Source organism: Hoplias malabaricus, chromosome 12 (genome assembly GCF_029633855.1).
Source record: "Hoplias malabaricus isolate fHopMal1 chromosome 12, fHopMal1.hap1, whole genome shotgun sequence".
Taxonomy (NCBI): Eukaryota; Metazoa; Chordata; class Actinopteri; order Characiformes; family Erythrinidae; genus Hoplias; species Hoplias malabaricus.
In genome coordinates this window covers 22,995,066-23,139,244 of record NC_089811.1, presented here as the reverse complement: position 1 = coordinate 23,139,244, position 144,179 = coordinate 22,995,066, and the positions used below count along the sequence as shown (strand labels likewise).

At 38.0% G+C, this 144,179-nt stretch overlaps 6 protein-coding genes across 19 annotated transcripts in view; 2 read left to right on the top strand and 4 right to left on the bottom strand.

Annotated features, from left to right (window-relative positions):
- Positions 1-35,976: 35,976 nt before the first annotated feature.
- Positions 35,977-82,177, bottom strand: tbc1d4 (TBC1 domain family, member 4). 5 transcript variants are annotated; one of them, XM_066685848.1, is made up of 20 exons: positions 81,122-82,177; positions 72,132-72,728; positions 70,036-70,125; positions 69,627-69,731; positions 68,276-68,408; positions 68,084-68,175; positions 67,534-67,644; positions 66,565-66,681; positions 65,190-65,240; positions 61,859-62,064; positions 60,085-60,237; positions 56,966-57,114; positions 54,769-54,975; positions 51,286-51,447; positions 49,201-49,359; positions 47,284-47,528; positions 46,312-46,471; positions 45,209-45,378; positions 43,715-43,891; positions 35,977-41,582 (listed from the first exon to the last, which is right to left on the bottom strand). In XM_066685848.1, the coding sequence occupies exons 1-20, from the start codon at positions 81,536-81,538 to the stop codon at positions 41,346-41,348; spliced, it is 3,738 nt and encodes a 1,245-aa protein (XP_066541945.1). In that variant the 5' UTR covers positions 81,539-82,177; the 3' UTR covers positions 35,977-41,345. The 5 variants fall into 5 exon arrangements, with proteins under 5 accessions (XP_066541945.1, XP_066541946.1, XP_066541947.1 ...); XM_066685849.1 differs by having other exon boundaries at positions 66,565-66,678; XM_066685850.1 differs by lacking the exon at positions 60,085-60,237.
- Positions 82,178-84,108: 1,931 nt separating this feature from the next.
- Positions 84,109-89,212, bottom strand: commd6 (COMM domain containing 6). 3 transcript variants are annotated; one of them, XM_066640990.1, is made up of 8 exons: positions 89,076-89,212; positions 88,881-88,995; positions 87,625-87,683; positions 87,395-87,460; positions 87,231-87,307; positions 85,954-86,122; positions 85,015-85,167; positions 84,109-84,926 (listed from the first exon to the last, which is right to left on the bottom strand). In XM_066640990.1, the coding sequence occupies exons 2-8, from the start codon at positions 88,903-88,905 to the stop codon at positions 84,876-84,878; spliced, it is 600 nt and encodes a 199-aa protein (XP_066497087.1). In that variant the 5' UTR covers positions 88,906-88,995; positions 89,076-89,212; the 3' UTR covers positions 84,109-84,875. The 3 variants fall into 3 exon arrangements, with proteins under 3 accessions (XP_066497087.1, XP_066497086.1, XP_066497088.1); XM_066640989.1 differs by having other exon boundaries at positions 88,881-89,121; XM_066640991.1 differs by lacking the exons at positions 85,954-86,122; positions 87,231-87,307; positions 87,395-87,460; ... (1 more) ...; positions 88,881-88,995; positions 89,076-89,212 and adding an exon at positions 85,464-85,877.
- A 2,896-nt stretch (positions 89,213-92,108) lies between these two features.
- On the top strand, positions 92,109-99,059 carry grtp1b (growth hormone regulated TBC protein 1b). Of its 4 annotated transcripts, XM_066686150.1 has the most exons (8): positions 92,109-92,225; positions 92,945-93,084; positions 93,196-93,354; positions 93,918-94,042; positions 94,321-94,417; positions 97,229-97,401; positions 97,915-98,100; positions 98,221-99,056. In XM_066686150.1, exons 1-8 carry the CDS (start codon positions 92,161-92,163, stop codon positions 98,317-98,319), a joined length of 1,044 nt encoding a protein of 347 aa, XP_066542247.1. In that variant the 5' UTR covers positions 92,109-92,160; the 3' UTR covers positions 98,320-99,056. The 4 variants fall into 4 exon arrangements, with proteins under 4 accessions (XP_066542247.1, XP_066542244.1, XP_066542245.1 ...); XM_066686147.1 differs by having other exon boundaries at positions 97,915-99,059; XM_066686148.1 differs by lacking the exon at positions 92,109-92,225 and adding an exon at positions 92,581-92,686 and having other exon boundaries at positions 97,915-99,058.
- Positions 99,059-104,309, bottom strand: lamp1b (lysosomal associated membrane protein 1b). Its single transcript, XM_066686151.1, has 6 exons — positions 103,947-104,309; positions 102,831-103,015; positions 102,345-102,467; positions 101,629-101,695; positions 101,379-101,546; positions 99,059-100,841 (listed from the first exon to the last, which is right to left on the bottom strand). The coding sequence occupies exons 1-6, from the start codon at positions 104,005-104,007 to the stop codon at positions 100,702-100,704; spliced, it is 744 nt and encodes a 247-aa protein (XP_066542248.1). The 5' UTR covers positions 104,008-104,309; the 3' UTR covers positions 99,059-100,701.
- Positions 104,282-129,768, top strand: cd247l (CD247 antigen like). Of its 5 annotated transcripts, none has more exons than XM_066686156.1 (10): positions 104,282-104,457; positions 107,282-107,371; positions 108,300-108,478; positions 117,465-117,562; positions 117,671-117,721; positions 119,370-119,450; positions 119,696-119,728; positions 125,473-125,526; positions 125,626-125,655; positions 126,809-129,768. In XM_066686156.1, exons 4-10 carry the CDS (start codon positions 117,470-117,472, stop codon positions 126,884-126,886), a joined length of 420 nt encoding a protein of 139 aa, XP_066542253.1. In that variant the 5' UTR covers positions 104,282-104,457; positions 107,282-107,371; positions 108,300-108,478; positions 117,465-117,469; the 3' UTR covers positions 126,887-129,768. The 5 variants fall into 5 exon arrangements, with proteins under 5 accessions (XP_066542253.1, XP_066542249.1, XP_066542251.1 ...); XM_066686152.1 differs by having other exon boundaries at positions 119,693-119,728; XM_066686154.1 differs by having other exon boundaries at positions 104,282-104,573; positions 119,693-119,728.
- A 9,056-nt stretch (positions 129,769-138,824) lies between these two features.
- The window catches only part of pou2f1b (POU class 2 homeobox 1b), a 20,291-nt gene continuing 14,936 nt past the window's right edge, over positions 138,825-144,179 (bottom strand). The window contains exons 7-14 of the mRNA XM_066686908.1: positions 144,100-144,179; positions 143,127-143,268; positions 142,535-142,680; positions 142,134-142,316; positions 141,830-141,935; positions 141,145-141,487; positions 140,140-140,228; positions 138,825-139,191 (exon numbers count right to left, since the gene is read on the bottom strand). The exon at positions 144,100-144,179 is cut by the window's right edge and continues 94 nt beyond it. Of these exons, the coding sequence (XP_066543005.1) occupies positions 138,899-139,191; positions 140,140-140,228; positions 141,145-141,487; positions 141,830-141,935; positions 142,134-142,316; positions 142,535-142,680; positions 143,127-143,268; positions 144,100-144,179 (1,382 nt within the window). The 3' untranslated portion in view covers positions 138,825-138,898. The remainder of the gene's footprint in view (positions 139,192-140,139; positions 140,229-141,144; positions 141,488-141,829; positions 141,936-142,133; positions 142,317-142,534; positions 142,681-143,126; positions 143,269-144,099) is intronic.

Below are 144,179 nucleotides of genomic sequence, written 5' to 3'. Positions count from 1 at the left end.
CATTTGCATCTTAATGGATTCTGCGATAAATTATGAGCATGGATTCAGAGAATTTAAAAAAGGTTTCGAAGGCTGCCTGGCTTAGATATTGATTACGATGATGTGAAAAATATAGAGATTCCCTGAAAAGCATCTTTACTTCTGGAAATGAGCAGCAGCAAGAGGTTCATTTGTGCATACCATCTGATCTGATAGATGATACCACTAAGAAAAATTTAATACACATTTTGTTTGCTGATAATGCCTAACCATATACACTAGAGTGGTATCTCTAGTGTAGGAGTACCTACAAAATATGGTGCAGAGATTGTTCCATCATATACGGTATCATGGCAAAATCCCATATAATCTTTGTATTTATTGCATTTTCACCCAAAAGTAATTAAGTTAGGTAGAAGTTATACATTTTTTAGTTCAAGTTAAACTGTTCAAATGTTCTTCCAGTACCATGGTGCAACATGAGTGAATACAATACACACTGTGCTGTCAAAAATCAGTGCAGAAAATTATGGAAGTCTATCAGTAGCAAAATTAAAATGAAATTGCATCCTAAGTTTTGATTAATTAAACAATCCTAAGTTTTGATTAATGTCTTCCAAACATACCAGTGCTGGTCATAAAATTAGAATATAATGAAAAAGTTGATTTATTTCAGTAATTCCATTCAAAAAGTGAAACTCATACACATTCATTACACACAGACTGATATATGTAAAGCGTTTATTTCTTTTAATTTGATGATTATAACTGACAACTAATTAAAACCCAAATTCAGTATTTCAGAAAATTTGAATATTGTGAAAAGGTTCAATATTGAAGACATCTGGTGCCACACTGTAATCAGCTAATAAACTAAAAACACCTGCAAAGGCTTTTAAATTGTCTCTCAGTGTAGCTCTGTATGCTACACTATCATGGGGAAGAATTCTGACTTGACAGTTGTCCAAAAGACAACCATTGACACCTTACATAAACAGGGCAAGACACAAAAGGTCACTGCTAAAGAGGCTGGCTGTTCACAGAGCTCTGTGGCCAAGCACATTAATAGAGAGGTGAAGGGAAGGAAAAGATGTGGTAGAAAAATTTGTACAAGCAATAGTGATAACCGCACCCTGGAGAGGATGGTGAAATAAAACCCATTCACAAATGTGGGGGAGATTGACAAAGACTGGACTGCAGCTGGAGTCAGTGCTTCAAGAACCACCGCCACACAGATGTACGGAAGACATGGGTTTCAGCTGTCGCATTCTTTGTGTCAAGCCACTCTTGAACAAGAGGCAGCATCAGAAGCGTCTCGTTTCCAAAAAGGACTGGACTGCTGCTGAATGGTACAAAGTTATGTTCTCTGATAAAAGTAAATTTTGCATTTCCTTTGGAAATAAAGTTCCCAGAGTCTGGAGGAAGAGAGGAGAGGCACAGAATCCATGTTGATTGAGATCCAGTGTAAAGTTTCCACAGTCTGTGATGGTTTTGGGTGCCATGTCATCTGCTGGTATTGGTCCACTGTGTTTTCTGAGGTCCAAGGTCAACGCATTCATCCACCAGGAAGCTTTAGAGCACTTCATGCTTACTGCTGGTGACCAACTTTATGGAGATGCAGATTTCATTTTCCAACAGGACCTGGCACCTGCACACAGTGCCAAAGCTTCCAATACCAGGTTTAAGGGGTATTGTGGGTATTGTGAAGAGGAAGATGCAATACACCAGACCAAACAATGCAGAAAAGCTGAAGGCCACTGACTCCATGCCACGCCACATTGCTGCAGTAATTCAGGCAAAAGGAGCCCCAACTAAGTATTCAGTGCTGCACATGCTCATACTTTTCATATTCATACTTTTCAGTTGGCCAGAATTTCTAAAAATTATTTTTTTGTATTGGTCTTAAGTAATATTCTTATTTTCTGAGATACTGAATTTGGGGTTTTCATTCATTGTCAGTTATAATCATCAAATTAAAAATAAATAAACACTTATAATATAATACATATATCAGTCTGTGTGTAATGAATGAGTATAATATACCACTTTCACTTTCTGAATGGAATTAATGGAATAAATGAACTTTTTCATGATATTCTAATTTTATGACCAGCATCTGTACATACATGCAAGGGGATAGAATTATTATGGACCAAGGTGTCCATAATAAGTGTGTCATATTCTTCATCTCACAAACACACATATACTTTAAATCCCAGTTTGAAAAGTACCTGACCTAATGAGGTCAATTAAAGTCAACCATTATTGTCATCACAGCCATTCACAATGCAGTACACTGTTAGTGGAAGTAGCTTTCCTTCAGGCAATATAAGAACAACACAGTGCTCACATAAAACAATAAAATGTAATGGGAATACGAAACATACTGCGCAGGGAACAGTGATGACAGTCCAGAGCATAACATAACATACATTCAGTGTGACTATTACACATAACCGCAAAACAACAGTAACATCCTCAGCAGTGACTTTCTTCCCAATCACTTTTTCAGTGGGCATTTCATCACGTAGGAAAAATTGTTTGTACTTATCATTCTTGATATCCATAATCACAAGCAAATCCCCCACCCCAGATGCTGTTATATATCCTCAAACCTCCACTGATCCTACATTGTGCTTGACTAATGACTGTAGACATGGTTTGAATAGACTTTCATTGTTTTGGCAGCAAACACACGGCTTGTTATTTCCAAAGAAGTCCACATTAGAATATTCAGTCCAGATGTTCTGGTGTTTTTATTTTTTGTCTACTTGCTTTTTTTCATTTACAGCTTCTTGCCAGCTACACATCCTTTCAGACCCAACGTGTTGAACTGTGATCTGGCAGTGGAAGGCAAGAGAGAAAGCTCTATGAATTTTTCTCAAATCTGAGTCAGGAAAAGTGCTTGATTTTCTCGTCTCTCACAGTTGGACATTACATCAGATGGTACTGTGGTAAGAGTTGTAATGGTCTACCAAGTCATGTATGTCTGTTAGGAGTCCAGCTTTCTCTTATACATACATTTTTTTAAGTGTTTATGCTTTGTTAATATTTTGTCTTTTTTTTTACTTTCCATTACGTTATGTATATGTGACCAGATTATCTTGTATCTTTGTACCATTTAGTTAGTCTCCTTTAGCCTAAGGTATGTTTGTGTCTTGTCTTTTTGAATTGTGTCTTGTCTTTTTTGTGTATTGTCTTTTTGAAGAGGATCTTAATGTCAGTGACACTGCTAGAATTTTTTTTTTTTAAGATTCAGCTATAGTTTGTTGATATTTGGCATGGTGCAGGTGTAGGGGTGGTCAAGAAGTGAGGAACAGGGATGGCGGTAAGTGCAGGAGATATTATTTACAACAAAGGGACTAGACAGAGACACTTGGGAACTTAGACAGAGAGGCTAAACACTAGACAGGAAGCAAGGGTACTAAACACTAAAAGGCTAGGGAGCTAAACACTAAACACCTAAGCTAAACACTAAACACCTAAACTAAACTCTAAACACAGAGCATGGACGCTAAACACAGAGCATGGACACTAAACACAGAGCGTGGACATTAAACACAGAGAGCATGGATGCTAAACACAGAGTATGGACGCTAAAACACAGAGCATGGACACTAAGCACAGAGCATGAACACTAAACACAAAGTATGGACGCTAAGCATAGAGCATGGACGCTAAACACAGACATGGACCATAAGAAGACAACTCAAACAAGAAACATCTGGAAACTAATTAAAACAAGTGACACTAGAAACACAAGGGAAGGATATCAAATGACCGGGGAACAAGCAGAAAGCAGATACAAAACAGGGGAAACAACCAGGAACCAAAAACAGAACACAGAACTAAACACATTACAATATTAGTATCTGAAGGACGGTAGAAGGTGAACAAAATAAATGCTTATACTTGACAAAGGTGCCCATAAATCAAAATGGCAAGCATATATTCAAACTTTCTAATGTCATCTCATTACAAGATCATATGGGTCTCACATCTGGATTTATGAGGCTATGAAGAGCAGTTGAGATATACAAAATGCTCATCATCTGCTTCTCTGTGTGTGATTGGTGTATTTGCATACCTGACTACATGTTGTGTGAAACTAACTGATGGACATTTGGAAAATCAATAAATACTGTAATCATGTCTGAAACATGTGAGAAACATGTCAAATAGAGTCTACTCAGAATCTTCAGAGCCTCAGGGGTTTGATTTATAAATGGGTAAAATTGTATATACCAGTGCATTTAAAAAAGATATGCAGACATTAATCAGATACCTTTAGACCTCATGAGTAGTAATGCAGTTCCCTCCTGACACTAAAGTATCTAAACGGATATTCTTTATGAATGTATTATTGGAGCAAAGCAACTGAGCACCTGTGATAGTGGAATTTGTAGTTATGCACAAGAGTCACACACCTGTATCCAAGCAAGGCAAGGTAAGTTTATCTATAGAGAACATTTCACACATAATGTCAATCCAAAGTGCTTTACGAAACAGTAATGTAACAGTCTAAGTCCAGTATTATCCCAAGAGTTCTGACCTAGTCTTTAGTCTTTAGGGCTCTGGTGTTAAGCTGTGCAGTGACCTCAAGTCTTTGCTCTTTACTGCCAAATACAATCACCTCTGTCTTTTCTTTGTTTAGCTGAAGGAAGCTGTCCTTCTTCCAGTTATTTATTGACTCAAGGCACTTTCATAGAGTGTCAAAGGGACTGTAGTCTCCTGGTGACAAAGCTAAATAGATCTGAGTATAATCTATGGCAGGCTATTTTATTATTTTTAAGGATTTGCCCAAGTGGTAACATGTAAAGATTAAACAGTAGAGGCCCAAGATTGGATCCTTATGGAACACTGCAGGTCAGTGATATTTGTTTGGATTCCTAGTTATTATTAGCAATATATTAATTTGTATAAAATATAATTTGCATATCGGTATGACTTTAACCAGTTGAGAACTGTTTCTGAAAGCCCTGACCAGTTCACTAGTCTATCTAAAAAGAGGCAATATTAAATGCAGCACTAAGATCAAGAAGCACTAGCACACATATTTCACCAGGGTCTGAGTTCAGACAGATGTCGTTTAGGATCTTTACGAGGGCAGTTTCTGTGCTTTAATTTGGAATTGTAATAACAATGTTCATTTAAAAACTAGCTCGGCTAACTAAAAATTACTTTCTCAATAATATCAGTTGTCATGAAATGTCACATAATGGATGTGAAGAGGCACAAGAATGACCTGAAGCTGCCATGCAGAGGACGAAGAACTTTCTTCTTGCTTTGGCTGCCTTGACGTACCTATAATAATCTAGTAAACTAATAACATTTTATTATTTTCTTGCATGAATGATATGTCGTTAATTACAAACTACCTAACCTAAGGACAAGCACTCAAATAAGCTCCAATTAGTCATAATGGTACTCTGACCTCTGGACTGCATCTGCCTCTAGCTGTACAGGTGCAAAAATCACTTTTATTCTGCTTTTAACTTAGATATGTGGTCTCACTGAATCTGTTATTTATGAAGGAAAAAATGCAATTCAGACTCTAATAACTAATCAGATGTAGTTATTGATGTGTGTTTATGCTAGACAAATATACATGAATATATATATATATATATATATATTTGTGAGATAATGGTCTACAGGTGTGTAACATTTTGCATAAATTCACATACTAACTTGAGAATATGCAATTTTTGTCCATTTACTGATGTGTGACTATTTTCTACAACTACAGATTCCACTGTCACAGGTGCTCAGTTGTTTTGCTTCAATAATACTTTCATGGTTTAGACTGAATACTGAATAAACCAAGAGTAGCCCCTTATAGTCCCATGTAAAATGTGTTTCTAATGTCTTTAAGTCTTTGTTTTGAATTAGACTGAAAGGCTAAAATGGGTTGCATTAATATTTATGAAACAAAATATGACCTATAACATTCAACCAGACTAAACACTAACATACATTTCAATCCCTTGAGGAGGATATCTGTGAGATTTGAATAACACAGCAGAGGTTTACAATAAAGGAAACGGTACACTGATAAATGAATGGGCAGTGGTCTGTCATTCTGTTGCCTCATGTTTATTGGCACACCGCACAAGAGCAACACCCATGAGCTCACATCGATTGTCCTGGCTTCAGGCCCGTCCCAGTCCACCCCTCACTGTGTGTTTGATACATTCACAATACCCCTGGGCCAATGGACAGATGTTTACAGCTCACAAATCATTGCATTAAGGGACTTAGTGGATGCCATTATTATTTCGCCAAGGGTGTAATCAGATCTGAAAGTGATTCATTATAACCCATCATGATACTGCAAAAAACACTGTGACCATGAAGGGGCATTCAGCATTTGAACAATTGTTTGGACCACATTTCATGCCCTTATAATGACCTAACATATTAATTACATAGTAGTTACTGAGTATTGCAGAGAAGTTATTGAATATTATAAACTGGCATGTGATCTTTGCTTGTTGTATTAAACTCTGCATGATGTGGTAGCCCACTGTTTAAGTGGTTGAGAATTACTTAGAAACAAAAGGATTAAATTTATCTAACCAAAGGATCCAATCACAATACTAGCCACCAACAGCCTCAGAAATCTTATTTTTTTTATCTATCTTTTTTCTCCATGTTACTAATTTTAATATTCTGTTATAGAAATACATTTTACCAGACTGATTTTTTCATAATAAGCTCTATTTATCTGCACCTTAAGTTCTTTCATTGTTCACCCTCCCACCACCACACCCCTGCCTCAAAAGCAAAAGCGGTTTGACCCATCTGCCTGCAGATCTATGGTGCCAGTTCTATACTGGTGACCTGGGAGTTGTTAGTTGTGCAGATCTGGATAAAATCAGGTTTAAGAATCGTGTAAGGGGCAGAGAGACAAAGAGAGCATTCAGTTGACCCATTTCCCTCAGATAATAGGTGAGTTTGACGTTACCCTAACAGTTTATACGCTCTATTAATGAAAGCTAGCTAGCTAATGAGCAATATTTATGTTTATATATAAAAAAGGAACATAACATGGGCATCCTTTGTGGCTTTTATGTGTTTCAGCTCCTGAGAAACCATTTATTAAACAGTTTAAATATATTTAATGTAATGTTAATAAATAAAATATCATGTAGACAGGATTATCAATTAAACTACTACTATCAAACAAACTACTATCAATTGGTCTATTTATCCAATCCCCCGCTTCATTCATAAATCTCTAGCAACATGTCTAGTAGGTACAGCCAAATTAGGAACCAGAAATAGACTTAGATTGAAAGTCAAGAGTCGCTATAAATCTGCAAATAGCTATTCATTTTCATATAAAACATTACATGAGTTTATTGAACTTCCAATATATTTAACAGAGAATGGCCACTGCTAGAATCTCTGCCACTGGTTGTAACTGGTGTTTATAGATGTTTATGTCGGCATAATGTAGCCTAATGTACAACAACCTTCAATGAAGTGTTACTACAGCATTTCAGATGTGTCACACAGCAAGTGATTTGGATATCAGTATGAGAGAGAGAGAGAGATTTGTGGAAAGAAAAGAGGTAAAGAATATGAGAGATGGGGTAAAAAAAAGAGAAATATTTGGAGAACGTATTGAGTCATGGAGAAGGAGAGAGAGAAAGAGGAGAAAGTTGTACAGTGAGAAAATGGTAAGGAAGAGAGACAGTGAGAAACAAATCAACATATAGAGAGAGCAGTCATCATAAAATAGGGACAAAAGTGAATAAGGAGGAAATAATGGAGAGGAAGTGAGAGAAAGAGTGAGGGGACATGTAGCAGCTATCAAGAAAGAGGGAGTGAGACAGAAAGGGGGAGAAAGAGAGCAAACATTGAGAGTGTGTGTATATGTCTGTGTGTGTGCGTGTGTAAGAGCAGCCATCAAGTCAGAAGTTAAATCCCAGTGTGTAGGCTGTGATTCAGCAGGCTGGCCCTAGTGCTACTGATCATGCACACAATTAAACCCAAAGTACGCCACTGGATAAATTGACTTTGCAATTGTGGAGGCATCAATTATTCAGTGGCCGAGCATTTCAGCCTCCATCATGCACCTCTCGGAGAGAGTGGCAGAGCGGTTGTGTGATTGGAACTCCGGCGACGGGCCGAGTGTTCATTAAAGCCCAGAAAAAGTGCAGAGGGGGTGGATAACAAGACCCTGGAGTGGCTGGAGCGCTGGTGCGCGTCTGCAAGCCGATAAACTATTCTCTCTCTCTCTCTCTCTCTCTCTCTCTCTCTCTCTCTCTTTCTCTCTCTCTCTGTCTCTCTCTCACACACACACACACGCCCGTCTAACCCACCTCCCAGCTCAGCAAAACAAGCTTTTCTGCCATCCCCATTGGGAGAGTGCTACACATTCATTTCTTCTGTAATTCAGCCCCTTGGCCGAAGGATTAACAGAATCTTCAACAAAGCATCTACACATGACAGGAGGGCATACACTACATGTCCAAACACACCTTCTCCTGTAGTCAGTGAATACAGCTGGTTGCACTCTGCTTACATTATCTCCTTAGTAAAGCATTAAAAAAATCTGGAGCTGCACATGAGCAGCGTGCCCAATGCCAGCTGTTAGCAGGAGAGGTATGAAGCTACTTTGAGTTCTTGAGTGATGGAGCACTATACAGTACCTTTGGGATGATCTGAATAGGGGTTTAAGATAGAGTGTGGTCTATCATGCAGCTGTGGCTAAGATAAAAAGAGCTGGGGGGTAAAAATGGGGGCTTGGGGAGGGGGAGGGGTTGCGCTTACTCCTCCCTAAACATGCATGGCTGAAGTGTACTGAAGTGTACTTTAGTAAAGCATTTAACCCTTAAACCAGCTTCCCAGGGGCTAAGGTGACTGCCTACACTTTTGTGTATGTGTTCGTGTGTTCGTTCATGCCCCAGAGGCGCTCCTAGTGTTAAAAGCCTAAATTTCATTGTACTGCTGTGCAATGACAATAAAAGCATTTTTCACGTATCCAGTCTAATTCTCCTCTACTTGTATTTACTTGGTATGTTGCTTGGAAATCTAAACACCTAATGTAACTTGATTGATTGACAGATCAATTACTTACAGTAGAAAACGTATAGACCTCCTGGGTCTAATTGTTTCACGGTGTATTACAAACTAGCAGTAGTGTGCATTTATTACACTTCCAGAAACATAGCTCAGACTAGAGTTAGTCTGATGACAGTTCCCTCAATTACCTTTCATACCCATGTTTGCAATGACAGATAAGTATAGAGGTATCTGGAGCAAAACACCTGAGCACCTGTGACAGTGAAAATTGTAGCTGTAGAAAATAATCACACATGCATCAGTAAATTTGAAGTCACAGAGAAAATCACCTTAGGAGTTACAAATTTTTTTTCTCTCCCACAAATACAAAAACACATTTCTACTTTTGCAAATTGCAGGTGCACAAATATAAATTCCACACACGCTAGTAGATAAAATACCATACGCTCAAGGTTTTGCCACAGTTGCAGTGCCACACATTCTCATACACACACACACAATAAAGTGAAGCCATGGAAAAGATTTGCCCATTTGCAAATCAGTATGTGAATGAATGCTATGAGAATTAAAGACCTGTAGAACACTTTCCCACAAAAACTTAAAATATATATATATTTTCTTGCACAGACAGCAATTTCAGAGATCAGCAAATGTTACTGACCAATCAGAGGACTCGTTGGGCATGTGTTAAATGCTATTGGATGATGTCTCCTAGTTCTGTGATTGACCACTCCTATGAAAAGCCTTCTCCAGAAAACAAATATGGATGACCAAGGGTCAGTATTGTTCTTAAAGCAGGGGAAATGGAAAAAAAAAGAAACTACACAGAATTTCATAAGATTTCACAGAATTTTCTCTGTGGCTTCAAATGTACTGATAAACATGTGATATATTCTACAGCTACAAATTCCACTGTCACACGTGCTCAGATGTTTTGCTCCGAATAGACCTTCATAAAGGCAGGAGTTGCTCACAAACTAGATGTAAACAAACATGGTAGATGGCAGTGAAACCCTAACCCTAGCTCAGCTGCCATTGGTTTTTGGTCTTTCAGGCATGACCTCAACACTGCGTTTCAAATCTGAGGGTTTGGCATCCTCCCCACACTACAGGACTCTGAACCATAAATATGAAGGTTTCATATTTAAGATTCATAGTCAGAGGCCCTGGCTGCACTGGGAGAAGACTGGAGGAGTAAAGACTGGATTATGGACTCCCCACACTACTGGATCATCTGAGAAGATAAGCGTTTACAATCATCCTATAATCAGAAGACCTTTTGCGGTTGTTGTGAGGAGCATATCTGCCTCAAGATCTGCCCGATTATTCTGTGGTGTGGGCCAGGCATTAATGACTAAAGGCCTGCTGTTGTGTGAAGTTTTCCTCACTGGCTGAAGCTTTGCATATTTTTCTGAGTCTGCAGTGGAGCAGCCACTGAAATTAAAGCTGGTTCATTGTGGTTAGTAACATAGTTGGACTATGAGCGCATGTAGTGGCTGGGACTCAAGGCAGTCTGGGCAGTCAGTAGAACCCTGGAGTATGAAGCATAGCTGGGCGAACACTGGAGCAACACACACACACACACACACACACACACACATACACTGACCTGGATTTAATCTACAAGGACTTTTATGAAGCTTGTTAAAAAAGTAAAGCAGTATAACACCAATGTTTCCATTGACCAGTAGTGGGGTAGGAGACATGTGCAGTGCTATGTCTAAGGGTTCTTGGTTTGTTTGTGAATGCTGCATAACATTAACAGCACATATAGGCAGAAGACATAGATGTAACTTTATAGCTTTATGTCTAAAGCTTTCTGGACAATGGAATGAAATGTGCAATTTTTTGTCATTGTACAACATACAACAAAATGTTCCTTCTGCAGTGAACACACACACACACTAATGCACTAGGGGCTGTGAACACACACCCAGAGCAGTGTGAAGCCATCCCCAGTGCCCGGGGAGCAGTTCAATCCTTCAATGTATCCTTCAATGGCCCCTCAGCCATGGATTGAGGAAGGAGGACAGTGCTGTTCCTTCACTCCCACCGCCCCCAATTTTCCTGCCAGTCCTTTCAGTCCTAAGCCCTCTTCTCTAGCCATTAGACCATGGCTCCACACCTGGTCCTCCAGCATTTCCTCTGAACTATAAAGTATATCAATATTTTTCTACACTAGAGTATAAACATGATTTTCATTAGAATTAAACTGCAATCAGCCTTGGGGTCAGGTACCAATGCTGGGTGTGTGGTTGTGGATCACAGTTACCGCTCCAAATCATCCCAAAAGGTTTTGAATGAAGATTGAGAAACTTGTGAACATCATACTCACCATGTCCTGAGCACCAACCAACTCTCCTGGGAAGAACAGTACAAGTAGAGATGCTGAGTAATGGCTAATGTAAATGTTTTAACCCCAATATTGTAGTCACATTTATTAGACATTTTATGGCAAGGAGATGGTGGCCAGAAAAGATTCATTACCATCACATCAGGTGAGATGCTGAGAAGAATATTATTGAGAGTATTCTTGAGAAGTCATTTTGCAAGCGCCAATCTATTATGCTTCAGTAATAATGAGACTTTCAGGTTGTTCTCAACATGTTTCATGTTGTCCTGATGGTAGACTCAAGGACATTAACATTAGTCCATGTGAGAGGCCATTTAGTTGCTTAGAAATTACTGTGTTCCTTTGTGACCTTGCGATTGGCATATTCTTTGTTAGACGATCATTCTGTGGGAGGATCACAATGGTCTTGAGTTTCCTTTCAGTTGCACACATTGTCTGACTGTGGATTGCTGGAGTCCAAACCCTTAGATGATTTTTGAATCTTATTCAGCTGGATGAGCATCACAAACTCATTTATTAGGTCATGAGAAAGCTAATTTCTTCATGCCATGATGTACTTCTATAAACATGCATTGTAAAGCTGAGATTTCATAGGTCCCTGTTCTTGCAGAAAATTAGGGAAAATGATCCAAGATCACCTTCAAATAAACTGCTAAGCCAAGAGCTTGGCATATTTTCTGCACTCACAGTTATGTTGTACTGAATCAATTTCCTTAGTAAATAAATGACCTAGTATCATATTGTCTGTCTCATTTATTTAAATGGTTTCCCTTTATCTACTTTTATCAATAGTGTGAAAGTCTGCATATGTTTTAAGTTATATTTATGCAGAAATATTAAAAGATAATGGGTTCATAAATGTAAGCTTTTAGAGTGTGTCAAGCGCAGTTTAAACCAAGGTAGTTATCAATAATATATTGGCAATATATATTTAATTTGCTCTGATTAGACCCATTATGGACCTCAGGAAATGTATTTAGACTGTTTATATACGGGGTAAAACTTAAAAGTAAATGCTTTTGTTGTCATTTCACAACAGTACAATAAACGTGTGCTTCTGCATTTAGTCCATTCATGGCAGTAAACACAAAAATTGACACAATACTGTACTATGGCAGTGAGCAAACACACACAGAGTGGCAAGCAGCCATCTTGCACATGAAGGGAAGCTGGGGATTAGGTGTCTTGCTCAAGGACACCTCCGCCATGAAGGTTGAGAGGTGACAGCGCTGTTCCTTCAGACCCCGCCCCCATTTTTCTTCTGGTTAAGGGGGTTGAGCCCACCACCATTCAGTCCCAGGCCCGCTTCTCTAACTTTTAGGCCACAGCTGCTGCACTCACCCCTGACCTTCATTGTATCAAAAACTGTATAAACACGGCACTTTCATGTATTATAACATGCACTTATTGCTGACACAGGAGTTCATTTGTGCACTTTGTGGATGTATAATCACTGTAAAATTATACCTGAGAACAGTGCTCACAGGGAGATCAAAATGATACAAAAACACTAACTATAGAGATGCTGTACAAGGATTTACAAGCATTTAATAATGAATTAATAAAGTTATACTTGAGTATAAGTACACATCTGTCAATTTATCACAAGATCTAGGGTTTACTGCCATAAAAATTCACATATTCAAGCATTACTGTGAAAATTTTTGATGCTTATGAAGTAAACCTAACTCAAAATTAGTGCTTGAATACATTTTAGTCAGCTACTTGTCATTTCTTTAGACTAAATCTGGGGGAAATGGAACAGCTGTTGGTCTCTAAGAGTGTCTCCCAGTTGTTTTACTGTTTTAATAAAGTCTGTGGTGTTTATTGGATTACATAACCATTCTGGCTCAGGACTAGGAGGGAAGCAAAAAGGGGTTGGACAATAATATCCTGCTCTGTATGTTTTGATTCGCCAGCAGTTCCCTTAGTGCCCTCCTAGATTCCAGAGTGACAAGTCATTTTGAAGGCTCAGTGTTTTTCCTGGCTAATTGCACTGTGAAGTAGGTCCAGCATCAACATTAAACATGCATTTGGCTTTAATAAAACCATCGCTGCTCTGAGTTCTTACATACTCTTTATTTCCCTTACCTCTTATTAATGTGAGCAATATAGAGGTGCTGGCAGATCAGGGCAAGTCTGAAACCCACATTCAGTTTTAACCCAGTATTAACTGACTAAGCTACTTTTTATGTATATATACTTTATATATATATATATATATATATATATATATATATATATATATATATATATATATATATATATATATATATATTAGACCCGATTCTGCTGTGTGAAAAACTATGGTGTTACACACTATGCTTCACCAACCAAATATCAGCTCCATCAAGACAGAAGAACAGTCCTTCATATTTTCTGGGCTGCTGAGGCTTCATGCAGAGACTGGGATGGCTTCTAGAAAATTTCTGAAGCCAAGTTCCTTTAAGTCCACTGGGGGGGTGGGGTGAGGCGAGAGGATGGGGGGCTTCAGCCCTGACTCAGTCCTCCAACTGAAGGGAGCCAAGACATCTGCATGGCTAAAAAGGAGGGGAATGGGCCACAGCTTTTGGAGCACTCACCACACAGAATCCAGGCAAACGACAAACCAGCAGATATACTTTTAACAGATGACCCACTTTTGGAGGAAGAAGGAAGAGGGGGGGAGGAAAAAAAAATTCACATTTAGTCTGGAGTTGTCTAGATAGCAGACGCTGAGATACTATGTATAAGCAAAGGCTGTCTTCCCATCCCTGTTCCTCAGGGCTAAAATAATAAAGACATTGTATTCTTTATCCTCAAGTTCTTCCATAGCCCAGGATAAAGTCCACAACCCGGGGTGGAAGGAGGCTGCTGCTGGAGATCCACATCAGATATCATCAATGCAATTTTGTTGTAAAAGTGGGGAATTCTTACATCACTGTGCTATTATTTCATCCCATTGTTTCTATTCTTCTCTGAGCTCTGTGCTTTTGGCTCTTCATTGGAGGCGCTGGTTGCTAGGGGTTTCTGGCCATCTAGAAAAAAAAATGAGTGTAATTTATTTTTTGTTTTCTTTTCTTTTGAGTGACAACTACAGTACAAAATCATCTCAAATGAAAGAAGAAAGAAACAGGATCTGAAAATGACAGCTTTGCTTCAGTACACCGTTTTATATCTAAATTGGAACATAATGGAATAAAAATGGTATGATGAATAAATATCCTAGCTGTCCGAAGAAATGTGTATCCCCAAAACTGTACATTTACAGGAGAAACCTTCATAATTCTCAATGGAAATTAATGCAAAAAAAAAAAAGATTTTATTCCAAGTAATTTGAGCTTTTCTATTGGAAATTTGAATAAAATGTAAAGAATAGCCACAGTGTTTAAATGATATAGTAAATTAAAAACAACAAAAATGGAAATACATGTTTTGTTTTGTGTTTTTATTTTTTGAAGCATGACTATGTTCAGAAAACATGAAATGAAGCATTTCTCTGGGTTTAGGAATCAGGTTTCATTCCAGCGCATGTCTACCCATGATCTGATGTCACTCTTTGTACCTCTGTTTATGTACAGAACAAAATAAATCTTCCCAAGGAAAATTTCCCAGGAAAGGATAAATACACAGACATATTTCAAGAATGAAATGGTGCGAGACAAACTTTTATACAAGTGTGTTTTAGTTTTTTTGTTTTCTTAAATCCCATGTACTCCTAAATAAATATTACCCAGCAAGGGTACTCTGTTACTAAGAAAAAGGTGCCAAAATGAGATTTCTTTATAGTCATTAGCCAACTACAGCATGTCAGCATGTAAAATCAGGTAAAAGCCTGCAATACTAAATACATTTAAAACAACGTATTGAGTATTCATACATCATTTCTTTTTAAAGATTTCGGCCATGTTCCATTTTTGTCCATAACTGATCACACCTTACTGTCACATCACCTTACTTGCACCTTATATTGGAATCAGTAGAAAGGATTGGGTTTAATTAAAGGGAGGGCGGCATGTGACAAAAGGCAATGTACAGCTTTTTTTAAATGTATATTTTTAATGCTTGAGTATGTATAACTTATCATTGCCTTGATGATTTAAACATCTTCATATGTATCTCGTGTGAGACATATACACATGTAGGTTATATGGCTACAGTGTTTGTGAGTGAGAGTGACCTGCCATGTCCTGGAGTGCCTGTCGCCACACCCCCTCCACACACACACACACACACACACACACACTCACACACACACACACACACACACACCACTCGGAGCGTATATTCGGCCTTAGACACACAGCCAGGTTGCCAGAGCTACACTACTCCCACCCATTAGCTGCAGGAATCCAACATAACCATGGTAACCAGTCTCTCACCCCCGGGGAGACGAGCAGCAGAACTGAAAGGCTCCATTCAATTTCCACATCCTCAGCCCACTAGGGCTGACAGCCTCACAGTCACTCTTGTTGCAGTGGGCAGGGATATGTGCTCATTAAAAAAGCCAACACACACACACACACACAGTGCCTCTCCCCCCCCCCCCACACACACACACACTCATATGCACTTGCACTCATAGACCGCAATGTACACACATATCTCACCTAATCTCTATATTAGGTCCCACTTCCCTTTTCATTTTCACGCATGCATGAAGTGCATCTGGCCACTTAGATACCCTCTGAGTGGATGTGCTCAGTTTGAAGCCTGGCCTCATGCTCTAACTGCCCACTAGTGTGTCTTTGCTCAGGTTTTTTCTTTCTTTCTGTTCCTCTGTTAACAGAGGCGAGTCAAATAGCTGAGTGATTTACACTGGTGGAGAGGCAAGCACCGGATCGATACTATTTTTCATCTAAGGCTGTAACTACTGTTCAATAATTCAACCCAGCGTTCACAGATTCATTCAAACAAATACCTGGGCACTTGTCAATTTTCCAGCTGTTCCTGCAATGACATCAGGTTGCTGTCCAACTTAACTTGCTGTCCAATATTTACATTTATGCTATGTGGTGTTCATGCATATGGTATGCGCTACACTCCATTTCAGAGTGGCTAACAATTTTGATCAGGTTACAGATGCAGGCTGATGCAGCATTAGGAATCTTGCCCAAAAGGTTCACACTCAGGAGTACCAAGTCATTTTATCCCAGGATATTTTCTTCATATTATTAAACAGTCACAATAACCTAAATAGTATTAACCTATTTATCAATAGAATAATATTTATTATTATAAACCTATTTATCATATAATACCTATGGAGCATTAACTGGTTCATTAAATATCTCCTTCAGCAATCATCTCACACGAGTTGTACTCAAATCTGATTTTAAGACCAAATACCCACACTGCAAGTAACAATTACCTAAAAACAGTGTGTGCGGTCAGACAGCAATTCAATTTGCTGGTACATGAAATCCAATCTGTTTGGTCAAATTGAGCCTGATTGAGTCTGATTTCAAACTTGTAATTCAAACAGTGAATAAACTTGAACATGTTTGTACCTGGCTGATGTTCAACCAAGAGCCCCTCACTTCCTCACTCATACTGTTCCACCTTAAAAGACATGGAGCTTCTGACCATTAACAATCCAGAGAGAACAGCATTTCCCTGCAACTGCAGACGACCCCTTGATTTGTGAGTACTAAAAGTTTGAATGCAGCTCATTAATCAGACACTCCAGTATTGAACATTGTTGTGAAAAAGAGGATGAAGCTGAAACTTGCTATTTTGTTTCTTTGCTAGAGGAATGAAGCTGTTCCACCTTAAATGGCCAAAACTGATCACTGATACAACTGATACACTGAATTAAAAATTGTTTTTGTTTTTAAACAATGAATTTTTATTTTTACATAAAATGAACAAATATCCAAATCCTGCTGATTCATTCATTCACTGTCTGTAAGCATTTATCTAGTTCAGGGAGCTGTGTCTCCAGGGCCTACCCGGAATCACTGGGCGCCAGTCCTTCACAGGGCTACACACACTCACATTCACTCACACCTATGAACACTTGAGTCGCCAATCCACCTATCAACGTGTCTTTTTGGACTGTGGGAGGAAACCCACGCAGATATGGAGAACACACCAAACTCCTCAGACAATCACCCGGAGTGGGACTTGAACCCACAATCTCCAGGTCCCTGGAACTGTGTGACTGTGCCATTGTGCCACCAATTTTTGAAGTAAATTTATTTCCTTACCAATTTTTGCAAACACTAAAATAGTCAACATATCCAATTCTCTTTGTGATACTTTTTCCATTTCTACAATTATAAGCCCTACCCTACATTTTCCTGTATCACATTATCACAAAAAGTGTAAATAAATAAATAAGTATGTAAACAAAGACATTGATATGACTCACCAAAGCTTCTCAAGGACCTCTAATAAGGAGGGTGTGTATTTTAGACCCTGCCTTCCCATTGTTGAAATGCTAGAAGACTTGTATGAAAAATGCTATGCGGCCAATGGCAGTCCAGCAAAACTAAGCTTGACTGATCTTGTTAGATCTCAGCCCCATAATCTTGTCTTTGATGACATCCTAGTGTTTGGGAACTGTCTCTGAAAACTATGATCAAAGAATACTATTTATAAGGAGGAAAAAAAAAGAAAAAAAAAGTTTGGCTGATAAAAGATGAGTCTAATGGACATACAGAGGGACAGAAGGAAGCCCACCTGAGGCACTGCCGGCCCCTCCTTTGGAGCACACAAGGCCGACTAATTGCGGGGCATGCTATCAATCCGCAATTTGCATGTCTGCAATTAGTCACAGTCGATATCAAGAGGACCCCATCTCCTCCTCCTCCTCCTCCCTCACGAGCATGATGCAGTCCACAAGCTCCACCATCATGAATCCGGCCTGATGAGCTCCAGGAAAGGTTAATGAAGCACAATGGGAAATCAGTCCTCCTCCTCCTCCTCCTCCTCCTTCTCTCACACACACACGAGGACTTTCTCTGGGTGGAGTGGGAGGCAGCCGCTCCAGCTTTTCTCTCCAGAAAAACAGAGGCAGAACTACCCACACAAGCAAAATAAAAGCCCAGCCCAATTTCCAGCCCCTGCTGGAGTAGCACCAGTCGAGCACAGGGACGAGAGACTGCAGGGGAGAGGGACCGCTGAGATCCAAAGCGAGAACACTGCTCCACAGCTCAACTTTTACCTTTATTGAAGATTAAAAAAAAGATGAATAATATTAGAGAAAGTAGTCTACAAGTCTGAATTGGAACAAAGTCAATGAGTTAACACCAGTTTCTGTTCTACAACCGAAACACAGCATTGTTGAGAATAAATTCTGATCAATTTTTTAAGAATTATTCCTATCAATAGAATTATATTTGGAAATCCATATTGTATACATGTCTGTATCACTTATCCAGTTCACGGTGGGTCTAGACACTACCCAGAATCACTGGGCACAATATGGCATAGGGTGGCACGGTTGCATCACTATCACAGCTCCAGGGGTCTGGAGTTTTGAGTTTGAGCCCCACTCTTTGTGACAGTGGAGTTTGGTGTGTCTGCGTAGGTTTCCTGCAAGTGCTTCAGTTTCCTCCCAGTGTCCAAAAGCACACATTGGTAGGTGGACTAACTGACTAGATTGTATTGTATATTGCACTGCTACATTTTGTTCTATCTAGGTATCAGCACCGGCCTTTGTTCTGACAATCATCTGAGCTCAGACTGAGCTTGGACTTTAACCTATTTGTACTAGCTAGGATACACATTCTGTCTGAACTAAATGCTGTAAATGTAATTAATTGGATAAGCAGTTACAGACGAATGAATCCTTGCAGTGAACTAGTTCATCTTAGCATTGATTCATATGCAGTGGACATAATCTGATGCAGAAACTCAGAAGGCAATAGAGTGTGTATTAAACAAGCTTTAGTTAGCCACACAGTGTCTTCTCTGGCTGTACGACAGCAATATTAATGAAGACAATGATGGGAGTGAAACAAGCAGAGAGAAAAGGTAGTGGTACCTTCAAGGGTACATTTCTGTACCTTTAGTTAGGGAACATAATTGTATTATTATTATAATTGTAATAACACCCTTATTCTATTGTAATTGTAGATATTAATATTGTGTTGGACATATGTTCTTATATGTTACACAGATCTATAATGAGAGATATTCGCCTCTCTTTCTGGGAACACAACTGGACTTTAAATTCACTGTTGTATGTTTAAAAAGGTACATTTATACTGTGTGTACTTTTAATGACCAGTAATTTACCTCTACTTACCTTTTTTTCTGAGAGTGTATGGTCTATTGTAGCAGGGTCTGATATTCATTCATTCATTATCTGTAACCGCTTATCCAGTCCAGGGTCGTGGTGGGTCCGGAACCTAGCCAGAATCATTGGAAAAGTCTTCCAGTCATGAATACGACAGTAATATTGTAATATTTACAATTAAAAAGTAGGTATGTGCCTTTTGATCCCCCCACTACAGTTCTATTAGTAGCAGTAGAATTGTAGCACATTTTGTCGTAGCAGGAGTAGTAGTAGCAGCACCAGCAGTTATATTAGAAATAATTATAAGATTATTTGTTATTTATTTTTAAAACATGCAATTTCAAGGGTATGTGAAAGTTTTTAGATGGCCAAAGATTAGTTCATATACATTTCCAGTAGTAATAATTACTTGTAATCTCACATTTAATTGCCACCAGTTGGCCTTTGCATGGATTAAACATAGATACATGGATAAATTCTTATGGATTATATGTATTATTTTTCATAATGTCTTATTTTCATTAAAGCCACCCTCCTCACCAAGCAACACCTCTCACAGCCCACTTCCCTTCCTCCCTACCCCATTTATAAACAGCTCAGGGTGGCACTGGCCCTCTCGTCTGACAGAGGAATGATCACACACACAGGGAGAGAGAGAGAGAGAAATGAGAAAAAGAGACAGACCCACACACACAGAGAAAACGAATGGGCCCCAAGCCAGATGCCTGAAACCTCTGGGAAACTGAGTATTGCTTGTTCTAGCCAGACATGGCTTTTTCTCTCTGTCTTACTTCAGCATCTCTCCACAGAGCACACACTTATTCCTCTCACTGTCTCACAACGCACCTAACAACCTCAGACCACTGTGAAAGCTGTAAGAGGGGTGTAGTGTATGCTGTGAAAAGTAGATGCTGATGGAGGGTGTTGTGGTTTGTGAAAGAGCTAGGGTGGAGGCTGTTTGTTATTAGTTAATATGGGTGTGGTGTCAGTGGTCTGAGAAGATGGTGGTGGTGGTGGTGGTGTTGAGGGGAGTGGGGGAGGGGGGTTGTGAAATTAATTGAGGGTGTGCCCACAACCAGAGCAGCTGGCTGCCCTCCCTCTTCTCACTTCAGTACTGTCAGCTCAACTGTGTGTGTGTGTGTGTGTGTGTGAAAGCACACTTCATGTACACACCCTTGTTACAAGCAGCTGTTTGGAGCAAAACTGAACACAGATGAACGGTTGATCTCCTGGGCATCATCAGAGCAAGCCTGGAGTTCACTTTGTCAAGTTTAGGGTCTTACTGTCATTTTGAAGTGTTAAAATTACATGCATTGGAATTTTACAGTGTATTCCAAAGTGGTCCAAATAATTTGGGATGCTGTGCACAATGTAAAGGAAATTAAATAAAAACAGACTACAATGATTTGCAAATTTCATTGAGGTTCAGTTTTATTCACAGTAGAACACAGAACACATCAGATGTTGCAAGTGAGAAATTTTACTATTTGATGGAGTATAATGAAATCATAAATGAGAATAAATTTACATATTGATTCCAGCAATGCATCTCCAAAATGTTGGGACAGGGCAATGAAAAGCTGGAAAAATAAGTCTTACTAATCAAAAGGAAAGCAATTTGCCACAATCAAGTCACATGATTTGATATATAGATATAGAGCCAAAGATGGGCAGAGGTTCACATATCTGCAAAAAGATGGGTAACAATATCAGAAAAATGTTATGAAGTCTTCTACAGTACATAATATCATCAAAATATTCAGAGAATCTGGAAAAATCCCTGTGCACAATGGACAAGGCTGATAGTCATCAATGAAACGTATGTGATCTTCAGGCCAATAGTCAGCACTGCATTTAAATACAAGAGCAAAGGGAAACTAGGCAAGCTTAGTTTTGCCGGACTGCCATTAGCCATAGTCACAGAGGTGTTTCTGGCATTTCAAAAACAGGAAAGCCCAAAACCCTTCCCATTGGAATAGTCTGGAGAAGCTTTGGTGCTTCATATCAAAGTTTACGTGTGGTTTTTATTATGCGATAGTGTTGTACAGAAAATAATGAGGGCAGGACTAATAAATGCAGAAATAAAAAAAGAAGCACAAAGTTTTGTTCATAATATATAACACAGGCATCAGTGCTTTTCTTGCACATTTTTTTAAAAATACATACAAGATGATCTACCACCAAAGAACAAGAACATTGATTTTAAGAATTACAATTACTTATTTATTCAATGTAACAGGTTACAGTAAAACACTTGAACTTTAATGTGGCTGTGTGCAGCTATATGGAATTTTATAAACACACTAACGCCACAAAATGTCTCCCCACCAAAGAGACACACTCACGTGAAATAAGACAAATTCAGCAGTCCTCCTTTCTCTGTGTGTGTAAATGTTGCTGAGTTCCGAGTTGCCCTGCTGAGCTAAGTCTCTGGCCAACACATATGGTGTTACGGCAAACACAGCCCCAGAAACACACAGGGTGTGTCGAAGAACCTACATTTCTTTGGTTCCAGCTGGGAACAAATTTTTCTGGTTCGCGAACCAATTTATGTCGGTGAATGCACCAAACAGTTCCTAATTTAGCTGAAAAAAAACAGGCTTGATTCTGTACTGGTAATTACTGCATGGGCTCAGAAACAATTCCAGAAATCATTGTCTATGAACATAGCTCACCATGCAATCCACAAAATCTGTATCATGCAAAGAAGAAACCATACCTCAACTCAATCCAGAAACAGTGCCATATTCTCTGGGCCAAAGCTCATTTAAAATGGACTCAAGACTGAAAGCTGTTCTGTGAAGAATCAATATTTGAAATTCTTTTCTAAACCACAGACAGCTTGTCCTTCAGACTCCAGAGGAGAGGGACCTTGCAGCTTGTTATCAGCGCACAGTTCAAAGGCCTGCATATCTGATGGTATGGAGTTGCATGAGCGCCTATAGGCAGCTTACACATCTGGAAAGCACTATCAGTACTGAACAGCATATTGTTTTAGAACAATGTTGCTCCCATCCAGACAATTTCTTTCAGGGAAGGCCTTGTATATTTTAGCAAGACAATGCTTAACCACATACTTCATCCATCACAATAGTATGGCTGCTCAGAAAAAGAGTCTGGGTGCTGAAGTGGCCTGCATGCTGTCCAAAACATATGGCACATCATGAAACTAAAATAACAGGCAACAAAAACCCAGGACTGTGGAGCAGCTAGAATTCTACATCAGACAAGTATAGGACAACATCCCTCTCCCAAAACTCCAGAAATTGGTATCCTCACTTGAGTTGGGCTTGAACAATTCTCTCTCAAAAAGCAAATACAACTTTCGTAGTTCCAAACCACAATCTACTTGTGGCTACACCCATTCTAAGTTTACACTATTTAATTTTTATAATTGAAAATAATCGATACACAGATCATTTAAACCAAGTGGTGAAAAAAATCATGTGGTCTGGTCTACAGGCATGAAAAGTGGTATGGGCAGATGGGCCCTCCTTCACCATACTCTTAACAAATGAATGAGTGTGTGGAATACAACAGGAGAACATCACAAGCCTCAGTAGTTGACCCCTACACTGAAAGCTTCCAACAGGGCATTTCTGCCTGCATGGTTTAGAGAAAAGCATCACTTTAAATCAACACAAAAGCAGGGGCTCTCCTCCCATATCAAAGTTCACTGGTGACATGCGTAGAGCATAAGCAACAGTTTATCAGCAGTGCCACACAAGACAGTTTGCCAGGTACCAAGCAGAACAACAAATATTTGTCAGCAGTCGATTCCCCGGCCAAAGGCCCACACGAACCAAGCCCTGCCTCTCCACCCCCCCCCCCCCCCCCGGCAACCCCCTCGCTGTATGTTTGCACTGCTCACACTCCTCGTACTGTTTTCATCGAGTTGCACTGAGTTCATCTCTTACGTCAGAGGACCGCGCTGTTGTCCAGCTCCTTCTCTGCCCACTCCACCTGACAGGGGAGACATGCCAAATGTGCCGATGAGGTCAGCACAATACTCACACCAATAAGTCCTCAAAGATGGCCCACCAAAGTCCTCCGAGAGGACCTCCTCCTTCCACCCAGGTCAGAATAGAAGGCCTCTTCTGTTTTCCTTTCATGTAAATAATGTCCACTGATCCACTCTGACTAACACGTAATTCGATTATGAGGGGAGTAGTCACAACATTGGCTTCGATTGTCTCCTGGGAGCGAGTCACATTCGTCAAGAGCTCTTACCTCAGCTGGAAAAATGGGTTTTGATTGGCTGGAGTCATGAAAGAAGCAAGTTCTGTTGTTATCAGTCCAGTGTTGAAGTCAGAATCCTTTCAGACAGGCTGCTTAATCATCAGCTGATTTGGAGAATGGAGATGATGAGATCATGATCATTTTTCGTTGGGGTCCTGTACATTCTCTCAGATACTCTTACACATCCTAATACTTCATACAGTAATGCACTGAGCACCCTCTATCAATTGTGTATGATTACTTTATACACACTGGCCAAGGCGCTTACTATACATCAGACCAAAGCACATTTTTAAAGCAAATTTATCTTCAAGTACATGTGATAGATCTGATGTTATTTATAAGTTAACTCATAAACACAGTCAGAGCGAAAACTCATATCTCAAACAATTTGAAATCATTTGTCCAATTGCATAAATTTTCCAATATTTTGAAGCACATATGCTGGATTTGTTGGTATTTCCTCTAGTGTCTTCTAAACTATCATATTAACTCTGTCAGAATTAAAGCTTTTAACTTCATTTTTTCATTTTCAAACAATTGGAAAACAACTTTTGTTCTTAACATTTAATGTCCTGATGAACAGAAGTGTTCAATAATGGCTTGGTGTCAGGGTTTGTCGCAGCCCTTGTACTGTTTTGACCCAAGAGTAATGATTTATTATTATTATTTTATTTTTTTATTTTTTTTTTTTTGGTTCTGGGCGGCACAGTGGTGCAGCAGGTAGTGTCGCAGTCACACAGCTCCAGGGACTGTTCTCCCTGTGTCTCTGTGGGTTTCCTCCGGGTGACTGTCTGTGAGGAGTGTGGTGTGTTCTCCCTGTGTCGGTGTGGGTTTCCTCCGGGTGACTGTCTGTGAGGAGTGTGGTGTGTTCTCCCTGTGTCTGTGTGGGTTTCCTCTGGGTGAATGTCTGTGAGGAGTGTGGTGTGTTCTCCCTGTGTCTGTGTGGGTTTCCTCCGGGTGAATGTCTGTGAGGAGTGTGGTGTGTTCTCCCTGTGTCGGTGTGAGTTTCCTCCGGGTGACTGTCTGTGAGGAGTGTGGTGTGTTCTCCCTGTGTCTGTGTGGGTTTCCTCTGGGTGACTGTCTGTGAGGAGTGTGGTGTGTTCTCCCTGTGTCTGCGTGGGTTTCCTCTGGGTTACTGTCTGTGAGGAGTGTGGTGTGTTCTCCCTGTGTCTGCGTGGGTTTCCTCTGGGTTACTGTCTGTGAGGAGTGTGGTGTGTTCTCCCTGTGTCAGCGTGGGTTTCTTCCAGGTGACTGTCTGTGAGGAGAGTGGTGTGTTCTCCCTGTGTCCGTGTGGGTTTCCTCTGGGTGCTCCGGTTTCCTCCCACAGTCCAAAAACACATGTAGGTAGGTGAATTGGCAACTCAAAAGTGTCCGTAGGTGTGAGTGAATTTGTGCTTGTTCCCCTGTGAAGGACTGGTGCCCCCTCCAGGGTGTAATCCCGCCTTGCGCCCAATGATTCCAGGTAGGCTCTGGACCCACCACGACCCTGAACTGGATAAGCGGTTACAGATAATGAATGAATGAATGAATTTTTTGGTTCTTATCTCAGGTGTGTTCTTTCCTTGTGCCCGAGAATTCAGGGTAGGCTCCTGAGACCCTGACCAGGATAAGTGGTTACAGTCTACTTTTTTTTTCAGGGGCCATCAATTTAGAGCTGTAAAAACATAAGTATATTAATTACATTCTATCCCAGAGTACTTTAAAGTGCATCTCTGGTTAATAGGGGGAAAGTAAAAAGACAGAGTTGCTGGCTGCACTGTTTTAACAGCAAAGCCTCTGTTGCCCATGATGGGTTAATAGGCTCTAAAAGACAGGTTGAGGTGAGTTTAACAGTATTGAGTCATTCATTAACATTAAAAATTAATTAAAAAAATAATAAAATTAAAAAAGTAATGTGTGATAAACTAAAATGTTAGAAAATGAATCTTTTGTATTGTTTCTCAGTTACATTTCTCATTTCTGATGGTAGGAGTATTAGGTTTGCTGAGGTTGGTGTTGGGGGGGGGGGGGGTAATGGCTTAACACTACCTCGCAAATGAGTTTTTGCAGGGTTGGCTGAGTGAGTAAATGTTTTCTCCCAATTCCTGCCCTAACATAAAATGCCTGTGTGACTCCAATTATGCTGAACCCACTTTATAATCCAGAATATTTGCTCTGCTCTTCACAAGAAACACAAATTTGTCTTTTCAGGTTTTTACTTGATTCTTTTAGATTTTTACTAGTTTCCAGTTAACAGCTTCAGCTTTCAGGTTAATAATCTGAAGAAGTAACAACATACATTCTTTGACATGCTTAAACTGACATATAATACACACATAAATTGATATACAAGCATTAAAAGCATTCAAAAACCAGTCCTACCAGTGACACACTGTAGTCAAATGCCCTTCTCCACACTGTGCCTCCCACCTCTTTACTTGTAATCAGTTCGTCAGTAACTTCTAATTTCTACACCTTCACTGGTGTAAATGCTTCCACCTATCACAGCAGCTCTTTAATTAACAGTTAAGGTGAACTCCATCTGAATATGAACACAGCACATGACAGAACATTTGTCAAAACTTTCAGCAGTGATGTGCTAACCAATCAGATCAGAAGTAGGCCTGCCGTCAGATTTGGAGGATGGAGGAAAGACTTAATGAACTCAAATCATGATGTAAACAAAAATTTTCGTGGCACCACCATCCACACTAGTTAAATTCTGTTCATTCTGAAATATCCCTCATACTGACACCTAGTGTTGTAGAGGTGTCAAAGATAGACACCTATATAGAGGGCTATTTGCTAAATGTTGTTGATAAAAAATATTCCTCCATTAAGCTGTAGTTAAACTTAAAGTTAAATGCTGAACTTTTAGTTTACTAGCAAAGTTAAATTAAGCTTTGATGCTTTTGTTTCTTAGCAACAGGAAGGAACACAGCTACAGATTTTAACATACAGTGTAAATGTAAAGAAAAAAAAGGACATCAGGTAAAGGTAGTGTAGCTGATACACAGTTCCAGGGCACTGGTGTCTTTGGTTCAATCCTGACCTCAGGTCACTAGGTGTGTTCTTCCTGTTTCTGCAACTTGGCTTACTCCAAGTGCTCCAGTTCCCTCCCACAATTCCAAAACACATGTTGGCAGGTGGATTGGCAATGCAACATTTTTCAGAGGTGTGTGTGAATGCGTGGTGCCCTGTGACGATTGGCACCTTGTCCAATGTGTTTTCCAATTTCAAAAGTGATTGACCAAAATGACCTGTAATTTGCTTTCATTTAAAATTAAATCTTCTTTGGAGATTTTTTTAGGCAACACTCTTCAACACAGAGTTCCACATCAATGAGAACAAAGAGGTGTGAAGACACAAAAAAATCAGCCACAAAAATCTCTACTTCTTTAAATCTCGGAGAATGGAAGAGATGCACTCTGCCATGGGCATTTGTTGGAGGTGGGGGTTGGGGGATGTGGAACTGAGGTGGGTGTGGACACCCCCCACCCCCAGACGTGGCAGTACTTTGTTCCCCTCCCAGAGGAAAGCAGATTAATTCAGCGCTGGATCAGGTAAAGCCAGTGATTTTTTGCAGCCGCCCCTGTGGGATTATCGTGGAGCTGGCCAGGCAGTTGGGCAAGGGTGGGGGGGAGTGTGTCTCGCAAATGGCCTCCAGGCAGAAGAGAAACCTTGACAGCTACACTGGGACAAACACTGATTGCATTCAAAATCCACTGTCACCCGCCATTCGTATCAAGGGAAGATCTCATGTTTTGTGTGCTTGCCACCTCCGTCCAATTTCCGTAGTGTCAAATGTGACACAACGGACCATTACTACTGATTGGCTAAGACACTGCTGATGCTTGATGTCTGTGTGACATTTAGAGTTCTGAAGAATGCAAATCTTGCCTACATTTTACGATGTCTCATAACAAGACTAAAACCAAAACGCTTTCATAAAAGAGTATATGGCATGAAATGTCTGCCATTATTTCAAATAAAAGAGTGCTTTACATAAACCCCACTCAAATGTCAACTGTAGAAATGTAGAATGTGGGACATCTAACCGCCTCCCCCCTTCAGTGCTTTTTTTTTTTTTTTGTGAACATTGACATGTGATGTTGTTTATTTGGTAAAAAATGTATCATAAAGCAAAAAAAGCAGTCCGCACCAAAGACAGAATTTGTCTAGAAGTTTGTCCAGGGTTTCTTACATCATAAACATAAGGAACCAATCTTATCAATTTGTGGGATAAGGCTTTCAAACTCAAAGTGAGGTAGAGAGTGGAGGTATAAGAGGTGACTATGCGTATACTGAATGAAAGGTGCAGAGCTATATCTAAACCACTTTTATGGCACTAAGTGGTTTATTTTCAAACCAAAATGGGTTTTTGAGGGAATTAATTCATGACCAGAAGGGGACTTTAAAGTTGCCATTTTGTAGATTTGTCATGTATTATATTTTGGTTTATGTACCACAATAAATATTAATGTATAAAATTGTCAATTTCTGATGCTGTGCCATTAAGGCTATGTATATTGCCTCTATTCTAATTAATGTATTTAATTGTTTTTTGTTTGTTTGTTTGGGGTTTTTTGTTACATCGTAGAGACAATTATTTCAAAACGACCTGCTCTTTGTTGTAAAGCCCATATATGTAAAGGAGTCTTAGGAATGTGATGAAATTAACTGAAAATTATGTGAAAAGCCCACAATTCTGAGGGGTTGCTGAGTGTAGTCTTTGATAAAAAATGAGGATGGGGTTGTAATATGTAAAAATAATAATGGTCAATATTATGTTTGTTCTCTGTTGTACATAAAATCATGAGACTTAATAGAGGCAGGCAACAGTTTTCCATTTTTGGTACGTGTCATTTCAGCCAATGCAATCCATATAAAATCTCTCACCTACATTGACCTTGTATTGCCAGTGATAAGCTGTGCAATTTGAACTCCAGCAGAGAGTGTAAACTATGGAAAGTGAATGATGGAAGCAGTGAAGGGGGGGGATCTGGGGAAACTGGGAGTGAGTAAGTCCCTCTGGGACTCAGACGGCCTTGCCCAGATCTCCTGGGTCCAAGCTTTACATCTGAGTCTGTGGTGCCCTGCAGCTGTCCATAGCCTCTGTCCCCAGCCCTGTGCACACTGAACACACAACACTAATAGAGCTACAGAGCTGAATATACAGAGATAACAAACCACTTACTCTAATTTCAGTCAAGGGTGATCAGGAGTATACTAGATCACTTCATCTATCCCCAAGAAACAAATATCCATGTGTCCAAAAGAAACTATATTTTTAGTATAAGTGCACAGTCACTGGCATTTATTAATTAACTGCCTTTAATTAATTAATTAAAATAGGCAAAAGTATGAATGGATGTAAGTATGAAAAGAATGAATCCTGAGATTCAGGCATCCTATACTAGTGCACACAATAAAAATTATTTCAGTGTTACACTATGGGGTGGTTCCCTAGATAGGGTTTAAGGACTAGGCTTAATCCCTGTCTGAGAAACCACCCCTAAATGGCCAATGGTGTATAGACACTTCAGCTGCTTTAATGTGTACTATTGAGAACACAGATATTAAGAAAAGCCTAAAACAAAATAGGAAACCCAATGCCAAGCATGGGGCAGAGGGCTATACAACTCCCTGCATTGGAGTGTGCAGCAGCAGAAAACACATTCACCTGACCTCACTAACGTTCTCATAGCTGAATGTCATCAAATCATCAGAGAAATGCTCCACAATCTAATGTCTAAAGCCTTGCTGGACGATTAGAGTCAGTTACTGCATACACGTTTTTAGAGGAAAGATTTGGTGACCAAGAGTCCACAAACTACCTCAATGCACTTTAAAAACAGGAGTTCATGCTTTCTCAAATGGCAGAAATGTGTGCATGGACATTTAAACTGATCCTGAATGTTTATACAAGCTTAAGATGTCAGACTGAGAATTATGCAGTCCTTACAGGCCTCATAACAACAACATACTTTAGCTTCTACCTAAAGGTGCTATGCTGCTGAGGGCAAGTCTTGGGTTTCCTTTTTTTCCAAACTGTTCTTGCTCTCCGCGGTAGATACCAGTGTACTCTGCCACAAGCCATGCAGCAAGAATCACCTTATAAGGCAGAAGGGAAAACCTCCCTCCCTCAACAGTCATCTAACCTCAGCTCCACCGCCCTCCAGACTTTAACTCCAGCCTCATGACGATGACCCTGAACCAGCTCTGCCCTCAAACATCATGGAATAACAGCAGAGAGCAGGTAAATACTGAGACTGGGACTCACTCGACAACGGAAAAGAGAAGTCTGAATAGTTCAAGTCTATTATAATCACTGACAACAATAACAAAAATCAAATGAATTTTTCATAGTGCTGCATTTGCTGTTTTATGCAAAGCTTTGGTCATCACATGACATCACAAAGCAATTAAATGTACAAAATCTATTTATTGTTCATATGTTATATACCATATGTATATTATACATTTACTATATATACATATACTATATAATTCGTAAAGGCCACATTTTATATTGCGTTTATCGATATTTATATAGGCTAAATAAACATTTAACAAATAAATGAATGTTGTTTTTTATATACATTAGCAAAGAGAAACTAGGCAAGCCTAGATTTGTTGCTTAGTTTTGCCGGACCACCATTAGTCATATAACCATAATCACAGAGGTGTTTCTGGCATTTCAAAAACAGGAAAGCCCAAAATACATACCCTTGTGAATGTCTGGAGAAGCGTTGGAGCTTCATATCAATGTCTTTGTTTACATGTGGTTTTTATTATGCGATTGTGTTGTACAGAAAATATAGAGATGCAGGGCTAGTAAATGCAGAAATGAAAAAAGGAACACAAAGTTTTGTCCATAATATATATTTATGTTTTAATTAAAAATAAATACTAGATGATCAACCACCAAAGAACGTTTTGTTGATTTTAAGAATCACAATTACTTATTTATTCATGGTAACAGGTTACAGTGAAACATGAGAACTTTAATGTGGCTGTGTGCAGCTGTATAGAGTTTTATAAACACACTGCCACCAAATGTCTCCCCATCACAAAGACACACACTCATGTGAAATAAGAAAAATTCAGCAGTCCTATTCTCTGACAGATATAATACGTGCAGAAATGTTGCAGAGTCCGAGCTGTCCTACTGAGCTTGAGAGCAGAGTAACATATCTAACGCAGAGCCAAACACAGCTCCAGAAACACACAAATGGAGCGTGTTACAGTTTTATTGCCCATTATTTATTTATATGAAATATTGTAAATGAAGGGCCGTACCGTGCCGCAGCAGCAGCTAGTGTCGCAGTCACAAAGCTCCAGGGACCTGGAAATTGTGGGTTCAAGTCCCACTCCAGGTGACTGTGTGAGGAGTTTGGTGTGTTCTCCCAATGTCCAAAAACACGTTTGTAGGTAGGTGGATTGGCGACTCAATTATATATACTGTGACGTCCAGTGTCGGAGTCGGAGGAAATCAATTCAATCAAAATCATTGTCATGCTTCACTGACCTGTAATAGGCAAAACAGAGCCTCAATCATTGCTACTCTAGGCTCAGCACTGCAGAAACAGCACTATATAAATTTTGGAAGAGGGTAAGAAACCACCTCCTCCCTCCCCCTACCCACTGACTTCAGTATAGTGTGGTATAAATTAATTACATTGGGGGATCTCCAGGAGCCATAAATAAATAAATGAATACAATGACCTAGTGTTCCTTTAAATGGGAATGAGCCACAAACAGCTCACAGTTCAAAGCAGCAGCGTCAAGCTAGGCACAAACAAGCTCCCTTTAAACTCATGTGTCCTTTTTTTATGCATGTTTTTGCTGATTTTGCACTGTTCTCTTACATCACTGCTCTTATTTTGGCTCTAATTTGTCATGTCTTCACTTTGCTCATGTCTGTTTTATGTGTTAACCCCGTCTTTGTTTGTCGCTTGTCCAGCGCTGTGATTTGACATGCTCAGATGGTGGGCTATCATTCTAATGTGCCTGCAATCTGGGTAAGAAGCAGCAAAAAAAAAGAAAGAAAAAACCCAGACAGAACAGAAGCTAGACCCCACTGTCACTCAGCAGGAGAAAGCCATAGAAGAGGGAGGTGACGGGGTGGGGGTGGGCTGTGAAGTTTTTCATCACAGGAAACTAAAGGGAGACTGTAGGACTTAAAGGGCATGCAGTATGTAGGAGGAAGACTTTCAGAAGTGGACCTTCATTCAAACATAAGTTATTTCATAACTCTGTTTCTTTTTCATTGCGTCTCATACATCACTTCTTATTTCTCCTTTCTTCTCACAATTCATTTATCACCAGTTCTGTCTGTTAGCTAAGACTCCACCCATTACACCTTCCTGGGAGTGTGGTGGCAAATGCATGCTATCTCTGAGACATGTGAAAACAGCTACCACCTCTTTTCGAACTGCTGATAACACAACACCCCTAGACAGCTCAACTTGCTCTGAGGAGGAATCGAACTGCCCAATTCCATTATTTCTGCTTACAGACACTCAGGCTGGCTAGCACTGTGCTTTTCTGGAAGGGAGAAGAGGGCAGAAAGAGTGAAGACAGTTGGGTCTGATGGATGAGGCATCACCAGGGTTCATAGTTTTATATATATATATATATATATATATATATGTACATATACATATACATATATATTAAATAATTTAAATTAAATTTTTCTTTTTTTTTTAATTACGGTGAGCCCCCAAACCCCACACATCTCACTACCCACAAAGTCCAAACACACACAAACCAAATAACCCCTTAAACTAAAGAGAGGGGTGGTGACCGCAGAGTATGCTGGAAGCTCCCCCATGAGCTCCCCAGCCTGTTCCATACTCAGTGCCACCATTTAGCCCCCACTAAAGGGCCAACAGTGTCCTCACAAGGCCTGTAGAAAACCCTTTTTTTTCTTGAAATCCAAACAGTCCCCTTTCTGTCAGTGCATTGATCACAGCAATGCACAAAAAGCTCCACATCTGTCCAGTAAACGGGCCAGTAGAATCTCTGGCACAGCCACCTCAACATTTTGGTCACCCCAAAATGTCCTGGTCCCAGAGGTCCATTCACTGCCCCGAGCACTGTCCTCCTCAAGCTCCTGAGCACCAATAGCTGCCAAGGCACTGACCAGACACAGAGTTCTCATACAATCAGTGCAACAGTCCAGCACTGTGTTGAGGCTGTTCCACCCAGGGCTACTTGAGTTTTATATTATTATATTAACTCACTATAAAAGTAAGAATGCTATTCATTCTTCTATAATGTGGCTAACAATTCTTTTATTATTTTATTTTTATTTTTGACAATATGGAAATGAAAAATGTGGGCTGTATAAATGCGCTAGTAGGGGTCTACCCTACCTCTTTTATAAGCATGAAAGTATGATGTGTGAGTGTATGTGTTGCCCTGTGAAGGACCTGTGTCCCCTCCAGGGTGCGCTCAGTGATTCTGAGTAGACTTTGGACCCACTGTGACCCTGAACTGGATAAGTGGTTATAAACAACGAATGAATGAATGAATGAACATTGCTCTACTTGCCATAAAGTACAGGGATTTTTAATTTGTCCATTGCTTTTTTTATCTTTTCACAGTACATTTTTCATCTTGGACTCACATTTCGTTCTGTTCTGTTCATACTGTTGAAAAGTATTGCTGTGAAACATATGATCAGCCATTACAGTTCTAATCAGAATCATTTAAAAGATGTTGAAAGAGTCCTTACATGGAAATCCGCTTCTTCAGAAGATGACACAGTGTTCCCAAGCACTCTACTGGCCTTTGCCATAAGGAACTCCTTTGTATATTTCCATGTTGGGGAGTGTAGACATGGTACCAAACAAACATGGAGATAAGGCCATCCAGAAGTGTTGTCTATGCCGATCCTGCACTGCCTCCCAGTTTCCATCCCAGCGTTCACAGGAAACACTCCTGCTAGGGAACATGTTGGGAATGTAACCTTTCGTTTAGAGCATGATATTCAACAAGAATCTTTTACGAATGTTTTCTACCTTCCAGTAAAACCGAGTCTAATCTAAACAGAAGGCAGAGCAGCATTGTCTCCATATCTCAGGGCTGGTCTAATGATTCATGCTGTTCAATTCCCTGCAGTAAAATCAGCCTTTATTTTCTATCCATCTCCAAGACAACACCCCTCCACCTTCACAACCAAACTCCAACTGGTGACAGCTCAGAGGCCTAATAAATCCATACTTATGAAAGCGCTTATGCTTTTTTGTATATCAGTGTGCATTCATCTAAAAACCACAAAAATACTCCCATATGTCCTACATATTGTTCTTAACCCAGGCCCATTTTATTTCACAGTGTAATAGCATTGTGACACAACCTGCAATAGTGTAAATCACACTACAATACAATAACAGACTGAGTCTGTTCATACCTTCACCATATAATCATTGCCTCAACATCAAGGGAATCAGTAAAGTGTTTGTCGTGTCTTTGCTGCAAAAACAGCCTCTAGGTTTATAGGAAAACTTGCTGTTAAAATTTGATGGCATTCAACTAATATAAATATAAAACTGATAATAGATGATTAGTCCTGGATCATAAGCTTCCAAATCATTCCAATGAACACAGTTACCACTGCTTCGTGGTCAGGTCAAGGGAGGCTTGATACTATTCCTGTGTATATATGTCATTGGCCATGGTGACCTCATACTCATGTTTAGCTGCTCTAGAGTGTCTTATTTTGCCAGTGATACTCTTCAACGGAGATGTAAACTGTGTGGGAACGTAAAAGTAAGTGTATCCTTTCATTCAAAAAGGGGGTCTGGATACCTTAACACAGTGGTCTTTTCCACCACACTTTAAAAATAAAGTTTTTTCTCCAAGGGTTCTTTACTAAAGACAATGGTACTATTTAGGACTACACACATTTAGACTAAACATATTTAGAAATTGCTGCCATAAAAAAATTTGGGTGTCCAGTCAATCAAAGATGTTGTAGCATGTACAGAGAGAGGCCCGGCATTGTCTTGCTGAAATAACGGACTTCCCAGGAAAAATCATCATTCTGATGGCAGCATATCTCTCTCTAAACATTCAATGTTAACCTCCACATCAATGGGAAATTATTAGATATACAAGGCAAGGATGTACCCCATGCAATGAGAGATGTTGGCTTTTGTACCTTTGGCTAATAACAGCCTCAATGGTCCCTTTGGTCATTAACACAGAAAACAGTGTACATTTTTCATAAAAACAATCTGAAACATGGAATCCTCTGGAAACCGCACATATTTATACTGTCTTGTGTATCATCTAAAATTAGCTAGGGCCCAAAGAAGACATTGGTGTCCAGCTTTACCCCATATGGACTGGTATTTCTCGAGATTTCCTGAATCATTCCATAATAATAACAATGGTAGATGAAAAAATATCTAAATTCTATGCCATCTTACATTAACAAATTTTGTTTGAACTTTTTGACAATCCTCTCATGAAGTTTGGTATAATGTAATGAGCAGCAACCTATTGTTGCCTGCTTACAACATGAGGCTTAAAAAAGTGTGATATGAATTTTCTATGAACTTTTCAGTTTTATTTTGCCCGTCAGCTGGAGCTGGAGCTGGTACTGGAGTCAATATAAAAAGTGTTTATATTAACAATACACCATTTTTTTAGTAAAAACATGTTGTGCTGTAGCCAGTTAAATTGACTGTCTACGATTGTAGGGAACTGCAGTTCTCTGATTTGTTTACATTCAGAAGCGGTGCATCTTTTAAAGTGGATCTTTTTTGAATGACCACATTTTATTTTATAGTCTGTATTTACTTTCATGCACTTTTTTAGCAGTCTCCTGAATTTAGAGTGGGTTCCTACCTAACTATTCTGAAACAGCAAAATATTACCCACCTATGAAGTGGAAATAAAATAACATTCTCATCATTCTAAATGATTTTCACCATTTGAAGGGCCCTTTGCCATTTCTATGCCATGAGCAGAGAGAGGGGAAGCCTAGCATGTCTGACCGAGCCACTTTGTTTTTTCATTTATTTCATACTGACAGGATTCCAGTGCGCAAACAGACTGGAGGGCCACAAAAATTGAGGAAACATTTTCTGAATTAAAAAAAAAGCATTTATTACAATGAATGTCACCTTTAAATGAAGTTTCAAGAGAATTAACTAATCAAATATTGATTTTATTGCATTTTAAACTTTTTGGAAATGGAGTTTGTGTATAGCACCAAAGAGGGTTTTACTATTGTTATAATGTCCAGCTTATAACAACAGAACACATTTTGGTGTAATATAGAACCATAATTAAAACGGCTCTGCATAGAACTATACAGCACATTTTGCCTCAATCTGAAAAACCACTTCACCATGCAAATAATTATTAAGAGGGCAAATTATAACCCTTTTCATACAAGTTAACATGGTTCTCTTTAATTAAACATATGTGAAATGTTGTTCTCAAAATACCACAAGGACCAAACATAACAGCAGGTTACAGCACCTGTTTCTTTAAATGAGAATGGGCTACAGCCCAGTTCAGCACAAGTCCAGGAGCAAGGAGAAGCTGTTTATCTGTCCTTTTTTGCTTGGTTCCCTTTGTTCTCTGCTCTCCTTTTTGCCACACTTATTCAGCTGTGATTCTTGTAGTTCTTTGCTCTTGTCTATTTGTATGACCTCATCTTTGTGCTCTCCCATAAATGCAGATCCAAATGCTGTGACAATGAGGCAGGGTAATTCTAAAGTGCCTGCACTCTATGTAAGATGCAGCACACAAATAGGACAGGCCATTTAGCCCTGTGCTTTCTGACTTAGGCAGACTACAAAAATTGCCTGAGTGGATTGGTTTCACAGTGTGTGGCTTGGTAGGTTCCAGATCCCCCAGTTAAGTATTTAACGCAATTATGTCCTTGCATCAAAGCTTGAATCTGAATAGTAAAGGAAATAACTGCAGGATCACTGCTGTTAAACAAGTTTTCGTTTTTGTTTAGGCAAAAGCAAGGCTAAAGTATGAAATGATGATGAAGGACATTCGTAACAGAAGGTGGACGTCTTCTGTTTATTTGATGCACAAAGTCCAGAAGTAGATGAGTCTGCTGATTAAATTCAAAACCAATCTAAGAATAAATACTAAGCAGTGCAAATAATGAAACTTTAACACATCTCCATGGATACAGCAGAAGATAAAAAGACTAACATATACCTTTCAAATGTGTTCATAAATCAAGTTTTAAGAAGAAAAATACAAAACCTTCAAAAAAAAAAAAAAAAAAAAAAAAGTCTATTAGGCTGTATCTTTATAAACCAACAGAAAGCATGACTTGAAATGTCAGTGCATCACTGCAGCTTGTGGCAGTAATCAACTCTGTTTAACATCAGCTCTATGCAAATTTAATTAGCATACATACATCCACCTATATGAAGAAACACTTCACACATTTAGAAGAGCAGCAAAAATGTGTGAACTGGTTAAAAAGGGAATTACACAGAGTTTTTTAAAGTCTGCATAATTAAATGTATAAGATGTAAATAAAGCCTTTTGTTTGATATAAAACAATTTCTATGGAAACTTATACTGAGAATTACTTACAATGACGGTGACAGGAACCAGATGTCTAAAGTTTTAAATGTTTCTAAAACGGTACCTCACATGAAGGTTATAACATGACATGGTTATGGATCTACTGCCTAATGTCTGAGACATTGAAATCTAGTAGTTCTGAAGCATTTATGGTTCAAATTAAGTACTATTTTACCATTATCGTATTATATATAAAACCCCAGAAGAAAACTGCATGTACGTGGGTCAGTTTTTTTTGTTTGTTTGTGTTTTTTGTAAAAAGTGGTTGTTTTATTGTGAAGTGACATTGAACCTTGATTCCCATCATTACCAATGTGTAAAAAATAGTAGTGGTTTTAATGAAGCATTTCACATCAAACCATTCAATATGACTTTGTTTATACAACAAAATAAATCAGACATTTTGATAATGTCTTTTAACACTTTGTTGCATCCGGCCATAGTGGTACTGGATGGACAATTAAACAGAGAACACCATATCCATATTTAATGTAGCATCGTGTTTAAAAATGCAATGAATCACAAGAACAAATAAGCCCTTGATGTAAGGACAACTGTGACATTTCTGCAAATTTGTGTCACTTGGATTACCTGCAGTAAACATGATAAGACATTTTTTGGACTGTAAATGGAGAAACGTGGCAAAACAGAATGTCATACCAGCTGTTTAGAACAGCAGCCAAGGGTACCAGAGGACTCCAAAACAAAGACACAAATCTGCCACAGTGGAATTATTGGCTATAAAGTGGTTCTGAATGCCATTCAAGTTGAAAGTGTCAGTAACATGTTTTTAACTTTTTAACACCAAAATACTAGGACTGGACTGATATGAATATTTTGTGGCTGATACCAATACTGATTTTATTGGACTTTAACATATGATAACCGAATCTGCCAATACAATTTCACAAATCACACTCAAATTTGACACTTCAATAGTAGTACCTTTCTCTAGTTGGGTCATTTTGGGTTTTGTCTTTTCACCAACATTTAATATAATGGATTTATCCATGCAGTTTAACAGAAAAAAGGCACTAATTATATATTCACTTTTGGCAATTTTATCAGCTGATATTCATATTTCATACCTATACTGAGAACTTATTAAACGCTTCTTTTATGGTTGTGTGTGTGTGTGTGTTTATAAGTTCAATAAGTTTTCAGTAGAGGTATGAAATAAAACACATGAAATGTATTTATTATCGCCCTTAATTTCCATACATCTGTTAGATCTAGGAATTACATTTTTAATTCACTGAAGAAAAAAAAAAAGCTCATTTAACACTATCATCAGAAAATCACTTTACATCAAGATCTTCCTTCAAATTTATGAACAGGTGAAAAATCACTCAAGGTTGTGTCCAGGCTGCAGTGTGGGAGACTAATTTCTTGAAATCCACAGTCACACAGTGCGATGCTAACTCTTCGTGAACATACTTTTTACTCATAGTTTAGTTTTGGAAGTGATGGCAACAATACTAATGATCAAAACAAGCTGGTGTTTTCTTTATATTGCCCAAGTATTTCAATATTCTCAAAGGATATGTATCTTAAAAAGAAAAAAAAATAAACAAAAATAAAAAACACATTATAGCAGTAATCAACTAACATTTCCGTTCTGTGGCAACAACAGAGGGTGCTACACTACCTCCACAGAAACGGCTAAATGTAAAAGCACAAAAAAAAACAAAAAAAAAAAACACGGACAGATTTTATCTTGCAAAATGTCCTGGACAACCTCTGCCAATTGTTCATAATACAATAGTATTACAACATGACAGACGACACACACGGAATACACCAAGCCTGGTGAAACTGTCAGAAACGAGTTTCAATCAAGTTTTACAAATTATCTAACCAACAGAGATAAACAAACATCCTGACAGTGCAAACATTATATTTAGGCAAGTGAAAATATCTTAAATTTAGGTAATAGACATATTTCTCATGAGATTAAAGACCAAATATTGTAACATTGTATATAAAATTGTTAGACTCTTAATTAGAATTTATTTCCAGACATCTTTATGTAATTAGGCTACATTTCTCTGACATGATTCTGCTCACTGACTCACTCCAGTGACACTATGTATATTTATTTCAAGACATAATGCAAAATATATTGATGATTAAACTCTTGATACATTTTTATTTGAAATAAATAAAGTTGAATCTCAAAATGAGAAGATAATTTCACTTGTCCAGAAATAATTTCTTGGTAACACAATGATTCAGATTCACTTGTACATTACACTGCATTACACAACAAATAATGCCTTTTTCGCCATCAGTTGTATATGAGCGGTTCTCAGCGGATCACCCAGCTGAGTTAGCCTTCTCAATAGATCAGAATTACAGAGGAACCTTCATATTGGTTCAGACAGACACTGGAGAGAATGGTTTTTGTGATTTAACAACCTGAAGTACCAGCATACAAATCAACTCATCACGCTCCACGCCTACAACCGTTGAGTAGTTTGTTTCTCTTAATATTTTATAAAAATGTAATTAAAAAAAAACAAAAAACAAAAAGGATCTACTTATCACACCCTTAAGGGCAAAAGGAATGGGGAGCTTCACACAGAATCGCTCAATCCATGTTAAACAGCGGCACTTCACGGACATGGTGGCAGCTGGAGGGTCCTTTTCAGAGACAAGCTACACACTGAAGTATGTTATCAACAGGAATAAAACAAGATTTTTGCAAATCAAGGGCATGACATTTTGCATAGCTACAGCAGCTATCGAGCATTCATTACCAATGCATGACATCAACAGATATAAGGCTTCATGGACAGATTACTTACGATGCAAAAGGGGCTAAGACACTGAGAAGGATTAGAAGAAGTCATACACTCTGCACGCGCACACACACGAGACGATAAACATAATATTTGTGCAAATGATTTTAGAGTTTGGAGTTACACAACACAAGGCTAAATTCATTCCTGGATGCAGAAACAAACTTCTGGAAGGTTTGAGAGTGTGTCCTAGTCAGGATAGGTTGGTTTGTTTCTGCTTTTCCAAATCCATCTGAAAGAAATTCACTCATATGCTAAACTGCCATTGCACAAGCTATTTTCCACTGCACTATGAAACTAGCACATCACCTTAGATTTGCAGCCAACTTACTATTTGTCCTTTTGACATGATTGATTTGCCTTGAAGTACATTCAGTAACAGGTGAACTGCCGGAGAGGCGTAGGAGTTTGGAGAGCAGGTTAAATTTGGATGACACTGGTAAGTCAGAGCGGAAACTCAGAGGCAGTTTCATTTCCTGCTTGAACTTTGGGTGAAGCTCTTTCAGCACAGTTGTCGATCTGATAGGCTAAATATTTTGGTTTCTCTTGAGTCACTGTCCCTTTTGTTGCGTTCCATCAGGAAAAGCTCTTTAGTGAGTACAAAAAAAGAAAGCGCATCTGTCTGTCGTTCCCAAAAACGTACTCTGACATGTAGGCAACACTCCTCAATACGAATACTGCTGTGAGTCACGCTGCTCTTTGGAAAGAAAATACATTCGTATCTTTTTCAAGTATTTTCAACACAAGCTGACACTGTAACTAAACTGCTCTTTTACGCAGAGGCCACCAACCTACATTAAACCTGGCGTGAAGAAAGCAAAGCAGACTGGAGCAAATGCGACCAAAGCAGGTCTTGTTTTTTTTCCACTCATTTCCTTGAAGGCGTTTTAATGGGCATGGGAGGACACGTAAGGTCATGCTGTTTGACAACATCTAAAATCAAATTAGGTTACAGTGGGTCTCCAGAATTGACCTTAGCCAGATCAGGTCCACAGTGTCATTTTGATTGCATTTTAAGCCCTATTATAGAGTGAATCAGAGAGATGAATGGATGGAGACTGCACTGCTCACCACAGTCACCCCAAGCTCTTCAGTTTTGCTCCATCCATGGATTTGACACTAAGTACAAGTTCCTCAATACCACTCTGACAATTCAGGGCTTCTTGCTGGCTGCTTTGGCTTTACTGTTGCTGTTGTTGCTGGACTTTAGTTGGGTCATCTCCACGTCTGCAGCAGTGTCCTGCGGGAGAGTGCTGCGCATGCGCTCAATGGTCTTCTGGTAGGAAGATTTCTCCTGCTCCAGAGCACGGATCAGGTGTTTCATCTGACACTCACGAGCCAGAAAGCTCTCTACACTGTTCTCCAAACTCTGGATCTTCACCCTCGCCGCCTGCCAAACATATAATCAGCATTAAAAACCCTAAGCATGGTACAAGAACAAACAACATTTTTGTACAGAATGTAAATGTTAAGTTTTCTTTTCAAACTTCAGGAGGTTTAAGCTTTATTTTATATATTTAACAAACTAGATATAACAATTAACAATGCAGGTTGATAATTAACATTGCAACTTCACTGGAGACTGAGCCATTACTGTAACAAGCAGCCATATAATGGCACTAGATAGAAAGGCAGAAAGGAGCAAGTGAACCATCGACGAGTTGGGCTTCTAGCTCTGGCCTCTCCTGGCTAGAGCTGAGAGAAACTCCTACCCTTCCTACCCCTTAAGAGGAGGGTACCTAACCTTGCCACACATTAGGCTACACAAACAAAACACCCCCGAAACAACATTTAATCCAAAAATATGCCTTCTAAATGAAAGGGACAATGGCCACTGAGCATGCTGAGAGCTCCCCTGTGAGCGTGCCACAATATGCTCAGTGCTCATGCTGTGTTATTGAGGATGCCTTTAAGTAAAGGGTAAACATTAGTTTAATAAACCATAATAGCTATAAGAATTCACATGTAAGCCAAAACACATGCACATAATATGTTATTTGTTTAAAAAATTGACTTTAACTTCTCTATTACTTTGATATGATGGGTTACAACTGAAGGAGGAGCATGGAAGTCAGGAGTAAGAATTAAAAATAATATCAGTTGAGAATGAATCATTTTCGATTCCTGTTTCTGTGATTAGCCAGATATATTTTTCAGATACAAAACTAAGCTTTACATAGTTGTGTTCCATACTACAATTATATTCTGTGCAAATGTAGCACACATTCTCATGCTATTTAAGCATCACCTTATGATGCACAGGTTCATCTGTGGTCACTTCCAGGCACTAGAGACGTTAGCAACCACAGGGTGGAGAGAATGAGACATTAAGATGAATGTTGTCTGGCTTGAGACTGATTCTTTTATTAAGATCATCTGTCAGGGAGAAAATTGAAGCCCCACACTGTTCCGTGACACTTTGCCATTCTGCTCTAAATTCACATCCAGAGCACCATTTCTTGTCTTCAGTTCTTCACAACTAACAATGTAGCAAAACCCGACTCAAGTAGCTGCACATAAATTTAGGAAGTCTCAAGCTGCCTCTTAAAACCTGGCCAAAAGAATGGAACAAAAATAGACTGCCATATCTGCGAGTGAATATATCTGCAAGGGTTCCCAAAAGTCTGGCTCAAGAGAAGAATCTCTGGCAGAACATGCTTTGGCAATGATATTTGAATTGTGTTCCTTTGTTTTCAAGAAGTCGTCTAGAAGCTGTGTAATGCTGCCACCTACTGGAACAATGGATCACAGCTCAATGAATAACACAGTGAAAGGGAGCTAACAAAGTATGCATCGCCACAGATGGACTATTTTCTGTAAATGTAAAATGACATAGTACAACTATATAGTACAAAAGTGCAGAAACAAAAAGTTGGTTTTAATAATATGGGCCTATTTAATATTGCCGTAATAAAATTATTAAAAGCAGTTGTTTGTCAACACAGATATCAAATGTATGAAATTAATTTTTAGTGTATCTAGTAAAGACAAACTCAATCAATCAATCAATAGTTGTTGAGAAGCCACAACGTTACAACCACAATGTTGCAATTACTAGCCGGAAGCTTGGTATTTTCTGTAAGGCAGCTCTGAGTTGGAGGCATCTTTAAACACTTTTGTAGCTGTTTTTTTGCACTAAAACCTCAACAAAAAAAAACTTCAACATAAATAATGCAATACTTAATAGGATCTAAGCTACTTATCTTATGCCCATCCTCTTCTCTTAATTTAGTGCATTAATGCAGAAAATACACTTCCTCGCTTGAAAAAAAAAAAACAAAATAGAGCAAATATATAAAAGCTTTATTCCAAGTGTTGTTTCTGACCAAATTCAATTACATCAAATTTATGTCCACTGAAGTCAAATGTACGTGCTTTGGAGGAGCATTGGAAGGCACCATATGTTCTGTAACACAACAAACTCTGAGCTGCCACAATAACAGTTGTCCTAAATTAACTGCACTCAAGATATTTTAGTAAAAAGAAACTTAGAAGCAGCTGTTTAGAAGAAAGAATCCACACCTGTAGTTTCTCCAGCAGATCCATATTTTGTTTCTTCAACTGAGCATTGGTCTTCTCCAATCTGTCCAGTCTCTCCGAGTCCTCTGAGATTGGAGGAGCATCCATCATCTCATCCTGAAGTACGTGGTACTCCACCTCATAGGCATGCAACTGCTTGGAGATGTCCATCTCTAAAGCCTGCCAAACAGAGCACTCTGGCCATTACCCAGAATTCCCCCATGGGGATCATAAAAGTACATCTATCTCCGTCATATTAGACATATCATCACGCTAATGAAATCACTTTTGTGAGATCTACAATACAGAACTCATGGTCAGAGCAAGAGTACAGACACATAAAGAGAGAGAACTATAAGTTCCTCTAATCAGCTCAGACGATATGACTGACACGTAATAGGAAATGCCTGTGAATGGGCTTTAAAGCAACTTCATGGTCATGTTTACACAGTCAACAGTCACACAGCACTGTATTGTGTTTCTGTAACAATTGCTGAATACATTGTTGGCTTACTTATACCTGGAGAGGTGTTACAGTTTAGGTGACGGCTTCCAACAATGACCAATGGTTTAATTAGTATATGAAATGCCGGTAATTTTAACAACTTGTACTGCTCCAGTATTAAAGCTGGGATATTTTTTCTAATGTTACTGGGAGCTTGTTCCTCTCTTGTTTTTTGAGCACTGTTTATATTTGGTGTATGTGCTTTGGTCGCTGAAACTCTTTTTTTTCTGTGTTTACATTTGACTTCTTTTTGTTCAGTGTCATTTTAATTATAGTCAAAACACAACACATCCAAACCAGAGACGCTGTGTTTTTCTTTGGTACTAGCTGCTCGAGTCACTAGGTTGGCCTCTGCATTTAGGTTACATTCATGTGGCAGATGGGGCAGAATCCTGTAACTAAAGCTTGGTAGCGTGGTTTTAAAGGGACAGTACCTGAACACACAGTGGGGACATAACAGAATAAAAATAACTGATATAATTGATATAGACAAGATTATGTTGATTAGAAGTTCTGAATGTCGGTTTCGATTAATTTTCGACTAATTGCTCAGCCATACCCTACTCCATCTACATTTACCCCTCTCCTGCTTACCTTGCAGCTTGAAAGCCCTGTCTTTCAAGTCCATGGTTGATTGGCTCCTAAGGTTTATGACATAAGAAACCGTGGCTATCTGAATTCACACTTGTTTCAAAGCTGAAATTCTCAGCCCTGGCAAACACCAGACGTATATGCTAACAACGTGAAAAGACTGTAGGGGAATTTACAGTAAATTTTCCTTATCCTGTAAAACAAACCCTTCACATCTTTCATTATCCTCTTCTTTTTTTTTTGCATTCTTAATATTTATGGTATATAGTGTTGTTATCCTCTGCTTAAAATTGATTCCTCTTCTTTGTTCATGCACTCATTTGTTCAAATCGTAACTTGATTTAACAGAGTAAAAATGTTCAAGACACTAATTCCAGCTCTTCCAGACTTTCTCTCTTTACCTTAGTGATGATCTCTTCCATCTGGTTGTGTGTGAGGGTGGGAATTGTGGTTTTAAGATAGTCCACAATGCTCTCAAAGTTGTCACACTCCAGTATTTCTCCTTTGTGGCTACTCAGCAGACACAGGGCCACTTTAAAGACCACCTCTATGCCCTGGACAAACAGGAGGTCTACAAAACACAGCACAAATATTTTCAGGAAACATGCACAAGCAAGCAAGTAGTTATCAACAAGACATCCACCTGAATATGCCAGCAGGTATTTTTTTACTACACGTCATATTTCTGTTTATACTTATTAGTACTTTTTATTATTTTGCTAAAACAAAACAAGCACATTTTTGGTTTCAAATTTTCTGTCATGGTGGATGTGTTCTGTATCAGTGTTTGTGCAAATGTAGCCCCAGCCATGGCATAAAGACAGATGCACAGATTGTGAATTTTCTTTAAATATTTCAGTACTGACAAAAGGTCAATTCTGCACTGACTAATAACCTGTTTCTATTTGCCATTTAGAGCCAAGTACTGAGTTCCGCTTTCACCACACCAAATCTCCACCCCTGCTTCTGAAGATAAACTAAGTACACATCCACATACCATCGGCTCAGAGCCAAACAATAAAACACTTCCATATTCCAGCTTCAACAAATGTATAAGAGAGAAATGGGTGGATTAAGTGGGGCATGAGAAAAAAATAACATGAGAGAGAGAGAGAGATTTTAATAAAATTTTCAGCGTAAACATAAACTAAATTTTGAACTCAAAAGTAGCGACACAGTTTACATCGCCTAATGAACCTGCTAATATGTTACTATGCTCTATATAACGAGTGAATAATGGGAGGTAGTTGTGACCAAATTTGGTAAAATGATTGATTTGTGTAAAAAAAAAAATAATAATAAATAAATAAATTCAAGATTAATCACATGCATTAATGTGTTAACTAATATACTAAAACTTGTGTGTGTGCGCGTGTATGCGTATACACACATTTTAAGATATTATATAAATATATTATTTATATATAGAGTTAAGATGCATTATACTTATATAAGGATTAAGATTCACTACATATGTCACACAAGCTGCAAGTTGCTTACATACCAAAGATGCGAGAGACAAAGCCCAGGGGGAACTGTGAGGCGAAGAGTGTTAGGAACCAGGGTGCGGCGTACAGGCTTGGGCTGATCTCATGCTCCTCTAGGTGAGAGTACAGACTACGGTGGTAATCATGCAGCAGACGAGACAACTGGTACATCTGGATCTACACAGAGAGAGAGGGAGAGGGAGAGAGAGAGAAAGAGTGAGAGAGAGAGAGAGAGAAAGAGAGAGAGAGAGAGATTCAGTCTATTCAGGTATGCCCTCTGGCCAGGCAAGTGCTGCTTATGCTGGTGGTTCTCTCAGCAGTGTGAGGGATTAAACATTAGCGCAGCTGATGATGAATAACCAGAGAGGGACAGCTGAACACAGGAGGCTAACTGAAGAATGAGTGTAGGAGATTTGGGGAAGAGGTGGGGTAAATACGAGTAATTGCATGTTGTTTGCTTTTGAAAGTTGAGAGCACACAGCTGAAAGGCATACCACTGTGAGTCGTGGGGGTGGCATGCCATTAAAGCGTTACTCAGAACAGTCAATCTAAATTTAAAGGACACTTTTTCTTACAGTCAAAAGAACTGATTTTATTTATGTAACGCTACAGTAAACTTAACCTCAGGGAAAAAAAAACAAACGGATGTTGTTTTGTTTTATATCACAGTGACAATACAATAGTTGATTGATATTATTACATATTAATTAAGCTCTGGCATATTTAGGTACAAATATTAATGTTATTATTGCAATCCTATCAATTCTACTGTGAATATCTGTGGTTCAAATTAGGTAATCATCTATCTAACTTCTCATCTAACAGTCTGCTGCACAGTTCACCTATTGTTCCCATTAAGTCTACACAAAAAAAACCTGTCTTACTACATTCTTCATGGCCTGGTGTATTGGCGAACACATGCAAAAAATTTTAAAAACATGACAGAGAAGAGAAAAAGAAACACACACTTTCTCACGCAGGGTCCTCACCTGCAGGGAAATCATATCGGGTCTGTACTGGCGGCGCAGGCCCAGGTCGTACATGAGGAATTTGAGCGTGTCAAAGGCCTGCTCCTCACTCATGTGCAGCAGCAGTATGCCAGCCACAAAGCTGATGCCTTGGCAGTAGCCCACCTCTGTGTCCAGCAGGGAGTAAGCTTTCAGCAGGTTATAGAGAGATAGCTGACCCGCACCCAGCTGAGTAGAGAAATACTGATGTGTGGGAAATGTGCGACCTACATGAGGGAGAGGGAGAGAGAGAGAGAGAGAGAGAAGAAAATGGTAAAACAAAGTTTGTTCATCAGAAAATAAAGGAAAATTATGGCCTTCTTTACTTACTGACAGAACTACAGAAAAAATGTTCACCTTAAAATTTTTTAAGGTAAACAAATGGGAAAACAAGTGTTTGAAAATAAAGGTTTTAAGGTCATACTGCAAGTTCCTTGTTATATGAAATACACTAATGTGTCAACACATCTCTAATCGGTGATTTATGCTTATTTAAGGTGCACCAATTGTTGACACAAATGTTGTGTCACAATTAGTATTTTAGAATGTGATTTTTCAGAAGTACACTTGACTATGAATATTCTATAAATCTGCAGGAAGATGTCTGCACAAGCAACCAAAGAAAGCAACAAATGTCATTATTTTCTCCTTTAAAACTACAATAGCCATTTTATGTTAGATTCACATGGTTTCAATGCAATAAGTTCCTTAATAAATAAGCGTAAAACTTTGCTATTAGCATGCCAATGTCTCTGTAGTTGGCTAGAACATTCCCAGTACCACCTTAAATGGTGAGGCAATTACATTTTAGCACCAGTGGCTACTGCAACTTTTAATGTAGAAGGGGAAGTTTTGAACAAAAACCACCAAATAAGCAACTGAATTCAGTGGGGGATAATATCGAATGTTCTGTTATCGCTACAGACTGGCAGCAGAACACAGCTGAACTGTTGCTCTTTATGTTCTCTTTATGACACATCAGGCTCTTGAAGGGTTGTCCTCTTTCACAGGGGGAGATTTTAAACACTACACCTTGTAACTCAGGTCCAAATGGCTGGATAATGCTAGAAAACAAGGGCTAGTGATATGATTAAGAAGTGAGATTCGCCTTAACGCCCAATGCCGCAAGAGGGTTAAAAGGGGTATTAAAGGCACAGAGCACTGAGCTGTAGTGCAGTACATTTTGTGATAGGTCACCATCTAATACCTTTGATGGGTTGAAGTGGTATCTGTGGTCAAGAACAGATCTCAACATCAGAACATGACCACATTAATGATTCTGTGGCTTAATGCCATCAAAGTCTTTCAGCCATGTTCTCAGCCACTACAGAAATGAACTTGTTCAGTATTTCTTCTGAACTCAGAAGTTATTTACAAGTGGGTGTCTACAGACTTTTGGCTACCTACTCATTCTACTCTAGTCATTCTGAGCCGTAACAATAAACCAATGTGGGTTCCTTAAAACTGTTATTGTTTCTGTATCTGTTCTTTTTTAAACGGCTGCTCACACCAGCTTGTGTATTCTTCTTAGTTAGTCTGCAGGTATTATGGTCTCCAAAGTGAGATGATAAAGCTGTGCTTCTTTTGACATCTCTGCATTTCACACAGGGATTAGTTTACTTTGAAAATTATGATTACAGAAGTGGAAACAGAGATGCATTCCTCAATGAACTCTGTGCTTCTAGAACATGAAGAGTGCAAGACTACAAGCAAGTTGAGCTGAAATTTATTAAACGGTTTATGATCCTGGAATAAGCCTGTTTTACCGCATTTGCCTTTGCAGGAGGAGACAACAGTATTTGAGGTTTATGTAACTTAGTGCTTTAGTGGTCCATGATTTTATTGAATGAACAGCAGGAGTCCTGTGTTAATGATCAGAGTCAGAGGGTGTATACTGACCCAGATCCACCAGAATGGCATGCTGCTGGGCTGTCAGCTGCTTCAGTAGATCTTGGTAAGGTGTGTCTGGGGGCTGTTGTCGCTGAGGGAGGGAGTGACGTAGGCGATACTGCTGAGAAAGGAGAAGCCACACTTCCCCACGACGACTCTTGGGCACACCTACACACATACAAATATTTCCTTAAAAGCAAATTATGGATAAATTATTATGTTTTATATATTGATTAAATTTAGCGGCACGGTGGCGCAGCAGGTAGTGTTGCAGTCACACAGCTCCAGGGGCCTGGAGGTTGTGGGTTCGATTCCCGCTCCGGGTGACTGTCTGTGAGGAGTTGGTGTGGTCTCCCTGTGTCCACGTGGGTTTCCTCCGGGTGCTCCGGTTTCCTCCCACAGTACAAAAACACACATTGGTATTGAGATTGGCGACTCAAAAGTATCCGTAGGTGTGTGTGAGTGAATGTGTGTGTATGCGTGTGTGTGTCTGTGTTGCCCTGTGAAGGACTGGCGCCCCCTCCAGGGTGTATTCCCGCCTTGCGCCCAATGATTCCAGGTAGGCTCTGGACCCACCGTGACCCTGAATTGGATAAGCGGTTACAGGTAATGAATGAATGAATGAATATTGATTAAAATAATTTTTATATCTTTTATAGGTGCATAAGGGGAATTGAATCAAAGGGAATGTTTAATTAGCAAGACAAATTAAAAAATGTAAAATGTTTTTAAGGGTACAATTTAAAAGTGTGTGAAGCTGTTATAAACAAAAATACACAAATTCCATATTCACTCTGATATAAAAAAAATGGACAAAGGATAGGTAAAGTCAGACATGAAGTTTAATCATACTAAACATGTCACAGGACACCATTTTATTTCTTTGATATGCTACATGAACACATTCCCACTGGAAAAATTTGCCCTTGATCCAATATGACGGCTTTCAAGATGGTGGTCGTGTTCCAGACATTGCCTAAAAGACAGGCCCCTCAACCATTATTTGCTATTCAATTAAAAGGGTGCCCTGCAACTCATCCTCACATTGACTCACCCTGCATGTTGATCAAACAACAAATAAAAAGTTAATCATATTAAACATATAATATTAAATTATGAATATTGTTATATTTTTAAGATATCTGGGTTTTTAATATTTTATATATATTCATGTTTAAATGCTCTAAAAATCTTCAGCTGCTCTGAGGGGTGGGAGTAGGTCAAATCTGAGAAAAACTGACAGTATCATTGTCATGGCAATGTAAACAAAGACAATCTCCAGTTAGCCTTGAAGAGGTTGCCAGTAACAAATCTTTAGTATATGACACACACAATACACTCACTGTGTATAATAAACACATTGTGTGCCCCTATAATATCGTATAGAGAAGCCATGCTCTACATTGCCCCCATACACCCCCAATGCTGGCCAGTCTGTGAGACGGCCCCCTGGCCACTTCTAAAAGCTTGAATACTGTTGAGGCACCACGTGTAAATTTATGAGGTCTGGAGCGAATTCGAGAAACTAACTTGTCTTTCAGTAATTATAATGCAGTCCAGGTGCACAAGCAGCGAGTTAATGCTGAGAAGTGTCAAATATCACATTACAACAATCCCCCAATTTACAACTTAGTCCAGCTCACCTCAAATACAAAAAAAAAAAAGAGAAAAATGATTATAAACATCTCTTAAAATATAGATGTTTACATTCTCTTTGTGCCACCTCAGAGCACATGAATATTGATATTCATAACACATACAAATTATGCCTAGAAGAACACGAAAATGCATGGACCATCGATGGACTATGCGGTGATAGGCTACTCAAAGTTCTAAAGCTACATACCACTATACCATACACCACTCCGACAGGTCCTAACTGGAACAAGCTTTCGCTCTCGAAGGCAATCACTATTTTCTTCTTTCTTTTCTAGGTTATTTTGTGTCTTTGCTAAATGTCACCCAGAGTCAATCTTACAAATTCCCAATGATAGAACTACAGGTTAAAAAAATTTAAAACAAAAGGATACAGATACAAAAATATTTGGAAATAAGCTAATTTCTGAAGAGTGTTTCTGAGCATTGTGTTTTTACCTTGGCAGAGAGCAGTGTGGATCTCCTCTTTGTCCCACTGCACTTTGGTTCTGCAGGGCACGTTCAGCTTTCTCTCCCACAGAGCCTGCACTTCCTTAGGACACTCACCGACCTCCTGATAATCCAGCTTCATTTTACGAATGTGCAGCTCATCCCGGCTCGCTAAATGGAGAGGACAGACACACACTCGCAATCTTAACTGTTGATCTCAAGTCCTACTCTCAGATTAGGAATTATTGATGCTTAACACTATACAGAAAAACCACCATAACTGCAATTATCCTGCTGGTTATTGCAAATAAATTTTACTCCCTGGTTTTAGTGATGTTTTCTTTCTAATAACAATAAATACATTAGTACAAATCCAGAGAATGTACTTTTTTCCTAAATTATTTTTATAACCTGTAAAGAAATATGATTATTTGCCTAATAATTAAAACAATTATTTAAAAATATAGTCAACAATGACATTTTTAATATTAATTTGGGAACACAGATTTGCAAGAGCCAAGAATGTAGTAACTGTTAGCTACTACGATATTATGCAGCCTAGCTTGTGCACAGGGGAGAAAAAAAATATTAAATCAGTTCTTAGGGAAGAGAGTAAAAGGATAAGTCATCAGGCCAATCACTCTGAGTACAGAGGAGTTGCAAGAGAAAATGATGCAGCAGAAACTTCAGATACGGTTGTATGGTTGCTTTGAAACATTTCCACTTACAGTACTGGGAGAAAAACAGTACTCTCACACCCAAGAAGCACACAAGGGAGAACTCAAGCAACTAAGCCAGGAACAGCAGCTTTGCCAACTTAGGCATTACGCACTGCTATTAGAAATGCATTAAGCTTCTAATCAAAAGAAATTCAATCCTCACGGCCAAGAAGGAAGAATAAACCACACAATAAATTAGACCACAAGACACTCAAGCCACTAGGGATACTAAAGATAGACGAATAAGACAAGCAAGTGGCTGAAATACACTTTTTCGTCTGGGTTAAACTCATTTTAAAACTTGTAGTTAGTTAGTCTGCTTTTAAAGATGCAATACATGTTTCTTCTCTGTTTTTAGATAAAGGTCAGCATGCTACACTCTACAAGCATTACAAACTGTTTAGTCAGAGCTGAAGCTTTCTAGCTTTTTCTTACCTTCTGCTCAAAACAAGTCTTTTCAGATACCGCAGGTCCTCCACATAGTGGACTCAGATAAATAAAGCATCCCATTAAGGAAAGAGAGATAAAGGAATTGAAGAGTTGAAGAGGGGGCACAGTAGTCACTTAAGTGAAAATATTACCATGATGCCCAACAGAGGGCAATATTTCACTTTAGAAGTTGAGAGCAAACCTTAAACATAACTGTTTTAGCTGAAATAAAAATCCACAACTGACAGTAGGATTTCACACTAACAAAGTAAAATTTGTATGCAAACTGTCCACTGTAGTCATGTGATCTAAAATATGATCTTAGATATACTTGGAATTAATCCAGACATTCCAGTCTAAATATATCTTTGCTCCGGAATCACAAACAGAGGCAATAGCACTTGACCCACTAAAACAGGTGAAAGGCAGAAACGTCTAAGTGAATGTAATGGCACCTAATGTGGGTGCAACCCACCCAACCCAGCACCATGTGAAACAACATGCACTATAGTGATAAAAGCACATATGCCATGCCCCAGATAAACATATAGATGATGGAATCATGTGCTAATCTTGTGTTTATGTGTAAGGGTGTGTATGTAAAATATAGTGGCATGTGTACAGAACGGGGGGAGAGTATATAAAGCATGTAGATGAAAATACTCCACATTCTTGTTAGCACAAAGAAGTCTGAAAAGGATGTGGATGTATGTTGGGTATGTGAGAATGTGTGTGTGTGTGTGTGTGTGTGTGTGTGTGTTTCTTTTATATAATTTGTGGTTAACATTCTCTGATTAGAATTATGTTTAATTATTTTTATACAGATGATTATTAATTTTATTTGATTTTAATACTATTTTTGAACAGACAACTCAGAAAATATTTTGCTATACTGTAGTCATAGTCATGCACATATGAAGAGGATTATAGTAGAGGAATATATAGTGTGTAAAAACACACATTATTTATTTATTTGCAAGCTAACACTCCAATTATATAAAAACACTCAAACTAAAATTAATAATTGCAATCAGGCATGTTATATATTTTCATTATTATAATAAGCATGGTAACTAAGAATGATGGTGTGTTTGGTGACAAATATTGTAAAAAGAAAGAATAAATATTAGTGTACACACAGATCAGTTACAAGATTAAAATAACTGATCACTGAAGTGCGCAAAACTGGTATATATTAGGTATGTGGTATATATTAAGCAGCCAGTTAACAGTCAATTCTTGAAGTAGACAAAGTGGACGTAGAAAAAATCACTTTGATGAGGACCAGTCTAAAACAAAAGGCCTTGTGCTACTTGAAGTGCAGGGGTCAAGCAGGCCTCAGATCATTTGGGACTGGTCAGCTAATATTGCCCAGACACAGGCTGCAGACGTTTTCAGTCACTATGCTGCCAGTTCTTAGAACAAACTCCCAGAAGTTGTTAGATTTGCCTCAGACCTCGCAGTTTTCAAATCTAGATCTTGTTCCCCTGTGCATTTGCCTACAATTGCACCTAATTTTTCATGCAGCCTACTTTTATTTCTTTACATTTGCTTTCATCTTTAAGTTATTGTCTTTTATACGGGCAATGACAATTTTATTTATTTTAAACTTTTTTACATACACACACACACACACATAATATATATATATATATATATATATTTTTTTTTTTTTTTTTTTTCCTTCATATATATTGCCCTTGTAAAGACATTGCATTCGGTAAATAAACTTGCCATGGCTTGCCTTGCAGTGCGTTTCCTCTATGCTGTGAATAATAACTAATAATTGTGGTCTAAGGAAGGACAACCACTGAATCAGCAACATGGTTAGACGGCTCAGTGATGCACAACGTAATAAAGGGGTTAACATGGGAACACAGTCTGATTCTCAGCAAGCTGTGATACACTGTGTCCAGACAGCATTCTATCATACCCTGCATTACACATCTCAGCAATCAGTGATACAACAGCTCTTCTGTGGGATCAGAGCAGATGGCCTAGCCTTCACTCCCATCGTGGATCAAGGTATCCTAGGGACCAGTGATCCTGTTGCCAATTTATTGTTTGTCTATCCTTGGAGCATTTTTGGTCGTTATTAACTGCTCAAAAGAACTGATGTTTTGGGGATATTCACATTCTGGCCTTTGTAAAATCACTCAGATACTTAGATTTAGACATTTCTCCTGCTTCCAACATATCACCTTCAGGAACTGATAGTACACATGCTGCCTGATATATCCCACACCTTAACAAGTACCACTGTAACAAGATAATCAAGATTATTCATTTCACATGCCAGAGGTTATAATCTTGTGGTTGATCAGTGAATATATATGACACTAACCCTCCAAGCGCTGGTTCTCCTTCTCCATTCGTATGAGAAGGATCTGCTGGTGGATGGCTTTCTTCCACAAAGCTCTGTAATCAGCTGGAGTGCGGCAGCCAGTCTCCCCTCCAAAGCCCTGCCCTGAGGGCAGCAGGCCGTCTAGAGTGCTTTGCCCATGGGCAGAGGTGCGGGGAGAGAGGGGCAGTAACTCACAACCATCCATATCTATAAAACATGTAAATATATATTAAACAATGGTATAAAAATACAGTGAAACTAAAGATAATTATTTTTACATCATGTGAATGTTGAAGAACTCAGGTCAACCATAACATTACAACCATCTCCTTGTCTCAATATTCAGTGTTCGTTCTCTGAGTTCCACTGACCACACATGGGTCCACTGTAGTTTTATAATTACAGACTATAGTCCATTTGTTGCTCTGTACACTTTATATTCCCCCCACTCACCCTGTTAGACAATAGTCAGAACACAACAGGTGTTGTTGTGTGTGTTGTGCTTGTATGAGTGAATCAGACAATATAGTACACTATTTTGGTGGGCCACCATTTTGAAATAGTGTACAAAAACATTTTTGTGCACTTTTTAGTGCACTTAAACAATCCCACAATGCATTGCAAAAAGTAGTGTACAACCCATGTACACTAGCAGATATCTGATTATCCATAACCCACTGCGTTGTTTGAAAAACCCACACGTGTTAGTGTCTGAAATCATTCACTACCATCCTGAATTCAGTTCCCTATAATAGAACACATAGTAAATATAGAGGTCCGTTTTGAATACAAGGACGTGTCCACTTAGTGTCAACTCTACCTCATTAGACAACCTTGTAGATGTAAAGTCAGAGACAGTGGTTCATCTGTTGATGCACAGTTTTCTTTGGCCATCCTCTATTAGTGGATACAGGAGGCTGCCCACAGTGATACTGAGGGTTTTAAAAACTCCAGCGGCACAGTTGTGTTTGATCCACTTGTGCCAGCACAACACACATTAACACACCACCACCATGTCAGTGTCACTATAGCTCTAGAAATGATCCACCACCCAAATTATACTTGCTCTGTAGTGGTCTGGAACATTGAAGAAATTGGTGAAATGGTGCAAACAATGTTTACACAGCAACAGATGGACTCCAGTCTGTAATTCATTCATTCATTGTCTGTAACTGTCCACCCAGTTCAGGGTCGCAATTGGGTCCACAGCCCACCTGAAATCACTGCGGCACCAGTCCTTCACAGGGAGAAACACACTTATACACTCACACCTATGGACACTTTTGAGTCACCAATCGACCTACCATGTGTTTTTGGACCATGGGAGGAAACCGGAGCACCCAGAGGACACCCAGGCGAACACAGGGAGAACACACCAAACTACTCACAGACAGTCACCCAGAGCAGGACTAGAGCCCAAAACCCCAGGACCCTGGAGCTGTGTGACTGCGACACTACCTGCTGCACCACCGTGCCGCCCCGGTCTGTAATTGTAGAACTACAAAGTGCTCCTGTGGACAGTGGAGCTGAGTGAAAGGACAGTGCGTGTAGCAGAAAGAGGTTGTCATAATGGTATGGTTGATTGGTGTATATTAATAAACAGCTGGAATATAATGAGATGTGGTGGGCTGTTGTAAATACAAGCTTGAATATGAATATTGAGTATTAATTTTACACTAAGAATGATAACACACCTGTCCAAAAGTGTACATACCTGCTCTTTTAATATCAATAGGAGGCTATTAATAGGTAGTTCAATGCAAAACCCTCACCTACCACTTTGCTGCAGTAACAGCTTCTACACTTCCAGGATGGCTTCACAACTAGATTATGAAGCAATGTTGTGTAGACATAACTGCATTAAACCAGAAGAGCATTACTCAGCTCAGGCACTGATGTTTGATGAGTTCCGATCAGAAATACCATTTTAACTCATCTTAAAAATATTGGATGGTGCTCTATCACTTCAGAATATGCGGTTCCACTGCTCCATAGAGCAGTATCAGGGACTTGATATGGCTGCACTGTAAAGGAACTATATTCAGTGTTAAGATGGGATGTCTGGATACATTTGCACATAAGATGCCCAAAGGCAAAAAAGACCAATTATTAGTTGTACAGTATTGACTGTAAACAACAGGACTGGAAGAAGGGTGTCATGTTGTGTCTATACACACATATTTGTGTGTTTACGTACCAGCTTTATGCATAGATGCAGTTGACGTGTTTGTGGGTGAAGCCACCATCAGAAAAATCCTCTGACGCCAGGACACTCTGCGTGGAGTAACGGCGGTCAGAGAGTCACTGCTGCAGCCGGACAGAGTCCTCTTCCTACCATCCTCATTACTGTGACACACAGACACACACACACAGTTGGTTAGAGTACACAGGCAAATCCTTAAAGCGAAACTCCACCCAAATACATTTTTCTATTTTTGCCTTATGTCAGTGAAAATGTCACTGACATAACGAAGAGAAACTTTGAGAAATTGTACATACCATCTCAATACTGTTTTTAAAATAACTTTTCTATTTAAATATTGCACTGTGGGCACTTTTTAAGGAGCAGCTTCCAATTTCGTTGTACTATGTGTACTGTGTATAATGACAATAAAGGCTTTCTATTCTATTCTATTTCTATTCTTAACAGGCAATCAGGGTGTGGTTTCTGATTAATCAGATGATTTTGCTTTATCTAGCAATTCAAAATACTGAAGGAAATGTTCAATTATATTTTTCTCATGATTTTAAGGCAAAAAAATCAAATCTATTATTGGGCAGAATTGCACTCCAATGCAATGCCTTACATTAGCTAATAGAAACAAAATAAAAACTTCATAACAGCACAGTTCAGAGCAACATGTAATAACACAGAAACAAAAGCCTAAAAGCCATTATTAGTCAGAAAAGTAGAAAGAAAAAAAAATTCAATAAATGAACACTCACTGTTCATGCCTAAATATAAGGTTAAAAAGCCTATGTCAACTATGTTAAAAATTAATAGGCAGCTGTAAACAACACAAAGGCAACATTTAAATATTGAAACCCACACATACACACACAGTAGATTAAGAAATTCCCAGGTTCTTTGCTGACCAGTTTTTTTTTTTTTTTATTACACAATGTTCCCAGTCTTTTTTCCTGGTTCCATCTTTTTTGGAACATGTCACTGGCATCAAATTAAAAATGGGCATATACTTTATTTAAAAATAATAATAACAAAAAAAATCAGTTTCAACATTTCAAATGCTGTCTTTTGAAATATTCAATGAAATATGTGGTTTATATTATTTGCCCATATTGTACACAGCATCCCAACATTTTTGGAAATGGGGTTTTTATAAAAGTTAAATGGTAGGAAATGATTTGCCACTGTCATTTACAACATCAAGCATATTGTACATATCAAACAAATTTAAACATCAGAAAGACGATTTTTTTTTTAAAGAAAATGCCCAGAGTTCTGTCCAGATTATTCCATTCAGAGCCCTTTTCAGAGCCATGCTAGCCACTTTTCAACAGCTTCAATTTAATTTATTTCCCAGAATGTGCCACTTACCTCAGTTAACCTAATCAGCACTGTTCTGACACACACGTTTTTGTACCGATCGACAGAGCAACCTCTACAAAAGTAAATTTGAACAGTCTGGATTCTATTTAGACCTTCAGCTAGAGTCACAGGCCAATCTTTTCACCTGAGTAAGGCTGTATTGAGTTAAGGTCGCAGATTAAATGAAGGTGTAAGGCAAACTTCAAAGGGCAACCAGGGATTTAGGTGTAAGAAGAGAACATGCGCTCTCAGAAATTAATTAAAAGAAACCATCACATAGACAAAGACAGACCGGGGACATGGTCACGTCTGAAATGGAAATTCTGCCCTTTAATATTTCTCACTTTCTGACAGTCCCCCTGCTGCATTCAACCATTTGCATATATTGTACAAAAATATCAACAGATTAAGGTTAGCACACGAGAATATAGTATGTTAAAGTAGCCATGTTGTGCAATGTATTGAATATTGCATTTAAGTCCAACAATAAAACACAACTGCTGTGAATAATGGATCAAAGACAAACATCCTATCTCAGGGTCCACATGCCTAAGACTAAGGGATGGGTGAGATAGTAAAGGTGTGACATTAAAAAAATATATATCCACAGTAAACAATCAATCAATCATAAAATAATATTAAGTATTCAATAACATTTTTAGGAATGAAAAGAGGGGGGGGGGGGGGGGGGATCAAACAATTTGGTAAAATATATTACAGTAAATCAATTGTCAGTATTCTTAAACTACTAGTAATAACCACAATACATTTTTATAAAGAATATAATGAACTATTTAACGTTATAAATAACAACAAAAACTATCATCTTCCCTACACATAGGAAATGCAGTGCAGATATGAGAAAATATACATCATTGCCCTATACTGTGAATGTGTGAGTGACTGTGTGCGTGTTGCCCTGTGAAAGACTGGCGCCCCCTCCAGGGTGTATTCCTGCCTTGCGCCCAATGATTCCGGGTAGGCTGTGGACCCACCACGACCCTGAACTGGATAAGGGTTACAGATAATGAATGAATGAATGAATGATAATGCCTTTTACAACACATGGGTAGTGAACCCGTTAACTGCAAATATAACTTTACAATAGTAAAGAACTTACTTCTTAATTATTCATTATATAAACATTTCTACTCATTAGTATTTTACAAGACATGGATTCCAGAATAGATCTAAACAATATAATTATAAATCAGTTAAAAATGCCCATATTAAAAGATAAGTGGGTCCTTTGATGAATAGACAATAGATGATAAATGACTACAGTTAATAAATAACTATTGTTACTGAAGACTGTAAAAACAGTGAAGACCAGATTTAATAGAAAGCCGTGTCAGTTTGCCATGAGTAAGTAAGTATGTGTTTGGTAGTATGTTACTCACACAGCAGAGTAAATTAGTGAGTTACTTACCACAGAGTTAGTGTTGTAAATATGTTTAATATAATGTGTACTTGGTGCAACACAAAATTAAAAAGAATGAGTCATGCAGTTTAAGGAAGCTAACACATAAGTATCGCTTTGACTGGTTCCCACTGCTGACAAACAGTCTGGTAGTGCAGAAATAGAGAAAAGCAATTCCTCTTAGAGAGGAGACAAGCGTACAGACAGAAGCCTTTGGGTTAAAGACCAGACAGATACAGAGAAGACTGCTGCCATCCCAGTGCCAAAGCCCCAGAGGGACCGTGTTGTTGCACTGTTACTGCACTGTCTCTGGGCTGTGGGGGGATTTTCTTTTTTCCCCTCTCACCTCTTGAGGACAGCGCTGTCCGGCAGGGAGGCCAGCGAGCTGAGGGAGCCCTGGTAAAAACTTTTCAGGAAAGTGGAAGTGCTGAAGGAGGAGGGGAGGCTGAAGGACGATTCGCCCTCAGACACACTGCGCTGTCTCGTGACTCTGACCGGGCTAAAAGAAGGCCCACAACAAACATACATTACCACAGGCAAGAAGAAAAAAAAAAAACCTGTCAGGGATAAAAAAAAAGAGCTCATTTGTATATGGACATAATGCTGGAGTTTGCCAGCTGAGCAGTTGGAGGTTTGTGAATATATTGTAAAGTGAAAGCAATAAGTTACTTTTTTTTTTTACATCTGTATGCTAATGTATTTCCTATTAAAAAGCTTTTCTGAATTCATATGTCTCTGAAATGTACAGAAGTCAGAAGCACCTTTAAGTATCTGTACTTTATACATTCTAGCTGTATATATATTCGCTTATATATTTATATCTAAATATTAGTGACTAGAGCAATATTAGAACTTTTCCTTAACAATTATGTAACTGCTCTACACTGTATTTATTACTTGGTATATACAGTTCTGGTAGATGCTAACTGTATTTCATTGTCTTGTTCATGTACTAAGCAATAACAATAAAGTTGAATCTGTCTAACCTTTATATAATATGTCCAAAATATATTAGGTAACTAAGAATATTCTTATTTTAAAAAATTATCTTCTTAACTGTGTTGCTTGTAAAAAAACTTATTTATTTTCAATAAATACAAGAACAAATAGATCAAAAAAACTTTTCTAAAAAGTAGTAGATGAATTGTGTGCTAATATGATGAGACAAGAGATCTGGAAAAGGTTAAATCAACATATTAACACAGAATTTCACTATTTATATTATTCATAATATTTTATAATTAATTTTCTTCCAATATTAAGACTCTTACCACTCATATAAACAAATGTTTAAATCTTATTTCTCAGGGGCCTAAAAGTGTACTGTTCCTATACATATATATTTTTACATATTTTTATAGAGTGGTGTAACAAATGCTTTGTTGCACAACAGAATCCACAGAAAATGTTATTCTAATTTTACGTTTATCAACTTTAAATACAAAATGTATGTATGTGTAGAATGTAGGTTCACTGGACACTAAGTAAAAACGAAACATTTTTCTAGACATGACCCAAAAAAAAAGAAAAAATTACCCTAACAATTCATATTAAGTTATGCTGATTTTTTTTTTATATATCAGGGCATTCCCTTTTTGGAGTTAAATAATCAGTTGCCTTAATAAAGTGATTATTTAATTGTTGTCATAATCAAAGGTGCATGTAGAAAAATTAATCATTTGTGCCAAAATGATTTGGTCATTTGTTTGCATTAGTAATAATTTCAGAAATATAGCATGGCATGCCTCATGTTAGCATACATGCATAAGTCCTCAAATATGAAAATGTTCCTTTGATTCTGCAGCATGTATCACAGCTAACACTTGTAAAAACAAGAGGAAATAAACTTAACTACTCAGCAGTACTGTAAAAGCCAATGATAACGGCATCCTTCCTAAAACCCTCATTTTTCACTGTGTTAGCCAGATCTCTACGTTGGGTTTGACTTTCACTGTTCAGATTTTATCAACAAAATACAGATATTCTTAATACCCAGAAATCTGCAATTTTGATTAAATCTACTTTATATGTCTTAACAGGGAGATCACATGAGTGAGATAAGCTTGATATAAACAGCATGAGACGATCATGTGAGAGAAAGGCAGGAAGTGATGCATTACCTGCTTTGCAGCAGCTCTGGAGCTACAGACTGCTGTCTACGCAGGGGGGCCTTGGTCTGGTTTGGAATGTCTGTGAAAGAGATCCTCTTCTTGATTGGTGGGTGGCTGAAGGTGTGGGCTCTGCGACGGAACTGAGGGGCATCTGGGTCCTCCTCCAAATAACCTGGAGGGGTCCCTGGAGGGGAGTCACCGGGAGAGTCGTCCTGCTGTGTGGTCAGAGTCAAAGCGCACTGGTCAATAAGGAATTTATAAGAGGGACACACATGCCATGTGCAGTCAGGTAAAACAACAAATCCCTGAAGCTATTGTAAGTATTAGAAGAAGTAACAGAATCCTGACTGAGCAGGCACAACTCCATTTGTATTGATACTAGAACTGGACATAGTAAGCAAATAGTTTTTATCATTTGTTAACTGTTATCGATTCTGGTCTTATGCAGTGGAAGGCTTGAGAGAAATGATGAATGTTTATCTAATTTTGAAAATAAATTATGAATTATTGACTATTATTATATAAGGCAATAATAATATTTGTTCACAATTTCACATACTGTATTGCATTAAGTAGAATTAAATCAGACTAATGACACACTAGTTCTAGTATCGGTCATCAAACATTGGTCAGTGTTATATATGTATGCTCAGACAAGCACACTGTGACATAACCAATCACAAACACAAAACATATCATCATATTTCCCATCATTAGTTGTGAGTAATGTCATTTATTGACAGGTATACTGCAACTGGAATATCTAGCAGTATAACTGTAACAAGAAATTTATTCTATATCATGTTAACCTAATTCGTAAAAGAAACAGCAACAGTAAGTTAAACACTTCATAAAACATCAACTATGCTGAAATGAAGTTTCCACTCACCGGCGGCCCTCTCTCAGCCCCCTTTCAGTGTGTAGCCCAAGGCTTTACCATAGTCCAAAATGGCAGGTCTGGAGGCAGTGTGACTGCACACATGCTCTCTGATCTATTGTATGCTAATGGCCCGTGTCCTGTGACCATGGATATCACACATGCATGAGTCAGTTGAGGTGCACCTGAACACAATGGAGAATCTGAGCCTGTTTACTATTCTGGTTATAGGAAAGGCCCACTCTGGGTCTCTTCCTCACTCAGTTTCCTGTCCTCATGATTTTGGCCCTGAACCCATGCTTTCAAACTGCACAGTTTTCAGCAAGGTCAGGAAACCAGTAACGTCTGCACGACACTCTCCTCCACTGCATTCTCAGTATATTTATGCAAAAACAACCTTCCTCACACACCCACACACAAACTTCTCCACTCAGGCAGCCACTGCCAAGGCTAAATTTGGGAAAACACTGATTATCTGAACTACATAATGACAGAAAACAACCTCAACTGGCTGTTTGCTTTCCCGAAGGAGAGATATCACACTGTTCATAGTGGTGTTTGCTTTAGTAAAGAATTCTACAAATATAGCAATGCAGGAAATGACACATTCGGGGCTATGAGTGCCAACATTTTAAGCCTTAAGCATGTGTGTTTAATATTTAGGAATAAATCCTGAGACTGAATGTAATTGCTCAGTTACTACAAGTAAGTATTATGAAAAATTTAAGTGAAAGATTTAATTTGAAAGATTCAAAATTGATTCAAATCATTCTACTCAAATCTACGCAGGGTTTTATTTTTCCTACTGCAGTATAGAGTCACATGCAACCAGAGATTTCATAATGTAGAATACTACAACATCCACACTTGGAATAATATAGAAAATCCAGCCATCTGTGAGTAAGGGCAGTGATGGATTTAGGCATCCGCCCAGGGTAGCAATTTAAGTGGCATTTGGCTGGGGCAACACAGGTGGAGGAAAAAACAAAATAAAAACATATTTGTGACCTTTGAATATTACATCAGTAAATTAATGTGAGTAACATTCTCCAGTAGGTCACTGACAAAGTATTGCCCTTGTATTGCCAAAATTATCTATTTTGAAAAGTTTAGCGCTCTCTCAGAAACGTATCCAATTTTGTGTACAGAACTCAGAATCTCTTTTACACGTCCAGCGATTGTATCTGAAGCAGAGCAACTTCTGTGATTGTTTTGTGTGTTTTGGCTGAGTTTAAAATTTGGGTTCACCCAGGGTGCCACACAAGCTAGAACCGCTACCGACCAGGAGACTAGACAGACTAAACTTTGTTTGGAGACAAAAAATAAATAAATAAAATGCAAGGACACACTAATGCATGTCACGAATTAGACACATATTTTGTGCATAACTAAAAGGCCTAAAACATATCACCAAAACACAGCCTAGTTTAACAACCAGCCTGGCTATTAGACTATCATCCATTTTCTGTAACTGATTCATCTTGTTCAGGGTCAAGGTGAGTCAGGGTGCCAGTACCATTGCTTTAGGCATTCACCCAGTCACTCAAACACTTGTGAACCCTTCTGTGCAGCTAATCCACCAACCAACATGTGTGTTTTGATTGTCGGTAGAAATCAAAATACCTGGAGGAAACCTATGCAGACACAAGGAGAAAACAACCAACTCTTCACAAACACAGTTGCACTCTGCCCTTTATTCTTTTTTTTAAATGCATAAAAACATTTTCAGAAAATGTTTGAGACAAACCTTCCAGTAAGGTGTGTGCATAAAACTACATTAATACAGAATCTAGTAGGCCTCACTGCATGAGTGAAGGGTTAAGCAATAGGCTCAAGTGTTTGCACTGTGGGAAAGCAGAGATACCATTTGTTCCAGCAAGAGTTGCAAGACTTCAGGCAGGCAGTGTAACTTGGCCATGTAAAGGCTCACGTGGAAGAAGGACCCTAGAGGGCCTTTCACACACTTACCTCATATTTCACATTCTGATGTGAGACAGACAATACTTAGCTGAGGGTGAGAGAGAGGCCTGGGCACCAAGAGGACTCTACAAAGCCATTTACGCCAATTACACCTGGCAAAAATATTTGAATCATCAAACTAAGATGCTGTTCATCCTGTTTTTGTTTACTCCGCAGAAAACTATTCAAGAGAGCTGGAACTGGCTTAATGTACAAGAAGCAACAAAGTATTAATTGTGACCTGATAAAAATGCCATTAATTCAGATCATTTTGATTTTTTTTTTTTTTTTGGAGGTGTGAATTACAAAGACAGAATGTTCTGCTATGCAATAAAAAATGTTTGGTGTCATCTTCCACAAAATAAAAAGCTGGGTGAACATCCTGCAACTGTGGTGATTCCATCAATTTTGCCAGAGATAGAAAGTGGACATTAAGGGATGTCAAAAACACAAACACACAAACACAATCTTTGTGGAGGAGTAGAGTCTAGAGAAGATACTCACACGATCAAAGCTGCCCATGCTTCCTAGTCGCATGCGCATTCGGCTGGCCCCCTAGAGGAGACAGAACAGGACTTAATTCTTTTTCTAGTTGGTTCAATCAAAGAGCAACCACATGTCAGTATTATTGCATTCTCATTCAATTTTGATATGTTATGAAAAAACAAATTTTACAAGCTGTATTGGAACAGACAAACACTACACAAAAGGGTAATATTAATGTGATAAAACGTATGTGATAAATGTGCTAAAATATAAAAAAAGTTTTTATCTCCAACCAAAATAAATAAAAAACTAAAACCTAAATATAATAGGTTTTTCATTTATTCATTTGTCTGTAACCTCTTATCCAAATATTATATTGACATTAATTCAAAAGACAATGCTTTGAATTATTCACATTCCATTTTTTCAGGAGACGTGCACTTCGTTTTTGAAGGAAATCTGCAGAGATATATTTCACACAGTGAGTATTTCTGACAAAATGAATATTTTAAGATGAATGTCCCAAAGCAAAGGAAAACCCTCCTTGAGTGGGCGTGTCCAAACATTTAACTGGTACTGTACCTTGTTTTAAATGGTCATGTTACGCAAGTCAAGTGTACCATAAATAAAGCTCACGCAATAAAAGTATTACCAAAAATGCTTGGTAACATTAATATAACAATATTTTATTTATATGATGAATATAACGTTGATCACTTACACAACATTACATAACATTGATCAATTACACAAATCAAACATAACATTATATCCACCACCTTGTTCCTACACTCACTGTCCATACTCTTGAGTTCCACTGACCATAAAGGAGCTGTGTCTGATCCACTGTACCAGCGCAACACTAACACTAACAGACCACCAACAAATCAGTGTCATGACAGCGCTGAGAATGATCAGCCACACAAATCATACCTGCTTTGTGAAGGTCCTGTGGGGGTCCTGACCTTGAAGAACAGGGTGAAAGGGAGTAAAAGAAGGATGCAGAGGAAGAGATGGACTACAGGCTGTAATTGTAGAACTACAAAGTGCCACTGTATGGTCAGTTGAGCTCACAGAACAGACCGATAGTGTAGAAACAAGGTGGTCATAATGTTATGGCTTACTGGTGTACATCTCTAAAGATCTAAGATACTAAAAATGTAAGTAAAATTGCATTATTAATATCACAGCTTACATATCAAAACATTATATTGTATATTCACCCATTCTATTGCGGGAAAAAAAAGAAACAAAACAGATAGCATCTAAAAATACTGTGTACACAAAGGTATTATTAAGTCACCACAGCAGAATAAATAGGTTAATCCGTATTCCTGTATCAATGAGAAATGTACAGACTCAGACGGGTGCAGGCAAAAACACATGCACTCACCCGTGAAAAGATATTCTCTAGAGAGCTGGTGAGGGAGCTGCGTGCTTTATTCTTCAGTACGTCAAGCTTATTGCGTCCAGCTGAGTTATCAAGGCCTGTGTTACTGGGAGCATTCTGCTACAGTGCGAGATGAAATACAGAGTAAATAAAGAGTCAGGAGATTTGTTAACTTGGATTTTTACAAATGTAAAATCCATGAAGCAAACAACCTAAAATTTCAATGGCTGTTTTATAAAACCATTTTTATGCTTTGATATCAACTGTACACTGATAATCTTTTTTCCTGGAAACAGATTAAACCTGTCCTTGGCTGTGGGTCAAAGAGAGCAGAATTGGCCCTACTGCTCCCCATATAATTCAGCATAATCGGAGTAAAAGCATCTGTTAGCTGATGTAGCAGGTCTGGGCTGTTAGTGCTCCGCTCTAGTGGTTAAAAATGCCAAATAACTTTTTGGTTAGCACTAGTCTGAAATGAATCAGTAGCTGGACTGACATATCTTTGAGGATGCACATGCTAGCCTTTGACCTCATCTGGTAGCACCAGATAATTAGGGGAGCCCTAGCAAGAGATGGAATTGGAATATGTTGAAATTAAGGGGAGTACTTTACATGCTTTAAAATGTACATAATCTTTCCAGTTGGTGGCCTTGAACCTGATAAAAAGTGCTATGTTTGGAAAAGTTTTGACTGTTCTTGATCTTTCTGCTCTTCTTTAAACCAACAAACAATAGTTCTCCACCACCTATATCAAGGATGTGGCATATTGTTGTATTTCAGAATCATAATTGCATAGTTAGCCATACTCTTATCCACTGTGATGACATGCAAAATCTGTCTTATCCCATTAGAAGCAGGTCACAGCTTGAGGCATGGCAGAAACTGAAAGTCAGTCCAGGTGGGTGAGACATTTGGTGGGTTTCAACCTAAACTGCCCTTTTTCCTCTGCATTCTAAGAGAGGGTTGTCGTACCTGAGGACCTTCTCCAATGTGAATGTGGGTTTTCTGCTTGATCTCACACAGCTGCCTGAGGTGAAGAATAACCAGCTCATTCTCCTCCTGATCAGAGCTTGGCTTCAATCTCTGCACAGAAATATAAAAACACAGTCACAATTAATAAATTAATTTGTACACAGATATATACATATATATATATATATATATGTGTGTTTTTTAAAAGCACACATTTGTAAAATGACCTTACAATAGTCTTAAGGTCCAGTTGTGTACCTTAAATCTTAATGACATTCATTTTCCAAGCGGAAATTTGCATAGTGGTGTCTATTAATAAACCATTTTATAAAAGTAAAAATCCAGCTATACAGTATGAAATTAATGAAATGCTATAATAACAACTACAATGGATCTGTAAGTGTCTCCTAACTTAAGGTATTAAATATACACCTTTAAGTGTACCTCCCCAGTCATAATTTAGTAACAATCCCTGAAAGAGTACTACTGGCTAATACACAAACATTCATTGTGTTCCACTACTGTTATGATACCCTCATTTCATACTTACCTGCACACGCTCAAAAATGTCTGCTTGTTCATTATCACTCAGCAGAGAGAGGTGTTTCTGAATAGCCAGCTTTGCCCTGGGAGGGTACAACCCTGCAGCCACAGAAAAGGAAAAAACAACAGGAAAAACACTGCTTTCAACTAAGAGGTAGGCAGTTTATAGAGGGTGAACATGCAGAGGTAGTGGACATACCTTCAATCCTCTCACAAAGCTTATGCAGGTCGTGCATGGGGCAAGCCTCGCACAGTTTGACATGTGTCTTAGAGCTCTGCAGGGCTGCAGCTGTGCTGAAGGCCTGCTTCATTGTCAGCATCACTTCATCCACCTGAAAAGAGGAAAAGAGGTTTCTACATTCATGCATAAAGAAAAGCATCAATAACAACTGATGATGTATTCAGGGTTTAGAAAAAACAAGATTTCATTCTATGCTGCAGTTGGAGAAGGAGATATATTTGGTATAAGCTGGAAGTGGTAGTGTCGCAGTCGAGCTCCAGGGACCTGGAGGTTGTGGGTTCAAGTCCCGCTCCATGTGACTGTCTGTGAGCAGTTTGGTGTGTTTTCCCATGGTCTCCCACGGTCCAAAAACACACGTCGGTAGGTGGATTGGTGAATGTGTGAGTGTGTGTCGCCCTGTGAAGGGCTGGCACACCCTTCAGGGTGTGTTCCTGCCTTGTGCCCAATGATTCCGGGTAGGCTCCAGACCCACCGCGATCCTGAACTGGATAAGCGGTTACAGATAATGAATGAATCTGATTTGTAAAATAGGGTGCCTTGACTTGAAAGCCCATTCATTCTAAATAGTATAAAGACTCTTTTTGGCCTATGTTTAGCAAGGGGCTCCTTTCTCCATTTTTTTTTTCCATATTTTTTCTTCCTTATTTCCTACATTTGCTGTTATCTAAATCACTTGCTTAGTTGTGTCACAGACCATCTCATACACACCTGGCACAATTTTTAATGCAATTATAATAGCCTCCAAAGCTTTGGAAGCTGTACCAGGACACTACATATTAACTTGTTTCCACATGTATCCAACAAAATCAACCATTTTATCCGTCACTTATGACTCTCTTGGAAAATTCCTCGCTGGTGTGAAAAACTATGTTTGTAAAGGGACAAACGGAAATAAGGCTCAACAATCAACAGCTTCCCTTATTTCTAATGTAAATGATCAGCCAATCGCTCGAGTCTAAGATTTGACTTATTAGTTTTGCATTATGTCTTATTTTATAGCTCCTTGTGGCTAAAAGTGTAACATCACACACTTGCCTCCAACTGTGTGTGCTCCTTCAACCTCATAAATGAACGTAGCTTGTTTTGATAAGGGCACTGGCACATAATACCTTAAAACAACAACCTTTATCTAAACCCTTTTCAGTGGCATCCATGTAGATTTAAGTCTGAAGCCAGAAGTGTGTCAAAGATTACATTCACACCACAAGCAGGACACATTCATTGTTCCCTCTCCACCAGATAATAAATAATGGATTAATGGCATGTGTGCATGTGGCAGGTGGGGAATAGGCGGTGTCAAGCTGCTTACCAGAGATTCGCTGGCACACTGGAACACATAACACATGTACTGGCTGGGTCCAGACTCCACCACCTCCCGGCAGATGAAGCCAAAGTGGTCTGTTTGTTTCACTGCCTAAGAGTGTTGCATGGGATGACAAATAAGAGACAAAGAAAGTCATCTTATACGTCTTCTCATAACACTTCTTAAAGACATTTAAAAAGCTCTAAGCAGAAAACGAATGTAAAGGCCTACATTTCTCTAAGCTGTCAGAAAGTCAGACAATAATATTAAATTATGCTAGACAGATTGAAGCCAGCACATAAACAACTCCTCCAAACATGAAGATTCACCAGTATGAAAGGTACATGCTGAGAATGCCTTTCATAAGATCAGTCTGCCAGTAAACAAACCTTGGGACAAATTCCAGATCACAAACCTGAGAGCAGGATGAGATATCTTTGAAATTCTTCTCCAGCACTACAGTCTTGCTGTCAGGGCTGATGAGGTTCACTTCAAACCGTCCCACCTGAAACCACAAAATACAGCTGTTTTCACAAGTTACCTTTCATCCATCAAAGAGGAAAGTGCAAAAATACATATCCCACAATACTGAGGTCTAACCAGATGGATCCTGCCTTTGTGAAATTTATTTCAGAAGCTACAATACTCCCACACACATTATCAAGGTCACAGAGGCCACATGAGTGACTGCTTAGAAGAAATTTAACTGTGAGAATTTTAAGTGGGAGCTCTTCCGAGAAAACAGCCTTGGGTGGCCATCTGACTGTAGCTAGCACACTTGATATTTAGTGAGAAATGTGATAGCCTCCAAGGATGTGTGAGGCTTTTAATAAAGAGATACATTTTAAAGCTGGCAACTTTGTTACAGCTGACTGATTTAATCCAGTTACCCATCAGAAGCAAGGGCTTCCAGCTTAGGGCTGGACAATGATTCAATCTCAGTATGCATTAAATATAAAGTGTTTTTATAATAATGATATGATTTTTAACACACATTTTCAATATTTCAATATACATTATTTACCGCATCTGTCACTGACCGATGTGCTTTACAGGGTTTTATTAATACTGAAAAAGCCAAGAGGTTTATGTCTGATGGTGATGTCATGAATTTGTTTGTTCTTGGCAGTTTATCTGTGGTCTTATGTTGTTTATATATCGATATCAGAATTATATCGATTACACATCGACTGAAATTTAGAAATAAATTGTGATATAAATTTTGGCCATATTGTGCAGCCTTATGCATGCCTTTAAAAACTTTTAAAGATAATACATTATATTGTGAGGTATTGAGATGCGCAGCAGCTGCAATAATAATAGTAATGTGGAGGTGGTTTGGTTACATATTATCAGATGCAAAACAAACCACTGTAACATGTAAGATATGCAAAAAGCCTTTAACAACATAAGGGGGAAACAACTTATCTGTCTCAACACTGCATCAGAAGCACCCAGTTGAGTATTAGGAAAGTCAAAAACGCTGCAAAAAGAGCTCAACAGTCACTGTGAGCACTAACCGATGCAGACAGACTACACTGACTCAGAATAGCTCTTATTTTGTATTTGATTTAAAGTTTAATGGGTATTTTTTGTATAATTGTTTAGGTTTTCTGTTTATACACATACACTATATTTTCTGCATCTCAGTTATGTGGTAATTATTTTTGTTAAATTATTTTATACAAAATCAGAACCTTGGTATGTTACTGCTGTTTACAAACTAATCAAATGTGTACAGATTTTTTTTTCTTGTTTGAAACCAATATTTGTACCAAAATATAAGCATTTGTATTTTTAGTTTGTTTATTTTTTTGTTTTTTTGGAATAGTATATGTTCTTGAAATTAATTAAATATATTTCAGTGTTTGTCATATCTCCAAGAATATCATTATCACAAACAATACCATGAAATATCATGATATTATTTTAGGGCAACCAAGGCTCTAGGGTAACTAAACCTATCCAATATGATATATCATATCCCATATTGTTTGGACTAATATAAGGCCTGTTGTGTCACAAATCACAGAAATTTTTAATGATAACAACAGTAGGAGTGTGTCATAACAGACAGCACATCGCACCCAGCTGTGTATGAATTTCATGAGCACTAACACACTGCACTTTGCACAGACTGACCTCAAAATCCCCCAGTTCTCACTCTGCTCAGATATCTGTGGGATGTGTTGGTTTAAGAAGTCAGACCCGTGGCAATTCAACCTTACCACTAATATGACTTGGACAGGTCAGAGCTGTTTTGGGAAGGAACAACAACACCCCCACACAAACCTAGAGTAATTATACTGTTTGATTCCTTTTTAAGGTTATAGCTGTTATAGGTGTTATGAAGAAAATAAGAAAAGGAGGAAAAAAAACTAATAGCAATTCTCTCTCTCTCTCTCTCAGCATGATGTGTAGGTCAAATGCAGCATTTAAGAAAACTACATTTTTGATATTCGTAGCCACAAAATAGTTTATCAGTAAACTTATGCCTACACGCATTCTTACCTGGAACAGCATGGTGCGGTTCTTATCTGCATCTGAGGGCTGGACATTGTTTGGTGCACTGGCATGTCTCCTGCGTGTTGGGGCTTTTGCCCCGGTCTGTATCGACCTGCTCTGCAAGCCGCCAGCCAGGCTGTTGCAGCGTGTGCGGAACTCCTGCTGCTCCTCAAAGCCTGAATCCTCCAGGATACACTCTGGGAAAGCTCCACGCAGGCTTCCCATGCTGGGACTTCCGCCCAGCTTCCCATTGCTCACTCTGGCCTGCTCTCCAGCTCCCAGTTCTGCCTCCACAGCCCCAGCGAGTGAGGCACTCAGTGGATCTTCCCCAACAGTGAAGTCCACAGGGGTCTCAGAGGAGCCACGCTGGCCATTCAGGAGATTAAGTCTCTTACGCTCCAACTCATGCTGCCGAAATTTTTCAATGCAGTCATCGATGAGGGTGGAGGGAGCTTTTTTGTGGTTGACAGTCACCTTGCCACAGTAAAGCACTTCAAACTTCTGGGAATTGTAAAAAGATTCTTCTCCTTCCAGCTTAGGCTTGTTTTCCTCCTTTAGTGCAGTTTTAGAGGCCTGCCTGATGCTGCTGATTACTTCAGCAACCTGAAAAGAGGAGAAGAAAGCCTTTATGTCTCAAACTTGGCCATGATTTCCATTAGCAAGCAAAGGGATAAATAATGTGATAATATTAATACATAATACTGCGATAGTATTCTACATATAATTCTGAAAGGATTTACAGACAGTGGTGTGTCCTGCAGTCACTCAGTAAATCCTGACACATGGAAATGAGAGTCATGGAATTGGGATAAATATAATCTGGTGCAAGTCCCTAAAAAAAGAGATTACTCAGCCTAAATCACTATATTCAAAAAGCAAAATCTTACCTCACTTTAGTAAAATAACATTTACGCAGCATAAGGCCACAAGTAACCACAGACTTAACAGTATGCAAATTTACACTGATTAATATAGTCTCCTTAAATATACAGTGAGATTTAAAACTAAACTCACTAGTCTTTATGAAAATAACAGTGTCTCAAAGGCTGGTATTGGTGCCCTTTGTCTCTGGGTTGCCTGGCATGCAAAATTCACATAAATCTAAGAGCAAGCCAGGACATTCCTGGATGCTAAAATCAAATTTTCTCATAAAACGCAAGTATATCAAACAGAATTACTAAAGTGAGGGTCTGTATAAAGCAAACTAATTCACCCGTCTTCCAAAGGCTTGGAAAGTTCCTGTCACATCACTTGAAATTAAGTATAAACAAGGCTTTGCAAAGAAAGTAAAACTGATTTACATTAGCAAGACTGCTCTTGCTGGGAAAGCACAAACCATGCTTGTGTGACAGATCTGGGCCAAGCACCAGGGAGGCTCAGAGGTGATATAAATGGAGTGCTAACAGCACCAAATGGACACCAGAATAGCTCTCAGAGTAGGTAGAGATACTTCAATATACACCCCTCATAAAAATGTACATCTCTCCTGGGTGAGCAACGTCACAATATTGACTGTTATTGTGATAAATGATGTCAGGCTATGTAACTTCCTCTTTTGGGCATTTCACTGATATTGTCAGTATCAGAACACAGATAACTATGTGTTTCATTAAAAAGAGAGCAAAATTAATCATGGATTAAGTGCAAAGAACGTATTTCATACTCTGTATTTGATTTTTAAAAAAAGCCAACTATTAATGTTATTTTCTTATCAGTTTAACATTGTTAATAAAAAGTCCAAGTACATCAAAACATAATGGATTGTGTCTCACAAACCACAAAGATTTTATTGTGAAATACGTGTATGATTACATCCCAACTGCCCATGAGTAAACCAAAATCTGTGCTGTGCTAAATGCCCTTCAGTGTATGAACAATTTTAAAACCTCAGTGACTATAGCAAGTCCACCACAAAAAAAACATCACATTGTAATGGCAACTTGAGCACTTGGAGTTAAAAACACAAGGCTCCAGTCAACACCAAGGTCAAATGGATTACTTGTTCAAGGCAGCAATAGAGAATAAACCAAACATAGCTCCATGCTGTGCACACTCATATCGCTGCTGAAGATAAGAAGCAGTAGACGTGTTTGAGAGACGTACTTGTGTTCATAAAAAAGGTATTTAGCTGTGTGAGTTAAATGAGCTCAGTTGCAGAGGGTAAACAGTCTGTTATCACTTTCAGTAGCATGAAATGCGGAACCATGACAACCTTTATAGCCACACACCCATGTCCATTTAGCATATTGACGCTGTCTAGACAATGCAATTTTAGTTGATTTTTAAATGACATTTGATAACAACAGTCTTTTGTGTCAAAATTTTATGATGATCTGCCAATCAGAAAAATGTGATAATTACTTGGAATTATTAGTGGCTGGTTACATCCATTGAAAACAAAGCTTTTATATTCTCCTGTAAATTACATGTCATTCATAATGGCTGCTAATATCAATTGAAAAGATTTTCCCTCGTGATAAAGTGTTACAATATTTGAGAAACAAAATTTAGTTCCAAGAAAAACAACTTTTCCAAACTATGCATTTTGTAGTCCGTCGGGATTAGCTTCTACTGCAATCTAACATTATGAAACAAGTATGGCTGCTTTTTTCCCCCCTCATCTTTTTCTTTCACTGACACCACAAATAGACTACACACATCCTACAAAGGTAGGTCTTACTGAGTAAACTATTTACGTGCCCAAGAATAATTTTTGGACATATCACACTGCTACTGATACAAATGCCTTGACTACAGAATGGAAAGCAAGCAACATTGGACATGTCACAAAAAAGCTGACTTGTGGAAGCAAGAGAAAGGGTGCGGCTCCTTGTTTTTTTTTTAAACTGACAGCTGGCGGATTACCAATGAATACATAAAACATTTCCAGCAAATCTCTGACTTCACAGACCCCTGAGGAAAACTGACATCTCTAACCCTTCTGAATTATCAGCAATAAACAGATTTAACAGTCTAAGAAGCATGTTAGGTTATTTGCAGTGAGTTTGTAGTAAAGCCACAAACAATGCATCTTGCTCATATCCAGAAGGTCAAGGAAGTTCCTACACCAACATCCGTTCTAAAGCTTGAAGCAATGAAATATTAGTATTGCACTTTTCTGATGACATCACAAGCACCGCTATATGATTTACCCTTGTTAAGTTGTATGTAATTTAAGTTAACAAGCCAACTTCCTAAACATGATCCAGGACAGTCTTACGTGAGTCATTTAGGAACACAGGGAAACAATCAAGACACATTAACAGAATTACAAGATACGTTAATAGAGACTAATCAGTTGTAACAGACTTATGTCTCACAGTTATTATGACACAGCATTAACCTTATCCCTGGCTACTGTTAGCAGACAGAATTGTAGATTTATGGACCTCTTTGTAAAATTATTTTGTTGTGATTTCCAGTGTGGTTTTTAGTAAGTCTGCCTTTACTATGAAACATTCACCGTTGGGTCATGACATATAGATTCCTTTTAAACCTGAGAGGTATCCCACAAAACAGGATCTCTCAGTTTGGCCAGATTACTTAAGCAAAACGTCAAGCCTGTTCAATAGGAACAGAGCTGAGGAATGTTCTAATTGGACAGTCCTCAAATTTGAGCTTAAGTTAACTGGCTAACTGAGAAATCCAGCTTTCTGGATTACCCCCCAAGGTCATTTCATGTGATAAATGGCCTATATGGATTGAATCATGATATGATTCATTAATCTATATTTTGTGTAAAACTTAATCCTGTTCAGGGTCGCAGTGGGTTGAGAGCCTACCCAGAATCATTAGACTCAAGGCAAAAACACACCCCAAAGACACCAATCAAACATTCCTGTAATGAAAGATTACAAACATGTATCTCTCCTGATAGAGAAGACAATGTAATGTCCCTTTAAGGAACAAAACTGGACTTTTACACATTGCTGTACCTTTAAAGGTACATTTACACAATTTGTACCTTTAAAGACCAATAATGTACCTCTACCATACCTTTTTTTCCTGAGAGTGTATGAACACTTTTACATAGCCAATCCACCTGCCAACATGCAATTTCAGACTATGGAAGGAAACTGGGAAACTCATAATAAACCAATGCAGACATGGGGAGAACACACCAAATCCTTGCAGACAAGCACAGGGCCCTTAATCCTTGTAGCAGCTACATTACCTGTAGCACCACCATACCTCTTCAAGGGATCACATGCATTATGACATTTGTAAAAGAGGGGTGTGGGAGGTACTGGGCAGAGCTTTGGTTGAGCTGGAGAGATGGATGCATTTAGAACCGTGTAACTTCTGGAATAAAAGGACCACATTCTAAAGTGTTTTGACTGATCAGATATAGACACACTGAGTGTCTGCATTGAATAGGCTTATTTACTGCATCTTGAGTATGAGGATTATATCCGGATTTGTGTACAGATGTAAAAACACACAAACACTATTAGGCACAATTTTTACAGAAGTGTAAATCCATCTGTTTCTCCAGTCCACATACAGCAAAATAAATCCAGCTGAATACATCACAATGTATTGGTGGTTGGATATCATTGGTCTCTGGAAAAAATCAGCAACTGGAGACACATTTCACTACCAAGCATAAATGTGTGTGGCATAAATCTTAACAGGATGCAATCACATATAATTCACATGAAATGACCAGGTGTAAATGGACAATAACATCTATCCAAGTATAATCCTGATACTCAAGACACATGAAACAACAGGCGGCATTCTCACTCCATTCAAACCTAGTTTCAAGTGTCTTAAATAGCAGGGTCATGTCCACACAGAGATTATCACTATAAAAACACAGATTAAAATTTACAAAATATGCATTTAAAATCAGATTTTAACCAGAAATTATGGAAGTGTAAATCCATCCCTCTCTCTAAGCAAGATTCGGCCCCCAAAACCCACACCCGCATTACAACAATGCACATGATCCATGACTGCAAGAAGGCCAATCACAGAGGACGCAGACTCTCCGTCCCCGGACAAAACAAAATGTTCTGCAGTACGGAGTGACTAACCAGAGACGCTTTGACTACCAAGGGGAAATACATGTGATTACAACCTTATCAAAATGCAATCCAAATCCTAGTCCCAATGAAAGGACCAGGTTTAAACTGGGTCAAAGTGTGGTCTTTGAGAAATAAAGCTGATCAGAAATGACTTGGTAACAATAATAAAAATAAAACTTCACAATAAGCAATTCCTCTGAAGAACTCAAGTATAAAACATAAGAACATCGAACACCTCTGTGAGCATTAATGACTGCTCTGGTGTCTGGGACAGGGTCCTGGTGGCGTCAGTTTCAGTGTTGTGGGTTTTCCCATTGTAGTCTCTGTCTCATGTTTCTAGGTTTGGTGCAGCACTCAACCATGTTGTGGCCAGACATGACTCAGACTGGCACAAAACAACTTTCACTGTCTAATTTTATAGACACCAGGACAGCTTCCTTTATTCAGAAAAAGGCTGCATAAAGCCAAACTTTATGTGTTCTTATTGTCACAAGTACTAGGAACCGCCTGGTTAAATGCTATGCAAAAGGCCTAGACTATACAGATGGATGATTCATATACTCTAGGATCTGCTAAAACAAGCTATCCCATTTATAAATAAACTTTTATATATTTAAAATATAACATCACAATTAGAACCAGTCCTAAGAAAAAAATTCATGACGATATAAGAATCATATCAGTATCAACAGATATTTGCTTGAAGAAAAAACATATATAAATTTAGCAGAGCAGTGTTAAATGATGGCCAGTTCATTTGGGTATGGCTGTGCATAATAACACCTGTATTTTACTTCCTTTAAAGCATTTGAAACCCTTACAAAACAAACCCTGTGTATTTCTTTGCAATTCTAACTCAGGTGAATGTATTCCCAGGTTCTATATTTATAATGTGGGTATACGTTTATATAACCACATAAGCGGATATTAGCGAATATTTTATGAAAAACAGTGTGATGCTTCATATTTCCCATTTCCTTCATCGTTAGCACCATGTTTGTTTTGCTGTGTTGTAAGCATCTTGCCCAACATCCAGACCAGTGTTTCTGTTTCAATTAATCAAGATATTCTTATAATCCAAGACAAAGTAACTATATTGATCCATATTTCAGTGCCTTTATGATTTCTAATACATTACAATGAATATAGCCGTTGCAATTTTAAGCAATTATTATAATTGGTATAGCTAGAACCATGCAGCCATCATTTTTGGTATATCCCAATTCTAGTGAAAGCTATTATCTTCTGCATATTCAGTGTAGTATAATAATGATTAAAAAAGACTAAGTTAGCTTAAGTGGTCAAATCACAGTGATTCCTCTTAAAGTGAACGTCTATGACTGTGGGAGAACGCAGTTCTAAGCTGTGTCTTTTAAGGTGGAATGGCGTATTTTTGGGGGGGAAACAACTGTTGTTTGTACATGGCAGAAGTTTTTATTCACTGTTTAAATTACCAAAGAAACCCATTTGTAACTCTTGTAAAAGTTGTTTTGTAGCATTTTCGGTATTGCAGTTAGCCGTCTCCCTAATTTGGAGACATTTCAATCTTAAGCGATCCTAAACAGCAAAAATAAGTCAATGTTATCTACTTACAGAGCAGGACTAGAGCAATCCTTATTTTGGTTTATGCTTTTTACACTTGGGATTATCTCAGTTGTCTAAAGACACTCCAGATACCATGAGCAAAGAGAGAGAGCTTAGCATACTAGACCAAGTCACTTTATTTTTGTATTTGTTCTCATTTACAGACACTGGGGTTTCGTAAACACACGTTTCAGGCACACAAACATAGTGGAGAGCTAGCAAACGGCAAGGGAACATCTTCTGAATTGTATAAAAAGTGTTTTTTTGATTACAGTCATGCCTTTAAGTTAAGCCAAGAAATCCAAGGACAACATGTATTCCAAATACTTTTCAAGTCAAGCACTACTTTCTCTGTCTTGTTAGGCAAAGAACACTGCAGGAATATAAACGAACCCTCTGAAAAGATGAGATGTTTATCATTTTTACTTTAATTTTTAAACCATGTTAAACTGATTTCAAAGAGCACTAATTTTTATTTTAAATGTGCTTTCCAACTAACAACCATCCTGCTTTGGGGGGGATTCCTGTTTCAGTAGAGGAAAACAATGAGCTCCTTCAGGCCAGTGGTAAAAGCAGAAAGCCTCTGCTGTGCCACTTTTCTGGGTTCTGGATATGAGGGTAAGGGAAAAATACCACATCCTATGAAATGCAAATATCAGCATTACTGGACCCCAAACAAAGTTTAGTTTTATGTTTAGGAATAGTCTGACAAAGGGGAGAGAGATGTAGGCGAAGAGAAATTCTTCATGGTCCCTCTGGCACGTGTTGCTATCCAGCCAGTTTTTCTTGCATAACAACACAGCAATGAGGTGCTCATGTTGCCTGTTGGAGAGCTGCGTGCACTAACGCCACGCTTCACTCCAGGAACAGAACCTCACCCTTGCTCATGTTCACACACCAAACAGAGCACTCATACAGTCATGTGCTCGGAGATGATTCGCTAAATAGAATCGTTGACTTGTCCTTGTAAAAAGTGAACATAATACCACAGTGTGGGTCAAATATGTAAGTCAAATATACACATTTAATACACACATTTACAAAGGGAAAGAATAGAGTAAAATTCCTGGTTGATAAAGAGTCCGTGTTCAGTTCCTTAGGAGAAGATCATAATGAATCCATTATGTTAGATGTAAGTAACTTTTTATATATTATTAGTAAAACAGACCATGATTTGTGTGCTTTTAGTCATATCCAGGAAGTACTGTTGGTGGGAGGTACATAAGGGAGTTTTTAGAAGCAGTGTTATCCAATTAAAATCAGCTTGATTTAGACATTTGCATAAGGCTACAGTTTTTAATTGGACTGTACAACAGCATGGGAGACAAGCTTTTCATCAAACTGTTCAAGTGTCTTTTATATGCAAATACACACAGACCAAGCCGCTTAAACCTTAATTCAAACATGAAACCAGATGAAAAAAGTTTTACAGTAAAGGTCAACGTGCATAAACCAAAAGGTCAAACATGACAGGATGATGTTTCACTTGCAAATCTTGTGTAGATCTCCTCATAGCTCTCTCGTACATGCTCTGAACATTTGCAATAGTGCACAGTTACACTATATTAGTGCCCAGTACAGACATTCAAAAAATCCATAAAATACAACAGACAGCATGACGTAATCCACACAGTAGCAGAACTATAATCAATTTAGTCTGAATATATACACCAGCTCACAAGAAGAGCATGTTACAAAAACAAGGTTTCAATTTCTATGGCCATCACTTCAACAAGTCCGGACCTTACAGACTTTCAGGTGCGAACTGATTGTAACATGTAGATCCTCTCAGTGACTGTCATCTGCACTGATGTCCTACGAACACAAGTTAATCATCTAACATCTTTTGCTCCTTGCACTGCCCCAAATTTGCATTTACACTGAGAAACATCTGTCGGATATTCAGTGCAACAATGTTTTCTCTGCTGTTATCAGGGCAGCCCATAAGACTTTCCTGATTTGAGACGCTCTGAACACAATGTTCCTATTGGACTATCCTGCTTAAGTCATTCCGGTACATAAACACCACACCCCTCAAGAGTTTGATGATCTGGATCAGCTGTCTGGGTGAGATGAAAGAAGCTGCAAGGTTGAAATGATGGAGTCTGAGCTGCTGCAGGCACTGTTAGATATGATGTAGATTTTGTAGAAATGACTTAATAATGAGTGGGATGAATTAAGATAAATTGCAGTAATACTTCATAAGGTGTGGGAACAAAAAGGCAGGAACGACTAGGGAATATATATATATTATCTTGTCTCTATCAGGGTCCCATGCTGTAGAAGTGTTTGATATATATTCCTATTACATATTTTTTGGATATGTGGCTATGCAAAGTCTATGTTCAGTCCTCAGTAAGTTCATGTGTCTGTGACTCGTACCTGGTTGGGCTCCGAGGCTTTGAACACATGGCAGCTGACCTCGGACTCGGGGTCCTCGGGCTGGCTGCGGATGAGGTAGGCGAAGTAGCTGAGGTCGTGACTGTTGTGGATGAACCTCGATATGAACTGTGCCTTGTGCTCGAAGATGAAGACAGCGGCGCTGCTGCTGGCTGCAGGGACGCAACGCAGGAGCGGCGGGGAAATGCACAGCTGCACGGGACGAGCCTGAGCCGCTCCCGATCCGCACCCGGACTCGCTCACGTTCCTCTCACCGCGGCGCCGGATCTCCGCCACCAGCCACGGGAGCATGGGCAGAGTGATCCTGCGGTCCAGAGAACTGCAGCCCATATACAACAAGGAGAAACTCCGCTCCGGCCTGGGACTGGAGACTTTGGTGGTGTTCCTCTGTTCCTCCATCTCAGCTTCGTCTTAGTATTGTCCTTTGAGGACGAGGACAAAGAAGGGCGAAGACTAAACCGAGTAAAGCAGCCCTTTTGTGGCTGAGCTCCTCTTAACTCGGCCTCTGGCTGCAGTGGAGCATGAGAAAGTGGAAAGCCAGTTAGCGCCCACTCTGCAAAACTAGACCCTTCTAAACGTGGAAAAAAACAGGACAAAAGTTGCTCCTTTACCACCTGGGGTGAAATAAGCGACTCTTTCTAAGACACAGACCTTTCTGTGTTCCTCCGGAAAAGGTTGAAATGTTTATTTTACCAAATAAACCTCCATTCAGGAGCTCCAGCTCTAATGGTGAAGTCAGCGAGGCACTGAAACGTGGCGTCAGGGTGTAAACACAGAACGAGAAACAGCAGCATGAAGGAGTGTACAGATCTCCTCTCCCTCTTTCTCGTCTTCTGTTCTCCTCTCCAAACACAGCTACAGGACCAGGACGGAGCTCACAGAGCAGTTAAAAGTGTAGTAGATATAATATTATAAAATAACGTTCTCTAAAACAGCCGCTCTCCTCCCCCTCTTACCCTTGGGGAGCTCATTGTGGACCGTTTATGACAGTAGCAGTCTCTCTCTCTCGTTCTGTCTCCCCCACCCCCTCTCCCCAGGGGCGTGGCCCAGCCTGTTGGGGGCGTTAACATAAGTGCATATGGACGAAGGGACAGCTCCTCCCACCACACGTGTCTGATCACGTCCCGCCAACCACTCGTATATGTTTATATTGCTGTCCTTGTGGGTTATGTCAAACACGAAAAAGTCTGTATAACCGTGTTCGGAGGAAAAGCATTTTTTTTAAATTTTGGAATAATTGTAAAAGGAAAATAATAATTCACGTAATGTGTAGATTTTTTAAAAATCTAAATCAAAGTTCAAACTATTAGAAAAACAAGATGAAACACCTTTATTGATCCCCTATTGGGAAATTGCTTCTCTGCATTTGACCCATTCGCGGTAGTGAACACACAAACACACACTAGTGAGTTACACACTATGGGCAGTGAACAAAAACACAACTGGAGCAAGGGGCTGCCAACCACCTCAGCGCCCAAGGAGCAGTTTGGGTGTTAGGTGCCTTGCTCAAGGACACTTCAGCCATGAATTAATTTTCTATTGCCGGTCCGGGTGATACTTTGGCCTCATGCTTGCTGTTCTAACCTCAAGGCCATGGCTGCCCCCATAGTGATTCCATCATTATCATATCATTGTTCATTGGTCCTTCACAGGGCGACATTCACTCACATACATCTATGGACACCTTTGAGTTTTTGGACTGTGGGAGGAAACCGGAGCACCCGGAGGAAACCCACATGGACTCAGGGAGAACACAGGACATGGGGTGATAAGTAGGTAAGTAAGTAAGTAAATAAATAACTTTTTCAGGTTGTTCTGAATTTATGGAGAAAGCTACTGTGTTTAATCTTTGTGGTATTTTGAAAAAAGCTTGTGACACACGTCATTAAGACCCCAGAGAATTGTGTTAACTTGTGGAACAAGTGGTATATGTGGGTTTGTAATCTAACAGCTGTTTTACTCCAGATATAACTGTAAACAGTTTCATTTGCTGTTTCCCTTATTTCCTTGTGTGTATAAAAAGACAAACTATTGACTGACTAGCAATGTGCTAGTGATGATGAGAGAAGGGGGCCATCCTACCCACAGAGAGAGAGGCCAGTTTTGCTTTCTAGGACTCCTAGCCAGCCTCAGATGACTGAGGCATCTGTAGCGACTGAACCATCAGTCTTGCAATGTGCTACACGACTAAAATCTGAGATCTGACTAGAGGGGAAAAAAAAGTCTAGTTTTTTTCCACTTTTTGGTGTTCTTGTACAGTGAGAACTGCCTAAAAAAGAAACATCTGGCCATTCGTTAGGAAAAAAATCAACTGTGGGAAGCAACTTCTGTAGCGTTCTCCAATATTCTTGTCAATATCTGTTGTTGACATTAATAAAAGCTTAAAATATTTTACCTTTTTTGCGTGGAAGTATGTGCACATGGACATCTATAAATAAAGTTCATCAGTTGTCTGAAGTTCTTCTATAGGTTTTATAGTCAACTTTCAAGGTCAACATTATTAGACTCATATTACATTTGTTTGAATAAACAGACCTATGATGTTTCAGTACTTGTAGCCAGGTGTGCTTCAAGCTAAAAACATACAGATCATTCCCCCTTCCACTGAATGCTTCTAGTGCACTGCTTGTAACAAGATGCCATAGACCCAAGCTCTTTCTCAGTCCCAGAAATAGATAAAATATGCAGCACGTGTAACCCCATCAGAGCCACCCCCTGGCCTTGTGGCACAGCTCAGTACAGGAGTTTCTTCTCCAGACGCATGCTTCTGGGTTGGAAGAATCAAAACATAACAAACACTCTGCTTCCTCACTACAGCTGTAGACTTCGGCAGATAGTAAAGTAAAGCCACATCAGTTATTATCAGTGGTGAGTGAGTAGCCTAAAAAGGTGAAAATTCTATTTTATTGTAGTGCATTCTCTGAATAAACACTTTTGCAATGTAAAATATTACACAGAGTAATGGTAATTGTAATGCAGAATAGCGTTTATGAGTAATTAAGTGAAGTACATTAAGTTAACACAAACTTTAACATCAATATCAACAGAAAATGTATGATTTTCAGGACAAAGTTTTTTTTGTTTAATTTTTTTTTTTGGAGAGCAATCACAATAATCATTCAGAATCTGATCATCTGAGACAGTTCTGATTCATCACCCAAACAATGAAGAGCTACTTGTTGTGCAGGGCACATACTCAGATGACTACATTCAATCAGAGATGTTTGAGGTTGAAAAGACTGCTTCTTCCAAAAAAAAAAAAAAAAAAAAACCCTAACAACTATCATCTTTTCAGCTGTTAAGACTTCCATAAAAGCCTATAAGTTGAAAACATGTCCTGCTTTGCACATGATCTACCTTGTGTAGACCAACTAGAAGTGTGAAGTTGTATAATGGGGTGCACGTGTTTTCATTTCCAATATTAATAATTGCATAATTACATAATGAATCTAAATAAAATTAATTTTGATTGGTTGGATGATGCACCCCTTGGTATTTTGTATACTGCATACAGCAAACAGTACTTTCATTCAGAACCCATTATGCACTGCTCATCATAAATTAATCTGGAAAAGAATGCAAACCAAAGTGCAAATGTAACACAGACAAATATCTGACAACAAGCCTGTCAAATGATACAAATAAAAAAACAAGACAGCTTTAATGTAAACAATTGAGCAATACTGATGTCTTTTACAAACCAGGGTGAACAAAAATGCCATCTGGAGTGGAATTCTTAAACAGTCTCCAAAACAGACGCCATTTCCTTGAATTGCTTGAAGAAGTTCTGATGCAAACAAAAAGAATAAAGGTAAATTAATTATTTCAAAATGCACTTCAGCTGATACTGAATAATAAAGATGATAATATCAAACCTGGAACTGAAGAACTGTCATCTCAAAGGACTTATAAGAGATTTCTCCATATGTGTCTGCAATTTTCATCAAAATGGTGATGTACGGGGAGTTGAGGGAGCGGCATGTGTCAGAGCTTACAGCCATGCCCAGCTTCCACTGTATATCAACCAGCTAGGAGTAAAGAGGTGTTGTTACACACATTATTTTTCAGTTGTGTACTACATATTTGGGAGAATTGTTTGATGACAAAAAAAATCATAAGGTGTTCAGCAAAATAAATAATTTAAACGTGTCTTTGAACTGTGCTAAAACAACAATGAACATTTTTCCTTTAAATAAAATTATATATATATATATATATTCATCATAATAATTTAACAAACCCATATTGTTATTGAATATAATTGCCAAACAATCTGGTTTGTTATGGGGACAGTTTACTACATCAATTATCTGTGTTTATTTACATTCAATATTGGTGCTGAAGTATTCTCAAGAGTGAGACTTCCCGGTATAAATACCAGGAAATCTCTCTAATGATGTATCTTGAAGGAAGAGTGAAAACAGCTTTGAGGTACATTTTTTGTTGTTGGAGTTTCTTTCTGCCTCTCTATAATTTAAAAAGAGTACATAATAATAATATAGATAAGAAAGAAATGACACTAATATTTGTGTGTTAGCGTACAGATCAGAGGCTATGCTAGTTTTCAGGAGTGGACAAAATAAAATTATGAATTCTGTGAAATCTTTGAGAATGGGGGATACAATGCTGCTCAACAGAATATAAATTACATACATTACATAAAGTACATTAAACTACAGTTGCAGGCATAGATGACATTCAAACAGTAGGATATATATGATCATGTGTATGCATATTGAGTATTTTACAATAAAATTTGACCGTAGTTCAGGGCATTAAACAGTATATAAATGTACTTTAAGCATTTAACTGACCTGTCCAATGCTGAGCATGGCTTGGGTCTCTTGGTGTGTTTGTACAAGAGAACCATTTTCAATCCACAGCAGGTGCACCACTTGTAAAGCTGGTTTTGACCATTTACAGCTAGCCTTGCTTAATTTAGTGATGAGAAGCTCTGGAGTGAGCTTGCTCTTTGCAGCTGATCTATAAGAAATTAATTTAAAGAAGTTAAAATAGCTGACATCAACACGTGAGCTTGACTAAAGCACCCCTTTCATCTTTAGAGCTTTAAAGATGCTTTAAGAGTTAACAATCCACATCACATGTAGAATGATAACATGTACACAAACCATTCTATTATCAAACACAGCATCACCTTTGACACAATTATTAATGCAAAGTGACAGCTTAGACTGCTTTATTAGAAGTCCATAAGCTTTGGGCTTGGACAAATACTTTCCTTATGCCTAATTTTGTATAGTTTTAGAGGTGCTTGCCAGTCAAGCCTGTCAATTAGTGACTCATTTGAGCATCTGGAGTGCCTATAACAATATAGTTTTTTTGTGATATGATGAGAACTTGGTATAAAAAGTGTAATTCTGGATTTGTGATGCAGCTAACATCAAGTGCAGACACATTAGAGTTGTCCTGCCTTCTTGTCCGAGTGTCACTAAGCTTGGTGCTGGACCAATATTTATGTGAGATTGTAAAGACCAGGTTAAACAGACCAAAACAAACAAGGACAACCAAGTGTCAATACGAAAAATAGGAAACCATGTTAATATGTGGAAAACATGTTTAATATACTCCACTTAAGGTGCACCCATTGTGAACACATTGTGCACACACACCGCTTGTATATCCTCCAAAGTAAAGAATTAAAATAAATGTGGATGTATTCTGAAAACAAGCCTAAGTCACTATGCCCAAAAGCAAGCTTCATTTGGTGGGGTGTAAAAGCCCCCAACCCTGGGTGGGGATCAGTGGATCTAAATCTACCCAAAACCCTTTGGTGATGTGTTGTGTCATGTGATTTGGAGTGACATTTGTCATCAGAACTAATCATCGAACATCAATAACTGACCTCATTGATGCACTCATGGCTCAACTGCATAAAAATCCATGTAGCAATTTAGAGGCTGTTACTTTAACAAAGGGTGAAAAAATAATCTCCATATTTACATCCTTCATTTTGGAAGAAAATGAAGGTGTCCACAAACTTCTGGCAATACAGTGAAATCTGACAATTGTTTGGAAAAACACAATATCACTTTATTATATACTACTCAGAATAAAGGCAGATATACTTTACCTGAAGTTAAATGATAACAGCCTTATAATATCCTGAACTGATTTCCAGTCAAGGTTTACTCCAGCTATCTGAAACCTCTATATGAATGAGATAAAAATCATTGTACAGAACAACATACACTTTTGCAAAACAATGAAAAATGTAACTGGGATGGAAAATCTTACATGGCAGTTTTTTACTAAATCCACTGCACTGCTTTTTCCTTGAAGATGAAGCAGAATCTCATGACACTAGAAAGATTAAAAGATCATAATCACGTCCGTAGCCTAAACAAACGACTATGTAAATGCCAGTCAGGCTTTGTGTGATAATAAATCAAATGACAAATCTATGTACCTCAAAGATTGATATTACAATTTAACAAGAAACCACACAGAATACATTCAGTTCTTACCGTTTCTGCAAACACATCTGGGGGCAGTTGTCCAATGTTCTCAATCACAGCATCCACATCTGGGGAAGAATGTTTTTAATTAGCATAATTTCAAATACCAGCTGTTCCAGTCAGATTTTTTCTTTGTTAAAGACAGAGCTGAATTTTTTAGACATACTACATCTATGTCAGATTTAAAGGAGAATTTCACACAGCTTACATCATGTCTGAACGATTCAGTCAATGAGCTTTAAACAGTTTTAAATATTAGTAAATATTAAGTATTATATTTTGCGCTATACTTACTGCACCCAGATATTTTACACATGAATAAACTGTAATTAGTTTAAATAAATAGACACTTTAATTAACACCATTTCTAGACAGCTAAGGACTATTAACAACTATAAAACACACACACACAACAGTCATTGTTCCTGTAAACCCACAACTTGTCTATTTCCGTCTACTATCTGTGGTCTTCTGTGTAGTGTTTTGCATAGTGTTTTTATAGTCTGTAGATCTGGGAAGGAACACACCAATGATAAAAAGTAATGAATATAAACCTTGACTGTGGCAATGTTATTCAGATTGGATTAATGTGAAATGGTTCACAACCTACATGTCTCCTGGAGGCTGTATGCCGTTCTGACTATGGGAGGAAAAAAAGTCCTTTCTGCAACAATTTACTTTACACACAGTGTACTTCTGCATCATGACTGGATTTTAGAGAAACATATATTAAACCAAACCCCATTCAGGTGTATTTTAAAATAATGTCTCAGACATCAGGGGGTGTATTTATATAAATGTTACTTAATACTTTGTGTGTGTGTAGTTTTCTTCAAGACATTCTACAGTTTTTAATCAAGTTTTTAACCTTCCAAACTTCCAAAAACTTCCAGGCTTTCTTATGTCAGAAATCTTAACAACAAATCTGGATAACTTCTGGGGTGGGGCTTTTAAACCAACGGCTAGAAATGGTGAGTTGGGTGTAGACAAAGGTGTGGAGTAATTATATATTCATAGACCCAGGTGTACTGAACGGAAGAGAAGTTTGAGTGTTACACATCAGCCGCTTCTAATCATTTAATTTTGATGAAGAGATCGGTTTTGATGTTGCATCATGACCGGAGGGGGATTTTAAACTGCATTGCTCTGATACAGACTAGAAACGTTTACGAGTACAAGAAAAATTCAAAACAAGCAGCAATTAGACGACAAATAAATAAACGAAAACCTTATGAAAATAATATTTCTTTGTTCATTAAACTCACCAGAGGAAAGCTCCATTTCGACCATTACACAGAGAACTCAACACGAAACACACCCCTCTTACAAAGGCTGATTCAGCTCTCTAAATACAGAGCGGTTCTAGGAGTCTTGAGTACACTGGGTAAAGGTTATCATGTTTAAAAGGTGAAAAGCGAGTAGTTTATTTAGTATAAAAAAGAAGTAAATATATCTCTCACTAGCTTCAACAAACAAACAGTTTCCGCAATCGTCACAGGCCCGTCACTGATTGGCTGATTTCTGTACAGTCCTTCAGACAGCGCGCATTAACCCTTTCACGATCAAACCTCGCCGTCAACATCAGAGAAAGTACTCGTTCAGATCGGTCTAAAGCAGCAGTGGACTGACCCTTTTTGTATGTTGTGATACAAAGTACAATATTTAATAAATAAATAAATAAAAACACAGAAAACAGTGTAATATACAAAATACAAAATAGTGTATTTTAAAAATTTACACAATATACAAAATAGCAAAAATACACTTAAAACGAAAACAAGAATTTAGTTTTTAAGTTATTAAGGTTTTAAAAAAATATTATCTCCTGTTGATAACTACTCTGGGTGATTTAGTAGATGGGTTATTTGTGTGACACAAGTAGGCTGCTTATATGGAATTAATTTGGGCAGCAGAGTAACATTATATGTGAGGCCCATAATGGGTTGTACAACCCAGCTGGACCCTACATTTAACCCAACCTGGTCCCATCACTGACCCTGGAGGGCGTCCATATGTGTGACCAACGTTTAAACTTGCTGGCACTCAGCTGGACTGCTAATTTGAGCCCCACATGGGTGTTTTGTCTGTGGGAATAACACCCTTTCCAGAGTGTGTTCCTGTCTTGCGCCCAGTGATTTGTGTTGCCTCTAGACCCATTCCACCCTGATCAAGATGAGGTGGTTAGAAAAGGCAAATGAATGAATGAGGACTACATTATATAGGAATTGTTGCAATCACTAGCACAGCAATATAATTAACTCTCCTGTTATGTTCATTTGTCAGGAACAGCAATGGTGTTCCCGGGCCAATTTGACCCGGTGCATGTTTAATTAGCCAAAAGATGTCTGAAACCCATAAAATCCTAACAAGCAGTGTGAATATTTAATTACTAACTCCGTTACTAATTATTCAATCAATATTTAGTGCAGTGGTGTTCCTTACGTCTAACAGGTAATGATTCAATTAGGATAATTCACTCGTTTTACATAAAAAATACAACGTTTTTTTAATGTTTCACCACTTTATTACTTTTGAAAGACTGGATATCAACCCTTACTGACTTATAGACCAAAGGCAGGATGAGGAGCCCCAAATATGCATCTAAATGTGTTTTATTTAACATCAGACTTATATAGGGCCTTCCTCGAAACCCTAGGAGGCTTTACAATCAACATTCAACATTCAATCAACACACACACTGCTGAGAAATGGCAGCCAAACGCGCACAGCGTATCCTTGAGCAGGAACGACCATCCACCTGGAGGACTACATTGGGCACTAGGGTTTCACCCAGGACAGAGCACCAATCCATATCTGGGCACACACACATTCACTCACACGCACACAGACATTCTTTCACATACACACTCATTCACTCATACACCACAATTATGAGAGAAGCCAATTCGCCTACCCTCCATGTTTTTGGACTGTGGGACCCCGGAGAATTTGTCATTCATTCATTGTCTGTAACCGCTTATCCAATTCAGGATCGCGGTGGGTCCGGAGCCTACTCGGAATCACTGGGCGCAAGGTGGAAACACACCCTGGAGGGAGGGCCAGTCCTTCACAGGGAGACACACACACACTGACATTCACATTCTACAGACACTTAAGTCGCCAATCAACCTAACAACTTGTAGGTTTTTGGACTGTGGGAGGAAACCGGAGCACCCAGAGGAAACCCACGCGGACACAGGGAGAACTCACCACACTCCTCACAGACAGTCACCTGGAGGAAACCCACGCGGACACAGGGAGAACTCACCACACTCCTCACAGACAGTCACCTGGAGGAAACCCACGCAGACACAGGGAGAACACAACAAACTCCTCACAGACTGTCACCTGGAGGAAACCCACGCAGACACAGGGAGAACACAACAAACTCCTCACAGACAGTCACCCGGAGCGGGACTCGAACACACAAACTCCAGGTCCCTAGAGCTGTGTGACAGAGACACTACCTGCTGCACCACAGTGCCACCCCAATATCAGAATCAGAATTTAACTCAAGACAGATTTCGTCTTCAGACACATCTTCCTCTATTTCACTGTCATGATCAGTGATGACTTCCAGAGCCTCCTGGACTGTCATCCTTTTGCTTCGGCTGTTCCTTTTGTAAAGGTCTGCCTGACATAGTGTAATGTTGGTAGGACTCCCATGCAGAGAATCTTTTATGGTTTGCCCGGGTGGAGTTTTCCCGCGAGAACATAAATGGTTCATGTCAAACGTCAAAACATCTGCACCTGGGTACCTGTGTGTGTGTGTGTGTGTGTGTTATTGGTGTGAAATATGTCTCACAGTTGCAAACAAAGTAATACTTTGACATTTCTGACACCCTTTTACCTCCAGTTTGACTGCCGGGTAAAATTGACCTGAACAGTATCTATGTAATATAAACATGCAGGGGGTGGTTGCAAATATGTGAGATGAACCATTTTCATATTATATGTTGATTACACTAATTAAGGCAAGCAGAAGAAGTTTCATACTGAAAAATACTTTTAACTATTTTTCCTAGATCTTCAAACTTTAAAACAGGTCAATCTGACCCACAACAAAGCAGGAGGGTTAAAGAATAGGTTTAATCTGTTGTGGATTGTTTCTAAACTCAAGCCTGCAGCGCCACCTTTTGTCAAGGTTTGTGTTTACAGTTTACAGTAATCATAAGTCTCGGGACCAGCGTCCAAACGTAGAATCTATTCAAACCATACTGATAAATAAAATTCTAACGGGTAGCACACTCAGTCGAAAGTACTTTAGTTTTGGACACAGCCAGGAGGCAGAACCAGGAGCTATGTTGTAATACCAAAAATGTATCTTTCCAGAACTCAAATCCCAAAAATTCTACAGTAAAGCTAAGGCACAGTGAATATGTTTTTTTTCAGTTTTCAAAGTAGACTATAACATGCTGACGTTAACGTGTTTGTAAAGGCGCCATGAATGTGCATACAGGGCGGGTTTGTGTAATGAGTGACATACGGTTGCACTCAGGTAAAGATTCACCACAGTGAAGTTGTGGAAGTGAGTTGTGAACAGAGATGAGTTTCACTGATGATAATGAAGCCCCTGAATGCGTCATTTCAAATGAAGGAGACACTCAGGGGTAAGTAAAAAATTGCTCGTAATCGCACGTTATTCTTTATATTTAAACAGTCTATGAGCTGTATCAATACAAAAAGAGCGGAAAGTCTTTATGATTAAATATCAAATGGCTCCCTACTCCATATAGTGCACATTTTAGGTAAACTGTGGATTCTACATCAAAAAACAATGTGCTGACTGTTAAATCGAAAGTCGTACAATTTATTATTGAGTGTCATTCGCTTTAAGTTGGATAAACTATATACTATTTTAATGTGAAAAGCTTTGCCCTAAGTAGTGCACTACATAGGAAGCAGTGTGTCATTTGGGATTCATCCTAAAACAGTCACCTGTGCGTCAGATGACATTTTCATAAACAAGAGGACATTGTTTTTTCCTTTAAATAACGCTCTAATTCACTTTTATTGCAGATTTTATGTTGATTTCTAAGACTTGCTCAGTGCTATTTTATTGGAATGGACTGTATGTATGTTTTTGCTGAGAATATTGGATATAGCATTGTTTATGCGGTGTTTACTAAGTGTATAATACACAAATTCTGTGCCTCAAATCATATATTTAAACATAGTGTATTGGGAAATCATCATTTATATATTATGACTTACAGTGTGATTATATTGATTGAAATTTAGCACAGCTTGTGTTTTATCAGTTTCAGGTTTATTGCAAGTAATACCCAAATAAATATTAACATTAAATGTTGTTTCCCTTAAAATATAGGGTAGATCAGTATGGATTTATGCACTCTGAAGACATAAGCCATGAATCCCAGGAGGAGTATTTATCTGTACTCAACCGAAGAGCAATGAAATGGTCCAGATTTTTACAAAACACAACCAAGCTGGAGAAAAATCTGAAAGGTATATACAACACAACCCCGCAAACATAGAGAACTGTTTTACTGCCGTACACACTAATGATCTACTAATGATAGTAGATCATTAGAGAGTTTCTGTGTTTTTGTTTGGCAGTGAAGAGATATGTGAGAAAAGGAATTCCTTCTGAACACAGAACTCTGATGTGGATGGCATCATGTGGTGCTCAGCAGTATCTGGAAATGAACCATGGATATTACCACTCTCTTCTGAAGGCTCACCATGACCACAAGCTGGAGGAGTCCATAAGGACTGGTCCGTCTCAACCATCTGAAAGATCAAACAGTAGCCAAATTGAAATATAAATAAATACATTTCAGTGCCTCAATATTAAGATGTCAGTCATAATTAATATTAATATGTTAAGATACATTACGAAGCCAGTGAGCATGCTTGTGCCAAAATATTTGCTGATTGGCTGCCTCAATTACATTGTGTATGCACTATATTAATTTTGATATATTTTGCTTTTAAGCACTCCCAACATCTCACACTCATTTTTGGTTTAAAATTTAATAGAAAACACCAAAGCAAGGACAGTGTGACTAAAGCAAAACACTGCAAAACTGATTTGTTCTTATTAGTGCCCTTTGGTGAAGTTTATCTTCCTAAACTTGAGTGAGTGAGTGAGTTAGAAGACGATTACATGAAGTGCTTTATATCTAAATATTGTAAATGAAGAGGAGTTATCATAATCATTGTAGTTGTATTGGTATTGCAAAATTTCCAACAGAACCTAGCTCTAATAATAAGCCTCAACACTCAAATGTCTATGCAATGATTCGCCCTAAATTAATAATGTTTATGTCCTGTCTCAGACCTGCACAGAACTTTCCCAGACAACATCCACTTCCGTGACACCTCCCAGCTGTGTTTAAAGACAGCTCTGTATAATGTGCTTCTGGCATATGGACACCACAACAAGGATACTGGTTACTGTCAGGTACCACCCTGGTTTGTCATCATTTATTACTTACTCCAGGGCATATACTATATTCTGGGTGATTAGTGTACAGCTACAGTTCAAAATTGATTGAAAATTCAAACATGAATTATCTGTATATGTATAACACTTGAGTTTTTAGTGCTAGTATTCAGTACTGCCCACCCAAGGCTGTTAAGAATATTTGCTCAGTAAACATTGTGTCTAAACCTGTTTTACCACAGATCCGGTTAATGGTTCACTCCTAATAACATACATTTACTTTATTCTTTTTTAAGGGAATGAACTTTATCGCAGGATACCTTCTTATCATAACCAAAGACGAAGAGAAATCCTTCTGGTTAATGGATGCTTTGCTGGGCAGAATCTTACCTGGTCAGACTTTCATCCTTTAAACCCAGTTATGGCCAAGGTGTTGTAGTCCTGTACTGCATTTACACCACACATTCTGTGTTTATATATGTGGACAAATGAAAAGAAAATAGCCCTATAGAGAAGGGGTCAACAAATCCAGATATTGTATTAAGGTTCCAGGCCAGGATTTTAAAATGGACGGCTGGTATTACACTATAGCTTTAACTGCTAATGCACCTGACTGGCCAGGGGTACTGGGTGACAGTTGTGAAATTCCAGCCTGCAACCAGAATCAAAAAAGATTTTATTGCCTCTGATATACAGTATCAATTATAAAGTGTTCAGATGTGCTTAACTGTTTAAAAGTTACAATAATATGAAGTACATGATACAGTCAATAATATAAAACCTACTGGTTCATATAAAAAAAATTATGTATTTTAATAGAGTTGAAGCCCCATAGGTTTCAAATTTAAATTGTAGAAAGCTCTAAAACACATTTTATAATGGTCTTAAATAGATTAATATGATAAAAATATTGATATTGTTGCTTTCAGAAGAAAAACATGTATCTCAATTTTTAGGTCATTTTCATAAATATTCAAGAAGAATGGACCAGTAGAAGTGCTCCCCAAAAAATAAATAAATAAATAAATAAATATACATTGATGTCCATTAACTGTGAGGAGTTTGGTGTCTGCATGGGTTTCCTCCGGGTGCTCCGGTTTCCTCCCACAGTCCAAAAACACACGTTGGTAGGTGGATTGGCGAATGTCCGTAAGTGTGAGTGAATGTGTGTGTGTGTCGGTGTTGCCCTGTGAAGGACTGGCGCCCCCCCAGGGTGTATTCCCGCCTTGCGCCCAATGATTCCAGGTAGGCTCTGGACCCACCGCTACCCTGAACTGGATAAGCGGTTACAGATAATGAATGAATGATGTCCATTAAAAGTTAAGAAGGTTTTTCCCTTCTCTCGCAAAGCTGTACAGCACTATGCAAATGCTTCCAAGCCACACAAATCTCAAGACCAAATCTCCTGAGTTTGCCGCCCAACTCCTCACTGGGTATGGTCCATGCTAGCAAAAATAGTTGCCTCTTAAAAAATGACAGTTTACTGTGTAAAACACATTTATAATACAGTTTGATATCTTCTTTACATTACATTTATCTTCACCCAATATCCATACATTCACAGATAACTTTTAAGAAATGGTTCTAGGTGCAAACATTGCTGGTGTCCATAGGTGCAAGTGTGAGAGTTAATGTATGAGTATGTATTGCCCTGCAAAAACTGGTGCCCCCTCAAGCGTATGTTCCCGCCTTGGTCCAAAGTGTTGGCTTGATGAGTATAAAAGAATTCTGTTCTTTGGAGTAATAAGACATAATAATGTTCTGGAATGTCTTTTGTAGTTAAAAACTAATCGAATATCCATACCTAACGCTCATAATTATAAATTTTGGCTGTACTCATTTCAGTATTGGCTCAGGAGGGATCCATTTAAGGGTTCTTGAGGGCTGAAAGCAATTACAGTGATGATGCAAAACTTTTTTCAAAGACATGTTACACGTAGCTTATGTGTTAGTTAGCCTGCCTTATGAATATTAATTAAACCTGGACATGATTCAATGAAAAGAAAATTGAGCCTAATTAGTGACAAATTGTCACTGCTAAAACAAAGTTCCCAGTTACGGTCTTTCTTCATACAAGTTCTTAATTGTTAAAAAAAAAAAAAGTTAATATGATGGTCCTTTCTGAATAATTAAAGTCACACACATCAGGTGCGAACACAATATATATGTTACAGGAATTATGAAAAATTCAAATGAATTAAAATGTTGTGGATCATTCAAAACATGTTTGATACCCAAAGTTTGCACTGGAGCACATTTGAAAAGTTTTAATTTCTTACTATGAGCCATATGGTTAACTTTGTAACACCAGGGTTTTGTTGATAGATGAACAAACTACATTTGAGCATTATTACGTCCACTAGGGGTTGGACATAATTTATAGATTTTTATTTTATTATTTTTAAAAAACTTGCCCACTCAGCCTCTTAGCTCTTAAATAAAATCACAAAAAAAAACATAGATAACAAAGGCAATAATTTATTGATTTTAGTGTTCAATATTGCCTACATGCCAGCTTTAAAAGCTTCTTAGAAAAACAGTATAAAGCTTCAGGGTGACCACAAGCCAAAATAACAAACAATGACTAAAAAAAAATTCCACTAACTAGACGTATAGAAAAGAAAATACAAATAACTGCCCTGTCTACTCTCACCAAAAACAGGGCCCAAAAGCATAAACAAAATGGCAGGTCTCACCTACAAATCCTGTTTAAGTACAACAACCGCAAAATACAAAATCAACAGAACTTTGGTCTGACACTGTTGGGCAGCCAGCTGAAGCAAAGGATCAACCTGGATGGAAGAAAAGGAGCAGCTCTCCAACTCCAGGACAATGGTCCTTTTTAAATCTCCCACCATCAGAGCCAGCCAATGAGAAGTGGAACATGCGGGTGGAGCAACAGGTAGCAAATCAGCCCCAAGAGCATTCACCTAAAATCTCCAACAAAGAAGAGAAAGAAAAACAACAAACACTCCAAAATAACACGGGATGTAACAGCATGAAATATATTTGCATGAATTTGCAAGGTACCTATTATGTATTAGATGCATTAGCCAATGTGCAAAAGCAAAAAAAACAAACAAACAAAAAAAACCCTTATCAGTTTTAAAAAGAAAATGATGTTTGATTCTAATCAGTTGAGGTGAAGTGAAAAATTGTGGAGGAAAATCAAAGAGAAGTGAACTTTGTGTCTCTTTAACCCAGATTACTACACACCTGCCATGCTGGGACTGAAGGCGGATCAGGAGGTCCTGGGAGAGCTGGTGAAGAGTAAAGTGCCCACTGTTTGGCAGACCATAACTCAGCACAATGTGACGTGGACCCTGCTGGTTTCTCGGTGGTTTATTTGCCTTTATATTGATGTCCTCCCAATGGAGGTGAGGAAAAGACAGGGACCAAAGAATGTACATCAATTCAGGCCATGATAAGTATGGTAATAGTTAATTATATTAATATGTTGTAAAATAAAATCACTTAAGCCTATGAACCACTCAAACTGTTAAATGGATTTAATATTTATTAGTCATGTTATGGAGCAGAGCATTTTCTTAATTCACAATTTTGTAACCGTTTTATGTCCTTGTTTATTCATTGTCTCTTCCTACACAACTCAGTGTACAAGCTGCAAAGATATAATATGAGCACTTGGAATCCCAGGGGAATAGTTGTAACTACTAACCTAACCACTGACCTATAAATGAATAAATACCAAAACTACCTTTATTCCAAATATGTTTTCCCCAGTTTTACGCACCTTAAAGGAAGCTCAAGTCTTTTTTTTTCCAAACCGACAAATCAAAAACATCTATGTTAAATATAATTAATTAAAAAGATCTGCTCACCTTGTGTATAATCCTTTCAACCACCTTGTATTTTTTTTTTTTTGTTAGACAGTACTGCGAATATGGGATTGCCTCTTCTATGAGGGCTCAAAGATACTTTTCCGTGTGGCCCTAACTCTGATTCATCACCATCAGACCCTCATCCAGCAGACCCAGAACCTCCAGGATATATGTGAGCAATTCAAACAAATTACCCATGGGGAATTTGTGGAAGACAGCCACACATTCATGCAGGTAACATCTCAACATATCCTGCTTGGTTGTGGAACATTAAATGCATTAAATGCATCTGAAATATTCACTTCTGTAATTTTTCATGTGTTACTTTTGGTGATTATCCTCATCTCTTCTCAGAAGATCTTTAAGGAGCCTGGGCGTCTTTCCATGGCAACAGTCACTAAACTCAGAGAAAAGTGTCGAGATCGCATACAAGCTCAAGAGTCTGGACACTAACTGGGCACCAGCTGTTTCCATATACAGGCATAATATTATTTCAAATTTTCTCAGTTAAAATGAGGACCAAATGACACGTAATAAATACTTTACATGATTACATTTCTTTGAGAAAATTAGTGTAATTTTAATTTTCTTTCTGGAGATAAGGTTCGTACATAATATAGACCAGTGTTTCTCATCCCTTGTCCTGGAGGAACACTGCCCTGCAAATTTATTCCTTTCCCCCAACATATCTGATTCAACTAATCTGGTAATGAACAAGTCCTTTCAGAGTGCAGTATGAGTGTTAAAGCAGGTAAACCATTAAAACGTCCAGGGACCAGGGTTGAGAAACACTGAATAATAATGAATATTTTGGCATTAAAAAGGCATTAAGTAAGTTATTCATTCAAAAGGTATTCCCTTAGGGACTGAACATAAGAAGGGAATATTAAATGAAAACCATCAGTAGGTGTTTTTGCCTTCAAATTTTAAAAGGCAATGTAATGGTATAGATCTGAAATATGTGTAAAGAAATATTTACTTACAAAAGGAAACAGACAAAAAATAAAGACATTTTACAGGTTTTTGAACAATCAACTGACCACCCCAGAGCCCATATCTCAACATCACTGAAACTGCCAGGGAGCACAGAAAATGCAACTAGCTTCTTAGACTGAAGTTAGATACTTGGATCTTGATATAACTCAATTGTGTAATAAAGGCAAATGGTGGACTCAAAAACATATATTTAGCTTATGAGGATTCTGTGTAATTTTCCATGTTTCTGTTTTTTTTCCCCTGGGGTGCTGAAAAAAAAACCTGTACATAATGGGATTTGATGGGAAATTAAACACATCAAGAACAGTTTCTGACTTTTGCACAATACTTTACACAACTCCTGGAGAAGCTAGAAATGGCAACAGACCAATCAAACATCATTCTTCCCTTTTATTTTTCAGTACATTTAGAAATGGTCACATTCTCTATTAAAACAATAATGCTTAACTTAAAGCAATGGATTGCAACACATCATTCTTATTCATACAAACCCATCCCAGAGCACTCAGCAGTAAGGCTGAGATTTAGGGACACAGCTTGCAGAAATGACACAGCAACACAAAGCAAATAACACGCCATTCATGTATTCAGTGCCTTTTTTGTAACAGTTACTCGTTTTATAATTTAATACCTACTCTCTGTAACTAGTGTTAAATGATACTTAGTCCCACGCAATGCATCAAAAGCACACCAATCCTACTAATGTTAGTGTATAACAAAACCCTTGTTTACCACAGTACAATATCCAGAGATCCTCAAAGAAATGTATCCAGTGTCTGCCTTTCTTCTTTCCTCAATGTGCACAAATCCCTAACATGCTGAATGCTGAATGGGGGGAGCAGTCATAATGGTTAACAAGAAGCAGCAAACATGGATGTCTCGTTTAATAATTGCTATAAGATATTCGCAAATGTCTGCAAACAACAAGTCATAAACTAATTTCTCCAAAATTCTAGGCAAGCTGACTCTCATGCCGAAATTCTATGTTTCATAAGTCACTTTTTTTTTTTTTTTTTTCATCCAAACTTCATGCTTTGTATGTTCCTAAGAGGTTTTGTCTTATAAACAATAATAGCGGATTCAGAAAATAAATCCCCATTACCTGTTTAATCTTGCATGAAGCATCTTAAAGTGGACAGCTAGTGGGAAATGTCTTTCTCAGCTAGGCATAAACCCTCTTCCAAATTACATCTACTTCCATCTGTCACTGAGCATACTCATACTGGTGATCAAGGCTGCCTGTGGAACTTCGTCTGGCCACAAAAGGAACAACAGGCTCTACACTAACAGCTACAATAACTGACATTATCTGTACCGGTCTTTTTCATGGCTCCAAGTCCAGCAAATTTGCATTTTCATCATCCTAATTTCCAGCATAGATTAGGAGGTCAGGAGCCAGGAAAAGTGTTATGTATTCCCTTTTAGGTGTGCAGAAAATACAAGTTATAGTTTCTTTAATAGTCCTACGGTTCAAGAAGTATTCAGTCGGATCCAGTTGTCCAAGTCTAGATTACATCTAGACTCTGACTAAACCACATTTTGAATGGAGATTCGACTAAGAGTCAGTTTTAGTCCTAGATTAGGCTTTGTAGTGATGCTTAAAAGTATGCACTCCAAAAAGTGTCAGTGGCACAAAATTATATATTTTTATACTATTTTCAGATTTGTATACAATTGAAAGTCCAGAAGACACAAAGCCACCTCAGGCTATAAAGATAATGACAGCATAAGAGTAGCAGAGGGCAGGGCAGGTGAAAATGGGCAGATGTAAGTGTAACATGGTTGAGTCCATAACGTGTTGGTGGCTGCACCTTCTGGCTTGGATCGACACAAGTAGATTCAGATGGTCTGGTAGCCAGCGTGACTCCTCTTCCTGCCAATCAGGTAGGCAAAGAGCACCACAAGCACCAGGCCAGCCAGGGCAGCACCCACTACAATAGGGATCAACATGTCATCGTCATCCAGCTCGCACTCCTCCGCTGAGCATGGAATAGAAATCAAAAACAGAAATAGAAAGTTCAAGCTAAGGGCAATAATCTATTAAAAGAGTGTTACAAAACATCACTTATTTTGAAACATATTGAAAGACAGAAAACATTCTTAACATGAGTATGGTTTGCTTTTCAGCATTTTTAATGTAATCAGTTTGCAATGAAATGTCAAAACAACATGGGGACTGAGACACACGAAACAAAGAACTTCAACCAAATATAGATGGGACCCAACCAAAATTGTTTTGCTACAGTGCAGAGTGAATGTTGCCATTTTATTCATAACCAAACAATATAAAGCCAGCTCAGACTTTCAAATTATATTAAATATATGAAGAAAAAAAGGCTGCGTGGATTTGTAAGAATTTCATAGTCACCATATGGTCCAATCTGTACCCAATCCAATATTTTTTTTATTTAAAAACAAACACAAATTACTATGTGATTGAGGAGGCAATGCAACTAAAAACAAGCTACATGATGAAAAACTATGACAAGAGAAAATGAGAAAAAAAGTGAGATTACCTGCTCCAAACTCATTTCCACTGACACCAAATGGCTGCACCTGCAGCTGAAAGGTGTTGAGGGAAAAAATCTGCATAACATTCAGTGTCTGTTCAACACGACACATGTAAGAGTATCCCAGAGTTCCTCGCAGGTATTCCAGACTAGTGTTACTGGCCATCAAGGGCTCTAAGGGAGACAAATATTTTAGACCAGTGCCATAAAATTGGCTACAATTTAACTGTAGTTATCTAATTATGTTATAACTCACGAGTCATGTCAGATGAGTTGACAAACAACTCCAATCCACTTAGGTAATACTTGTTAGATGTAGTGTTCTGAAAGTTAACAAGCACCATGTAAAATATTACCAGAAAGATATAAATATATCATATTACGCATATAATGTTGGACCTACTATTTACACTGATTCAGTTCAAGTCATGTAGATTATATATACACACAGACAACAAGGGCTGAAATTGGGTTGGGTTTTTCATTTGCAACATTTTCATATGCATCTGACAGTTTAGTAAATTAAAATGATTACAATTCATGTATGTATTTAAATTTTCTTTACATATAGTTACTATTCCAATAGGGTAATTCAACATATTAAGAAAATAAATAATACTTTGAATAAGTGAATCAATTTTCTGCAAATATTGAGTTATATTTTAAATTTTGTCCTTTTGCTTCCAGAGAAGTAAAATTGGCAAATAACTCCTCAATCCTGGCAGGAAAAGGCATTCGTAGGCATGCTATAATTTCCTGGCTCTACTAATCAATGTATATTTATTTCTCTACTGAAAATATCTATATTTATCATATGCATATCACTCATTCTAAACAAAATAACAGTTTTATACTGCCACTTTTAAAAAAATAAACTTTATAATGTCTAAGCAAGCAGGTAAGAGGATAGCCAGGGCTTAGACATTAATAAAATAAAGATTGCAGGAAGAGAAAAAGATATGGGGAACAGACCAAAGAAAAAGTGAAAGTCAGATTAGTATTTTCTTCTGAGAGTTTAAGAGTTGCAGTCTCAGCCTCACAGGATCCAGACTGCTTGGTCAGGTTGGGATGCAGGTTTACAATCTCCTGAACTGCCTACACAAACAAAACAGATTGATAATGAATACAAGAACTCCACAGCTGGGCCCACAGTGCACAACCTGAAAAATGTGAGCATTTAGGTTTTACTGCATGACATTTTAGCCCCCACCCCTCCCCCTCAGCACATCCATCCCCACCGCCCAACTAGACTGTCCCTTCAAACAATAACTCGATAATAAAAAAAAGAATCCCTATGATGTCCAAAAATGACGAAATGCTAAAATCAACATCCATTTTTTTTTCTAATTCCCACATGAGCCACATGAACACAACCAAGTCAGTGGACCTTGAATAAAACTATTACTCGACTGGACACAGTTCTATGAAGGTGAGAGAGGTTAAGGGAGCATAATTTACCTTGCCCTGGGAGCGAGAGAGGTATGTGATATTAAGCTGCAGTCCCATTCTTGCCAACAGGCAAATGGTGCCATTGTTGGTAACATTGTAATCTCCACGTTCAGGGTTCTTGGGAGGAGATGGGGGAGCCGGAGGTGTAGCTGTTGTCGTCACATTGCTGGACAAACTTGGACATAACATTACAGCTGAAATGACAAGATCAATGGTGTTGACATCCCAGCTTTCTTTCACTCACATGACACATGAAGAGCTTGAAGGTCTGATATAAGGCTGGATCTTGCCAAAGGTATTAATTGCTTGAAGAGTGTGATATTAAGGTATATTCAGGTTGGGTTGTCTGTGAAAAACATAAAACCGCTGGATTTTGTAAAGAAAGTATTAATTCCATAAATATGCTACATTATATGTAATTATAAATGAGAATTTCAGACTGTGAAAATGTAGCTATTCCTACATCCGTTGTATGTATGTCAGGTTCTTGTCTACGATGATGGCACAGTAGATCTGAACATGAGACTTCCTAATTTAAAACTAGGGAGGGATCTATATCACTGTTCCTTTCCTAATACCTGAACAGAATTTGTGAATAATTGTTATATATAATTTCACAATGCATAATAGGCACTGGAAAAAAAAGTAATTGTTTAGCTTAGTGTGCTGCAAAATAATATCACAAATGACATTAATGCCAGGTTTACTCTGGAATTCTCTTTTAACAAATATGGTAACATTATATCACTGGCATTTGCTTAAATATGAGCTGATATTCCGGTTAGCTTTAGATTTTTAGGAATTTTCTACAAATTCTGATGTTGGTGAGCACTGGGGTCTAACATGGGGTATTAACAATCTTTTTGACTGTTATGCTAGAAATAAATCATACATGACAGCATAAATACAGTAGCATAAAGAACCTTGGCAAACGTTTATGATCACATGAGCGACCCAGATATTGCAACAATACACTGGGCAAATGCTCTTCAAAATAACATGACGATTATACACAGAGGTAAGCCTGTTCTGTTCTCTCCAAAACTGTTACATAACAGCAACATTTTCTTCATTAAACACACACATTCATTCATATTTCTGGCCCTATAAATATTAATGACTTACCCAAAACCAAAAAGAAGGTTAGACCCGTAGACAGAGGTTGTTTGGTGCGGTGAAGGATCATGTTTCCAATGGACAGAGAGAAAGGCTGAATCACAGAGCTTAAATCTTAACACTCCGGGCCTATATGAAGAAACTACACAGCTGGATTCAACAAACCCGATATTACTGCTGCAGAGCTGAGGCAGGTCTGGACGCTCCCGAGGGCCTGCTTTCTCTTGTGCCGTTTATAGAGGAATTAGACACAGCTCTGCTAAATGCGCTACTCTTTCTTGTTTTGTTTTCATAGCCACACTCAACGTTCCAGGAACAAATATTCCGTCATGTGAGAGACTGGGGGTCCGCCCTGCGCATGCGCGACGGAACAGGCGCACTGCTTGGTTCCACAAATTATGGAGTCGACTCCTATTCTGATTCAGAGGGACGTATGGATATCTCGAATTGTTTCGACTCTTTAAGAGAAGAAAGGATGTCTGTGAAATTACTTTAAATCTGGGGTGTTTCACAGAGTTGTGTGAGGATTTATTTGTATTTTTTTCTGTAGTGGCAGTAGAAAATACACAGAACTACTTTAAATGTCAGCGCTCACGTATCAACAGGAGCTTAGAGAATGGCTGATCGGTATCACGGGTAAATTTGAACGTGCGTTGCATTTGAACGTAAATTTGCAGTGCTTATGTGGTGAGATTTTTGGTAACAAACTGCTAGACTCAATAACATGGCCCTGTGAGTGGCTGCTGACCGTGCCTAAAATCCCATTTCATTGTTAAAATATATTGCTGTGTTACAATCTATAATATCTTACACAAAACAATTGAATTTGGCTTCCTTCAGCCTCTGGGAAGAATTGCCATCTTCAATGGTGGAGCAATAACTTTATTTTCAGTAGGTGTATCGTTAGGAAGGCGAGGTCTGGACAGTCTGAAATAGTGTGTCAGTAACAGAAGCCTATAGGCCTGGTTCAACAGTCTGCCACGGTAATTGACATTAGACACGTGAATGATAATAAATCGGGGTTACAAAAGTATCAAGCAGATAGCATCACAATATTTTTTTCTTCATTGTTTACTGAGCCTTGAGTCCCTTCGTTCACTCTTAAAAAATAACTCAATAAATAAATACTTCAGGGTTAAAAAAAAATCATGGTTTTGCTTCCTAATGTGTAAAAATATTTAAAATTCCAAATGTATAAAAAATCCCTTATTTCCATTTATTGAATGTCTGAAGAACAACTGTGTAAACATTTAATTTAAGCTAATGGAAATATCTGAATGCTTGAAAAATTTGTATTGTATTCTAAAAACTGCCTGTTGGTGCAGGATGTTGGAACAAAACAAAACGGTATCAAACCCTTGACAAGATCTACAAGAGTGTCTGATTTTCAATGTATATTTTATGATTGTTTGGTACTTTATATCTGTAAAATTACTGTCGATAAAATTTTCTTTATTATATGTTTCTTAGAAAAGTTCCAGAACCCACATATATTTTATATAGAAATGTGCAATTACATAATGTAACCACAAGGTGGGGCGTGTTACTTGCACAGCCCATAGTGACATTTAACTGTTGGGCTTTCTCAGTTAATGGCCTCAGAAGCACACGCTTTTTAGATAATGCTAATTTATGAAATACTGATATTTAGGATGTTCTTGTGTGCTTCATGTTGGTAAATTAGGAGGCCTACAACTGTGTGTATACTTTACAGACCTGTGTATATACATGTGCTTAGTACATTCTGAATCCATAGAAATGCCAAAGAGACTTTTATCTATCTTCTAAAAACCTTTACTGTTGTTTAAATATGTTGACTGTAGTTCAGGAGTGATTGTGTAATGTAACAAATAAACAATGGGCTTTAACTTCTCTTTAAATATAAACTGCATTTTGTTAGATCAAACGCAATGCGGATCTGGCTGCTGGATTGAATTGGATGGGATTGGATTGGATTGTTTGCTTCACATTCACATACAAGTCTTGTTAGTAGCAGTGTGCTCAGTGTCTCATCTGACTCAAATCTCGTTGGGAGCTGCTTCTCTTGTAGAATGTCCTTTTTCATTATATCTGAATACATGGAAAAGGAACAAGGACTAAAACCAAGTGTATTGAAATGACTAAAAGCATCACACCAGTCACTGTCCACCTAAATGTCCCCATATTGATTGAAGGCTGGGACACAGTGTGTTTTCTTGAAACTTATTATAGTGGTATCAGAAGTGGCCTACGTACAAGAAGGAACGAGGGGCCATTTCAATTTTCATAAGTTTTGGCCTGCGATAAGTCTTCTGACACTAGCCCAGTGGAACTAAAGACTAGAAAAGCCATAGTTTAGTCAGAGAGTGATATATAATAATTCTCCAATCCAGGAGCAATTTGCTAAGACTAAAATGTGATTCTGTTCATGATTCTGATATGTGTGTCAGATGAGAAAGTCCATTAAATGGTAAGCTGTCAATAAAAGATGGATATCTAGACTCTGTCAACACTGCTGAGAGCCCATGTTCTAATCTTTCAAATCTGTAGGTTTGCTGAGCGGTTAAGTGCCTACATTTTATCCTAGATCACCTGACTGCTGCAAGATATACAGATATTGGGGTATGGTTAGGGCAACATGACAGCAGCCTTTACAGACATGTTCTTTCTGAAAAGTAAGCCAAAAATATATGTGTGTGTGCGTGTGTGTGTGTAGAAGAGCTGTGGCCAAGGAAGGAAGTAACAAATGTATTTCTGCTTATGAAAAGTTAAAAACCATGCCACAAGATGAGTGGTTTCATTTGAAGTATATGTAAATAGAACCTACTCCTTGTTTCTACACTTACTGTCCATTCTCTCAGCACTTTATCATTCCACAATGATGGGCTGTAGTCCATTGTTGCTCTGCATACATTGTTCGTCCACTTTTAACCCATTCTTCAAAGGAAAGGAACACCACAGAGCAGGTATGATTTGGGTGGTGGATCATTCTCAACACTAGCAGTGCTGCAGTGAATATGGTGGTGATTATTGTGTGTTGTGTTGTTACAAGTGGATCAGACACAGCAGTGCTGCTAGAGTTTTTATACCCCTCCATAACTGCTGGACTGAGAATAGTCCACAAGCCAAAAATATCCACTACCTAAATACTGCGTGGTCTGTTGGGGTCCTGACTAATGACGAACAGGGAGGTGGTGAACAGATGGACTACAGTTTATACTGCACATATACAGTGGACAGTGAGTGTAGAAACAAGGAGTTGGTCATAATGTTATGGCTGATCTGTGCATTTAGAAGTTAGAAAAAATTCCCTAAAGTCTTAAAAGTGGCTTGGATGTAACTCTTAACCTGTGCCTTTCCCACAGATCTATGAATATGCAGTTAGTCCGTTTCTATCTCTGCCCACCTCCTCTCCACTAGACATCTGCAGACCCCACAGGACCACCAGAGAGCAGGTATGATTTGGGGTAGTGGATCATTCTCAGTGCTGCAGTGAATGTGGTGGTGATGTCTTAGTATGTTTTTGTGTCGTGCTGGTACGAGTGCATCAAACACAGCAGTTTTTTTAAAAGTTTTTTACCACTGTCCACTCACTCTCCACTTTCAGACACACCTACTTCAGTGGTCCTACTTGTTGATTTAAAGTCAGAGAGAGCGGCTCATCTTTTGGTGGACAGTTTGTGTTGGTCGTCCTCTAGTCCTTCATCAGTGGACGCATGATGCTGTTAGCTAGATAGTTTTGGTTGGTGGACTATTCTAACATTGACATTGAGGGCTTTAGGAACTCGAGTAGCACTGCACTGTGATCCACTCATAACATTTAAGTGTCACTGCATCCTGACTATTAAAGAACAGAGCGAAATGGGGATAAAAAAGTATACAGGTGAGAAACAGGTGGACTACAGGCTGTAAGTGTAGAACTACAAAGTGCTCTTATTTGGTCAGTGGAGATGATAAAATGGACAATGATTGAATGATTGTTGATACAAGGAAGGTGTCTCTATTCCAGTGATCCTTCAGTATATATATATATATATTTTTTTTATGTATTTATTATTTTTTTATTACAGCATTTGCAAATCCATGCTTTCTGTTTTTATCAATATTTCACATTCTCTTCCAAGATTTTGAAAAGAAATTTAATTTAGAATTAAAAAAAAACAAAATAATTTCTGACAGTAACTTATTTCCCAATTTTCTCATTATGTAACTACATTCCACCTGTCCTAGACCCACAATATATACATGGTGTATTACTGTTCTAAAAATAAACAGGAAGCACTGACTGCAGAGGTGTTGAGAAGAGAAGACCAGAGGTGCTGAGGTGGGAGTTTGAGACCTTTGAAACTGGCTTTACTCACCAGTAGACATATCTGTGTTCAGGGGCCATTTCCTGTCTGCAAAGCGGCTTCTACAAGCCAACGTACATACTAGGCATACTTCCACACAGCCCTCCAGTGAGGCCAAGCTACAGGATCAAGCTCAGCAGGTATATTTCGGCACCCCTGGGGGAATCGGGACAGTTACTCAGCTGTGTCTGGACTTATTGGTCTCCTCTGCAGGTTCGGTCAAATTTCTTCCTCTGTTATTTGCTTTATCCCTGCCATAGATGTATGCAGTGTTTGTTCTACACAATTCAAATGACATGTTTTCTTGATTTTTTGTGACTGAAGAGCACACATGCTTTACCGAAAACAAATTTAAATATGCCATTTTCTTTCAAATTTTGGGAACATTTTCTATTAAATTGGAATTTTACATTTTATTTTTAGGAAGGGCTCTTTCACTTAAAAAAACACATCTGATTTGGCCCTGGCCTCTTAAATATTTGCATTGAACTCTATGTGTGTTATTAGGTTATAACAGGCAAGGTCACATTTTATTGGCATATGAATTTGATTTTCAGATACTGTTCGATTTTGTTGTTGTTTTAAAGACGTATAGCAACTTTCTGCTTCTGAATCTGTGGTCTTTGTAAGTAACGTATTAAATCTCTTCCACACCACTAGCAAGAAGATGTTAGAAATAAGTGAGTAACACATCAAATGAAGTCATTGCAACACAGTTACCAAGAGGCTCAACTGTCATTCTGCTATCAGCACACATTTTACAATCTGTTGTTGCTTTCTTCTTTTATCTTTAATTTAAAAAGTAAAAGCCATTGTTATTTCCTTCTACGCTAATAGAGGTAAAAGAGGAAGTGTGAAAATGAAGTTTTGGTATTGCAGTTTCTGTCTAGTAACTTAATTAATAACTGAAAAACCTCTGTAAATTTTTATCAACGTATTAAATGACCAAAGCCTAAATAATGTTTTATTATAAACTTCTTTAAGTTAGGATCAGTTAATCTGCACTGTAATCAACACTAAATAGCAAAAAGTTGACAACAAGCTTTCAGGGTTTTATGGGAATAAGTTACATATTTTTTCTTTAAAAAAAAAAAAACATATGTAGCTCAGTTTCTTTATTTTTTTTTAAACATTTTGGTAGTGGTAGCTACTGTTCACAGGTTATGAAAATGTTTTTGTTTGTTTGTTTGTATCCTCAAACTGTCATGTTTTCTTTATCATTTTTAGCATAAATTCAAATTTATTAGACTCTAAATCTAAACTATACTTCCTGAGAAAGTAGCAACAGGACATCCTGACCCTGATAATTCACCACAGATATGTTTTAAGTGTCATTATTATGTAATATTATTGTCATATTGCCTGCATCTAATTGAGAGATACCTAAGGATTTATGCGTTTTGTTCAACATGTTCGACTGCAGTGCATTTCACAAAATTTGTATTTTCTCAGCTCATATTATAGTATATTTCTCATTTCTAATTAATGCCAGACACAATGGAGTATTGGTCAGATTTAACAATTGAATTAAATAACTGCTGTCTTCAGTTGTAAACCTGATGTTACATAATAGGACAAACGCAAATATACATTACATACTTTCTGAAAGTAAAAACTGTGGTTCGTTTTGTTAATTCTCTTCTTCTCTTCCTTTCCATACTGGAAACTCCTTTTAGCAGACAGAGAAAACCCCCTGAATAAAACCAATTTTTGACCTAAATTCCTTTGATGTCAAATAATATCTATAAAGCGATGAGACAGCAGTGCAAATCTGTATTTAGTGCAGCTATTTTAAAATAAACTTTTATCAGCTGCATTTCTACAGTTGTTTAATATGTTGCATAATATGTTTTAAACTGTGTTTTAAACATATTTTCCAAATTTACAATAATTTACTAAATATGATATAATTGATCAAGATAATCTCACTTATTTCCCACTTTCAATGGGTTCTTTATAGTTTGGCTTATACTATATTTACTAATGTACTATACTTTATATGTGCCGAAGAAAGCATCATATATAGCTTTTTTTGTGTAAAATACTTGTGTAATACATCTAAGCTTTCAGGAGCAGTTTGTGACCACATGTCTGTGCTTTAATGGCTTTAATACATCGATAGTGTCTTTCTTTTCACCTAATAAAATCCTTTTGCCCCAGCTCTTATTCAATTAAACAATTAAACGTATCATTCTATGGCTCCTATAGGTGAACACCAGCACTAGCTCATACAGTTTGCTAAAAGTTAGAGTTGCGTGTTCTTGTAGGAGCAAGCAAAGCACAAACTTATATCAGGTAAACTTTATCAAGGACTGGCATCCTGTCCAGTGCTTGTACATGCCTTGCACTGTAATTTGACATGATTATTTACATTGACCAGGATTGTTTTTGCTGACCTCAATTATTATCCACAATGAGTTAATTCCAAATATAGCAAACAGAATGTGAATTAAGGGCATTTCCATCACAGCAATTAAGGAGAGAATTAAATTAACTGAGTGCAAGGGTTTTTGCTTCTAAATTGCACTGTCAGAAACACTGTCACTGCTATGTTACCCTCAAGATTACATATTCAGTACCATTAGTTAAGGAACATAAATGTATCTTGTTCTTTTATAATTGTAGATTTTACAATTGCATTGATTTCATACATCCAGTTTAATCTCCAGGACTTATATTATGTTCTTTTATTTTACACAGTTTTATAATGAAACATTACAGATATTCGCCTGTCTTTCTGGAGAACATAGGAAACACAGCTGTTGTTCCTTTAAAAGGTACATTTGCACTGTGTGTACCTGTAGTGACCAATAATGTGCTCCTACCATACCTTTAGTTCTGAGAGTGTATTTTGCAGACATTGTCTGTGGGAGGTCCATGGTCAGCTGCAAAACTTTCAGTTTCTAATGCAGTAGCAACAAAGTTTAGCAACTCTGTGGATTATTCACTTTCCCAAAGTAAATAGTGTGTCCTTACACGAACAGACTGAATTTAATAGATGAATTTAATAACACGTTTGTGTTTGCTAATGTAAGTTTAATCTTTGTTTAATAGCCATATGTTAAGATCTGTGGAGGAGTATGAAGCAAATATGCAGGTTATATATTTTCCACTGGCATTTTTCCAACACAAATGTTTCTATACTTCTTATTTACTGCAGTAAATAGCGTTTAAAACACTGACTTCTGAACCTAAACTGTGCATAGTGCATCTACCAAAGACACATTTGGGTTTAGCCTCATATGCATAACTCCTTAGCAGTTTGAGAATTAACTTCTGAGAGACGGTTGGAAGCATAAACAAATCATGACCCTGAGATTAATTTCTGTTTGCAGGTGAGAATTAAAATGCACTTCTCCCTTCACATATAAATGGAGTAAATGAGTTGAGTAATTTTTGGTGGGTGATGTGTGTTTCTATTTAGTTACACCTGGGCTTTTGGTTATTATTACATTTATTTTCATTTACAATTTGCCCTGCTAATTAAAAACAAATATTTTGAAGTTTATAAGTTTATTGTTTGACATTTTCAGTTACGTTTGTGTGACAAATACTTTTCAGCTGATAATAATCCTGCAAAACTAGGCTTGTCAGGCCTGGTTTCATCCTAAATGTTTTGTTATTGCAGAGATGTATGCATAAGCCACAGAATTCTCATTTTTTTAACTGTTGATAGCTGAAATATAGTACACCAAAACATATCCAAAACAAAAAGTTTTTGTTTGTTTGTTTGTTTTTGTTTTTTGTTTTTGTTTTTGATTTACAAAAGCATACAAACACCATTTGAAGAAAAGTTGGGATGCTGTGCAAAGTGGAAAGTGTCAATGTGCAAATTATTTCAAAGCATCTAAGAGAGTGCTGAGTCTTTCAGAAATAAATGTAGAGTAGGGTTCACCATTCTCAGAAAAGACTGTACGGACAAATAGTGCACCAATTCAAGACTTACGTTTCTTAAAATAGCAAACACTGTATGATTTCATCATCTACAGTTCTGTAATGGAAATGTCTACATGGGCACAGAAGCTTTTCAGAAAACCATTATCTGTGAATGCAGTTTGTCGCTGCATGCAAAAAAATATGCATGTAAATCATACATAAACAGGATCCAGAAACACTGCCACCTTCCACCACCGGGGCCTGAGCTTATTTAAGATGGACAGAGGCAAAGTAGAAACATGTTCTCTGGTCTACCAAATCAAAATGTGAAATTCTTTTGGAAATCATGGATGCCTCATCCTCCGGGCTGAAGAGGAGTGGGACCATCCAGCTTCTTAGAAGCGGACAACTCAAAAGCCAGCATTATTGATGGTACGGGGGTTCATTGGTGCACATTGTATGGGTGATTTGTACATCTGTAAAGACATACAATAGTGGAAGAGTGTTGGAGCAACACGCTGCTACCCAGACAATGTTCTTTTCGGAGAAGGCCTTGCTTTTTTTCAGTAAGACAAGGCCAATCCACATTCTAAATGGATTAAAACAGTATGGCTTATTTGTAAAATGAGTTTAGGCGCAAAATTAGTCCAGACTTGTCACGCATTGAAATGAATTGGTAAGCACAATCACTATAATAGCAACAAGGGGACAAGGGGGACAAGCAAAAAGGGGAGAACATTTCACTTTCAGAACTAGAGCCATTGGTCTCATCAGTTAACAAATGTTTACAGAATGTTGTTAAAAGAAGAGGTGATGAAAAATAGCAGAAAACATGACCCTGCTTCAAGTTTGGGATGTGTTGCTGGCATCAATTTCAAATAGTTTTCAAAAAACAATTAACTTTCTTAGTTTCAACAATTAAAATGTTATCTTTGTACTATTTTCTATTAAATATGTGCTTTAAATTATCATATCAATGCACTTTGTTTTTATTTACATTTTGCATAGCATCCCATCTATTTTGGAAAGCGAGATTGTTGGTGCTGGACACAAATGTCATCTTTGTTTGCATTTTTGTGTTGAGAGAACAAAAAGGTTTTTCCCCAATGATTGGAAATATTGATTCTTTTCCTTCTACTGTAAACTTAGCATTTTGGCTAGTGTTGTATTTTTATTTGTACAAACAATTACGCTATAAGTAAAACAGATGGAAAGAGAGAAGTTTGTTAGTTCATTCATATTCTGTAAATGTTTCAGCCTGTTCAGAGTCACAATGGGTCTGGACTGTTTTTGTGTAATTCCTGTTTTTAATATTGTGTGAGAAAAATTGTTGGTACATGCTTCTATATAATTACTGATATGCATGCAGCTAATTTGTAGCCACCAACCTTCAGTCTCTATTAATACTGACTTTGAATGTATGAGGACCACCAGGAACTCCTCCCCCATAAGACACTATAGCACACACCTCGTACAGAGAAACCACTGAACTAGATTCTGAAGTAAACTCAAACTCAGACCACAGAGATGCATGTCCCAGCCAAGTCTCTGACAGGAAGACACACACACACACACACACACACACACACACACACACACACACCTACCAGTAAAGAGTTTCTCTTGTATTTACTTATTTACTTCATATACATAACCTGAGCCATTGTTACTAAGTTTTGAAAATAATCCTTGGTAGGTTTGAGCTAAATTCATTGTTGGCTATGCATTTGATGGTTCGATTTTAGAAATAGAACAGCCAACTCGTAAAATTGCAAATTGTCCTGTTAAAAAAAAAAAAAAAAAACACATGGCAAGTTTACCACTGAGGCAAAGACCCTTTTAATGGAAGAATGTAATAAGATTTTACTTCTGGTTATTCTGTAGCATTTCTGCTGGTTCACTGCTCCAGGCTTCAAACGGTGCAATGGACATCTACGGCATTTACACAATACACATCATTTAGAAATATAACAACCTGAACAAATAAAATTATGATTTCAGTGGCTGCACTACTGCAAGTCACACCTTAAACAGGGATGTTATTTAAGAGTGCACAGGATATATTTGATAAAAAGCCACATATCTCATATCAGCAATATCTTTATCCTAAGAACCTGCCACAAAAAATGTGGTTTGTAAATGGCAAGCAAAAAGAATTTATTCATCACTGCATTCATTATGAGTTCAATCAAGGATATAGCAATGAAAAACATTTTTTTCATCCAAATGTACGTGAGTTTTGGTTAAGATGATTTATAGATGTTGATTTCAATTAGAGCAATATTTTTAATAATAATAAAACGAAAATTGTAACAGTTACCATAAAATGACAAAAATAGTGAAAGAATGTTTACATTTTTCATTACAATTATGCATTACACATAAAAAACTAAAACATATTTGTACAGCTAATATATTCACATTAAAGACCCTTTCCTGTGGAAATCTAGTGTATAACCTTGTATATATATATATACTACACTTTCACATTTCATATATATATATATATATATATATTTTTATATATTTTTATATATATAATTTCCATGTCTGTTTTTTGATGAGCAGAATAGAATAAAACCAAACTTTAAATAATAAAGCAATATATGAATAATATATAGTGCAAGTTAAAGATAAATGTGACAGGGGGTTAATGCACTTCCAGTTTTGGGGGTAGGGGTTTATTACACCTCAGTCTAACAGCCTGAGTCTAACAGGCAGAGGCTGGGGCCCTTTAAAATACAGCTGGCTTTCTTTTGGAGTCGGCCAGTATAGATGTTTCTGGGTAGTGTTGATTTCCTGATGTCTACTATATTTTCTTGGTTTTTGTAGTGTTTTTATGTCGACGTTGTTGTGATGGCACCTTTCTGTCAAATGCTGTACTTCCTCCCTTTATGCTGTCCCAATATTGACTAATCATCGGCAAATTTGATAATGGCATGTCAGAGGCAGTTTAATCAGTGAACAACAGTAAAACCAATTCGGTGCTAAAAATTATTTTAAATGTGTTATTTTAGAGAATAACTATCCAGCAAAAGTACCATTTCAGCATTCAATGGTTGTTTGAGTGCTCATGGTTCTACAGCGTCACAGGTAAGTAGAGTGTATTCACTCTCAGTAAAACAGTCACTGCTGTGGTACCCTCAAGGGTACATATTCTGTACCTATCATTTAGGTAACTTAGCTATACCATAAACTATATTATCTAGATTTGTAGGTTGACTTTAGGTTTTTGATAAGTGTTGATTTCATATGGCCCATTTCACCTCCAGGACTCACATTTTCTCGTTATATATTACACAGCTGTAAAATTAAACCTGGAGAAGTGAATGCATCGTACGTTTAAAAAAAACAACTGAACACATTGTTTAGTGAGCAATAATATACTTCTATTGTACCTTTTTCTGACAGTGTAAGGGCACCACCAATTTAGATTTTTAACTAAACATTTATTATTACTATTATTATTATTATTATAGTATATTTTAAACACAACCTGCACAATGCAACAAAGTCATACTTTTTATAATATAAAAAAAAGGCTGTTAATGCTACACTGTCTGTGGTGCTACACTTTGTTGTACATATTCAGTACCTTTAAGTAGAAAACATAAATCTACCTTATACTATTATAATGGTATATTTTTAATTTGTGTTTATTTCATACATCATTTTATCTCCAGGACTTGTGTTGTTTTATTTTAAACAGTTCTGAAAATCAGTTCCAAAAAAAATTTAAAAATTAAATCAAATTTAGGTTTAGAAAAATATACAAAATTCAATTTTGTGGAATGTTTTGTTTATTTAGCTTCTACCCTTTTTTCCCAGGGCTCTTATGGCACATACGAGAAATGTACTTTTATTGTTTAAAAAAAAAATTATTGATTAGAGTTTTGCCATACAACCCAACTGTACTTTTCACATTTCATTTTTCACAATTTGATTTACAATATCTGTTTAATTCTGGTGATATTCTTACGCATTTTACTGAGAGGTCTGCAATATTATTGAGAAAATGTAATACTGTGTGTGTTTGGATGCTGCTTCTCACCAATGTGTTTGTTGATTGAGTGTTGAATGAGGTGTTGAATGACATTCTGTGTAGAGTTGATTTTATAGCATCCTTGGATGTCTAGATAGGTGTTCTATAAGTGTAACAATCAAACAATAAATCATTAAATAAGTAATTAAATAAATAAATCTATTTGTCTCAAATGCTAAATGCTGTTGTTTTGGAAATTCTGTAATTTTTAATACGTTAATTTAAACGTCAAAGGAAATACAAATGAAACTATCCCGTATTTAGTAATTACAATGGTTGCCACTCCACACTCATGAATTACACTTTTGAAGAAGATGTGGAGTAAAAGTACATAGATAACCCTCTGCATTGTTTGGATTTACATTCTCACACCATGTATGACACGTTTTACTCTCGCTCCCCAGTATTGAATTTTACAAACATATCAAGTTTCACCAAGTATCCTAAATGTCTGTAATTAAATTATTGATGAAAAAATTATTCAGGTTGCTTTTGGATTTGAAAGGCTTTGTTCTAGGAAAACATATCTAGGTTTAATTTAAAAAACACTAGAGATCCCGACATGAATTATCATGTGCCTCTAATATCTTCCACACAACATTTATGACATGAAATTGTGGTAAATATATGAAGCGATGCCTAAGACTTGCCTTATTTTTGCTTTCTTAAAGGTTTTATGGCCTAAAATATAAATATATACAAATATATACACCAATATATATATATATATATATATATATATATATATACAAAAACCCATGCAGAAGGTTAAATTTGACCTTTTATATGACATATGAAACTCTACTGAACACTTTCACATAAGTTTTTCTTAGATAGCAAAACAAATGGCATTGTAGATTTCACAGGTTCTGGTTTCTTTTAACAAAAGACTATAGAAAATATGAGTCATTTTCTTGAAACCCTCACGTTAATCCACGCAGAACAACTTTGTTTACACTGTAAAACTAAATAGTTAATATAAACATAAAAAAATGTCTATATGTATGTATGTACAAACATGTTAAAATGGTTACAACAAAGACTGCATTATCTGAATCACATTTTTTGCTAGTCAGCACAGTTCCATAATTTCACTCCTGTACAGTTCTTTCCACCCTGGACACCAACTCAAAAATCTTAATAATAATAATAAAACTTGTTTTAATTTGTTAATGGTATAAATGCATTTGATATCCATTCTCAGAAAAACTAGAGGCTCTTGACTACCACAAGGAAATTAGAGAAACCTGCTGTTAACATCCTCATCTGTTCTCTCTGTAGAGGCAATGGGTTTGAGTGACCCTGTCACGTGTTATATCCTGGATGCATTTCTGCTGCTTTACTGCATCATTTTCACTGGACTGTACTTCAGAATAAAGGTGAGACTGTAATATAAACGTTTGCTTTGACAGAAGACAGATACATTTTATTTTCGGTCCTGCGGTGTTTTACATTCTCAATACTATTTTCTCTGTTGGATGTTTTAGTTTTCAAGAATGCGGACTAATAGCTTACCAGCAGATGAGCCCGTCTATGAGGTGCGTTTCAGTGGTTTTCTTGCAGCAGCTGCTCTGCAAGACTTTTTATTACAATTTAAATTTCAAAAGGAAAGAAATACTATGTTTGTAAGACACATTGCCCTATGTTTATAGTAAAAAAAAAAATGAATCACTGAATCACTGTTAAAATCAGCATCACCTTTTTTGGGGTCTAATATTGCCAGCTCCCTTTTTAAACTGGGGTAATTATATATATATATATATATATATATATATATATATATATATATATATATATATATATATATATATATATATATATATAAAACAGATGGCTCAACAAAAATGCTCCAAAACAGATTGCAGTTAAATCTTCTTCATGATTAAGATAAGACATTTTTCCTTGATCTTTTCAGTTACTTCTTTGGAATTATAATGGTTTGTTTAGAGCATGGCTGACCAGCGTGGCCCACATTGGGTTTGACCTGCCAAAAGCTCACACACTCACCCAGTTAAACACTGTGCACATTATTAAGGCAGAGCATTTGTGCATGGGTATTAGTAATTCACTATTTTTTAAAACTATTTTTCTTCCCAAAGTAGTCATTGTCAGTTCCACCCATTTCCTAGGACTTTCATAATTACAGGATGTTGCAACTCTAGGATGGTGAAGGCTAGTACAAGCTTTCATGCACTTAGAGTGAAAAACCCACTGCCCAAATCTGCGATGGTAGCAAATTAATGTATTGGCTAGCATCACACTGAATGATGTGAGGAGAAGGTGGGCCATCTTATTCACCCACAGAGAGGTCAATAACACACCATTGAACTCCTGGCTTTAGATTATTGAAGCATCAACTTCTCATCGCGGCACCACTCAGAAGCCCTGTTCATTCACTGTAAATGAAACATTGTTTGCCACATTGCATTAAACAGTGAAACAAAATTCATTTTACTTGAAAGCTCTTTCAGCATCTTGCCTTTATAGTTTCAAAAAACAATCTGCATTTTAAGTTTTCTTCAATGACAAAATAATCCGTTAAGATGTTTGTGCGTGCCATTTGTTAGAGCTCCTCTGATGCTGGTTTGCCGCCTTGAGTGCTGACATATTCAAATCTTGCTGCTGTACTGAGTGACTATGTGAGCAGCTTAAAAAAAAGCCATCTATCTATCTATCGTTACACTTACATAGCGCATTTCTAGACACCCAAGGACGCTTTACAATCCACACTGCTCAGAACGCTCAGAACACTCAGTCCACACACACACTGGCGAGAAGCAGCGGCCAAACGCGCACAGCGTACTCTTGACCAGGAACGACCGTTCATTTGGAGGACTGCATCGGGCACTAGGATTTCACTCAGGATAGAGTGCCAATCTATGTCTGGGCACACACACATTCGTTCACACACCAGAACAGTTATTAGAGAAGCTAATTCACCTACCCTCCATGTTTTTGCACAGCCATATCTTCAAACAGTAGGTAATTTCTTAAAAAATAATAATAATAAAATATAATTTTTTTGGTATTTTGGTAAACGTCTACATTTGTTTATATATAAAATGAATATTGTTCTTTGGTCCCATAAGACAGAAAGCATGTAGAGTGACATGAAAGAAAGAAAGAAAGAAAGAAAGAAAGACTGAGTGTGTGTTTTACTCTACATTTTGTCTGTCTTTTGCGTAGGGTCTGAAAACAGATGAGGTGAATGATGAGTATCAAACTCTGGAGCCTCAAAGCAGCCAGGCTAGCGGCCCTACGAGAAGAGTGAGCTTACCTTTTATTAAACGTGTCAGCTTATCTACAATTATTGATGTATGGACTAATTATTCCATAAATACAGACTCATGTTATCATGAAACTTAGCATGAAAAAGAATACATTAAGCCTTATCTATAGTTGCAAACATAAGCAAGCATGTTAAGCAATGAATGTATAGCTTGTAATCACTTTTATATTTTCCATGAATTCTGATTACATCATTCACAAATTATACATTATTTTAATAGCAGAATCGAGCACAGCAGGAGGAAAGCCAGTATGAGGTGAGTAGAGCTAATTATACACTCTGAAACACTTCAAAGGTACACATCATCGTAACATGACAATAAGAAATGGAAAACAATAATCAGACTATCAAAAATCACAATTAAAATGGTTAGCTGCCAGTGTAATATATGGGATTACTCCCAAACTGATATGTAGTCACACTAGTGAAAAAAACACACACATTGCCTTACTTTTCCATAGTATTTTCAAATGAAATGCAAAGCCCTTGATTTATTTTTTGTTTCTCTGAATTTGACCTCTTTTCTGAAAGATTATACATGGACTTCAACAATTTAAAAGAAGCTGATTGTTTTAGGATTCAATGCAATCTATAACAAAACATATCTGCATTACAAACATAACCCTCAAAATGGTAATTCTGTAGGAAATAAACTTTTTTTTTTCAATGAATTTTGGGCCATTTCTATTGGTTCATTCATTGAAAGATTTTTACACACTGTAAAGTTTTAAAATGCTTAAACAAAGTTTTGCTGACAGTGTAGTGTAAACTAAACTAAGTAATGGGCAATACACATAACATTTCATATAAAAAGTGTTGTGGAAAATGTGCCAAAATCAATGGTTCAATATCCTTTTCATTAATGTAACCAAATTTATCACCAGTTCACAATAGTTTTTCAGTGTGTTGATTACATTATAAGGTTTGTCAGTTCTGTCAGTTTGACAGAATTTTCTCTTTAGAGCAGTTGTGGCTCGAATGCTAGCACCCATACTTACTAAAAATATGGTCTAAAATTAACACTACTTTAAATTAATCCTGTTGTTTTAAGGCAGCTAGGTAATACATTAAGGAATCTAGCTTTGGAATCTCTGTTTACATTATACAATAACTTTTAAAAAGGCACAAAAATTCAAAGTAAACATCATTTGTCTTTACTGCAGATTGCAAAGCTCCATCACTAAATATTCAGAGGTGGAAAATGACAGTAATAATACTGAATGATAGAGGATAAATTACTTGTATATCATGCCAATTTGCTTCCTACGACACCCACAGTTTTTAGTCTGTCTTTCATAAGTTAGGAAGGTGTTAGTGTGAAAATATAAATATATATTGCACATATCACAACTGGATAAAATCTATTTAACCATATCAGTATCTTTAGTGTGTTGAAGTATCAGTGTGGAATACAGCATGACACATGACTCAAAAACACTAATTATAAAGATAAAGCTATATATTTAGGTTTCACATGCTCTCTTCATTCTCATTTTTTCATTCTGCTTTCAATGAAGAATCTCTCTAAATTATGCATATATGGTGGGGTTTTTTTCCCCGTCAACCTTGTAAGTTCTTTGACCATCTGCATGAGACAATTTTTAAAACCCTTTTACTTCAGTTAATTTTTTTTATTCATTTAATTACCTTTAACATAAAGCAGATTGAATTCTGTTCGCAATAATTAAAACATTTACAGATATATTTTGATTAATTTGTTACCTTTTATTTTGTCATATATTCTGTGTGCGGGTGAGGCTAACAAAAATCAAACAGATTTATTTATTTTTAAGGGTTATTTATTTATTTATTTATTCATGGTAGTACACAATTATCACTCTCCAACAGAAATCATGTATTCATTTTTTCAGCTTTTAACTTGCTGCAGCAAACAACTGGAGGGACCAGAGCACAACTTGCAATAATTAATACAATTACTCTATTCTTGTAAAGTAAAAAAAAAACTATTTTTGAGATACATGAGAGTGCTTCTGGTTTGGTATTGAAAAAAAAATTGATAAACTCTGACACACTGCTAACTGATTACATATTTTATTTACCAATTTAGTAATTAACAGTTAATCTTTAAACCACAGTTTACACCAGGATTAAAAAAAGAACTGAAGCGGTACTCTAAACACTAAACACTGCTGGATGTTAATATTTATTCAGATGTCAGCTGGTTTTGTGGCTGACGTGATTCTTCAAGCTGACTTAAGCATATACACGGACATTTATTTATGTTTAAATGGTTACATTTTCTTGTTTTACACCTTGTCCTACATCTCATCAAGTTCTCTGAAGTTACATGCGACCAGATGCTACTTGTTGATTGTAACGTAATCTGTGGCAGCCTACTTAAGCATAACCCAAAATTGGGCTGTCAGCAATTATAAGTTAAATTTCAAATTTTAAACAGTTACACAGCAGCTCTCTGGCTGGTAGACTGTGGAAAAATATCTGCAAGATTAAGACAGCTGTTGCTTCACAAAGAGGCTTTTTTCTATTAGACTTGTAAGGGTTGTGTAGTCTAACCATGCAGGGCTGCGGTTTGACATGAATTTGTCTCGTTTAATGTTCTAATGCGATTAACATTCAGATAAAGACTTTCATCAGTAATTATCTTGCTGTGAAACTACACCATTACTGTAGACACTGTGTACACAATCTGACAAATCGGTAGAGAAAAGCATATTTCCTCTCTCAGGACACTTTTTTAAAATGTATTTATTTAATTTTTTTGCATAATATATTTTCACTGTATCCTGGGCTTTGTCGTGTTTCTAATAACCTACAGTTATTAGCCTTATTACATATTTCAAAGCATTTTTGATACTTTATTGTATTCTACTCTCTCAGAGACAACAGTATTCTAACAAGAGTCAATAAAAATGTGGTTAAGAAAGTTTACAACTTTGATGAACAGCTTTGAAAATATTTGTGGATTCAGATGACACCAAATATTAATTTTGGCCCTTGAATCTTGCAACAGCTTTGGTGCTATGTTTTAGCAAGTAAAACCTGATATTAATGATGGCAGTAACCCAAATTATTTACTATTTTTAAAACATCAAATTGGCATTCATACAGTCACTACTAGGAAATACACTGGTAATAAAATTAATATATTTTTGTTCAGTGGTTTATTTACTGATTTATTTCTTTTGCTGTCCTATGTACAATTTTGATTTAAATCATTCATTGGTTCAAATTTGATTAGATATTAGGGCTGTGCCATATCGTGTGCAATAATATCATCATCATTTTTTTAATTATATAAAATCTCAGTATTGTGATATTAGTAATATTCAGACTTGTTTACGTAATGATGTCATGCAGTTACCCATAATATGCCACTCCTTACACGAGTCATTTAGCCATTTAGCACAGTGAAGTACAGTGGAAATTGGCTCTGAGGTGGAGGAATTTGCTCCAAAAAAGTGGAGTGGCTTGTGGAGGTGGTTTAGTTATAAAATATCAGACTTACAATAAACCATGGAATTGTGTTAGAAATGAAAGAAGCCTTTAATATTATTGATATATATTATCCACCGCTTATCCGGGTCGTGGATGAAGCAGTCAGAGTAAAGAAACCCAGACCTCCCTCTCCCCAGCCACCTTTTCCTTCACTCATGAACAAGACCCCAAGGTATTTGAACTCCTCCAGTTGAGGCAGGATCTCACTTCCAACCTGGAGAGAGCACTTCACCCTTTTCCGACTGAGTACCATGGACTCAGATTTAGAGGTGCTGATCCTCATCCTTACCGCTTCACACTCAGCTGCAAATTACAGGGTGGGCCATTTATATGGATACACCTTAATAAAATGGGAATGGTTGGTGATATTAACTTCCTGTTTGTGGCACATTAGTATATGGGAGGGGGAAAGATGGGTGGTGACCATGGTGGCCATTTTGAAGTTGGCCATTTTGGATCCAAATTTTGTTTTTTCAATGGGAAGAGGGTCATGTGACACATCAAACTTATTGGGAATCTCACAAGAAAAAGAAGGTCATGTGACGTTGGTTTTAATGTAACTTTATTCTTTCATGAGTTATTTACAAGTTTCTGACCACTTACAAAATGTGTTCAAAGTGCTGCCCATTGGGTTGGATTGTCAATGCAACCCTCTCTCCCACTCTTCTCACACTGATAGCAACACCGCAGTAAAAATTCTAGCACATGCTTCCAGTATCTGTAGTTTCCACACGATGTTGCAAGGACGTGTCAGCAAGGACATCCCCACAACATCCAGAGCCTTAATATATATTAAATATATTTCATTTAATATAATTGATATTAATATAATATTGATTTTGTTGCAATAGTCTGTTTTTGAAATTAATACAAGTATTTTTCAGTGTTTTGTCATATCACCAAGTATATCGTAATCACCAAAATACCCTGAAAGAATGTGATATTATTTTATATACATCTCCAAAAAATATTTATAAATTATTTTCATTAATCAGTATACACCAATCAGCCATAAAATATGGTCACTTCCTTATTTTTCTACTCACTGTTCGCTCTCAGCTCCACTGAAGTTCCGGACCCCCACAGAGCAGGTATGATTTGGGTGGTGGATCCTGCTCAGCGCTGCAGTAACACTGATATTGTCATGGTGTGTAAATGTGTGTTGTGCTGGTAGGAGTGGATCAGACACAGCAGTGCTGCTATTTTTACATACTGTATCCACTCATGTCCACTCTGTTACACACACCTAAATTGACGGTCCACCTTGTGTATTTAAAGTCACACATACCAGTAAGACACACACTAACACCCCATAACCATGTCAGAGTCAGTTCAGCAGAGAGAATAATCCACCATCCAGATAATATCTGCTCTGTGATGGTCCTATACTAGTTCTGACCATTGAACATCTGGGTGAGTCAAAGAAAGTATGCAATTACATTATTTTAATAATTACAGTACAGTCTGTAATTGTAGAATGAATTAATTGATTGCTATATTGTAGTTATTCATTGTGCCCTGAGCAATACCGTATGACAAAGGGTAAAGAAATTCTGAAAATTACAAAAGAAAAAAATATTCCCCTAATCTTAACACTTACAATGTTGTATAAGAAAGCCATTATGTGAAAGTTATTCCATTAAAAATTTAACTTGATAGACTTCCACAACATAGCACTTTCTATCATTTATTCATTTATTTATTAACCACTTATCCAGTTCAGTTTCGCAGTGGTCTGGAGCCTACCCGGAAACACTGGGTGCAAGGCAGCCTGGAGGGGGCAACAGTCCTTTGCAGGGCAACACACACATTCATTCACACACTCACACCTATGGACTTTTGAGTAGCCAATCCACATATCAATATGTGTTTTTGGACCATGGGTGGAAACCAGAGCACCCGTAGGACAGGATCTGGAACGTACATTCTAAGGAAAGCAATTTACAGACTTAAAGTGTTGACTACAAAAAAACACAGTACTTAATCTATGCATAAAAATACTTAGACTACAAAATACTACACAAAAACCAAGCTATATAAGGAAATCTGCAAAAATACGTGTGAAGATACAAATAGGCAGTGCCATAATACTTGTGCAAAGAAGTGTAAATAACAGACTAAATTAATTAATAAATGAATGAATAAATGATGACAAATAAAATGTTCAGCTGTGAAGTGTCTAGGAGTGCAAGATGCGCTAGTGTCCAGATGTGCAAACAGCTAAAATAAATGCATATGTATATTTGCATATAAGATTCAGTCCTCCTCCATCTTCTGGCCCCACTGGGCAGGGGTGAAGGGATACATAAAAGGCACAAAACATTTATGACATTATAGAGATGGTTCAGTGCCCGAGTGTCACACAGCCTGAGAAACATGCTGTGAATCGGCAGGCCAAATTCTACCATAATGTAGCCACAGGAGCCCTCTTGTGGTGGTGTAGAACAGTGCAAATGTCTTTTTAAGGATATGTCGGTACAAACTCAAGCCTGTTTTTTGTTTGTTTGTTTTTTTCCTCTGTAGGCATTGAAATCTCCAACAAATGACGATTACCAGGAGATCAAAAGTAAAGGCAAGGTATGCATTTAAAGAGGCTGATTCTGTAAGATATCATTTTTAAAATGGATTTCTGTTATGGGTTGGTAAATGTAATTTTGTGTCTGTATCTCTCCATAGCCTCACAAAAGTAAGGGCAAAGCCAAAGAGGTAAATATAATAATTCCATATTCATCTGTACACTTTGGTAGAGGTGGGTGAATGTTATCTAGGTGTGTCACAATACACACAGTGCAAATATTAATTTGAAAGCTTATCTTACGTTGCTTGCTAATGGACTAAGTCATGGTTTCCACAGTGTAATTATTACAGAAGTGTTTTGTGCAGACTTTAAAAGCATTACTGATTATGTGGATTTCAAAATAGTAGCTTCAAAAAAGTCAGAATTATAATATTAGTAATGTAAATATAGTCATAAGCAGCAATACAGGTAAATGGCCATTATGTACATACACTGATCAGCCATTACATATTACTGACTTCCTTATATTGACATTCATGGTCCATTTTATCATCTCCCCTGACCATACAGGAACACTTTGTAGTTCTGAGATTACAGATATGTACATATGTAATCCATATGTTGCACTGCATACTTTATCATCTCACTTTTACCCTGTTCTTAACTCGGTGCATCTGATGAAAATAATGAGCTAACTAACAATCTTTTGTGAAGTGGATGTGATTGAGTAAATCTATACCATGCAGGACCAGGACTGAGGACCACCACAGAGCAGATATGAATTGAATGGTGAACCCTTCTCAGAGCTGCAGTGACACTGACGTGATGGTGGTGGTGTGTTAGGCATTGTTTTGTTGGTATGAGTGGATCAGACACTGCAGTGCGGCTGGAGATTTTAGTCCACTCTCTTAGACACACCTACGTTGATGGACTACATTGTAAATGTCAGAGACAGTAGCTCACCTGTCGTTGAACAGTTTGTGTTGGTCAGCCTTCATCAGTGGACACAGGACGCAAACAGGATGTCAACACTATGTCAGTGGCACTGCAGCACTGAGAATGATCTCCCACCCAAACCATACCTGCTCTGTGGTGGTCCTGATCATTGAAGAGCAGGGTGAAACTGGTGGGAATATTTCCATTGAAACCCTGTATCCTTAAGGTCTGTTAAAGTTCACTGGATAGGTTTCACTCAGTATTCCAGAAGAGTATTCATGAGATTAAGAATAAATCCCTAAAGTGTCTCAGCTCAGTTTGGAGTCTATAGTCTTAGATTGAGATTACCACTGCTTGGATATGAGTGTCACTGATAGACATTTGTTACCTGCCTCTTCCTTGCAGTCTGGCGCTAAGAGCAGGAAGGATGCAGCCGAGGCCTTTGAGATGGAGACCGTTCCATCTATACCTTCACGCAGCTGAGCCAATATACACAGCACCAATGGCATCTCCTAAAGCATTAGCTGAAAATCTGTTAATGTTTCCAAGCCAACACTTTCACACATTTCTCTTAATGTAATAAGTCAAATATAAGGTGGTCAAATCCAGACAGCGCTTGTAAATTTACAATAAAGGTTTATTTTATTTTTATTTGTTTTCCTTATTAAATGTAGGACTGGTAACCATTGCAAAGATAATTTCACACCAGGTGCACTAAACAAGCCACAACACACCCTGCAATATTAACCATTATACAACAGTTAGTTCCGGTCACACACTATGATTGGTGGAGAAGTGTTCTAAAGCATGCTTTATTTCGCGACATCACGTTTTTTTTTCACTACCACTGTATCAGTCCACTGACCGCTGTTTCTAACAGCTCTTTTCATGCTGCAGCTGTCTTTATTACATTTTCTCCAGTAAATAACTTTCAGCTCATGTTTCACGCCAATGAACTGCATTCAGTTTACTTCGAGACTATATACTGATACTAATACTGATAAAAATCATGTGCCAATTACATTCGTTTTCACTGTTAAACGCTAAGTTTAGCTTATCTCCTGTAATGCATGAAGACTGAGTGCAGCCCTGGAGGGGACGTGGTTCATTTTTTGTTTATTTGAAGGATGTTTCAGTTATTTTTTAACTATAAGCCTACATATGATACTTTATTTATTTATTTAAGCACAAGTTTAAAACGCTTAATGTCCCTCATCAGGGAGCTTGATGCACAGATGGGAACCTAACCAATCTTCACAGGAATTATGTAAAATATTTATGGCTCCTAAGTTATACATTTTGGGAAATGTAGGGCTCTGGAAATCGATCCAGTGCAAATAATTATTATTTTGGTGTTGTATTTAAATGAGCTTCTAGTGCTCAACTGAAAAGATGATGCATGTTGTTTACTTCAAAACTTCCGTACACAATTGCAATTCGTTCACTCAATTTCTTTTTTACCCACATCCCCTCCAGTGCTCTTTAGGGCAGTGACTGGCTCTAAAGAAAGTTTTCCATACATCCATCCATTATCTGTAACCGCTTATCCAATTTAGGGTCGCGGGGGGTCCAGAGCCTACCTGGAATCATTGGGCGCAAGGCGGGAACACACACTGGAGGGGGCGACAGTCCTTCACAGGGCAACACAGACACACACACATTCACTCACACACTCACACCTACAGACACTTTTGAGTCGCCAATCCACCTATCAACGTGTACTTTTGGAGGAAACCGGAGCACCCGGAGGAAACCCACGCGGACACGGGGAGAACACACCAACTTCTCACAGTCACCCGGAGCAAGACTTAACCACAACCTCCAGGTCCCTGGAGCTCCAACAGCAACAATTCTTAGCGCCGCTTAAAGCTCCTCATTTTCTCCCTATGTACCTGGATAGTGCCTGCCTGCAGCACCGAAGGACTCCATTTACGTTCCTCTATTATGTCTGTCTACAGGCTGACACTGTGTCCGAAACTGTGCCTTGTTCATTATATAGTGCACTATTTTGGTGTTCCGCCATTTATTAGTAGTGTCCGAAATCATAGTAGACAATTTTCAGTGCACTCAAACAATCCCACAATGCACTGCAAATTGTACAGTACAACCTATGTACACTAACAGATTACCCATAATCCAATGTGTTGTTTGGTAAAACCCCACATGAGGTAGTGTCTAAAATCATTTACTACCCTCATAGTCCCTATAATATAGGGAATAGTGAATGGTGAGCCATTTTGGACACAGGGTGAGTGACTGTTTTACTGAGCAGCGTGCCACTGCGCTTAGGCATTGTACACTTACCCAAGCGAAAGAAAAGGTAGTTCCCACCAACTGCGTATCATTTAGACAAGATCTCAATAGCTTAGTTACTTTCCACTGTGTTCCTTTTAATGATATACATTACCTCAAATGACCAAAGTAGCAAAATATCAATATTTTGATTTGAGAATCGATTTCAGAGAATTAAGTTCTGGTATCGGAGCTATCAATATTTCAGTATTGATCCGCACATCACTTGGAAAAATGCAGGACCAACAGAAACTGCTTTGACTATGCAGTGTCCTGTATAAAACGTGTTGCGAAACGGTTCTAACATTTCCAGCGTGTGGTGAGTTGCTTCTGGTGTGAAATCGCTTTAAGAATATGAGAGAATGTGGCTTCATATTCAAAGCCACTGTTTTTAGACCAGCAGATTATGTTGTGTTTCAGAGACAATAGTTGTTGTTTATATATCTCAGCTAAAAATCAATTCAATTAGCCAAGAATATGGAGGCCTCACTGACCATTTCTCAGTTCTCAGTTGTGAGTCTATTGCATTTACACACTGAGATAGTGAAATGTCTATTTAGCTTTGTAAAGATGGGTAAATATAGTCAGAATTATGGGCCGCTTGTATCCTGTACATTTTGTAACTTTCCTCTGCAGAGAAAGGAACCTTAGACCACAATCTTTATTTACACCAGACCCTCCAGGTTCCAAGATCTTGGACTCTTCAGCCCCCTCCACCCATTTTCACAGGGGGACTGGGTTTCAAAAGCTTTCTTGTTTTACTCCTTTTTTTTCCCCCAAACTGTATTTTTTAATCCATCTTTAAAAAAGAGATGCCAATAATATTGGAACTGATTGTACATAAAGTGTATACATATATTCTAAAAATTTGTTTGCTTTAAGCCCTTTTGAGTCCAGTCTTTATATAATTAAGCTCAGAGTAGATGTAGGCTTCAGGACATGTAACTAATTCTATATTTAATGAATGGAATGATTTCTCATGCAAATAAACTCAAGTATTTTTTTTTATATAAATCCAGGATTATTTGTTATTACTGTATTTTTAAAATTTAACATGTAAGACATCTCTAGTGCTATTGTTATTTTATAAATGTGCATTTGCTGTGGTAATAAAAGCATTTGTTATAAGTATACTAAGTTTCACTTTTTTCACTGAATCCTTCCTTAGTTTTAATTTTTAAAGAATTCTGCCCAAAGCCATGCTGAAAACAGCTAGGACATTTATAATCAGGACTTACAGATGGGTAGAATAGTCAACAATTATTTTAATGACCCTTATATATTTCATTAGAGCAGCACCAGACAAAATTTCCAGCATTATCAGTTCATAATTCATCACTAAATATCACTTCCATTTCATCATCTAACATTTTTTTTTTTTGTTTCAGTGTGTTGTTTTTTTCAATCTATAAATCCCATTTTATTCAGCCAATCTCTAACAGCTCAGGCACAGAAGTGTTTCACACTTCCCTTTCGGTAAATTGATTTCAGTTTGTTTTGTGCATTTTCTATTTTCAATATAAAAACTTTGTCTATCGTTATTTTTTTCCCTTTTGTAATCTTCCTAGATTTTACACTTACACTACATTTTAGACACCGATGAACAACCTATACAAAACATGAACAGTCCATAATGTGCATGGCAGGGTATTAGATCCTCAAGCAAAATGTGACTTAGTACTTGGTGGAGAAACCCATGTTGGCAAGCACAGAGATCAGACTTTTCTTATAATAGGTCACCAGGTCACACATCTCGGGGAATTTTGGCCTACTCCTTTTTACAGAAATTCTCCAAATCCTGAATGTTTCGAGACTGTCGCTTGGAAACTCAAAGTTTGAGCTCCCTCCACAGATTTTCTCTGGGATTAAGGTCCAGAGACTGGCTAAGCCACTCCAAAATCATAATGTGCTTCTTAAGATGGTTTTCATTCAAGATCCTAGGATACATGGCCCTGTTCATCAGTCCCTCAGTGAGGTGAAGTCTTCATGTACCATTAGAGAAACAGCCCCAAAGCAGAATGTTTCCCCCTCCATGTTTGACAGTGGGGATGATGTTCTTGGGGTCATGTCTAGCATGTCTTTGCCTCCAAACATGATGTGTCGAGTTGATGGAAAAGAGCTCAACTTTGGTCTCATCTGACCACATCACATTCTCTCAGGCCTTCTTTGAATCATTCAGGAGTTCATTGGCAAACTTTAGACAAACCTGTACACGAGCTTTCTTGAGGAGAGGGACTTTTCGGGCACTGCAGGGTCTCAGTCCATGACGGCGAAGTGTGTTTTTCTTTGTTACTGTGCTCCCAGGTCCCTTGAGATCATTAACAAGCTCCTCCCAATTAATTCTGGGCTGACAGCTCACCTTTCTCGGAATCATTCTTACCACATAAGGTGAGATCTTGCATGTAGCTCCAGAGCTAGGGTGATTGACTGTTATCTTTTATTTCTTCCGTTTTCAAATTATCGCACCAACAGTGGTCTTTTTCTCACCAAGATTCTTGCTGATGGCCTTGTAGCCCATTCTAGCCCCAATCTTGTCCCTGACATCCTTTGACAGCTCTTTGGTCTTGCCCATGGTGGTTGAGAGGTTTAATGGAAGAGACTGTGACAGATGTCTTTTATACACATAACGAGGCGAGAATTACAGGACTTGCTTAAAAGGTACAGGGCTAATTTGTTCGCCTGATGGGCACATAATTGGTCGGTGTGGGACAAGGAATCACAGAATGCATGAACTCACCCTGATAGGGGCATCAGTCTAAAGCAGGGCATCACAAACTCAACCAGTGATGGCTTACCACACTCTAGTGATATTAAATAAAATGAAGCTTGGTCATTTCCACTACTGACCCAAAATTTAAATCTAACCACCCCAGGATTTTGTTTCGCTCCTAGTTCGGTAACTGACACCCAAGCCCTTTCAGCTAAACAGAGCCTTTAAAATAACAGACCCGAAACATGACTCAAGACTTCTTACAATATTAAAACACTTGGAAAATGGTTTAATGATGTTTACAACAAAAGAAAACTGTACAATTACAGTAAAAGATTCTTTATATATAATATAAAAAAAGAAAAAATACAGCAGACAAATGCATTAAATCTACCATGTATCCTGATTCACATACTTATATTTCTACACAATCGTTCAGTTCTAAGCTACCATGATGTAGCCATTTTAGAGTCCATTCATAGGCATGTGTTTATAGAGTAACAGAGTGTCATTGAAGCTTGTAGTGATACCCAGTCATCCAACAAATCAGCATCACTGCAATACAGGAGTACAATCTACAGTATGTGACAATAGGTGGGGAGGTGGGAACATGACACATTCCTTGAGCTTCAAGCTGTAGGAAATGCAGATGACCATTTACAGAACAGCTTGACTTTGAAGTCCTCAACTGAAGCAGTATGTACATGACTTTTTTTTTTTTAACCTTTTTTCCTATTGTTTCCTCCTTTGTTTTAAAAACAATGGTAAATTGGGCAGTGAAACTGATATCACATACATTGACACACCCAAAACATATAAAAATACTATTTGTTTAACCTACTAAGAGTAAGACAGTTTCTGCAATTAACTCCATGCTGTGACAGAAAAAGAGCAATACATCCAACAGACAAGAAATTTAAAATGACAAACCTCTGTTTTTGCTTTTTTTTTTTTTTTTTTGTTGGTTTTCTCTCTTTTCTCCTTTAAGTATTTCAGAAAAATACCAAAATATACATCTAAGCTTTGGAATTACTGAGGTTAGGACTAAAATGTCAGAGCTGGGTTCTGTTCCTTAATACACACGTGCTGAAGGGCTCAGAAAGGACAAGAGAAACGGAACAAAAGACAGAGTAATCTTTGGTATTTGCGTTCTTGTCAAACGTTTTCATATTTGGACTTTTTGCTTTGGGATAGAGCTTGTAACATCTGTCGACGACTTGCGCACGGAATAAAGCTGTTGCGCCAAGCCTCGAAGACCCATTTGGTTAAAGAGTTGTGTCACTCGGACACAGCCCCAGACAACGGCCTACAGGACAACGATGCATAGTTGCACAGCTGATCAGTTGAACCAAGGGAAAACGAGATGACAGAAAAGCGTAGAGACAGACCTGTGATAAATAAACCAAACATAACACAATGACATCACTGGACATGGGTGGGTTTTTTTTTTGTTTGTTTTTTGTTTTGTTTTTTTGGTAGAGACACCAACAGTTTTTTTTTTGTTTGTTTTTTTAAATCATTATTACAGCCATAGAGACAAAGACAATGAGTCCAGAGAACAGACAAGTTCATCCCGAGCAGGCTGCAGTGTGCGCAGGACGTCCTTCAGTGTGTACTAACAAACATGACCCAGCCCACGAGGGGTTAATTTTACAAGTCCTTTGGAGAAGCCTGGCCCCCTGTCCTTCGCACCCTGACTCTAGCCTAGCTGAACGACATCCAGTCGGTGGTTAAAAGGCAGGCAGCGAGGAGAGACAGTTTAGTCCATACAATCACTTTGAAAGTCTTTGGTTACCACAGAGAGGGTGAGGAACTAGCAGACTGAAAAAACACACACACAAAATAAACCCTGTAGCTACGTTCATTCAAAACAAAATCATGAAAGGAGATGATTGTCAAATCATAAAAACCAAACTACAAGGTTACCTACAATAAAAGACAATATGTTCAGGTAGGAAATAAATACAAACAAACCTTAATTTACATGTTTTTAAAATTCATGAATATACATACACTACATGTCCACAATTTTTGCTGAAACAAATATTCAACTGTGCACACACAGCTTATGTAAACAAAACAAACACTGACCAATACAGTGGGATGCTCTGGAGCAGCTGCTCTTGAGCCTAAGGCCACAGTGGCCAATGCCAGGTGTCAGTTCTTACCCCCACCTTTTGCCTGTGGAGCAGTGATGCTGCGTTTTTTGGAAAATAGGAAAATCCAAGTAAATCCTCATACAAATCTTGTTCTAATATTTAATGTAAAGACTTTACAGACAAGCAGAAGCAGTACTGCTGCAACTGATGACAAACTCCCTATTCATCCTCTTATTTTTTAATATAGCGTGGTAAGACCTGTATCAGCACACAATCTTGAGACATGTAGTGTACGTACAGCAGTCGCTAGATCCTCATCCCACACACTAAAATGGACATACGCAGGCTTCTCTTCCAGGACAGTTTTTTTTTTTTTTTCCTCCTTCTTCAGTTTTTCATTTTTCAAAGTAGATTAAAGCAAGTCACTCTTTCTTGAGTTAGAAATGAGGTATACAACAGCTCCTTTACCCAGACCAGCTAGCCCTCCCATCTGGTGCATGACTGCTTCAGCCATTATTCTTTTCTTTCTTTATTTATTTATTTTCATTTTATTTCCCCCAGCAACAGACTCGAGACCTACTGCAGCAAAACACATGCCAGAAACTACACAGCTACTAAACTAGCACACTCACTCCTTCTGAAAGCCAAAGGAATCATCTTATCATCCACTCAGACGACGTTTCCACAACTAACACTGCATTAGATCTGCTGCAGAAGTGCTAAGCCCCAGTCAATCCATACCTGGAATACCACCTTAAAAACACAGGTTAAAAAAAAAAAAAGAAAAAAGCAAGTGGTAGCCACTGCGATCTGCTACAGCGCCATTTGTCAGAAATGTCTCACTTTTTTCCCCACATCAATGTCTTATATTCAAAGTCTTATTTCCAAGCAAGTTTGATCCAAGACATTCTCCTCCACCAAAATGACCCTCCAAAGCAAATGCACCATCACCACCACGACCTAAGATAACCCCATTCACTTACACGAGAGCTGGAGTTGGGCTTATTAATAAAGCTTTTTTTCTCAGCAGGTTTCCAACCGGCTGAAGTCACACCTAAATAGGTAGTAACATTTCCATGTCCAAACATCAAAAATAAAGATAGGGAAAAGAGAAAAAAAAAAAAAAAAAAAAAATGTCCAATACTCACAGCATTATTTCAACGGTCGATATGCACCGAGTGAGTCAGACGTACAAACATGCTAGGATGTGTCTTCTACCACTTGTACAAACACCCCAAAAAAAATAAAAAAAATAAAAATTGAAAACCCCACACCTCAATTCCACTTACACTGACACACTCGCACTAGGCTGCTACAATGCTTCGATCTTCTAAAAGAAAAAAAATATATAGTAATAAAATAATAGTAAGGCATAAATGATAAGTTAATTTTGTTAAACTAAGAAAGCCAGTGATGTTGCTCCCTCATGCTATACAAAACAAAAACAATAATAAAGCAAAAAGGCATTAAATGTAAATAAGGTCAAATGATTGTTAAAAACAACACAGCAAAAGAAGAACGACTTAAGATCAGGTGCTTTTTGAGTCCATTTCCCCAAGCAACAGTAAAAGCTGGGAGCACCCTAGCAAATCCCTCACAATAACAGAGACGTCTCTCAGTGTGGGGAGGGCTCAGGCAAAAGCCATCCCACATCCGAGAGGTGTGGTCTTAATTTTTGGTCTTGAAAGTTTTCCAGAATTGCCATTATAAAAAGAAACTTTTTTTTTTTTTTAAGACTTTTTGTGTTTTTGTTTTTTTGTGAATAAGCATGACAAAACACTACATTCAATTTTGATAATAGTTCAAATATAAAATATGAGTATATTACATATGCGCATATATATAGAATTTAGAAAGAAAAAAACCCAAAATCTAATTATTTGAAGTCGTTCCTCAGATAAATATTTCAGTAACTTCCTATGGTCCCGGCACCACCGGTCACCGCACCATTGCGTTAAAACAACCGAGACACATTAACTACACATAGAACAACACGCCCTCAGAGGCCTTATGTTGTGGCCTTGAGACTGAACCAGCGGAATGAGCAGCAACAAGACATCAACCCAGCCGCAAAGACAAAGGCTTATTTACTTTGGCAAGTAGGATAATAAAATAATAACTGGTTAACCTGGAGATACCCTATAAGTAGTAGTAGTACTTGGAATAGCAGTAGTAGTTTGACTTAATATTATTTATTACATGTGTATTTTTTTTAATTTTGATGTTTTACTAGATCACAGCACTGAATAATTGAACCTTAAAAAAAAAAAAAAAAAAAAAAAAAAGGTCTTTTACATTCTGGAGTTGTCTGTTGGTGCCATTTTGCTTAAAGTGAACCTTCCGTTTAAGTGCTGATGAGGTAATTGGGAAAATAAAAAAAAGTCAAAAGTACAACTTAAATGTTCTAAATATGAGATATCAAAGGAACAATTTGGGGCAGTACGGATCGAGTAATGGCAGGAGGTAAAAAAAAAAATTAAAAATAAAAAAATAGGAGCTCGCACTGGCTTGGTCAGGCAAAAATTCAATATAGATTATAGTATAGAATATAGTCTTAGATTCAAATTCAATATGCCAGTGAGCTCTTAAAAAGGTACAATCACTACATTTACATGCTTAGTACTCAGTTACATGTAAGATGTGGTCTAGTTGACAGCATGTGTGCTCCTGGAGACCAAAATCTACAGCAGCCTTAAAAAAAAGCTCATTTACATATATTAAAAAAAAAAAATCCTGACTGTACCTTTTTATACACGAATGCTTAAGAAATAGTGGTTTACTCTCAGTATACCACACTTGTGTACCATTTCAGCCATGTGTGCCAAGCTTGTGTGCGAGTACCCAGAGGGCAAATAGTGGAGTGTTTTGGGTTTTTTTCCATGCATTCCACAGGTTCCAGATTCTACAGTGGCAAGAACATGAAAATACAAGTGGCTTCCAGTGAACTACATGAAGGGCAAAGCCCCTCAACAACCACAAGCTAGATGACTGTGTCAAACCTAGAACATAAGATGAATCTGAATACTCAACAGCACTTAGAGACAAGGCCCTTATTAAGTCTTTGGATCACTAAATGCTTTGATATGAAGGGCTAAAACAAGTCAGCAACTCACTGAGCGATATATATTTCACTTTAAAGCTGAACTTACAGGTCATTTACTGTCTTCACAATGAGCTGTAGGTGGGAGAAGTTAAGAGATGAGGAAGAGAAATTTATCAGTAGTGTAGAGTAGTGATAGTGTGGCCAGCGTTTTGCTGGACCCCACAGGCACAGCAGCTAGCGAGAAAACGACTTTGGTTCAAGCTTTACGTCATGGCTGAATTACATTGGTAAGAGGAGACGGGGAGGGGACGACAAGATCACCCTTACAAAGCTCCTAACAATGATCCCAACCTGCCTCCATAGCGGATATTTCAGTCTACTGAGAATCAACCAATCAAAACACTGCTACATAGGGGAGGATTTTTTTTTTTGTAAAAGCATAGAAAACAAGAAAGAGCCTGTAAGGCAAACAAATGCACTGGCATTGCTTTCATCGACTCACACTACATCTTTCAAATATATTAACTTTATTAGAGAGAGGGAGGGCGACTGCTCCGGTGTCATCCCTCTCGCTCACAAAGACATCTTACCACATGGAGGCAGTCAGGCCATTTTGGGGGTGTCACTTCTGCAGCATGTGTTCCTGACTGCTTCCAATACCTTCTATAAACTCCCTCCCCATCCACTCGAGTTATTTGGTTAGCTGCACTGACGAGACAGAGCAGAGCAGGGAGAGCCATCTCAGCTAAAACTAAAAAATAAGTTTCGTCTTTGGAAATGATCTTCAAAATATTGCATTATCATATTTTTTCCTGTGGTCTACCAAGAGCCTCTTTGCTCATAAATATTTAGACTTATGCTACGCTACAACGGTAATATACAGCAACAAGGTTTTAACAAATATTTTTGGTATATCTTGACAGAGAGGCCTGCCAAAGGCCTCGAAAAAAAATAAAGAACCTCTTCCTTGAAAAAAGCGTGACAGAAATTTTACCTAAAACACCAGGCAGACTGCAGTTCTCAAATCCAGTTATTATTACATTTTTTTTTTTGGTACAGGTACTGTGCACAAGTAGAAAAACAAACACCTTAAAAATTCTCCTGGACAGAGGACAGCCAAGCCTTCCTCTCCTGGGGAGAGTTGCTCTCTGCCTCCAGAAAGGTTAAGGTCGACCACCACATGTGGTGGAGTCATCCTGTTGACCTAGAGTGACCCAGGAGACTAAACAGAAAGCACACCCAGTGTTGGGAAGACCTTAAGAGGCTGGCGGACTTTGGGATGAACACAGGTCACAGTCTAGACATTGCACGGTCACACCAATGACGTACAGTAGCACAAGAGTTCCAGGAGCTTTCCGTGCATGATCTGCATGACAAGGAGTCTACACGGCGACCTGTCACCCACTCAGAAACCATCCTCTGTAATGGACTGCTTGCACAGTCCTTTAAAGCTATTAGTATTATGTAAAAACGCCCAACTCTGGGTCCACGCTCTGGACCCACATTAGAGTGCGCTTTTAAAAAACCTCTGCTACTATAGAAGTATTGAGAATTTTTTTTTTTTTTTTGTTAAATCAGTGTTTCCAGACAGAGACTAGTCAAACGATTCCTTAAAGCAATGAAACCGTATCGCAGCCACTTATTACTCCTTTAAAGCCTTGTAACCACAAGAATGAGAGAAGTCTAAAGCTGAAATTGATAAAGAAACCACAGGAAGCCAAAGGAAATCTCTACAAAGAACTGATATGAATATCTCAGAAGGCCTGCAAGACAGCACCTCTAAAAGAACCAGTTCAAAACATGAGGTGTTGGACACCTTGCTCAGTGATGGTGATGACGACAACCACGGCAAAGCCTATAATCGTGTTATCAGTAAGGACTGATGAATTGACACTTAAAGAAAACAATAACAGTACATATTTTTGGTTAGGAGTGTTTAGGAGCACAAAAAAAAAAAAAAAAAAAAAAAAAAAAAAAAAAAAAAAAAAAAGATGGAGCAAAGGGAGTGAGCTGTGCTCACTCAAAACAAACACGTCTTTGCATTACCGAGTGAGCAAGCATGCAGTCCAGAAACAGTTGTTTCAGCTACCTTATAATGCCAGGCTCTTCGGTAATGCCAACATTTGTGAAAGGATGTTGCTGAAAAATCAAACAAGCAACAAGGTCCAAAAAGCACATTGCTTGAAAAAAAAAGTGAGGGAAATAAGAAAAGGAGAAACACTAACATGATAAAAATCATACTACAAAAACCTTCTTTTGAGTTTGTTTTTGGTGGTAGCAAAGGGATTAAATAATGATTGATGAAGAAAAAGAAGGAAAGGAAAGAGAAGGAGAGAGAATGGGCGGAGCCTTCACTGGGCCTTTGAGGCGGTGGTGATTGTGGAGGGGGGCACAGTTGCCATGGTGACAGCACTGTGGTGGCTCTCTGCAGCAACATGCAGGTTGAGAGCTCCTGCAGCCCCTGCACCCCCACTGGCCGACACCAGGCTGACTGGGTTGCTGGTGAGCAGAGACAGGTTCTGGGGGTTCAGGAAGAGGGGAGCCGTCACAAGGTTGGGTGTGCTCCCCGCACTGGTGTTCGCAAACAGCAAATTACCACTGCCATCAAGAGAGGTGATGGGCAGAGTCCCACTAGAGGCCAGAGCTATAGAGGAGGAGAATCAAATAAAACCGAGTTACCTTACTATTTACACAATATATACACCATGTCCAAAGGTTTGCAGACACATTTTAAAGAGTTGTTTCCACTACTTAGGTGATAGAGCGAGGTTTAGTTAGTTGTGTGTCTGTATATAAATAAAAAGCAGGCATCTAGAAACCTTTGGCTACATAATATACTCTAATTGATCCAATTTACCTGATCCATGTAACCAGCTAATTAACCAATCTATGCTCTACCTACAAATGAACTCTGATTATTCATTTGTTTAAAAATAAATAAATTACAAAAGCCAAATTGTGAATTTGCTACAATACACTGAATCCATGTTAATGTATAATTTGTAGATGTACCCTGTTGTGGCCTCAGCTATTTCACAGATCCTCAAATTCTCCTCAGCAGTCATTTGAGTCTTGTTTTTTTTTTCTTGTCATTATTCATTAAACAATACAGTATAACAACAATTTATGCAGCATTAAAAAGCTATTTTAAGTAATCTACAAATGATTTATACAGGAGGGTGTGCGTATATTATCGGTATATACTATGTCAACTCATAAGAGATTTAATCCATGTATATTGTGGCTGGCTGATTAGTTCGATTTTTTTTTTGGCAACTTGTGCAATCTTTGAATGGATATGAATTAAAAAAGTGGGCAGAGCATAACTTGGTTAATAAAACAAAATTCTTATTAAAATGCACTTTAAAGCACAGAAAACATAAAGGTGTACTTTACAGCTGTGCAAATTTCTATTATATTATTTTTCCAATAAAATATTCCAGAGCAATGGAACACTGTTTCACATTTCAGATTACAATTAAAACAATACCAGCTTCAAATCATTACTCTATTAGCAATTCAGATGATTTAAAACTCCTAAAGCCATGCAGAGCAATAAAGAAAAAACAAGTGTACTTGCCGCTCCACACACCTTGGATAGTGGCCAAGGTGCTGTTGCTCATCAGTGCTGGACTCAACGCGCTGCCCAGACCACCAGGAGCCAGACTCAGCAAAGCCCCACTTAGAAGCACACACAAAAGACAGAAGAGTTCAATATTTCTACTCTGTATAATTACAATGTAATGTCTCTACTTAATACTTGCAAATATGGGTTGTTAAAGATAGATAGACAGGGTTTTTTTATTCTAATTCTTTATAAAGTCTGCATAGTGCTTCAAGATGTGTTTGGATGATAAATAATTTCATATAGAGTTGCCTGTATTTGACACCACATGCCATGATGGTTAAGGAAACATGATATGAAAAACTCCCTTTTCAGTGCATTAGCAGATTAATTTAAGTTAATTTAAATTTAAATTCATTTAAAACAGCAAATCTGGAGCCCACAAACACTGCTCCCTAATCTGAGTCTCTTCTTTCAAAAGCACTGGACCAACATTTATGTGACCGTGCAAAAACAAGTTTAAATGTTGCAAAACAACAATGAACAAATATACAGATATAAATGCTAATCAAATATGAGGAAAGCAACAATAAAGAGAACCCAACAAAAATGTCTAAAAACCAGAGCTTCTGCACCTCGCTCCTGGGCTCTCGTCTTGGAGTCATCTGTGGCTCATTCTCATTACATGTGCCCCAAATTTTCTTTCAGAACAGTACTTTTTATAAATGGTATTTGCATAGCTAACATGGAAGTAATAATCTTAAGTCTGGGTTTACCTGTAATTTTGTAATGTTTTAATAGACAAACATATGTTGCATGACAGGGCATAATCTTGCATTACTTGTGTATTTCATAAACCCTGTACCTCTAGTGAAAAAAGAAGCAACCCTTCACAAGTGGAAAAATTGTATATGAATGCGTGTAGAATAAAGGAAGTACCACCTAAAAATAAAGTGTAATGCTCACAAAAAAAAAATCATAAAGTCCATATGCTGATTACTGTGATACCATTATATAAATAAAGCCACATACCCCGGAGTGAACTGTGAAGAGGCCATAAGCCCAGGGTTGAGGCCAGCAGCTGCAGCCATAGCAGCAATGCTGGCACTGGTGGGGAGCTGTGCAGCCCCCTGCAGAGCAGCCGACAGACCGGGGGCAGCAACCATCACCTGCCCTGAACCCAGCGTGCTAGCCAAGGAGGTTGGTGCCTGGGTCACCGTAGTCACCGGCTCTGAAGCCGAGGAAGACTCGGCCGAGGATGCCTGGAGTGCGCTGGGGGAGGGACTTAGTGATGGAGACGATGCTGCCGTGGAAACAGCGGGAACCGTGGAGATGACGGACGCCGTGTTGGAAGAAGCTGAGCCAACAGTCGTACCTGGAAATAGACCACTGACATGAGTCTAATACATTTGTCAACAATTGGCAAAACTGAGGAAAAAAATTTATTCATTTATTTTAACTTTACTGACTGATACAACTCGAGAAGAAATTGAAAATATTTTAAATAGCAAATATAAATCAATCCACATATTACCACAACGTATAGTCAACTCTCAATATTAAACTATTACATTTTATAGTGAATTGTTTTGTTCTAATGAACAAAAACACCACACATGGTCAGATATCATTTTAATCAGTTTTTTTTTTATATATTTTTAATATTATAAATATTAGCCGGTTTTATCAGTCAAATGATATATTGGATGCCACCTACCAGTGAAGCCAATGCTGGAGACACTTGTGCTGGTGAGAGGCAAAACAGGATTTACAGTCAGTGTAGTCGGGGTGGTACTGGTCACAAGACTGGCAGTGGAAGGTGCCTAGATTTAAAAAAAAAAAAACACAACGGAATGGGAGACTGGATTTAAAACAGATGCCTATAGCAATATTACTACCATCTGTAAATGCATCCCACAATTTGTCACATGGAAATGTGTAATAATTGTATAAACATGCAATGTTTTTGCTAGTAAAGCTCATATATCTGGTTGAGCCCAAATAAAGTACATTTAACTCACCAAGGGTGTGGAGGGAGAGAAGATTGCTTTGATGGGGGTGCTGCCGGCGCTACCACTGCTGGGCGGGTTGATCCTCTTCTCCTTCTGCCGGCGGTTGCAGAACCATACACGGATCACCTCCTTCTCCATATTCAGCTGGTCGGCGATCATGGTGATCTCCTCAGAGGTAGGTTTTTGGTTCTGCTTGAAGAGGGCAAAGAAACCAGAAATGCCCTTTCAGCACAAGAGAGCCATTGCAATTTGAAGGCTTTTCCCCACAGAAACGTAAACAACAGTGTCTTTATAATATCTAAGGGCACTGGCCAAACAAAACTACAAAACTCCTAAATGCAATGAGAAGGGAACGCTATGTTCTAAGCTGGTTTTAAGCAAGCCCAGTTCTAATAGAAGATATCACTCACCTCCAGAAAGCTCTTTTCTAAGGCCACTCTGATGTTGGTTTCGATGCTGGTCCTCTTCTTGCGACGTCGGTTGAGTCCCTCCATGCCCAGCCCCGGAGAGCCCAAAGAGCTGGGGCTGGACAGGGCTTGGTCCGACGTCTGGTTCTCTGCACACACAGCACGTGCAAAAAAAACACAAGGACGGGTATAAGCACCTGAGGCTAATATACTATGCTTAAGAATTACAATTCCACTGAACAATAAGTTAGCTTCATTTTTGTACTTTAAATTATATCTTGTTGTACCTACAACTTCTTTAGATAGGAGCCAATACAAGGCAGAAAAAGAGAAGGTAATTATTTGAGTTTATTATGCATAGGGGATTGCCTATGTATAAACTGCAAAGGCACACATATGCAGAGATATGAAGCAGGGCAATGTGATCCTTTTCGTACCCTTAATATAGTTATGCAAGTTCAGCAAGGAGCTGATCTGAGGTAAATCCTTGATTACAGATGACTATGACAGGAATCTTTCCATATCCTATACAACATTCTTCACATTACCCCAGAGTCAAATGGAGCCAGTAAGGATGGTTAGAGAAGAGACATACCTGCATCGTTGAGCCATTTCTCCAGCAGAGGCTTCAGCTTGCACATATTTTTAAAGCTCAGGTTCAAGGCTTCAAAGCGAGAAATGGTGGTTTGGCTAAAGTCATTTCCATAAAGCTTTCCCATAGCAAGGCCGACATCCCCCTTTAAAAGATAAACTCCATTATAAAGATATGTAGTAACAGAATTTGCAGAAACACCAAAAAATGTCCAGAGAAACTGTAAATAATTGATGTCACTATAGCTTATACTGGTAGTAAAGTAATCTGCAAATTATATGCAAAGGGATTAGCCATGTCATGTTACCACCAAAGTGCTGATGATATTTCATGCTAGTTTTAAAGAATAATGAAACCCTAACATTTTATATTTTTCATTTAGAATGGACTTGTATAGCTTTGTAATTATCTACCATCCTGAGATTCAACTCTGCTATAGACATGGATGAACGAATAGGAGTTTGTCTGTCATCATAAAAACAAAACAAATAATGCAGCTTTGCCCTGACTCTGTCTACAGCATTCCTAGCAATGGCCCCTTCTACCTTCTCTTTTTTAATTATATATAAAAGAGTGCTAAACATGTGTTACTATCCCTGCTTTCTGGAGAATCTTATATGCTGCAATTTAATGATTTATTATTTTATTGAGTAATAAAAAAAATAATCTAAATCTAAAAGCCATATTTAAATATCAGTCTCTCATAAGGTGGTGTTAGGGTGGCCACAAAAACAAGTAAGATGCTAAGTGTTTGTTCACAATGGCCAATGGGAGGCACGAGGGAAACCACACCCAAGGCATGTTTTTTTTTAAATCCTGGAACACAAATAGATATATGTTTTTTAGCTCAATTACTTATTTCCCAGATGCATGCCCATATAATTTCAGATATATGCCTCATGCCAATTCAGACAGACACACATTAACTTGCTAATTCTACATATATCTGTGTGGAAGTGAAGAAATGTTGGTCTACCTGAGTGAAACCCAGTTTGATCCTCCTCTGTTTGAAGGTTTTGGCAAACTGCTCCAGCTCCTCCAGGTCACTGGGCTCCT

What these genes read in the sequence shown, in the direction of transcription:
- tbc1d4 (XM_066685848.1), bottom strand. Translation starts at nt 81,538, where the DNA reads ATGGAGGAACAGAGGAACACCACCAAAGTCTCCAGTCCCAGGCCGGAG. An exon ending in ACCGCACCATGCTGTTCCAG is followed by an intron (nt 70,126 to 72,131) that starts GTAAGAATGCGT and finishes TTGTGGTTTCAG; the next exon opens with GTGGGACGGTTTGAAGTGAA. An exon ending in TGCCATTCTGGTGGATCTGG is followed by an intron (nt 47,529 to 49,200) that starts GTCAGTATACAC and finishes TCCCTCATGTAG; the next exon opens with GTCGCACATTTCCCACACAT.
- lamp1b (XM_066686151.1), bottom strand. Translation starts at nt 104,007, where the DNA reads ATGATCCTTCACCGCACCAAACAACCTCTGTCTACGGGTCTAACCTTC. An exon ending in TCTCTCGCTCCCAGGGCAAG is followed by an intron (nt 102,468 to 102,830) that starts GTAAATTATGCT and finishes TTGTTTGTGTAG; the next exon opens with GCAGTTCAGGAGATTGTAAA. An exon ending in TGACTTTCACTTTTTCTTTG is followed by an intron (nt 101,696 to 102,344) that starts GTCTGTTCCCCA and finishes GTTAACTTTCAG; the next exon opens with AACACTACATCTAACAAGTA.
- grtp1b (XM_066686147.1), top strand. Translation starts at nt 92,161, where the DNA reads ATGAGTTTCACTGATGATAATGAAGCCCCTGAATGCGTCATTTCAAAT. An exon ending in GGAGGAGTCCATAAGGACTG is followed by an intron (nt 93,355 to 93,917) that starts GTCCGTCTCAAC and finishes GTCCTGTCTCAG; the next exon opens with ACCTGCACAGAACTTTCCCA. An exon ending in GCTGGGCAGAATCTTACCTG is followed by an intron (nt 94,418 to 97,228) that starts GTCAGACTTTCA and finishes TCTTTAACCCAG; the next exon opens with ATTACTACACACCTGCCATG.
- commd6 (XM_066640990.1), bottom strand. Translation starts at nt 88,905, where the DNA reads ATGGTCGAAATGGAGCTTTCCTCTG. An exon ending in CAGATGTGTTTGCAGAAACG is followed by an intron (nt 87,461 to 87,624) that starts GTAAGAACTGAA and finishes TAATCTTTCTAG; the next exon opens with TGTCATGAGATTCTGCTTCA. An exon ending in ATTTAGTAAAAAACTGCCAT is followed by an intron (nt 87,308 to 87,394) that starts GTAAGATTTTCC and finishes TCATTCATATAG; the next exon opens with AGGTTTCAGATAGCTGGAGT.
- cd247l (XM_066686155.1), top strand. Translation starts at nt 117,470, where the DNA reads ATGGGTTTGAGTGACCCTGTCACGTGTTATATCCTGGATGCATTTCTG. An exon ending in GACTGTACTTCAGAATAAAG is followed by an intron (nt 117,563 to 117,670) that starts GTGAGACTGTAA and finishes TGGATGTTTTAG; the next exon opens with TTTTCAAGAATGCGGACTAA. An exon ending in CAGATGAGCCCGTCTATGAG is followed by an intron (nt 117,722 to 119,369) that starts GTGCGTTTCAGT and finishes TCTTTTGCGTAG; the next exon opens with GGTCTGAAAACAGATGAGGT.